This window comes from Thamnophis sirtalis, unplaced genomic scaffold (genome assembly GCF_051295495.1).
Source record: "Thamnophis sirtalis isolate CommonGarterSnake01/CBP01778 unplaced genomic scaffold, rThaSir2_p1.2 scaffold_5, whole genome shotgun sequence".
Classification (NCBI taxonomy): domain Eukaryota; kingdom Metazoa; phylum Chordata; class Lepidosauria; order Squamata; family Natricidae; genus Thamnophis; species Thamnophis sirtalis.
In genome coordinates this window covers 98,072,064-98,216,242 of record NW_028261385.1, presented here as the reverse complement: position 1 = coordinate 98,216,242, position 144,179 = coordinate 98,072,064, and the positions used below count along the sequence as shown (strand labels likewise).

The following is a 144,179-nucleotide window of genomic DNA, read 5'->3' as shown; positions in this document are numbered from 1 at the left end:
CAAGGGACATGTGCACTGAGGAGCGTCGGGTGCATGTAGGATTTGCTGGAGAGGAGGATGTGGTGCTGGGTAGGCTTGGAAGGGCTGTAGGGTATAGAGCTTTGCGGGGCGGGGGGAGGGAGCGGCGGGGAAATACAGTCTTCGGGGTGGGGAGAAGAAGCAGTTAGTCTCTCGACGGGTCACTCAGAAACTGGGTTTGGGGCTGTGAAGTTCCGCTGTTGGGACGCGATGCATCTGTAGCGGAGGAGCGGGATCCTGAGGGAGGCTGTTGCAGAAGGGCGAAATCTGAGATTTCTTCGCTTCTGCGGCAGGATAACGTTTGTTCTTTAGAGGAAGGGGGGGAGAGACCACTACAGTTGCATTTCTTTTCTTGCTGGGGATTTAGAAGTCTTATGTTCACTTTTATTCCCGGGGAAAAAAACAAACCCGAGCCTCCGCCGTTGTCCAACCCTCGCGTTTCCTGGCAAGAAATCCATCCCCCATTATGACGAGGTACGCCGGCTTTCGATTGGTAAGGCATCCTCGGCATCCCCCGGGTGATCTCCGGGCCCCCGGCTTCCCCATCTCCTCTCCTATGGGGAGACGTGCATCATAATGTTGTAAGCTGCCCGGAGTTACCTGTGTGTGAGGTGGGCTGCCCTATGCATTTGTGTTTGTGTGCTGGAGAGAAAGTGAAAAAGAGAGGGAGAATTATATTAATTAGAAGCGGCGGTGGCGGACGTCGGCAGCGACTGTAACGACTGCTCGGGCGAGGTGCGGAGGAAGAACGGAAGGTCCCTCCCACCCGTGACGACGGCTCCAGCCATGGATGAGCAGGCTGGCCCCAACAACAACAACGCACTGCTCTTGCCGCCACCTCCGGATGGGAAGCAACCACGCCTGTGCGGCCCCTGTGCTGCGGTGGGAAGCGAGTCTGCAAGGCATGGTTGCTTCCCACCTGGAGGTGGCGGCAAGAGCAGCACGTTGTTGTTGTTGTTGAAGAAGACGCCGGAGCCAGCCTGCTTGTCCATGGCTGGAGCCGTCGTCGCGGGCGGGAGGGACCTTCCGTTCTTCCTCCGCACCTCGCCTGCACGGTCATTACAGTCGCTGCTGACGTCCGCCACCGCCGCTTCCCTCATCTGTCTCGATTGCTGGAAGCAGTAACAAACGGCGCGTCTGCTCCGCTGTCAGCGCCTTGACAGCCACCCCAGCCGGCGGCTACCGGGCCTCGCTGGAGTCAATTGCAAAACCGCGTTCAGCACTTTGAGGACCTGAGGCATCTTGGGAAATGCAGTTCCCTATCGGAAAGAATGGAGTAGCTGCGAATTTGTAACAACAACAGAAGATAATAACTTGGTGCTTCGCAGGTTACGAAAATCTCAAGTTTGATTTGCACACTGTCTTTTAAAAGTTAGATAAAGAAATTATGCTGTGAAAGCGACTAGAAAGCCTCCCCTCCCCTTCCTGTGTGCGAGAAAGGGAAGGAGAGGAAGGAAGGAGGGAGGGGGGAAGGAAAAGAAGAAGGGAGGGGGGAGAAGATGGAAGGAGAAAAGATGGATGGAAGGAGAAAGAATGGAAGGAGAAGGAGGAAGATGGAAGAAAAAAAGAAGAAAAAGAAGAAGGGAGGGAGAAAAGAGGGAAGGAGGTAGGAAGAAAAGGGGAAGAGAGGGAAAGAGCAGAAAGACAAAGAGGATGAAGTTGATAGGCAAGAGGAAAGAGGAAGGAAGGAAAAAAGAAAAAGGGAGGGAGAGAGGAAAGAAGAAAAGATGGAACTAGAAAGGAAAGAAGGGAGGGAGGGAGGAAAGGGGAAGACAGGGAGAGAGCAGAAAAACAGAGAAGGTGAAGGTAGATAGGCAGAAGGAAGGAAGAAGGAAGAAATAGTAAAGGAGGGAAGGAGGAAGGAACAGAAGCAAAGAGGAAGAGAGAAATGGAAAGAGCAGAAAGACAGAGAAGGTAGATAGGCAAAAGAAATGAAGCTGAAAGAATGGAAGGAGGAAGGAAGAGAAAAAAGGAGGAAGGGAGTGAGTGAGGAAAGAAGAGAGGATGGAAGGAGAAAGGAAGGAAGAGAGGGAAAGAGCAGAAGACAGATAAGGTGATGGTAGATAAGCAAGAGGAATGAAGGAAGAAGTGAGGAGTCTCGAGGAGGGGGAAAACATTTAGTGACCAAAGTTACAATGGCATTGAAAAAAGTGACTGATGACCATTTTTCACACTTAGCGACCGTTGCGACCATTTTTCACACTTAGCGACCGTTGCAGCATCCTCATGGTCACGTGATCAACATTTTGTTTGGCAACAGATTCGTATTTATGCTGGTTTCAGTGTCCTGGGGTGACCTTTTGACAAAAAAAAAATTTTTTAATCAAACACCCCCCCCCCCCCGGTCAAAGGCGTCCCTCTTTTCCAATCTGAAAATCTGGTCACCTTACATTAAGGCCAAAATTGAAAAATCCTCTGATGATGCCAAATGCAGACTTTGCAAAGAAGCTGATGAAATTGTTGATCACATACTCAGCTGCTGTAAAAAAATCACGCAGACTGATTATAAATTGCCGCACAATTCAGTAGCACAAATGATCCATTGGAATTTGTGCAAAAATTATAATATTATAATAAAGGGCCAAATTGATGAATGGTTGACAACTGGAAAAACATACTTGATTCAGAAAGATCCAACTAAAGGAACAACACCTGAAAACTATAGACCAATAACATGCTTGCCAACAACCTTCAAATTACTCACAGGCATTATTGCAGATAACATGATGGATTATTTGGAAACAAACAACATCTTGCCAGTAGAGCAAAAAGGCAACAAAAGAAGGAGCAGGGGCACAAAAGATCAGCTTCTAATTGATAAAATGATATTAGAAAATTGTAAGAACAGAAAAACGAACTTGAATATGGTCTGGATTGATTACAAAAAGGCATTTGACTCACTGCCACATAGTTGGATCATAAAATGCTTAGAAACAACTGGCATTAGCAAAAATATTACATCCTTTACTGAAAAGGCAATGAAACAATGGAGAACTGAGTTGGCAGTAGGGAATGAGATCTACGGAATGGTTAATATCAAGCGAGGAATTTTCCAGGGTGATTCACTTTCACCTCTTCTCTTCATCATCGCAATGATCCCACTATCAGTAATCTTAAAAAAAATGAAATTAGGCTACCAAACAGCCAAAAAAGCTGAAAAAATTTCGCATTTACTATATATGGATGATTTGAAACTCTATGGAAAGTCAGAAATAGAAATCCAATCATTGACAAATACAGTCCGAGTATTCAGCACCGATATTTCAATGCAGTTTGGCATGGAAAAATGCGCCACTGTATCCATAAAAAGGGGCAAAATCACTGCATCTGAGGGAATTGAAATGCCCAATGGCCAACTAATTAAATGCAGAGAAAATGAAGCCTACAAATACTTAGGCATTCTGCAGCTGGATAACATCAAGCATGGAGAAGTAAAAACTATTGTCAGGCGAGAATACACCAACAGAGTTAGGAAAATTTTGAAATCTAAATTGAATGGTGGAAATACAATCAAGGCCATAAATACCTGGGCAATACCAGTTATAAGATACACAGCTGGCATAGTTAACTGGACACAAGCTGATTTGGACCTTTTGGACCGAAAAACCAGGAAACTAATGACAATGCACTACAGTTTACATCCACGTGGTGATACTGATAGACTATATCTGCCCCGAAAATCAGGTGGCAGAGGATTATTACAAGTGAAGCAAACAGTTGAAGAAGAAAAACATGCACTGGCTGATTATTTAAAAGACACTCAAGAACATCTATTAATCGAAGTAAAGAACAAAAATCTACTGAAGGCCCAACAGACAAAACAAGAATACAGAAAAGATGTGATAAAATCAAGAATGGAGAGTTGGCAGAACAAAGCACTGCATGGTCAATTTCTTGAAAAAATAAAAGATAAAGTGGACAGTGAACAAACTTGGTTATGGTTAAAAACAGGTACATTAAAGAAAGAAACAGAGTCACTAATCCTGGCTGCGCAAGAACAAGCTATCCGCACAAATGCCATTAAGGCCAAAATCGAAAAATCCTCTGATGATGCCAAATGCAGACTTTGCAAAGAAGCTGATGAAACTGTTGATCACATACTCAGCTGCTGTAAAAAAATCACGCAGACTGATTATAAATTGCGGCACAATTCAGTAGCACAAATGATCCATTGGAATTTGTGCAAAAATTATAATATTAAAACAGCAACAAACTGGTGGGAACATCAGCCTGAAAAAGTCACCGAAAATCAGATGGTCAAGATCTTGTGGGATTTCCGTATACAAACCGACAAAATACTGGCGCATAATACACCAGACATCACACTGGTTGAGAAAAATAAGGTCACAATCATAGACATCGCAATACCAGGTGATAGCAGGGTCGCCGAGAAGGAACATGAAAAAATCGCAAGATACCAGGACTTAAAAATCGAAATTCAACGACTATGGCACAAACCAGCAGTGGTAATTCCAGTGGTAATTGGCACACTGGGTGCTATTCCAAAAGCACTGGAATTACATTTAAAACAGTTAAAAATTGACAAAATCACCATCAGTCAAATGCAAAAAGCCGCACTGCTTGGATCTGCACGCATATTACGAAAATACGTTACGACGTCCTAGGCCCCTGGGTGGGGCCCGACTAGTAACCAATGCCAAATCCGGCGAAACAACTGGCCACTGTGATACAATTGTATAATAATAATAATAATAATAATAATTTTTGTTTTCTTGTGTTTATGGTAGTCAAAGTGAATGCTATTATACAATAAGCCTATAAGCAATTTAACTCAAACTGCCCTCTCTTCCTTTATGGTATCCACATTTTTAGGGGTGGGGGAGTTAAGTCAGTCTAAGTTTTTTTTATATGAGAGCATATTATTTATTATTGGCAGAGGTCCTGCTGTGGCCTGCGAGGAACTGAAATAGTCTCCCTGTTTAGAGTTCTGCCTGCAGGCCATTTTTAGATATGTCTGGAAGTTTGGTTTGTGCCAGCACAGGAAGAATGTCTCAGCATTAAACTTGAGCTAGGTCATCCTGTTCAGTGCAGGCAATGAGGCTGGCTGGGATGAGGGCACTTAAGAGGATTTTTCAGTATTCATACTGGAATCTGCTGCAGGAGACCCTTCTTGTCTCCTACATATAAACAGAACCAGTTTTTTTTTCCCCTAGCAGATTCCTATACCTTCAAAGACTATGTTAGCTTATACGGGTAATCCTCGACTTGCAACAGTTCATTTAGTGTCCATTCAAAGTTACGATGTCACTGGAAAAAGTGACTAACGACTGTTTTCACACAATCATTGTAGTATTCCCATGGTGACATGATCAAAATTCAGATGCTTGACAAGTGGTTCATATTTATGGTGAATCCAGATTCGCTTCACAACTATGTTACTAGCTTAACAAGTGCAATAATTCACTTAGCAACTGTGGCAAGAAAAGTTGTAAAATGAAGCAAACTTTCTTAATAAATGTTTCATTTGGTAACATACATTTTGGGCTCAACTGTGATCATAACTCGAGGATTACCTGTGCAATATCTTTCTCTTCGCAAGGAAAGCCCAGATGAGTATCCTGTGTAAATTCAGGAGAGTCTCAAATTTAAATTTTTCCTAAGAGGATGCAGAAGGCACGCAACTGTGCCTTCATATCCATTAAAAATTACCCAGTCGGTCCTCCCATTTTCAAGATATTTTTGTAGATGTATCCACCCATTTTTAAATGTGCCATATTCAACATCACATGTATTGTTTTGGAGCTGTGCAAAAGCATCATGTATACAAAACAGTGCTATGCACAGGTGTTGTGGCCCAGCAGGAGCCGTTGGAGCTGCCACCAGACTCCTACAGCGAGGGGCCCTATGAGTCAGCTCTGGAGGATGTGGAGGACCCTGGACAGGGTTTCGACTCCGAGCAGGGCGCAGAGAGGCTGGTTGGCCACCAGGAGGTGCCTGAGCCTTAGACCAGTGGGGAGGAGACAAGGGAGTGTGATCCGGACGTCATGCATTGGAGCAGTGGGGAGGAGCCAAGGGAGTTGTTCCTGGATGCCCGGCAACGCCGGGCAGATTGACATAGAAAGCAGCTACGCAGTTACCAAAGATAATTGGACCCAGGTGATTGTAATTAGGCTCCTCTCAAGATAGTATTTAAAGAGAGACTGGGAGGAGCCTGGTTTTGCAGGATTCAACGTCATTCCTAACGCTGGAGAAGCTGTTATCTGTCGAAGTCTGAGTTGCTGCCAAGGTTCTTATCTGTTTGTTATGCTTGGCTTTCAGCCACCGAGGTTTTGTTTCTTGCTAATAAAGTGCTGTGAAATTCCAGTTAAGCTTGTCTCGGCATTCGTTACTGGACGGAGGAGGGGGTCAGAACACACAGGCATCATTAAAGAGATGATAGCTTGAATTTCTTCCATGTTATGCAGGTAGACCATCTTTGATTTGGACAATTGGAACTAGAATTTTCATTAAGCAAGCCAGTTAAGTGAGTTGTGTCCCATTTTATGACCTTTCCCCCCCCCACAATTAAGTGAATCCCTACAGTTGTTAAGAGAACCAGGCTGTTAAGCTTCCCTCATTGACTTTGCTTATTGTAAGCCAGTTGGGAAGTTCGCAAATGGCAATCACATAACCCTGGGACATAGTAACCCTCATAAATACATGTGCCTGAATTTTAACCCCTTGACCATGAAAATGCTAGTGCGAGGTTGTAACTGGTCATACGTCACTTTTTTGTATGTTATTGTAACTTTGAGCATTCGCTAAACACAGCTGGGGACTAGGTTACATGAATTAGTAGAGGGGTGAACTCCTCTAAGAGCGCTAAATTGCTAATAGATGGTCGCACTAATGGCATTGTCGCTTAATGGTAAGTCATCAATTGCATGTCCACCAAGGTCCAGTATCACTCTTTCCCTGTTCCGCGCACATAAACATCGTAACATTTGAGCTGGTGATAGTAAAAAAGGATAAGTGCATAATGCCTCTATAGCCGGGATGGCAAACCTATGGCACGCGTTTGTCACCCATTTGTCACGCTGGCAAGCTGAGTTCAGCCTTTTTTAAAGCCATTTTTCACCCTCCCCAGGCTCCAGAGACTTTATAGGACCCTGGGAAGGGTGAAAACAGCCTCCCTGACACCCACCCACCCCCCCCAAGAGGCCCTCTGGAGGCTTCAGGAGCTTTTCTGAAGCCTTCGGAGAGCAAAAAATGACCCTACGAGCACCCCAGAAGTGAAATCCGGGTTGCTCGTAGGGTTGATTTTAGCCCTTCGGAGGCATTCAGGAGCTCACGGGAGGGTTCCCTGAAGGCTCCAGAGGATAAAAATGATCCTACAAGCAAATCGGAATCACTTCCTGAAGGTCACCGGAAGGTCACTTCCGGTTTGCTCGTAGGGTCTTTTTTTGTCCTCCGGAGCCTTTAGGGAAGCCTCCTGAGGGCTCCTGAATGCTCTGGAGGGCTAAAATTGGCCCTATAAGCAACCCGGAAGTGACTTCCATTTTGCTTGTAAGGTCATTTTTTGCCCTCTGGAGGCTTCAGGGAAGCTCCTGAAGCCTCCGGAGGGCTCCAGGGGAGCGAGGGAGGCTGTTTTCATCCTCCCCAGGCTCCTATAAAGCCTATGGAGCCTGGGGAGGGCGAAAAAAGCATGCAAAAATGGGGGGAGCACCTGTCATGTGTCCATGAATGCTGGGGGTGGGTCATGCATTGCATTATGGGTGCAGTACACCTGTGCACAATCCCCATGCGCTCCCCCCGCTTATGGCACATGAGCCAAAAAAGGTTCGCCATTGCTGCTCTATAGTATCGTTGTCTGCATTGAACCCTCAGCCAGGCTACATGGAATCCAAGAATTCCACAGGTGATGCTCCTGCCATACATCTCTACTGGCTGGATCTGTACAGCAATGGAAGTCCAAACCATTTTTGGCTTAATTGTGGTATTGGAACACAGTCATGGGTAGATGACGGTTTATGACAGCTCCAGTGTCCCAGAGTTACACAATCACCATTTGCAACTTTCCCAGGCGGTTTCCAACTAGCAAAGTCAATGGAGAAAGCTGGATTTGCTTAACAAGGTGATTTACAACTGCACCAGTGGTGGGTTGCAGGCGTATGCCCTGGTACAGGCGTACTGGTGCCTGCCCGGAGCACTGGTACCGTTCCGGTACAGTGCTCTGGAGGGCCCACCCGACCGACCGAGCTCCTTACTGTATTTGAGCTCTTCAGCACTTCCACGCATGTGCACGGAGCACATGGCACCTGCGCAATGCTCCGTGGAGCAGCTGGAGCATCGCAGAGGCTTGCGGTGTTGCAAGAGATAGAGATAAGGACACATGTGTGTGCTGCGTGTGTGTTTTATCAAGCCAAGTTCATATTGCCTCCCCAATCGCCATTCTGATGAAGCCCATTCCTCCTTCTTACCAGAGGTGGTATTCAGCCGGTTCAGACCAGTTCACCCAAACCAGTAGCGGAAATTGCAGGTGAACCAGCCCTTCTGCCTCAGCTCTATGCCATCCTATTTAGGCACATTTTTGAGGTGGGGCACATGTGCCGAAGGCATGCGCAAGCAAAGTGCATGCGTAGCATTGGTGGGTTCCAGATCCCGTTGCAACTAGTACACTGCAACGGGGCCTGGCATCCACCATGTGCATGTGTGCAGCGCTTACCACTCACGATGCTCCAGCTGCTCGGCAGAGCATCGCGCAGGCACTGTACGCTGCATATGTGAAAGCCCCAATCAGCTCAAATACAGGTAAGGACGGATGGGCGGGTGGGCTCTTCGGGATGGTACCTGGTGCTCCCAGCAGGCACCAGTACGCCCATCCCAGGGCATACTGGTCTTATCCCACCTCTGATGCGCGGAAGGCCAGGGGCTTGCATGGAAGAGGCACATTCACCCCCAAAGCAGTGGTAACAAAATATGATACCCACCGCTGCTTCTTATCCACCTGCCCAAAATAACCCTGAAGCTTTTTTTTAATCTAGGAAGAGACAGATTATTCTTTTTTTCTGTTCTCCCCAAACACCCAGGCATAGTTTCTTTTTTCTTTTTAAGTGTCAAAGGAAGCTTGTGCTGAAAAAGAATTTCAGTGTCATGGTGTGCCCACTCATTAACAAAAGGGTGGCAGATTTTTAAACTAAAGCAGTTTAACAAAAATATGTTAAAATAATAATAATAAATAACATTGAAACTATCAAGATAGTTTCGCCCATTTTGGGAGGTAGCCTTCAAAATGTCAAACAAGGCCCACTGCAGCACTCACGTTTATAGCAGGGGTGGGTAACTTATGGCACCTTTATGACCTATAGACTCCAACTCCCAGAATTCCTGGCTGGCTCAGGAATTCTGGGAGTTGAAGTCCCCAGGTCATTAAAAGGCCCATAGTTGGCCACCCTTGGTTTATAGGCTGGTATCTTGTATTTTGTTCAATAAACCCTACTTAAACAAGCCATGGGATGCTGAAACTAGACTGCATGTGATTTATATTTGGGAAGCAACGTTGAGAAGGAAACTTACCCACCATTTAAAATTAGAGCTCTCAGCAATGTAGTTGGGACTTCCTATTTTATATCTATTTTGGCCTTGGGTTTACTTGAAATCAATGCTCTTAAGCAGGACTGGTCTTGCATAGAAATTCATTGGTGCTCCCCCAACCCCCAAACAGTCAGCCACATATCAGACTGCAGGTTAAAAACAAAATAAAATGGAATTGGGAACCTAAACATTGGTTCCATTTCTCACCTCTGTTTGCATATATGAACTGCAGCCAAATTTTATGGGAATCTGTTTGTATATGTAATTAGTCTGCCTGCATTTGGAGATAATGTTACTAGGCAAGACTGCAATTAAAACTGTGGTTTGATTTTTTTTTTTCCTGGGATAACGAAAATGTTCTCAAACAAGTGTTTCAAACCCATTATTTCCTTTTTGCTTGGTATGTAGGGGACTTAAAGAAAATGACAATATTTTCTAAAACCTGGATAGCTCATTTTCTTACTGGGAATCCCCCTGCATGAGACAATCTTCCCACAAATCTCTTAAAATTAGTTTGACTACAATTAAGAAAGAAAAAGTGTTAGTGTCTCCATAAAGCAATTAACTTTTAAGTTGGAAGTACTTCATGGTAAAGTGATATTTGGTAAGAAAAATGAGATGTAACAGCTTGAGGTTAGATGATATACAAACTACTTGTGACCCCATCCAACTATTACCTTTCAAGTAAGCAATGTTATGCTGTGCATAGAAATGAGTACGATACTACAGTACAGAATAACGTGAACAGTCGTAGAAACATTGCAAACATGAAAGCATGACATTATTGAAGTTAGATTTGAATCTACTGCATGCAAAGGATCACATAAATCCTTATGCAACATTTTGCCAGCCACCTTCAAAAAATTGCCAGTTGTGTCCCCAAATAGGCATGTTTTCTTTTTTTTTAATTTATGTTTTATACTTTAAAGCAGAGGTCTTCAAACTTGGCAACTTTAAGACTTGTTGAAGTCCACAAGTCTTACAGTTGCCAAGTTTGGGGACTTCTGCTTTAGGGTTTCACTTTTTTAATTTGTAATAGTCAAATTATCATCATTTTCCTTTTCCCAGCAGATTTTAACTGGGGGGTTGCCATGGAACTGAGATTCTGCTTTTCAATGTCAAAACTCCCCCTGCTGATGGAGGGAAAAAAACTGCAGGGGTTTTTGGAAGTGGGAAACAGAACAGGAAATGGGCACCTCTCACCATGTTTTAATATGTATTTATTTATTTTCACTTTCAAATCTTCACCATTTGCAATCCAGCAGTCTGTGTTAGCCCTCCCTGGATCTTTTTTTTTCTAATGTCAGGGCTCCCTCTAGTAATGCATTTTAAAATGACAAGGTTTTGTATTGTGTTTTAACATACATAAACAACTTACTTCTCCTATAGATTGCAGGACAAAAAAACCTGCAGACTTAGCAAAACAAGAGAGTAGAGGGAAACAACTCAGAAAGAATTGGGTAGGATTGGGGTAGGAAACTGAGGGAGCTTAGAGAGGAATAGCCGGGAGTGGGGGGGGTGGGTAGCAAGACCAGCTGTTGAGTGATTGCAAAAATAACAAAAATTAAGCTCCAGAATTTTGGAGAAAGCAGTTGGAACCATCTGCCTTCCCAGAATTGAAGTTAGTTCAAACCATGACCCTGGTCCTTCAATAAGATGAATGTGATTTCATCTAGGTTTGATTTCATATCAGCCTTTCAGTTTCTGAATTCATGGTACATCTACTTTGTCAAGATTTTGCCTCAATATTACTGTAGTTATTTCAAGATTTTTCACAGGAAGTGGTATATAAATAAATAAGTGAACAAATTCACTTTCCTGCATGTCAAACTGCCTCAGGACTCCTAAAGCTGTTCAGTCTTCTCTACAATATTAGAGATAGAAGACAGAAGGGCAAATCATCTGTATATCAGTTACTACAGCAGTCCCCAACCTTTCCTCCTTGGCAGCCTGGCCTGGCATGGGGGGGGAGGGGGGCGTTTGCAAGTGGCAGGTACACGCATGCACAGCTCCATTGATGTGAGTGGCATGCATGTGTGCTCTCACTCCCATGAATGGAGCTTCACACATGAGCAGAGGATACTTGGGCTAGCACGTAAAGCTCCAGTCACACGAGTGGAGAGTGCTCAGGGGTGGGCTTATGCAGGTTTGGGAGAATCTGTAGCTAATGTTATGGCCAGTTCAGAAAACTTTCAAATCCCACCCCTGGCTGGCCTTCCCCCTCCCACCTTGTCCCTCCCAAGAGTTTCCATGTGGCCCATTTTGGATGTGAGGTAAGTGCAGGGCCCATGCGGAGGTTCAGTGAGGGGGGGGAGTGGGTCTCCCGGAAGGCCTCTAGACCCCAGGGGAGACAGTTTTTGCCCTCCCAGAGACTCGAGGAAAGCCTCCAGAGCCTGGGGAAGGTGAAAACAGCACCCCCACCATGGTAAAGGATGCTTACTAGGCCATTCCCACCATGGCCATGCACACCCAGCAATCGGGAAGAGAACCTGTTGCTGAAATTTTTGAAGCCCGTCCCTGAGAGTGCTTGCACATGAAGTTCCATTCCTTTTCTGGCCTATTAAAGCTATGCCAGAGGATGCAGGATAGGACCTGCACATTAGTTAACTCCTCCTTGAAAAGATGGAGTGGACCCACTAGGTGTACCTCCTCTTTAAAACATCATTGCTCGATTCAACTAAGCTGGAAAGTTTCCACCCATTTTTCAATCTTCCCTTCTTAAGGAAAATTTTGGACAGACTGGTCACATGGCAGCTGCAGGAGACTTTGGATGAAGCAGATTATCTAGAACCTTTTCAGTCCAGGTTCAAGCCTGGGAGTGAGACAGCATTGATCACACCAATGTTCCCTCTAATTTTTTTTCCGTGTGAGCGGAAAAGTATAGTGTTTGAGCAGCACATTTTCATACCTGAGCACCTGGATTTTTTTCATAGATGTCACCCAAGACAACGAAATTAGTGTTATTTGAAACTCAATTCTACCATGTAAATATCCATTAAGTAAAGAAATCTCCCTATACAGGTAGTCCTCAATCTACGACCATAATTGAGCCCAAAGTTTCTATTGCTAAGTGAGACATTTGTTAAGTGAGTTTTGCCCCATTTTACAACCTTTCTTGCTACAGTTAAGTGAATCATTGCGGTTAAATCAGTAATCTGGTTGTTAAGTCAGTCTGACTTTCCTACTGACTTTCCTTGGCAGATGGTTGCAAAAGGTGACCCCAGGACACTGCAACCATCATAAATATGAGGCAGTTGCCAAAGATCCAAATTTTGATCCTATGACCATGGGGATGCTGCAATGATCATGTGTGAAGAACAGCTATAATTCACTTTTTTCAGTGCTGATGTAGCTTTAGTCATTAAGTGAACTGTTGTAAGTTGAGGACTATACTTTCCCCCTTACTATCCAATAGTCTGCAGTGATATTAGCAAGTTATGAATAAATTACCAACTGATATAGATTAGCAATTGGAGCACTTAAAGAAGCAAACAAAGAGGGGAGAGGAAGGAAGGGAGGAAGGAAAGAAGGGAGAGGGAGAGAGAGACAGAGACAGAGGGAGAGACAAAAAAGGAAAGAGGAGAAAGAGAAAAAGAAAGGGGAGAGGAGGGTGGGAGGATAAGAAAAAGAGGCAGAAAAAAGGAAGAGAGAGAAAGAGGAAAGGAAGAAAGAAGGAAGGAAGGAAAGAAAAAAGGAAGAAAGAAAAGAGGAGAGGAGAGGAGAGAAGGAATAGAGGCCAAAAAAGCAAACAAGGAAAAGTAGGGAAAAAACTTTCACTGGAAAACACTATTTTTCCATCAGTGCAAAACTTTCCTAAACAAGGTTAATTTTCTGGATTTTGACTTTCCGGTCCAGGTGGACCAAGAAGCCTTTATTTTCTTTTTTTAAAATCAAAATCTGCAGAGCACCAGCTCAACTCCCCCTTCCTGCGGAAAAAAAGTCGCTGTGTCTTGAGGGTACTTTTGAACCAGGTCTCTTAAATCCTAGTCCAGCGCCTTAACTATTAAGCCCCTCAAGGAATGTGTAAAATAGCCCTTCCTAGGGCTTCGTCCTGTTTTTTGTCAGAAGTAAACTCTGGTAACAAATGGGGAATTATAATAACCCCAATCAATTTTGCTTTCTGTAAACTGTGTCTCAAATTATTAAAATGTCACTGCCTGTTTTATAATTTCAATAAAATTGTTAGAGACACATGATTCTTTCTAGCATGATTTCATACAAAAGCATTTTAAAGGTTTTAATGTGTTATTGAGAATAAATAAAGATTAACATTAGGCATAGAATTATAAAGTGTGAGTGGATTAAAATAGAATTCAACTATTATCACAGTCCCTTCCTACCACTGTATGGCTCCAAGGTGCTAAGGCACCCTCATGTATTGTAGATCCAAAATGAAAGTCTCTAAGAATATGGGTTATTGTGAGGGGTATTTTTTTCTCTTAAGTTTTTTAAAATTAAAATTTCCTAATTGGTGCGTAAAATATGTTGCAAAGCAAGTCTCCAGCTTCTTCATTTCTGCATTCTGAAATATTTTTTCCTGTGTGAAAGCTATTCATAAGGTTGGTTTTATTCCTGAATATCTAGTAAATAAGCTTATATTTCTCCTATATTCTGAAGTTATACCAATCTTCTTGTGTTTTAATTTCAGACATAACATTTTTGTCTCTGATTGCATTGAAAAACAGAAGAAACAGATAATGTTAGAAAACTTGGGAGTCCCTATTCGGGCGGGGGGGAGACGATGCCGCTGCGCCCGGGACCCCTCCTGTCCCTCGGGGTGGCACTGATGTCTCTCTTGTGGGGCGGGGGGTTGCGGGGAGTTCCTGGAAGCGAGGAGGTGGGGGGGGAGATAGCCAGGGTCCGCGTTTGGATCTTTCTCCCGGCCTCCAGCTCTTTCCCCAGAAGGAAACGCCTTCCTTCCTCCGCGTTACGCTGAGCCTCGTTTAAAGGCTGCGGTTTTGAGCTCAGGCAAGATGGGAACAAAGGGGGGGGGGTTTGCACAGAGCTTCTTCAGCTCTGACAGGATTGTGGGGAATGGGAGGATTTCTATTCCTTGCGGACAGCTGGGCATTTGCATCCCCCACTTCCTAACTCCTCACTGTTGCAGCCATTGCTGGTCCAACACGATTTTCCTCCACTGGGATGGCAGCGGAGCCCCGGGGCTGCTTCTTCTGCGTCCGCTGGACTGTGGGGCTGGGAAGGGGGCGGGAAGAGCGGCGGGGCTGGCTGTGGCCGGTGGTGGCAGGCTGGTTCGCCTCCTCCTCCTCCAGCAGGCAACAGCACTGCCGGATCCAATTGTAGCCGCCTGCAAAACGTTTCCTTTACAGAGTTTCTCTGCGCAGCAGATAGAAACTCTGCGCGGGGCTTTCTTGCAAGGTGCGCGGCCGCGCAGCCGCGTACCTTAGAGGGAACAGTGGATCACACTCATGAATGATCTCTGGTGGGAGCAGGATGGAGGTAGTGTTTCCATCCTTGTCCTTCTTGACCTTTCAGCAGCATTTGATAGCATTGATCATGCTATTTTGGGGGGCTGGATCTTGGGTTTGGGTGTGAGTGGCACTGTGTTGCACTGGTTCTCTTCCTTTCTCCAGACTCAGTTCAATCAGTATTGATAGATGGGGACATATGCAGTCTTTGGCCATACTTTGTGGGGTGCCTTGATGCGCAGTTCTCTCCTCCTATTTAACATCTACATGAGGCTCCCCTAGGTGAAGTGATCCATCAGTTTGGGGTGAGATTTCCTGATGTAGATGATACCCAGTTTTATATAACTGTACTCCAGCCTCTTAAGTGATACTGTGTCCTATCTTAGTGCCTGACAGATGTTCGGGTCTGGATGGAGCAAAATGAGCTCTAACTTAACCCTAACAAGATGGAGTAGCTATGGGTATTGGACCTTCTGGAGTCAAGATTCTGGATGGGGTGGTACTAACCCAGGCAGACCTGGACACAGTCTAGGGATCCTCCTAAACTCACAGCTCCTGCTTGAAGAGCAAAGGGCAGCTCTAGCTAGGAGAGCTTTGTGCACACCTTTGGGTAGTGCTCCAGTTGCACCTATCCTGGATAGGAGACCTGTTCACAGTCACTCATTCCCTTGCAACTTCCTGCTTAGATTACTGTAATGTGCTCTACATGGGGCTTCCCTTGAAGAGCATTCGGAAACTTCACAGTGTAAAATGCAACTGCATGGCTAATAAATGGTGCCAACTAAATGGCACATGTAGCACCACTACTCTGCCAGTGTGTTTCCAGGTGAAATTCAAGGTACTAGTTTTAAGGTGACCAGATTTTAACATTGGTAAAGAGGGACACCATTGACTGGAGGGGGGGGTGATTAATTTTTTAAAAAAAAAATTAGGACTTTTTAAAAACGCCACGGGATGCAGGACAAATTGTTCAAAATTGGGATTGTCCTGCCAAAAGCAGGACATCTGGTCACCTTAGACTAGAGGTGCTGACTGAGGAGGAGGAGGAGGAGGAGGAGGAGGAGGAGGAGGAGGAGGAGGAGGAGGATATCTCCTTCAAACGGAAGCATGTGACTGACAATTCTATATATAACTGAACAGCAGCTTGGGATGTGAGGTGGGAAGGTTCTTGGAGTGGGGCTGAAAATTTAAAAAATTGCTTTTCAAACACTTGAAATAGAGTGATGCTGTATTAAACACTGCTTGTAGGCATATAAACATCCATATGGGTGTTATATGTGCACTAAAACAGTGCACCTGCTTTGTATAAATAGCAGTGCGCTCTGTTCTCACACTATGCAAGCTTGGATCAGTGTTGTGTGGAGTTTACCAGTGTGTTAGTGGATGGCTCAAAGTGGGCAAAACAGACAAATGTAATACATGTGTCAGCTGAACATGGATTGTGTAAAACACCAAAAAAATGCTGTACTAGCATCTCATGGCAGGATCATAGCTGCTTCTCAAATTAATATTGACCCAGGCATTTTTTCTCTCAGAATTATCACCTTTCCCACCCTCCTGCCTGTTGTATTTATTTGATTTCCACGTACATAGTGTGACTGAGTGAAAAATAAAGGCTCCGAAGTTATCAATTGCCATAAAACTGACATGTTAGAAATGCTGAAACATTGTTTTGTTTTGATTGTTCAGAAGTAGTTTTGAAAAAACATTGGGTTGCTATTGTTTGTGAAATGGAAGGCCACGACTGAATTTTTGTGTGCTGAAGTCGCTTCAACTGAAATTCATTGCTGAAAGCAGCTTCTTTATGGTGATGATTATGTTGCCATAAGTATAATTATTGCTGGGCCAAAAATATAAATATGGTGAACCAGAAAGAGCTGATTTGTATGATCAAAAATGAAGTGAATGTTGCAATAACATCACCAAGCTGATGAATTGATTCAGGGCAGTTAAATCACTCAAAGGGAGATGCTGCCAATCTTGGTATTTCACAGGATATGTGAGACACAGTATTCTTCAATATCAGCAGTACAGTTGTGTGCACAGTGACAAAGTATTCTTACTGACAATGACAAACTGCTTTATGATGTCATTTTATGATTTTCAAACATTTTGTACATTTTTCTGTGTACAACAATAATACTTATATATTTGTTTTTTAAAAGGGTCCTGTTAGGAGGGCTATGTCATTAATTTTGGAGGATGACTTGCTTTTAAATACTTCAAAATGGTTTTGTGTCTTTCATTTGTAAATATTTAAAATTTCTATATAAGTCCCTCCACCAAAATATGTGTTTTATATTCTAATGAGATACAAGTAACAAATCTAGTATTAATGTTTGCCATACCATGGGAATTAAATATGTATTGTCTGATGAGATTAATTTCACATTACTTGTCACTTTAAATAAACAAAAATAAAAACATAATGCAGTATTATTGTTCTCATTGGAGTTCTAATAAAAAGTTTCTCTAGTACTTCAATCCTGTGTATATTTTCTTAAAAATGGCACCAATTAGCAAAAAAATTTCAGTTTACCAATAGACCTGTTTGCCATGATAGTGAAGCTACGAAGAAATAAAATGTAGTCATTTAACTACCAACTCACTCCAGATGCCTTTACCCAGTCATTAGGTCTCAAGTTAATCTACTTCCAAGAGAATGTTGCTGTGAAAGGGAGTATAGTACAAGTTCCTCTGCCTTGGTTTATAAGCATAATAATTAGTAAGATTTATCTCTATGTAAATAGTCATAAAATATAATTATATGAATTAAATGCAGTCTTATTCAAGGATATAAATTATTGGCTATTTTTAAAAAATTAAATGTAATATAGGCAGTCCTCAATATACAACAGTTCAAAGTTACAACAGCAAAGAAAAAGGACTTCTACTGTTTTTCACACTTATGACCATTGCAGCATCCCCATGGTCACGAGATTTACATTTGTATGCTTGGCAACTGACACAGATTTATGACAGTTGCAGTTTTCCAGAGTCATGTGATTCCCTTTCGCGGCCCTCTGACAAGCAAAGAATGGGGAAAGCAGGTTCACTCAACAGCCATGTTACTAATTTAACTGCAATGATTCACTTAACAAATGTGGCAAGAAAAATTGTAAAATGGGGCAAAACTCAATAAATTTCTCACTTAACAACATAAATTTTGGGCTCAACTGTGGTCGTGCATTGAGGACTACCTGAACTTATCTTCAGTGTTATTTTATTCTGCTGTAGCATTAAATTTCATATAGAACCAGCTTGTTCTTTCAGAACTGTGGAATTGTTATATAACTGTCTACCTTTAGAAAAGTTTCTCTTAAGTTAAACTCAGCTCCTATAATTTTATTGATGTGTCGTAATTTTCTTATGGAAATTGTTATTGTTGCTTTTGGACAATTTTTAATATTTTTCTATTAAATATACAGTACTGAGATTCCCAGGTGGGTTCCCCTCCAATTATTAGCCAGGTTCAACCCTGCTCATCTTTTTGAGAGCAGGCAAAAACAGCCAGGTTACATCCCTACAAATTGAAAGCTAAATGGGAAAAACAACAGTTTCAAAAATAACCTGGCAGTTTTTGAATATGTTTATGGTTTCTCCAGGAACTGAGCTAGACTCAAGGAAGATTATATCTTGTAAAAGGAATTATAGGGAAAACACTGAAACAGTTTAATCAGCAGAAGCATGTCTGCTTGATTCAGCAACAAGTATTATTAAATTCAGTGAGGCTCCTGTTGTCTTCTAGCCTCCTTCAAGCCGATTCGCTCAAGATCTGCACCTCTGTATTCAATTCCCAAAATTCTCTGCCAGGTTGAAAAATGCATTGATACTACTGAATGTATTTACTGTAGGATCCAATTATGCTCTGCAGAGTTGTGCATACTGTATATACATGTAAAACCATGTGCAATTCAGTAAGGCTTACTCCTTAATATATTAGTTCAGGACTTACAGCTTAATGACGTCGGTTTTTCCATATTGTATCTTTTCAATTTACTACTGCATAGCGATGTTGTGAGCTATAGTGCAGAATCCTGATGCTATCACGAGTAGAATAAGTCTTCCCTTGAATATCTAGACTTTCTGCTTTCCGAAAGCATCGAACTGAGAGATTAAATATTTGTCTCAACGGATTGGGATTAGTGACATTCTCGTTCCTACAGAGAAGGCTATTCTTTAGGTGCAGCTACAGCGCTTTTCGTCTCCTTCAGAAGCCGTCTCTCGTGATGTTTGCAAGCCAATCAAGAGTGTGGCTTTGAAAACCTGCGGCGTGATCGTGCTGCACGGGAGCGAGTGTCTCTCACCGATACAGCGCTTTTTGTCCTCCTTCGGAAGCCGTCTCTCGTGACGTTTGCGAGCCAATCAAGAGTGTGGCTTTGAAAACCTATGGCGTGATCGTGCTGCGCAGGAGCGAGTGTCTCTCCTTGAATATGGAGGACGTAGTGGGCAACTTGTATGTATCCTAGAAAATCAGTAAGACCCGCTGGTGGCCCATATCTGCCACGGCCTTGCAGCCTCTTTACATTGGTAAAGATAAAATTAAAAATAATCGGGACTTTTTAGGAACGCCGCAGGACGTGGGACAAATTGTGCAAAATCATGACTGTCCTGCCAAAAGTGGGACCTCTGGTCACCTTATACTAGTTGTCGCTTTTAAAGGTAACATATTGGGGACTGGGTTACCTGAAGGACTGTTTTTTTTCTAAGAATTTCTTTTTTTTATTAACAAACATGTAAAATACACACAAAAAAAACCTAGACGTACACCACATTTACACAATACAATACGAACAGGAGCTTCCTGTTCTTTCTAATAGCAATTATCAATCGATACCACTCACCTTATATTATTTCCCCTTCTATTGTATTTCATTTGGATTTCACCATTCTTAACCATCTTATTTTACTCATAACTATTATTTTTTGAGTTTTGTTATATTCCTTCATTGATTCTTGTTTCTTTCCTCCATCCACCTATACCATTTATCCCATATCTGGTAGAATTCTGATTCTTCTTTTCCCTGGATTTCTTTAGTTAGTTTGTTCATTTCAGCACAATCCATAACCTTTCTTATTATGTCATCTTTGCTTGGAATTAATTTGTTTTTCCATTTCTGGGCAAAGGCAATCCTTGCCGTTGTAATTATATATATAGTATTAAATACTGGATTTCTTTTTTGTATTTCACAAACATTATTCCTAATTTAAAAAAACTTCAGGTTTCCATTCTATTTTAACCCCTGTTATTGCCTCCAGCCAATTTTTGATTCTTTTCCAAAACCTTTTAGCCTCCTCACAGGTCCACCATAAATGGTAATATGTTCCGTGTATTGATTCACATTTCCAACATTTTGGGGAGGTATTTGTTAAGATGTTAGCTAACCTTGTTGGTGCCAGGAGTTTCTAAGAATTTCTAAGCATTCAATCTGAATTGACAGATTGGGCAGGCCACAGATGCCATCAGCCAAAGAGTATCAATGGGCAGGAACTAGAAGAAGAGCCTTTTTCTGCTGTAGTCTCTGCCTTATGGAATATTCGTCCGTCAGAGATTCGAATGGCTTCAACCCTATTGGCTTTTTGCAAAGCTTTAAAAACTCATTTAGGCCTGGGGATGAGAATGTGTTAAGGATCTCATTACTTGGCTTTACAGTTAATTATAATCATTAGGGTTGCTGTTTATACTTCTTGTGGGTGATTTTTTTTTTTTTTGCTTTAATATGTTTAGATTGTTTTGTACTTTTAGAGCTATAAGCTGCTCAGAGTCACCTGGTTGTATTGGCTTTACAAATGGAATAAATGAATAAATAGTAATTCCCATGCAATTACTAACCAATTAGTAATCTTTTGCAGGATCAGACAAGTTCAGCCTGAACCATCAGATGAATCCTGCCAGTTACTTCATATATATGGATGAGCTGTGTCAAACAGAGCACATTACGTGCTTTAACTCATGATAAATCATGTGCAGAAATACCTGAATCCATATATAGGATTTTTAATATATTTTAATATATTTAATATATTTAGGCCTGTATTGCCCCTTTGATGGAAGCATTTCTTTGCCTTCTGAACAAAATCAGAACAAAAAAATTCTACCACTCCTTGGATGACATATTACTTGTAACTATTCTGAATTATGATGATAAAGACCCTCTTACATATATAAATGTCAGCCCTATGAAGCTGTGCAGATCAGGAAACCAATTCTGGAAAAAAAACGAACTAAAGTTTATTGAGAAAGACTATAACAACAGAATTTTGTAAATCTGATAACGTTTTCCCTTCCCTGTAAATTTTAATCTAAGGAATCAGGAAGGGGTCATACTCAGTCTCTTTCTAATATTTTCTCTATCTAGACTGGGATTCTAGCTGAGATTATTTATTTTTGCAAATAGAATAGAATAGAATTCTTTATTGGCCAAGTGTCATTGGACACACAAGGAATTTGGTGTATATGCTCTCAGTGTACATAAAAAGATAATCAGTGTATATACAAGATAAATTGGAACCATTTTGAATAAAATTCAGATATTTGCCTCTGTATGAACAAATTTCAATTCATTTATGAAGAAATACTAATCTGACTACACAGTTAAAGTTTTCTATTAAGCTCAAGTTCTGAAGAAGTGAATCATGAATTCAAGGTTAATGGCTCTTCAATAACAAAAGAATGACAGCAAAGATTCTATTAGAGAATGCACTAAATTGTTTTGTTTCCTTTTCAGGCACAGAGAGCAGACATAGACTATTACATTAAATATTGGTAGGTATGATAAACCCAAAGAAATGCAAATATGTGTCATGATGACTCTTGAATCTATATTATTTCTATTGCAAATTACAGTACCTGGGTTTAAAAAAAAGTAATACTTTAAAATACAGAATAAACCTTGTATCACATATTATGGAGTTCAGATTTCAAGTTAAAGTATAATCTAATCTAATTGATTTTAACTGAGCTGTGTGGAAAAAGCCATTACAATTTGCAAATTATGATTTATACTTACCAAGATGTGTCAACCCTAAGTTCAAACCTTATACTAGTCATGATTCACTGAACAAGGCAGAGTAGTCTGTTTCACATATAAATTTAAGCTATAAACCATAATTTATACCTACCATGTTCATAAACTGTAAACCATAATTTATAAGTTACCAGGTTTATAAGTTACCAGGTTCATATTAAGTTAGGCAGCCAAACCAATCAAACCATGAGATGACTTTACATGAAGTATGAACAGCTTGGAACACATTTTTGGTTGAAAGAAAATTTGTTTCATTACATGCCATAACGTATCTAACCAAACCTTAAATTATATTTTGACTCACTTTTATATCTGTTATTTCCTCTTCCTTACCTCTGGAAATATTCATTACTTCATCTTTATTTTTTAACTTAAATAAATCCAGTTATCATTAATTTAATTGAGCCCTGTATTTTCTACACTTGGAAGTACATTGCTTCTCTGTCTATCTTAGCATCTTCAGTGACTAAGCAACTATCTTGGCATTTTTCCACAGGTATGAATATCACCCATCAAATTATGTAATAGTTTATTTATGTAAAATGAGCAAAGATATCACTGATGCTTATTGTTTTCTTGTTAACAAGAGGCATTTAAGATGGGGGAATACAATCTGGGTCTGCATTTTGTTTGAATCTGTAGAATACAATTACATTTTAAAATAAAATGATATAGATTAATCACACACTGAAATGCCAGTGGTATCAATAACAGAATTAAATACATGGGTTTTTGTGTGGAATCCTGAGGGTAAAAATTTGGAGACAAGACTCAATGGAGCAAGAATCTGAGACTACATACATTTATGTAAGACAATGCTGGAAGTGTCTCACATTGAAATTTAAGGAAGGTGACCTAGCTTGTGCTTGTTATATCTTAGATAAAAGTTTTCCAAAATTTCATTTCTGAATTAGATTAATGGATTTAATACAGTTTTTGTATGGGGAGCATGAGAAGGGCAAAATGTTTCTTAAATTCTGGGACAGCAGCAAAATTCTGTTGCCTGAAATAGAAAATAGTGTGTGCTGCCAATTTTGTGAAGTTGTTTGGGTTTTAAGTGTCATACTCTCTGTGCACTTAAGAGCGAAGAATAGGAAAATACTGTGCAACTCTCCTGCGGTTGTTATATGCCCTTTATGATAAGAGCAAACTAAATTAAATTCCAAAGGGTAGATTAGGAGAGCAACACACACAAATATAACAATGTACCAACAATGCATCAAAACTCTAGGATCTGAAAGACTGCTTAAAACTTGCAGTCCACTCTAGGCCTGGGACTGCAGTGGTTTTTGGTATAAATGAACATTAGACTAAGGAAGGAAGGGAGTAGAAATCTATGGGTTACATTTCCTTTCCACGTGGCAATTGTCCTTTGTACCATATTAATTTTGTTTAATGTAGATTTTAATTATATCTTCATGATATACATTCTATGATGACATTGTTCTCCACACCACAGATGTGATTAGGTAGTCTTTAACAGACTCAACATTTATATTAATTTCTACTTCTTTTGAATGAAAGATAGGCTGCTGTGGAACATACAACCTTTTTCTATGCCACAGTACATTACCTTGATGAATCAGTGAAGCATCTTATATTGATTAGTGGTTTAAAGGTAAAGGTTGCCCTCGCACATATGTGCTAGTCATTTCCTGATAGTAGGGGGCAGTGCTCATCTCAATTTCAAAGCCGAGGACATCTCTATGGTCATGTGGCCGGCATGACTAAACGCCGAAGGCACACAGAATGCTGTTACCTTCCCACCAAAAGTGTTCCTATTTTTCTACTTGCATTTTTACATGCTTTCGAACTGCTAGGTTGGCAGAAGTTGGGACAAATAAGGAGAGCTCACTCCATTATGCAGCACTAGGAAGTTGAAACGCTGAACTTTTGATCAACAAACTCAACTCAAGTACATCTTTTTCTTTTTACTGGAGCAATTGGTTAGCCCAGACATACTCATTCTTCATTGGAATATACTCATTGCCTCCTTCCAATTACATTCCTTGGCTGCAAAACCCAAGATGACCACTAGATGGCAGCAAAGAGATACAATAAACTAATGTCATAGTGGTCATCTGGAACGTTTAATGCTGATTAATTGATTGATTGCATGCATAGATTTTCTCCATGATAATAATCATCTGTTTTTCCAGCTTTTTGAATGGTGCACTTAAATTGCTGCATAACCGAATCTATTTACCTTGCTATTGGTCCTCTTTTACTTTCCTTCCACTTTTTCCAATATTAGAGCTTTCTCCAGAGATGTCAATTAATATGTCAATGAAAAATACATTTCCATAAGAGAGAAGCCCAAGGTACCAAAGGATTATATGGCAACTGTTTAATCCAATCCTTTTAGCACTTTCCTGTGGTAATGGATTCTTAAAGGTGAAACTGTGAACGTATTTTATCCTCTTTTAATTTTCCCCATACTTGTGCTGAAAACAACAGCAGCAGGGCATAAGGAAAGGTAGTTTTGGGGAGGTGGAGAGGAAATGAGTTGTTGAGACTTAGCTCAGTGGAGCATTTAAGCACATATTAACTTTACGGGCGTGAGTAATTGTGTTGGCTTTAGTTAGATGTGCTTCATTGCATGGTGAGAGATATGGTTTGTGTCAATCTTATGCTAAGCACCCAACTGCTTGCCCTTGTCAATAGGAAGGAAGCACATAATTGACAGAAGGAAAACAACCATCACTGGAGAAAAAGACATGATTTTGTAGTGACTCAAATACAGCTTAGAGTTGAAGAAGTAACCATAGGGCCAAAGCAAACCGTTGGACTGTTCTCAATTTAACAGGCACCAAAAATAAATATTTTGATTTAAAACTGAGATAAAGATCCATTTTTAAGCAATGGAAATTCATAAGCAGGCCCCAGTGGAGACACAATGTGTTCCAGAGACGTACTCATTGATAGTGTAGCTAGCAGAATCAACACTGAAAAGGGGAATGAGAACCTTCCTAGGACAAAGTGCAGCTGACTGCACCAATAGACAAAGCATTATGGAACTTGGGAGTCACAAGGCAATATTGGTGCTTCATGCTAAATTTGTAGTGTGGGAGAGTAATTAATCAGCTGAGATCATTAAAACTCATTTTAAAAACAGGGCTCGCCTGATCAGGGCTGCAACAAGGCAAGTGAGCATTTGATGGCAGCAAAGTGAGAGGCAACAGCTAATCCTTAATAACTTCTTACGATCATCTGGATTTCTGCTGGTTCCAATCTGGTGGCACTCTGGTTAATGTCTTTGGAAAGAAGCTTCCAAAAGAGAGAGACTATATTTGGACAATATAACTAAAACTAACCGTGCAATGGAGGGATTAATCCTTCCCCTTAGAGATGCTCTTTCTTTGTTCCAGATTGAAACTTGAGATTTTCAATCTGTGGTAGTATAAAAGGCGTTATTTTGCTATGTGCCATTTTAACAGGATCTCTATTTTACAAAATTCAAAATGCCTAAAAAAAATCAAGATTCATTGTGGGTGGGGGGACAGTGAATGGAGGAAGAAGACGACTTCTTTCAAAAGAAAATCGACAGCTAAGTATAGAACTGGCTCTGTCAATAAGTTGAATGAGGCAGCCACTTTAAATGATATACACAGGAAGTTGGGAGATAGTATTTCAAATATTAGTTGAACGTTTTCTTAAAACAGTTTCATATAACGTGCCAGTATTGCATTAGGCTTCCAGCTTCCATAAAGATGTGCTGTTCAATGACAACTTTGTCCCAAAAAGATTCTCATTTATCCTTTCAGAGCTGGACCAGAGTACTATTTACTGATCTGCTGGACAGTCAGGATTAAACAGCCCCTTTCATTTCATACATCTTTTCAATATTTACCTTCATTCCGTTTTCTATGTATTTGTTCCTATGTTAGTCTGATATCCATATCCACTGGCTATATTTTAAGCATGGGTTTTTCCTTCTTTGTTGTTAAAAAAGGGAATATAAGATATTTTTCCTGCCCTGAGGATATTTCAGCCTACAGAATGGTTAAGGTGAGGTGGGGGTTTTGTAGGGTGTGTGTGATTCCTACAAAGCTCTGCAGGAGGGTGAATCCAATTCTGCAGTTCTGTTCAGGTCATGTACTGTCATATCTTTTCAGTGGCTGAGAAATTGTATTTGTTTAGTTTGCTTTTAGTGGCAATTATTAAGATGTATTTAGAATATCCTTTTTCTTCCTTATTTTGAGCTTGTGCCTGACTCTGCTGAGTAATTACATGTAACCACTTCACTTTGTAATATATTCCCCATATTTCCCTTCCAGATGACCTAATGCTGTCATATAGTAACATACTACAAAGTTCGCTAACCCTTTTTATCTAAGGGCGTAAATAGGCCTCTGTTGCTTCTGCTTCTTTGAAATCCACATCACTCCTTCTAAGCAAACTTCTTTTCAAATGCAGATAATCTCCAGGACTTTCTCCCCCCCTCCCCTCTCACTTCCCTCTCAGTCTAAGGAAAAGGCTTATTCATTTCCTTACTTACGGTATCTTGCAAAGTATCTGTTGTATTTTTTTTTTAAAAAAAAATCCCTCAAAAATTGCATGTGGATATGAAGCTCAACCTAATTTGCTAATAAGGTGATGTGGAAAGACATTTTATTAGCTTATGGCCCATTTTAAAATCCAAAGTTGGGGTGTATTTGAAATCCAACAGTGACTAAAATTTGAGTATAGCAGTGATGCACCATTGGGAATATTCTGAAAGACAGAATGTGGCAGATCATCCTATAGAAAGTCCCTCTGTGTGGTTTCTAAGAGTTGACAGCAAGCTGATAGCAGATAATCAATAGAAAAGTGGTGAATAGCTACCCACAACATTTATGGAAAACACACAACACTTTTCCTGCTCTGAAAGCACACATGCTGTTCTTTAGAGTTATTTTTCTGATTATTATTATTTAAAAAAATTGGATTTTATAGTTTTGGTTACATAGAGGCTAAAACAGGAGAAAATGTAATTCTTACAGGCTAATGCCCATAATGCATTTCTTGAAAACTTGAGACTCTGTTAAGCCTCCAGCTACCTTTTTCATGTGGGTGGATAACAGTATATTAATTCTGTAATATGTAAGGTAAATTCAGTTTTATCGGTACTCAGCAAAGCATTCAATAAAAGGTGAAGAAATATTTAAGCTTTGTTAAACAAGCAGGATTAGGGCTTGTTAGTACTTGGAGAAAAGATAACAGAGAATGCCACAACTGTAGGTTTGACTAGGATTTTATTCATTCATCCATCCATCCATTCAATTTCTATAGCTGGGCAGTCATAAGTATGAACAACGGCCATAAGTCACTTTTCTCAGTGCTGTTGTAACTTCAAATGATACCATTTATTGCCCATGATGCTCAGAGGTGGGTTGCTAATTTTTTTACTACTGGTTCGGGCGTGCTCCCGCATGCGCGCATGATGCTTCTGTGCATGCACAGAAGTGTCCAAGTGAGTGGGCAGAGCCTCCTGCCGCTGCTACTGCAGCTTTGGCCGATCAGGGCCAAACCAGCAGCAACCCACCTCTGATGGAGCTGCATTTTGCACCTGTTGAAGTTTCTGAATGCTCTTTAAGGGCAGACCATGCTATCAATTTTTGACCACTTTGCAGAAATAAAAGTGAAATTGGAATCGCTGAAAAAGTCCCTTGATGTATTTATCTAATCTTTCTACAATAAATTGACTTACCTTGTCCAAGCGGGAGACCCTGTGCCCCCAAATTCCTCAAGTTGTTGTAATCCAAAACAAAGACTCTATAGTTGAAATGATAAAGAGAACAAACTCCAAATAAATCTGTCCCTCCCCCCCCATTCCTGAGAAGTACAGGAGAGCTGAAAAGAGATCTATTTACAAATAACCCATAATAGACTCAACAGTAGATGATGGAGTTCAAAGAAAGCAGCTAAGATACTGAGAAAAGTTGGCTGTTCGGAGGTTCAAATCCCTAGTACAGGTCTCCTGTGTGAGCATTGGACTAGATGACCTCCAAGATCCCTTCCAACTCTGTTACTGTTTACTGTTTAATATGTTATATAATATAATATATGTGGCAGCAGACGGATACTGCAAAATCTCCATTCCCTCCACACTCCTGGGGGAAGGATACCAATAAATCTCCATTTCTACCCATCTCCAGGGGAAGGGTACTATAAAATCCTCATTCCCTCCCAACCCCATTAACCAGCTTTCTGTGCAAGGCAACAGAAGAAGACCCAGCCGATCAGCTGAGACTCAGAAGGCAGCAAATAGATGGGGGCCAGTCAGAGGTTCTCCAAACTACTTAAAATTTCCGCTACCAGTTCGTGAGAACCAGTCAGAACTGGCTGAATACTACCTCTGTTCTATATTATTACAATGCAATAGACTTACATTCAGTAGCAATGGGGACCATGAGTGAATTTTGCTGACATACAGTCTATAATTCCAAGTATGCGTTTCAAAATGAAACCCACTTTCCTAATATTTCCCATAGGATATATTTTGTGAGACACAGACATCCTGAGCCCACACTGAGTTTATAAAATCATGAGGTTACTATTGCTTTAATTAACAAATAAGGACTGAATGCTGTTCCCCCAAATCCTGCTAAGATAACAAACCACCCTTGTCCTTGGGAGAAGCCTAGTTAGATAAGCAACCTCAGACACAGAGAGAAGGGCAGATTGCAGCTGAACCACTGGGGGCAGAAATAATTGACACGTTTAGAACCTTGTCAGGTCAAGGACTTACTAAAGAAGTTAGAAGATGTTCCACAAACCTTAACTGTGGAAGTTAAGTGATCTGGTTTCTGTGCCCTATGCAGAAGGTTGCAAAAGCAACATTAATACCAGTATGAGTGAGTCTCCCATACAAATTGAAAACAGGCAGCTTGATAGACATCTAGCCTTTATCCCTAAAGAAAATAAAATGCTAGTGTGGTTGCAAACTTAGTCTTACAAATCACTGAGTTTGCAAGATCAGGACCCAAAGAATTCCATCCTAGCAGTGGTGGGATTTAATTTTTTACTACCAGTTCTGTGGGCATGGCTTTGTGGGTATGGGATGGCTTTGTGGGCATGGCAGGAAAAGGATACTGCAAAATCCTCTTTCCCTCCCCACCACACTAACCTTCTTTCCAACTCCGTTCTCCTGTTTAGGGCAACAAAAGAAGATCAGCTGGGAGGCAGCTGGGGTGGGGCCAGCCTATTTGCTGGTTCTCCGAACTACTCAAAATTTCCACTACTGGTTCTCCAGAACTGGCTGAATACCACTTCTGTATACTAGACTTATTAAAGGAAACTTGGATATCTGACATAGGCTGTTCCAGTGCACCAGTTGGAAGTGCGGGAGCTGTGGATATACTCCTAACAGCCCTCATTTTGACCTCAGTGATCTACAAGTAGCAAAATAACAAGAGTTGGAAGGGACCTTGGAGGACTTCTAGTCCAACTCCCCGCACAAGCAGGAGAACTTATACCACCTTGGACAAATGGCTATCCAGGCTCTTCTTAAAAACCTCCAGTAATGGGGCTGTCACAACTTCTGAAGGCAACCCCTTTTCCACTGGTTAGTTGTTATTGCTATCAGGAAATTTCTCCTTAGTTCTATAACCTAGGGAGAGGAAAACTGAATTGCATCATAATGAAACTGAACTTTAATTGTGTAAATAAGGAGAGTATTTACATTATTGTTCTAGTCTCAAGACACAAAATGACTGCCCAAACCTTCACCTCCTACCTGGACACATCACCCAGAACATTTTTTTTTAAATCTCTGACAGACTTTTATAAATTGTAACCTGGAATATAGCCAGCTGGAGTGAATCTGTTGATAATGATTTGGTGAGATTCATGTCTGAATTTGAGATAATAGCTTTACAAGAAACCTGGTTAGCTGCTGAGGATGAACTGGTGAAATTCCTGGGTTTTTAATAATGGTATATACAGTATCCCTGACCAGAAATAAAAAAATAAAGAGGGAGCTTCTGGGAGCTTATGCATTCTTACTAGGGGAAGAATTGCAATGGCAAGGACAACAACTATATTAGTGAGAATAAACTCCCACATATACTGACCATGAAATTTAGATACAAAAAGTTTGAGCTGATACTGGTAAATGTTTATGTTCCCCCAAACACATTCCTTTATTATAACTCTGGATATTGGATATGTTTAGAAATAATTTTGGAGGAAATAACCACCTTGCATACTTAAGCCATAATCATGTTACAGGTAGTCCTCAACTTATGACCACAACTGAGTTCAAAATTTATGTTGTTAAATGAGAAATGTGTTAAGCGAGTTTTGCCCATTTATCACTTCTTTGCTCTTTCAGCACATGTGGAGAAACAGTGCCTAAATAGTGATCTATCTGTTATTGAAGCTTCAACCCTGTGGCCACCAGTATCAGACAAGATCAAGTGCATCATAAAAGATCTGAGAAGTAACAATGCCATGTGGGGAGGACTGGCTGAACAATTTTTTAAAAAAATACCCCAAATGGTGGAGGCCATATAAATTTGTATTGTATTTGCACACAAATAATCCCAGTTGGGTGGAAGATGGTAATGGTAGTGCCTATGTATAAAAAGGGAATAAAAAGAACCCTTCCAATTGTAGGCCTATTAGCTTCATAGATATTGCAGGTTCCTCTTGAGTAGAGTCCAGAGTTGTGTAGATGAAAAGTCAATGCAATTCAATTCAATTTATTAGATTTATAGGCCGCCCAATCCTGGAGGACTCCGGGCGGCTTACAAAGAACAAAAAGAAAAACAAAATAAAAATAAAAAATAATTTAAAAATTCCCTAACACGCATACATTCTGATCGGGGCTGGACCCTACATAATAAGGTCAACAGCCCAGGCCTGCTGGAACAGCCAGGTTTTAACAGCTTTTCTGAAGGCCATGAGGGTGGGTGAGGTCTGGACGTCTGGGGGTAGTTGATTCCACAGGGTTGGAGCAGCCACAGAGAAGGATCTTCTCCGAGGCCCCGCCAGCTGACACTGTCTGGCTGACGGCGTCCTAAGGAGGCCCACCCTGTGGGATTTTATCGGCCGTTGGGAGGTATGTGACAGTAGGCGGTCTCGCAAATACGCTGGTCCTGAGCCATGTAGGGCTTTAAAGGTAATGACCAACACCTTGAATTGAGTTCGGAGACCAATTGGCAGCCAGTGCAGTTCACGGAGGATAAGTGTAATATGGGTGTATCTCGGTACACCCAATATCGCTCGTGCGGCTGCATTCTGGACTAGCTGTAGTCTCCGAACGCTTTTCAGGGGTAGCCCCATGTAAAGCGCATTGCAATAATCCAGCCTTGAGGTGACAAGGGCGTGAGTGACTGTTTGAAGTGCCCCCCTGTCCAAGTAGGGCCGCAATTGATGCACCAGGCGAACCTGGGCAAAGGCCCCCCTGGTCACAGCCGATAGATGATGTTCCAGTTTCAGCTGTGAATCCAGGAGGACTCCCAAATTGCGGGTCCTCTCTGAAGGGTGTAAGTTTTCACCCCCCAGGATCAAGGATGGACTGTCCGAACTGTCTTTCGGGGGCAGCATCCACAGCCACTCGGTCTTGTAAGTGCATTATTGAACCATCTAATTACAAAATATGTAAGGGAAAACAACTGTTTGCTGCCTTTATAGAGCTTAGTGCAGCATCTGACATAGTAAACAGAGAAATATTGTGGAGGAAATTGATTGCCCTGAAAATGGAACCCACTCTTTCTAGAATACGAAGGAGATGGATCGTATTGTTTCCTGTAGTGGAAATATATGGAGTAAACACGGATCACTGAGCAGATGGTGGGATAGAAAATAGGATACAGTGTAGGTTTTCATGTCAGTTTTCTGTAGGATGGAAAGCGCACCCAGTACTAAATAGTTTTGCTTTTCTCTCTGTATTTAGTTTTCAATTTGATCTGAGTTGTAACAATATTTAAACTCCAAAACCTCAGAGCCATCACAACCCCAGAGCTCTCTAAGCAACACATACATAAGCATTCAAAGGCTAATACTTACTGCTCACCATTCCATTTTTCCAGTTCTACTACAGCTCTTACTACAGCTCCTCCACTACTATTCCTTGGGAGTTCCACTACTGGAGAACAGTATTTCTTTTTGCCTTAAGCTGCTTCAGGCTTTATTTCCATAAATGAACACAAACCACATTCCCTCTCACCACCACTCCAACAGCATTACTTCTAATTACCCCTAGTTACCTCTACTTACTATACCAATTGCTATGCTGGCTAGGGAGAAGGCAGGGCAACAGCAACCCAGGTGCTAGCTGCTTTACAAGCAGCCTGCCCTCTCACCTGTACTAAGTTATTTAGGTTTTTGGGTTTGGGCTTACTCTCTTGGTGAACTTACTGGTTTATAAACCATGTTTTAGGGCTATGTGTTACGCAAGCTGACCAGTTATGATTTATTCAGTAAGTCATGATTAAGCAAACTGATATGGCATGGTCTCTATCAGATTTTAGTTCATAGCAACGTCAAGGATTTATTTATTCATAAGAACAATACTAACTATAGAACTACTTCAGTTTTTAGAAAGTCTTCCACAACAAGCCTAAGGAAGTTTACATGCTTGTATTTAGAGGGATACAACATTCCAGAAGGATCTTCATGTCAGAAATAGGCTCCTTTTGTGAAAAAATAAGAAAAGAGTTCTATTTTAAAAGGATATAGTTTAAATTGATTCACACATCATAAACTGTGATTTGTTGAATAAGCCACCATAAATTGTTAAGCCATAATCTAAAAACTGTAGTATGCCAAGAAACCATTAAAAAATTATAGCTTCTTAGTATAAGGGGTAAGTGCAGTGTAGCATACTATTGAGTTAATGTAGATTCATATAAAAGGATGGCTCAAATGTGACTTGTCTGGGTAAAAATTAATTGGAGATATTCAGTTTATGCATTTAATGATTGGTTATTTTTATGAAAAGATAGATATTGCCCTAATACAGCAATACAATATTTCTTTCTGTTTCTACAGTATAATGTAAACATATGCTGGGTACAAGCCTCTTTTCCCTGTAAAGTTTAGTTGTTGTTCTATTTTAATTATTAAAGCTATTTTTTATTCTAGCTGGGTTTTTTTAACATCACATATTCACTAGATTAGAAGGACTGTGGTGCAGCACTTTCCTTATTGTGCCATGTCCTTTTTCTCAGGATTACATGCCTACAGTATACCTAATTTTAAAGAGCTAGCATATAGTGGCTGTGGATGATTCTGAAGAAGGAACCACGAAGCCTTCATTTTAGAAGCTACCCTTGATTGAAATGAGGTGTCCTCAGTCTAAACCAGGGGTGTCAAACTTGCGGCCCGCAAGCTGGCTGCATCACGCACTATCCACGCCCACCCCCGGTTTAGCAAAGGAGAAAAAGTAGCAATAGCGCTTAGACTTAGGCTTCATAGTACTTTTACAGCCCTCTCTAAGCAGTTTACAGAGTCAGCATGTTTCCCCAACAATCTATTTTACCCACCTCGGAAGGATGGAAGGCCTAGTCAACCTTGAGCCTGGTGAGATTTGAACTGCCGAACTGCAGCTAGCAGTCAGCTGAAGTAGCCTGCAGTACTCCCCTCTAACCATTGCACCACTTCGGTTCCTCGTGATACATCATGACATGATGCCATGACTTTGACACCCCTGGCCTAAACCATTCTGACTCTATGACTATCTGTAATATAAGAGTAGTACAAACCAAAGCATGTTTAACATTATATCCACTAGGGCAGTGGTCCCCAACCCCCGGTCCGCGGACCGGTGCCGGGCCGTGGAGTACCTGGCACCGGGCCGCGCAGCGACCGGGGGCCATGATCACTGTTCCCTCTAAGGTGCGCGCCTGCGCGGCCGCGCACGTCACAAAAAAAGCCCGCGCAGCAGATTCTATCTGCCGCGCAGAGTTTTCTGTAAAGCAAACGTGGGGAAGTCCTTTGCAGGCGGCTAGAATTGGCGCCTGCAAAGGACCTCCCCAGACTTGTTTTGATGAGCCGCCAGTCCTCTTGCTTCTTCTCCTTCACCGGCAAAGCTCCCGCTGGCGCCCTGCCCATGGCAGTGGCAGTGCCTCTCCCTCCAAGCGGAGCACCTGAGCTGGCTCCCGCGTTATCCCTCCCCCTTCCTCCTCTGCCGTGCTTTTGAGGCCGCGGGAGGTAGTAGGAAAGCGGCGGAGGTGGAGGCAGGGATAACCCAGAGCCCAGCTGAGGTGCTCCGAGCGGAGGGGGAGGCACCACCGCTGCTGCCATGGGCGGAGCCGCCAGCGGGAGCTTTGCCGGTGAAGGAGAAGAAGCAAGAGGACTGGCGGCTTTGAAATGCAACCCCCTGGTCCCGCCGGCCGCGGATTTGATTCGGCATAAGTGGGGGCCGAACGCATGCTGAGCCGACTTTGCGCAGTGAGGCGGAATAATTCAACCCCCCCAAAGAACGTGTGTGTGTGTGTGAGAGAGAGAGAGAGAGAGAGAATTGGATCAAAATTGGTGGCCAAAGGAATGGAGGGAGGGAAGGAAGGAAGGGAGGGAGGGAGGGAGGAAGGAAGCCCTGCCCCCTGTGAAAAAAAACTGAAGATGGAGCAGTGAATGAATAAACCATAAAAGCAACAAACAGTTAATGCGTAAGTAAGCTGAGGAGCAAGTTCTCAACTAAGGAAGCAATATAAGAAAGAAATATAAAAAGCTCAATATGCCAAAACACTTATTTTAGTCTTCATTTAATTACTTGTATTCTAGTCTGATGTAACATCTTTTTAAAGTTAACGTTAGTTAGAAAAGATAGGGTACAAAACTTAAATAATAAAAAAATTGTACATTCATTTTGAAAAATAAATGCAATACTTGATTAATTTCATATCTTTATTTAAAATAGTTTTGGCATGGCATATGATTTTATTGACTCAGTTGGAAATGATGTGGATGTTGTATCTGATTCTGAGGTATATATATTCTTAAGTAATATAACATATACAATATTGTCCAAACTTGCTAGACTATTTAATTGATCTTACTACTTTAAAGGGGGAGAGTTTCATGATAAATTATTTTATTACATTTATGTTGCATTTATATATTATATTTATTACATTTATATTCCACATTATATATTTGTATTGTTATTTTAGTGTTTATTGTCAATTTCGATAGATATTATATTGATATATCAATCCTGATTTTAATCATACTAAATAACAATTACTGCTATTATTTATCAGCATTACATATTTACAGTTTTTAATATTGAACTAGTCATATTTTAGAATAATAGCGTTATCTTTTAATAGGATAATTGGCAAAATGTAATTCAAATATGATGGGTTGCGAATCCAAAGGAATGTGAGAGGACAGGTTGCCTGCAAAATGCCAGGACCCAGGACCCTGTTGGTGCCATGTCTCTCTCTAGCCAGTCTAACAATCTAAAAGCTGAGCAGGGAGCCTTTTTTTTTTCAGGGTGAGCGGAAAAGTATAGTGTTTGAGTGGCACTTTTCATGTCTGGCATTCATCGGGCTGAAACCTCGCTCGCAATTGGCGCTTGATGCTTGGAAGGTTGCGCAAATGTCCAGCAGACGCGACAGCAGTTCAAACTGTGGCTCTCTTAGGTGCTCAGGCATGAAACTGTGCCGCTCACACACTATACTTTTCCGCTCACACTGAAAAAAATTAGAGGGAACATTGGCCATGATCGCTGCAGCGGCCGGGGGCCATGATCGCTGCAGCGGCCGGGGGCCATGATCGCTGCAGCGGCCGGGGGCCATGATCGCTGCAGCGGCCGGGGGACATGATCGCTGCAGCGGCCGGGGGACATGATCGCTGCAGCGCAAAGGCTCCTGGGCCGTGCGCAAAAGCTCCTGGGCCGTGCGCAAAGGCTCCAGGGAAGTTTAATCAAAACAATCTGATATATAAACAATCAATGTGTCGTCGCGAACAACGCCCCCCACCCCTGCGCGCGCTCAGCGGGCCACGGTAAAATTATCAAAGGCTGACTGGTCCGCGGCGATAAAAAGGTTGGGGACCACTGCACTAGGGCATATCTGGACAAGAATTGAACTTTAAGGATAGATAGTATTTTTTGAAAGTAATTCCCACTAAGGGAGCTAGTTGAAATATTTAAAGGTGTTAGATTAGGAGCCGGGAGGCTATATCATCCAGTCCTGCCTTAGATACAAAAGCCGTCTGAGTGACTTTGGGCCTGTCCTCGCTCAGCCTTAGGAAGACAGTACTGGCCAACCACTTCTGCAAATATTGTAGTCATCTGGAGTCAGAAATGACTTGATGGACTGTAACAACAACAAATCCCACTACAGACAGTGTTTCTTAAAAATATTGTTCTAGGACAGCAATGGCAAACCTTTTTTGGCTCGTGTGCCATAAGCGGAGGGAGCGCAGGGGGGGTCGTGTGTGGGTGTGCTGCACCCTTAATGCAATGCGCAAAAAACCACAGCATGCATGCACGCATGCACGGATGAAAGGTTCTCTCCCCCCCCCCCATTTTTTGCATGCTTTTTTCACCCTCCCCAAGCTCCAGAGGCTTTACAGGAGCCTGGGGAGGGTGAAAACAGCCTCCCTCGCCGCCCCGGGGGGCCCTCCGGAGGCTTCAGAAGCTTCCCTGAAGCTTCCGGAGCGCAAAAAACCGGCCCTACGGGCAAACAGGGAATTCAGGAATGGACTTATGGTTTGTTCGTAGGGCCGGTTTAAGCCCTCCGGAGCCTTCAGGGACCTTCAGGAGGCTTCCCTGAAGGCCCCAGAGGACTAAAAATGGCCCTACCAGTTCAAACACATGTAAAAATGTAAGTAGAAAAATAGAGACCATCTTTGGTGGGAAGGTAACAGCATTTCATGCCCCTTTGGCATTTAGTCATGCCGGCCACATGACCACGAAGATGTCTTCAGACAGCGCTGGCTCTTCAGCTTTGAAACAGAGATGAGCACCACCCCCTAGAGTCGGGAACAACTAACATACATGTGTGAGGGGAACTTCTACCTTTAATGCTCATATCATATCATATTATGTTCAACTCAGTAGGAAATTGACAAGCCTTTCAAATTTTCAAATCCTCATGAATAATCTGAGGCATTTAAAAGTCTGGACACTTTTGCCTTTTGATTTATCCCAATACACATTTTGCCCTGTGGATTTGAGATTTCTCAGCTTTGTTTCCTGAATGTTTACATAGCTTATTTTGAAACTTCCACTCTCTTATTGCCTTGCTCTCTTGTTATTCCACTAGCATTGTTGTCTGGGGATTATTGGAGTTAGAAGCAAACATATGTAGAAGGCAATAGATTGGGGAAAAATAACTTTCAGCAAATTGCAGGATGGAGGAGCTATCTCCACAGAAGTTCCTCATTCTTTGAGGAGACTCGGAAATCAGAGTAAGCTTGTGGTTCATTTGGTTCTGGTTTACCATGTTGGGTGAACCCAATTTTTAATCTTTATTAAGCGTGACATACAGTTTTAAACAAGACTAGCCAACAGCAGCTTATTCAGGAAATGTACAGTATTTATTTATTTGTCATACAGATAGTCCTTGACTTAGAGCCATTCATTTAGTGATCATTCACAGTTACAACAGCACTGGAAAAAGTAAATTATGACCATTTTTCACACTTACAACCATTGCAAGATCCACATGGTCACATCATCAAAACTTGGGCGATTGGCAATCGGCATGTATTTACAAAAGTTGCAAATACATGCAAGCTTCCGACAAGCAAAGTCAATGTGGAAAGCCAGATTTGCTTAATGACCACATGATTCACTTAACAACTGCAGTGATTCCCTTAACAACTGTGGTCAAATGGTATCAAATGGGGAAAAACTAATTTAACAATTGCCTTGCTTAGCAATAAAAATATTGGGTTCAATTGTGGTAATAAGTCATCTCCCTCCCAAAGGGAGTCTGGGTGATATACAATAAAATACGAGGGTACCTGTCATTTTTAAAATAGTTTAAATTAAAAGGATTAACTGATTTACTTTGACTTCTTTATAACCCAGTGATGGCCATAGAAAGTGGTACTTCTGACTGTATATACACACATGTATACACACATGCTCTACTATAAATCATGATTTACAAACCAGTGTTTAGGTTTAACCACCGTAGATCAGAAAACAAGCCACATTAGGAATAACCACATTTATTTATTTAATTTCTATTCCCACCTACCTGAAGCCAATCCACTCTGGATTGAGTCATACAGTATGGCGTGAATACAGCTAATGACAGTCTGATCTTGTTTTCTTGGATTTTTTTTTTTGTCTGAAGGCTACTGTTGAAAGAGAGGAAAATCAGTGCAGTGAGTGGATTTGTCACAAGGGTTTGACTTATCTAAAATGAAAGAAAGACGGGGATTTCAAAGTAAGCTTGTTGAGGGGGAAGTAGGAGCTCTCTTTCTTGAGCAACCTATTTGTCTTGTGGCTTCATCAGCTTTTCTGTGAAAGGGGGATTTGGTCACTGACTTGAAGCCATCACAAGACTCATTCCCTGAATGAGCAGGCCCCCTTATTTTACAGAGTCTTTCTTTCTAGGATGTGATTCACATTGATTCATAGGCCAGAATCGGTTTAATAATTCTGTATGGCATAAACCACATTCAGAAAAAGCGTAAACCCAAACCATGCCATCTTAAAAACCTTTTTGTACTCTCATTAAAAACCAAACAGGAGTCTACAGTATGACAACTCCGCACAGCCACCTCAATGCAGGACAAGAGTTACACCAATATCAAAGAAATGGTGGAATAGAATCATTAAACAAAGGACGCAAAAGGAGGGACAGAATGAAATGTCAATGACAAAAATTAAAATAATTATTTTAAATAATTAAATAGAATAGTTAAGTTGTCCCGGGAAAAGTTGTCTTGCAGTGAGTGGGCTGTGGCAAGTTGTTCTGTGCCAAGGTGCCAGTGGTGAATTGGCTGAAGCGAGTTGGCACAGTGAATTTGTCACAACCAGTTGGCTGAGGCAAGTTGTCCCATTCCCACGAAACTGGCGGCCTAAACTGCGGGGCTTTAGTGGCGATCCGTTGGCTGTAACGAGGTTGCGTCTAACAGGGAGAAGGGTTGATTTATCCCGACGGCGTTCCTTAGTATGAAGCCGCAATTATTCTGTGTTTTCCCTAATGTGGGTGCTCAGAGCGTTATGCCTGCCACCGCCCCCAAGGACACTGCGCTGGCTTGTCGCCGCGTGGGATGCCTTGCAACAACTACGCGGAAAATCCAGTAGGAGGCCAACTGGGCCCGGGGAGGAGGTCAGAGCGGGGAAAGGAGGAGGGCTTCTCCGGCCGGCGGCGGGAGAGTTTAGGGTTAGGCACCTCCTGCGGCCAATCCCGCCAGCGTGTGTGACTTGCTGCCTCCATCCAGGGGCTGCTCCCAAAAACTCCGCCGTTCGGCTCCTGGAGCAACTTTGAACCGGGAAGGCGAGAGATTGACGGAGGGATCGGGCGGGGGACGGAGCCTCCTCCCCCCCCCCCCGCGGCATGGCGAATCCTCCTCCTCCTCCTCCTCGCAACCTGGGACAGAGACCCTTTAAGAGGTGGGGGCAGCGCCTGGAAGGCTTGGCTAGTGGGTGATTTAGGGAGCGGGCCGCTAGGACAGCCGCCTTAAAAACGCCCTGAGAAGAGAAGCACTTTGGTCCGGGGGAGGGAAAGAAAGCCGAACCGCCACCAAAGCCCCCCTCCAAACTTTTCGTATTTTGGCCCAGTGAATGAGACTTCCACCCCCGTCTCCCTTCTCCTCCGCGTCTCTACCCACCCACCCCTCCACCCACCCATCCGTGCCCCGGGCGTGGAGTAAAATAGGATGGTGGTGTTCAACGCCGAGCTTCGTTTGGCGCTGATTTGCCTCCTCTTACTACTGGCTGGAGCGAAGCCGAGCCGAGATCCTGCTGCGGCCAGTTGCGAATTCCGCGGAAAAGTAAGTTCTTGCCCCGGGAGACGGAAGCGCGGGCGGAATTTCCACCCAGCGCGGGATGGGAAAGGAACACCCCCACCTCCCGAGTTTGTTCGGCAAAAGTGGGGAAGGCGGCTTGAAAGGGGAGTTTGCCTCTGGGGAAATCCAAAGGGGGGAGTGAGTGGGGGGGCGCAAACCTCCAGCTGTTTCTGCCTCTTAAAGTCAGGGGAGCCTCCCGAGCTATAGCAGTCCGTGCAAGTTTTTTTTCATGCAGAGCGTTTAAGCTTTCCACCAAAAAAGCTGGAGTTTGGGGTTTGAGCGGGGCTTGCGGGATGAAGATGGCAAGTTGGTCGGGAGGTGTGTTAAAGCCGGACCTACCTAGTCCTGCGGGCAGAGGGGCGAGGCTTTCTTCCTTCAAACCGCAGTGGAGGGGTAATGGTGAGCGCCACCTTATTGTGTTTTATAAACCAAAGACAATAATTTAAGCTACCTGTTATAGAGATGTCACCTTGGGACGTGGGTGGGTACCTGTGGAAACGTTTTAGTAGTACAGTGTAGTACTTTGGTTCAGGAAAGTGTACTAGGCAGTCCGCGTTTAAGCAGATATGTGCTTACTCAGGGAGTAAGTCCTCCCCTCCCCCCCCCACTGCAGGACTTTTATCTAAATCTGGTTCCTAACGTGGGGCTCACGCCCCACAGGGGGGCAATTTGATTTTTAATGGGGGCAATTTGAACCTTGTTTAAACCAAGTTAATGATCTTTTAGGCTTTCTCCCGTAAGTAGTGTTCACTTTTTGAGTAAAGTAAGAATTATGTGTGTTGGGGGGGGGGGGGAGAATCAAGAATTTAAAGATGCTTAGGTGAGGCATGGCCAAAAAAAGGTTGGGAATCACTGGTCTAAACGAAAAGGTATTAGCATCCTTTTGCTCCCACTTCAAACTCCAGGTGCGTTGAAAGCATCCGTCGGGTCCCTGAGGTGCCGCCCCCCCCCCCCCGCAAGTCCTCGGGATGCGTGTGAACTAATTTACTAAGCTGTAAACCGCAGATCCAGGTTCCTCCTGTATAGGAGCTGAGTGTGGAAGGAAGGGGAAACCGCTTTTCCAGGCTCTGAGAGATTGGTGGTGTTTTCTTCATAAGAGAGAAGAGAAAGGGGGCGGGTGTAAATTAGCCCTTGATGGGATTTAGAGTGCCTTTAATGAGATCCAGCCGGGAGAGGAGATAAGGTTCAGCGGAGGTGCCTGCCTGCTGTTTGTTTGGTCCGGCCTCTTTGAGTTTTGTTTACTTTTGACACTCCTTCGCCAAGCTGTGGATCCTCATCCCTCCTTCGCACTGTCCGCATCATACCAAGATTGGGGTGTGGGGGAGAGAGTGCAAAATCAGACAGGAGATTCCTATATTACAAATGAACCTCAGCAGCTGCAGCTTCCTTCTGTTTTTTTTATTCTCTTCTAAAAGAAATTTGTTAAGTGGCTAAGTTTAAATCTGTTAAAGACTGCTTTTCTTTCTCTTTCAAAAGTCTACCTGCTGATTTGGGGGGGGTATCTGAACTAGCTGAACACACCCCCCCCTGAAAGTTCTACAGAAGATTGCAAAGAGCAAACTGATCTTTGGATGGCCTCTATAATCTTGTTCCCCGGAAATACCCCCAAAAATATAACATGGGAGTGATTTTTTTTTTTTTAAAGAAACAGCCTGCATCCTAATTCTGGCTTGCCCATGTGCTGTTGTACCCTGAGAAGTATGATGATATACACCCAAGGGCTTACCCCCAAAGAGGTGTGCTGGCACCTTTAGTTAGGAAGTAAAAACTGTTGAAGTGGCCTTTTCTTCTGAACAAGTCTTCATAGGAGGTGGTTTGTCTAATATTAAGTCATGAGCAGTTTTACTCAAACTTTGCAATGTCTTTTTTTCTTGTCACACAAATGATCAAAAACTCTAGAACTCCAGGGCAGATTTGAACTAGAGTTGCAGGAAAAAAGTAAATCCATGTGTATTTTTTCTATCTGGAATGTTTATGGGTCCAAAAAAAACCCCCTACCAGGTCAGGCTATACACTAATATCAGGGGAGTCACACTTGTTTCTTAAAATAATTCTAAAAAATAATGGCTTTAAAATGTGTAGCTAGATGTTCCATCTAGCTTAAGAAACAATTTATGTACAGAATTGTGGGCCTTGATAATAGTAATAAAGAATGACATTGAAGAAATAGACTGCTAAATAAATCCAAGCATTAGAATGGAGCAAAAGTCCAGAAAGCAACTTATCAAAATGGTTTTAATCCTGAGTACATTCCTTGAAAGCAAGTCAGTTTTAATTTAGTGTCATGCAGTGCACTGGGGAATCAGTCTGGTGGAGTGACATTAGAAAGGTATGCAGCGATGGCTGAGCAAGAATTAAAATATGCAGTTTATCTGCAGACTAAAGCAATGTTTAAAAAACCCCAGCAAGAGTTAGTCAGAAATTAATGTTATCTCTCATAACTTTATTTAGAAGTAAATCCTGCTAAATTGAATAGGCTTTACTCTCTGGAAAGCATGCACAGTGTCAACCCTTGACACACAGCATTTTAGCTATGCTTCTACTAAAATCAGCCAGTTTTATGCTAGTCCCAAATTATCCCTTTGCTTTTAATGGCATGTAGCTACTGTTAAATCTGACTTGATTTTAGTTCAATTGCAAACAATGCTAAAAAATTGTGTGAAAAAACTATGGTGTTATCCAAAATAATGAATGATTCAGGGTGAGATTCACACAGTTTTTCCCCCTGATGATCTAATTGTGCAAGTTGGTATGTATGAGTAATTAAATTTCAGCTAATCTGATTCTAGTCTAGTGAGACTTTGGAAAACAGTGAATTGGCCCTAGAAACTAATTGACAGGCAGGGCATTCAATGAAGCACTATCATAATATGATCATTGACATGAGCCTGCTCACAATCTGTTGCTGTGCTCTTTATCTCTTGGAGTTGCTGCCTATATAGAATGTTACAACAATCTGACCTGATGATAACTAAACTATAAATGACCATAGCAAGATCAGCGTTCTCCAGAAAACACATTGTTGTTGCATCTAAGAATAACACAGGAAAAAAGAGGACCCCTTATAGGATTTCAAAGGCTGGTAGCTTTGAGGCACTCAAATCTTTAGAGTTACATCTATTGAGACTTTTTGCCTCTTAGAAACAATTGGATCTACCAGAAAAGTTGCCTTCAAGTTGCTTAGAAGAAAACCATGGCTGATAATATCAATACCAGCAGAGAAGTACCCCCCTTCTTTATCTCTCAATGTACCTAACCCCAGAATAATCAAAGCTCTGTGTAGCTCTAAACCAGACTGAACATCTGATTTTAAAGGATCCAGATCACAGGTGGGTAACACCTGGGCTGTTAATCATATTTTTGTAGCCACTGATTAATTACTCGTCCACATTCTCTGGGTGGTATGCTGTCTGAGAAACTGGGTGATAAATAGGTAAGCCTTGGTTTGAATCTTACATCTTCTGTCATATCCCTAGCTGGCCTTAGGCAAGCCACATGGCAGCAACAGTAAAGAGACAGATGCTACTTCTGGATTTATTACATACAGCAGTAAAAGATTAGCTAGCACTTGTGACAAAATATAGGGTGGGGGGAAGGATTTAGTTACTCTCTACATCCAAGGAATTGGCATATTTGGGCATGCCACATGCATCTCTAATGTTATGGTCCCCAGTGAGCCCAAAGGCTTATAATAAATTTCCAGGCATCATGTATTGGTCAGACTCAAAGTAGATGCTGGCTAATATCAATTGACAGGTCTTTGCGATGCCAGTCTTTCAAATATAGACATATTTTTTTAAAAAAAGATGTATTGCTCCATCTGTCACTTGGCTTCCAAAGTACCCCCACTAGCTCTGGTGATGGTTTTGTACTCTAGGGCACATCTGAGGGAGAACATTGCATCCATCTCTTCAAAAGATGGAAGCTGCTAGAAGGTGAATGGACAGAAGATATTGCAATGACAGAGGTGACATGTTACGGGAGAGATTTGGACCTCTGGATCCCGAAGAAGTAGACAAAGTTCCCTGCAATTTTAGTTCTACTATTTGTGATTTGCACCCCTGCTCCATCTGGGTAATCAAAGTGGTGAAGGAGAGCATCAATAGTTGGATGAAGGCTGCACTCAGTGCCTCTTTGAAGGAAGAGGAAATGTCAGAAGCTCTTAAAGATGGATTGGTTTGGCCAGACTTGGATCTAACAAAATTGGGGGAAGGTTATTGAGAAAATTATGGGGCTAAAGCTATAGAAGCTATGAAGGGTATCATAGTCCATATCTGGACTTTCAGCAGTTTAAGTTCATATCTGGACATAAAACAGAAACCAGTCACTATAATAGATGAAGAGGTCTAAATGGAGGTGACATGACCATCATTGTCCTTCTAGAACAGGGGTGTCAAATATCATCATGGCAGTGTCACGTGATGTATTGGGACTATTTCCCCCCTTGCTAAACCGGGCGTGGCCAGCATGTGACACATCCAGCCCACAGGCCAGGAATTTGACAGGCCTGTTCTAGAACTTTCAGCAGTTTTTGATACCGTTGACTAGGATATACTTTCTGAACCAACTGCAAAAGTTATGAGTTGGAGTCCAGCATTTTGCCATTCTTACCTGAGCAGACAGACCCAGAGTATGGTAGCAGGGCAAACCCATGGCACTTTGTATGAAGTGTCTCAGTATTCAGTCCTTTCTCCTTGCTCAAAGAGGTCATCCACCATTTCAGGGTGAAGTGTTATCAATATGCAGATTGTATTCAGTTTCACATCTCCACCTTCTCTGAGTTTAGTGGAACATGTGGGTAAAAATAATGATCGAAATCTTGAAGCTTTCATCTCCAATAGGGAAAAAAAAAGATTAGACTTAACCGAAAGAAGATAGAGTGGCTGTTGACCCAGTTATTGATTCTGGGGTTGCCCCATTTCTGGTTCTTGAAGGGATTGAATTTTTCTAAAAAGAGCTGAATTGTAGTCTGTGGTCCTGCTGAAGAATAGATGAGATTGTGGCCAGAAGGGTTTTTACAGAACTTTGAATGGTGCACAATCTATGGCTTTACCTGGAACATGATGAAGATGGTCACTCATACCTTTATTGTTTCTTTATTAGCTTATTGTAATTCACTCTGTGTGGTGCTGTCCTTGAAGACCACCCAGAACACAGCAGCATATGTGCTCAGTTAATAATCACAGTTCTGCCACATTATACTGCTATGTGAGTGCAACTGAAGGTGCTGTATATCTCAGGGCCATCTTTTTTAAATAGGTTCTATCCAGACAACTACAAAGTGCCTACTAAGTTCCCACCTACTAGAAGTAAAGGCATGAGTAGGCTAATGTTTACTGTTCCTGTAGTAGTATCTCCCCTGCTCTGGAAATAGTTTATCCCCTTAAGAATGGCTCCCTCTGTCATGGTCATCCAGAAGCAGATATTCTTGGATGGCTTTGGAGGGTTAATTGTTACGCAACAGCAACATTTTCCATTAAACCAAAGTTTATCCTTTTATCTTTAGATTCCCCCACCCCAATTATTTTTATTTTGACATGTCTTCTATTTACTGTTCTGTAAATAGATTCTGTAAGCTGCCTAAAATCTGGTTGGTTTTAGATGGTTAGATAAATTTCATAAATAAAAGATACATATTTCTTGCTCGTGGTGTCTGGCTGTGCAGGTGTCTGAATCCTTAAGCAAGAGAAATATCTGTTTCTGTTTTGGGTTAGCATCTTGATTGTTTATTTCCAAGAAGTTCAAAGCTAAGCCCTAGATTTGCTTTGGAAATATCTCAGCCCAAGTATGTCGGTAACTTGATTTCATGGAAGACTTGAATGTTGCTATAGAACAGGGGTGTCAAACTTAAGGCCCAGGGGCCACCCTGGAAACAGTGAGGGACTGGCCCACGGTGTCTCTGCCAATAAAAATAGGCTCCTAAGCTCCATTTCTGGCTACAACGGCCTCCTGCAAACTTCTGCCAGTGAAAACGGAGCTTGGGAGGGTCGCTGGCAGAGTCCTCGGGCTGCCATAGGATCCCACGACATGAGTGACATTGAGCAGGTCATGCCCACTCTGGCCACACTTACCCCTCCTCTCTGAGCCCAAATACAACCTTGATGCGGGCCTCAATGAAGTCGAGTTTGACACCCCTGCTACAGACCAAACTTTTTCTGGATCTCTGAACAAGCTTGTTAAGTCACTGAGTAGAATAGGTTTTTCTCTATAACTATAATTGGAAGGTAAACCATATCCTTTTGTATGCCTGTTACTTGAGACTGTATAATATCCAGAAATAAGCATAAACTTTAGAAAAATTATCCAGACAGTTTGGTGGTGGTTGTTTTTTGCCCTAAATTTGGTTATGCTATGGTAGAACTATGAAATGGGAAAACCTAGTCAGTGTGTATTCAGATGGCAAATGAAAAGCCCATGTCAACATCCTTAACTAGTAAATTTTATGTTTGCTTGCTACCCTTGTATAAGGTGACCAGATTTTCAGATTGGTAAAGAGGGACACCTTTGACCGGGGGGGGGGGGGGGTTGATTAAAAATTTTATACGGAGCAACAAAAATTTTCATACAACGCAAAAATAGTATTGTAATAATTTTTTATTTCAACATAACTACAATTTACAAATATAAATTGTAACTGTTGCCAAACATTAAAATTTTGATCACATGACCATGAGGATGCTGCAATGGTCGCTAAGTGTGAAAATGGTCACTAAGTGTGAAAAATGGTCATTAGTCACTTTTTTCAATGCCATTGTAACTTTGGTCACTATACCACCTTTCTTGCCACAGTTCTTAAGTGAATAACTGCAGCTGATAAGTTAGTAACATAAGTGAATCTGGTTTCCCCATTTGACTTTGTCAAAAGGTCACAAAAGGCAATTACATGACCCCAGGACACTGAAACCATCATAAATACCACCTCAAAATGTTGCACAGCCTTCATAAGTTTCTAATACAGATAAAATTAAATACAACATCAAAACCATAAAAAAGTAAAATTAACCTGGCTGGAAAATCCTATGCCTGTCTTGCTATTATTACTGACACACTTGCTGCAGTATTTGATGGCTAAAAGAAAAAAAATTGTTAAAGTGTGTATTATGTTCACTCCCATGTCTTGTGTGCTGCATTGATTTTGAATTCATTAAAAGACCTTATTTTACATCAAATCCCTCTCATATTATTCTCCTATGTCCAATAAACCCTAAGAGACAGCATACTATACATGAAATTCCTGTAACTGTATATTTAGTAAATTGTGGAGCTGAGTTTATCCAATTAACTCAGTTTTTGGACTTGAGTAATCACATACAATAAAGGAAATAAAACTATTTAGAATGAAGTGTAGTTGGCTATTTGTGATTAAGGGTGTCATGCAGAAACAATTATAGTTTTGATCAGGAAAATACCCTAAAAAACCCCTTTTGTTCTTTCAGGTTTTTTTTTTAAACCTTGCTTTGGGAACAAAAACCATTCCTGCTACTACAGATATTTGCCTCAATTTAGTCCTGCATTCTGTCTCCAACAGCTACTAGGCAAATAGTCCAGGATATCTCATCATGTTGGCAAAATTAGGTGATAGTCATCTCTTTGTTGTTTGTTGCTAACATCTGGTAACCAGAAGTATACAATTGCTCCACTGGAAGGCTTCATATTTGCTTTCCTGGTAAATATCAATTCAATGATTTTTCCATGGCACATGATAGTGTTACACATATTGTTTTGAATAAAAAAAACAGCAGCTGCACATTTTAAAAAACCTACATTATTTTAAAATGCATTAAAAAAATAAAAGAAAAAAAACCCAGCTCACTTACCAGCAGGCAGAAACTCCAAGTCAATCCAGAATGATATAGATGTTAATACAAAGAACTGAGCAAATTGAAATGGTGAAATAGTCCCAGAGAAATATTTTTCAAAGAAAAATGAGCCACCATTTTTTCCCACACGAGCCGACCTCCAACCTCTGTGCCCCTCCCATCTGGGAAATCCAGGAAGGAACAGTTGCTACTCTAGGCAAAGTGTTTCCTGCAGCTCTATGGTACTTGGTCATTTTTTCTTATAAAATGAGGTAAAAGGGGTGTGGGGGGTCCGTTTTGTTGCTTTAACATTTTAATATCGTCAATGAAAGTACTGAGACAGAGAGAGAGGTTAGTTAGACACAGTGTCTTTTGTCTTGCCCTAGTTAGGATTTCTTAAGTAAATCCACTGGGCTTTCAACATGAAGCCAGAAAATCGGGACTTTTTAAAAACACCCCGGGACACGGGACAAATTGTTATAAAGCGTGACTCTCCCGCTGAAATCGGGATGTCTGGTCACCTTACCCTTGTAGGATCTGATTGCTACCTCCAAAGGTATTTAGTTCCATTTCCCCCATTATGAATGCACCTATCAGTGTTGATCTGGAAGGGATAAAGGGAAGTCTGGTAATCTGATCAAGACCACTGTTCTTCTAAAAATCTACTATTGATATTGGGTCAAAGGTAGTTTGCTCCCACAAAAGAACAGAGTAAGCAGGTAGCCAAAAATGTTTGACTATGTACTGTATTCTGTTAAAGTGACCAATTTTGGAGCATTTGAGCTTTTCATACTTGATCTGACTTGCACCATATGGAATTAATAATTATGGGACCATATTCCCATGTTTGTTTGTTCGTTTATTTATTAAATTTCTATACCACTCATTTCAACTAAGTGATTATCAGTAGTTTATAACAACATGATAAATTGTACCCTTTTTGGTGATTGTCCTTCATGCTGATGCCTACATTAAAATTTTATATGATTTTCACATTCTTTTAAATTGAAAGTAGGTGAGAAGGAAAGCTATTTGGCAGAAATATCCATTTTCCATTATGGTAAAGATGGGGAAAGAGGCAACTTTAGCTATATAACCTCTTTAGCTTACACATTATCCCTAACTTCTAGCTGAGCTTCTAAAATACCATGGCTATTAAAAAAACACAGTTGGAGACGCTAGACATAAAATGTCTCATTTTTAAATCACTCTTAGCAGTTTCTGTTCCTGGTCCTTCATTTTTACCATTGGGATGAATGTCTGAGAACAGCAAAAGTTGTAGCTTGTAGAAAGTTGTGCAAGCAAAGTTGAAGCTTGTACTTTCTTTATGCATTTACATGTTAATTTATTTCTTGATCTATCTCAGTGATTGCAATTTTTTTTTGCCTTGGGTGTCAAAAGCACGCCCATGTTCCCACCACCATAATTTAATGCCCCCATCAGGTCTCCTCACACGTACACGTGATCCCCTGCTACCCCACGCATGCACACACGGCTTTCTTGGAGCCTGGGGAGGGCGAAAATGGCTTCCCCTGCCCCGGGAGGCCCTCTGGAGGCTGGAAACGGCCTGTTTTTCAATTTCAAGTGGGCCCTGTAGATCCGTTTTTTGCCATCCCCAGGCTCCAGTGGCTTTCTAGGAGCCTGGGGAGTGTGAAAAATGGCCCAACATGCAAACTAGAAGTTCAGGAAGAGACTTCAGGGTTGCCCGTTGGGACGTTTTTCTCCCTCCAGAGGCTTCAAGAGGCTTCCCTAAAGCCTCTGAAGGGAGAAAAACAGCCCAATGCACAAACCGGAACATCGGGAAAAGACTTCCGGGTTGCCTGTTGGGCTGTTTTTCTCCCTCCGGAGGGCAAAACACGGCCAAAAATCAAGATTGAAAATCAGGTGCTGGAGCTGGTAGGGCAACGCCTTGCGTACCCTCAGAAATGGCTCCGCATGCCACCTGTGGCACGTCTGCCATAGGTTTGCCAATCTTAGATCTATCCTATTTCCAAACATACAGTGATTTATTTTATGCCATAGTTGTTATTTAAAATGACTAAACCAGAACATATTTCATAATCCTATTTTCTCACAAATATTCAAAAAAGGCCCATTTTTCAGACTTTCACATGTGCAACCTTATACAAGTTCTATTACACATGTGATGTTCACATGTTAGCTTCCTATTTTCGGTATGGTAATATCTGAAAACTTTAAAGGTTATTGTTACAATAATCCTAAAGAACTGAACACATTGTAGCACATTATATACCTGGTAACTCATGAAAATTAAAACTTGTATTCAGTTTTTGAGCATAGGTCCTTGAATTGTGCGCATACTCATCATTCATATGCATTCATTCATGTAGCTTCCATAAATTGAGTGTGTGATTCTTGCTTTGCTTCTTAGCTGTCTCACCTTTGCTTTGCCAGATGGAGTCATATTTTATTACAGAAGCCAGACTGTCAAAAGAATATTAATTGTCATCAGGAAGAAGCAAGTTCCGTGATGGCTTCAATCTCTTTTTTCTGTGCCAATGAATGAGACTCGAGATTGCTTAACTTTGGATTCAAAGTTCCCCTACTTTTGAGTGTTTGTGCAGTGAAGGAACAGTTTCATTGTGTTGGGTTTGTATTCTAAAACCCAAATTTTCCTATGACTAATCACATTTGAATGTTAGTATTTTTTCCAACCAGAAAAATAGATACACCTGCTTAGCTTTGCCACCGTAAAGAGTAGATCTGAGAAATGCTTAATTTTTTCCAGGACTGTCTCCAAGTCTTAAAGAACTGTTTGTAAATATATTTTGGTTTGAAACCATGTTATGCTATGTTTCCTCTTATGGCAAAGGCAGTCATACTCTTGAGTGATAACCAGAAAACTAACCATGTTAATACAAACATTACATTTTTATTACTTAGCTATTATAATGCATAGCCATGTGTGGCTTTTCTTAAAGTTAATTTACTTTAGTTCTCATAATAACAGGAAGAAGATTACTCAGTAGCCAAGTCCATTCATCCTGTTTAATAATATGAGGAGCTTAATTGCCAATGCAGTTTATAGTTGCTTGATTATTTATGATAACTTTTGCTTGTCCTTCCTGATAGTGCTGTATATGACTCCTCTTCCATTCTTATGCTTATTAAAACAGAGTTTACTGGGTTTTGTATTTGCGGTTTTACTTCTGTAAGTCAACCATAGTCAGTGTGGCTGTGTTAGGCGGTCATGCAAAATTTCTTAATAAACAAGCAAGCAAACAAATAAAACCTTGTGAAACATGGGTTTCAAAATTGAGAGCATAGGGGCCATATTCCCACGGGGTATATACCCATACCTGGATCTTTTTTCTAACATTTGCTTAATATATACCAGTGGTGGGTTGTGGATTCCGTTCCAACTGGTGAAGTTGGAACGCCCCTGGCATCACTACATGCACACACGGGCATGCATTGTAGCGTCAAATGACGCTTCTGCAAGCCTCCGCGGTGTTCCAGCTGCTCAGTGGAACATCGCACAGGTACTGTACACACCATGCATGTGCGCAGAAGCGCTGACAGCTTTAAAACATGGTAAGTAGCACGGATGGGTGGGTGGGCCCTCCGAAGCACCGTACCGGAACGGTACCTCATGCTCTGGGCAGGATCCGGTATGCCTGTACCGGGGCGTACCGCCTGCAACCCACCACTGATGTATACCAACCATAGTTTAGGTTTGAATGCAACCCATTGTGGATTATATACAAACCATGTGTTTTTCGAACCTAATTTTTATGTGACATCAATGAGCAAAGCATTATTTCAGCTAGCAACGGTTAAAGTAAGATTTCAGAAGAGTTGGTGACATCCTAATATGTTTGTCTACAATTCCTATCATCCTATAATCAGCACCTCTCAAGTTGGAAAAGACTGAGCTATCTTGAATCGGCTCCCTACTTTTACACCTATTCTTTCTTTTCTACTGTCAAAATACAGGCTCTTGGAACAAGGGCATAGCTATGTATTTCACTGTTTAATGGTCTTTCTATCTAGCGTGTGACATATTAGCCTTGCCACTTACTTGCAATAATCTCCAAAAGCTATATGCTATATTTCCAGTGCAAAGATTTTGTTTTTAAAGGTGCTGTAAATTGTAAATTGAAGCTATGGTCAAAATAAATTTTAAAGAAAGATCTTTCCTCAAAATAGGATAATGTATCTTAACTGTACTTCCTAAAAAGACAGCTGATCTCAAATGATTTAAATTGATGGAAGACATCTTGAAATAAAAATAAATAAATTTAATTTGTATGAAATATTTTTCTCTCTCCAGAAAATCACCCTTGACTAATCAACTTCTTAGAAATATGAAAGTAGAAAGAGTAATTTAGACCTCTGAATTCAATGTCTTGCTCAAACAGGAATCCAGATTAATGTATCACTGATGATGGTTTAGCCTCGTCTTAAATATATTCAGTGGAGGGTATCCCACTGTTAATTGACCATAATGTTTCTAGAAACTTGATGTTTTCAGAAGTCTTACATCTGAGTTGGGCATTCAACAGACTTAAGACAAACACCCAGATGTTAAGGGCAAGATCAAAGGAAAATGAAATGTGGCATTCTGAAGGCAACTTATGTATTTGCTTTCTGCTTTCTCTTACCTTTTAGTTTGGAATCTTATTGTTTCAGTTCACAGACAGTAAGCGAACTCTAGGTCACCAAAAGGAATCTTCCAGAATGTGTGGAAGAGTATAGCAGGTCAGTTTATGGAGGAGTACTGCAAGGCTAGTAATTTTAGACCCAACACATAATGACCGGAGGTGGGAGGCCTTAGATAGCCATATGCATTACTTAATTGGGACATACAGCTTTATTAGAAGCATATAATTAAGACTGAATTCCCCCTCCAAGTCAGTTAGGTATCCTTGATTATGATTAAAACTCTAATAGCTTTGTATTTTAAACTCAAAGTGTAGAACCACCACTGTTACAGGAATAACACGGCATCTGCTTCTTTGGCAATAGAGTTTCTTATGTGTTTCTTCTTCCTGAAGATAAGAAATACCACTTCACTTTAGAAAATGTTATAGGATAAAAATAACCATGCACATTTTTTTAGCATTCATGGCTAGCAAATTACAACTATAATAACTATTTAAAATAATAAAAAGATGCTGCAACACTTAATTCGATGCACTCAAATTTGGTACACCCACTTAATTTGGTAGACTCAGATATGCCCATGTATGTTCTGAATGCTGATGTTTGGTCTCCTGGAGATGTCCATCATTTTCCACTCTACAGATTATGCAGTCCTAATTTTTAACCATGAAGTTGAGGTGCAGTTGCACTGTTTCTTCTTCTCCCTCCTCCTCCTTCCCCTCCTTTCCCTCCTCCTCCTTCCCCTCCTTCCCCTCCTCCTCCTCCTCCTCCTCCTCCTTTTCCTTCTCCTCCTCCCCCCTCCTCCCTCTCCTCCTCCTTTTCCCCTAATCTCTCTCTTCCTCCTTTTCCAACTCCTCCTCCACAAGTTCAGAGTCCACTTTTCAGATCACAGAGTGCCACTGTGCACAGTCAGCTGCGTCTCTAGGGTTTGCATATTTTTGTTGACATTTTGCCATCTCTGATTTGGGTGCCCACATGGTTGCCGGCCATTGACTTCTAGTTGGTAGGCACTCTTGGTAATGGTGGAAGGTGGTACTCTCAGGACATGTCTATACCAGTGGAGCTGTCCTTCTCTCATCATCTCTATAATTGGTGCCACACCAAAATATTGTCGAATGGTGACATTTGTGATGTGGTCAAGAAGGGAGATACCCACTATCCAATGGGACATTCTCATTTCCATGGCATGGACATAGTTTTCAGTCTCTGTTGTTGCTGCCCAGCATTCAGTGCCATATAGTGCAACCAAGCAGATGGTTGTCTTGTAAATCTTAGATTTAAGACTAGTTGGCATTCGTCTGTCACATAACACACCAATGAGTTCTCCCTAACACATCAAGGCTGCACTCACCCTTGCTTGCACCTCACCATTGATGTTGCCATTGCCATGTAGGTGGAGTCCCAGATATTGAAATATGTCCAACTTCTTTAGGTTTTCTCCATTGATATGAAGCGTTCCAGGGTTGGTGACAGTCTCTAAGTACTCAGTTTTCTTGATGTTGAGATGGAGTCCAAAATGGTTGAGGTGATCATTCCATGTTTGAACTTGCTGCTGTAATTCGCCTCTGGTGGTGGAAGTAAGCATAACACCATCAACATAGAGCATAATCCAGGATGCGTTCTGCTGCAGGTCATGGCATCCATGACCAGTATAAGCAAAAGTGGTGACGGTGCAGAGCCTTTTGTGTACCCAACCATCACTGGGAATCTGTTGGAGAGGCCAGCTGGGGATCATACTTGGTGAATGCACTGTTACTGCCTATTTCAAAATGAAAAATGTATGCATGGAACTTCTATGTAGATTCTCAGTCATCCAGGTCAAGGTGGCTTTTCAAGAGGCAACTGCACTTTCTGGTTTTTCTTGAGGATGTTTCCCTTCTCATCCAAGAAGCTTCTTCAGCTTCTTGGATAGGAAGCAAAACATCCTCAGAGAAAAAACAGAAAGTCCAGTTGCCTCTTGAAAAACCACTTTTGGGATATGCATGGATATGTATGAACCAGGGGGCAGGGGAAAGGGACCCTTCACTTTTCCCTCTTCTCTCTCTCCTCTTCCTCTGTAAGAGACTCTTACATTCTGAGGGCTCGGCAAAGTACCTCTACATCTTCTGCTTGAAATGTGAAAATATCAGGACCTCTCAAAGGAACCTTGCCTAAGTGGTGGGTTCTGGATTCCGTTCCAAGCGGTACGGAATGCCTCGGCGTCACCCACATGCATGCGTACGGCATTTGCGCACATATGCGCAGTGCACATGCACATGCATTGTAGCTGGAAATGATGCTTCCGCAAGTCTCTGCAATGCTCCATCTGCTCAGTGGAGCATTGCGCAGGCGCTGTATGTGTCATGCCAGTGCACGGAAGTGCCGACAGCTTTAAAACACGGTAAGTAGCGCAGGTAGGCAGGCCCTCCAGAGCACCGTACCAGAATGGTATCCGCCTGTAACCCACCACTGCCTTGCATGGTCAGTTGTACATCTCCATCTCACCTGCTTCTGTAGAATCGGTATCCTGGTGACTGTACCTGTGCTTGCTAAGCATGCCTGGAGAATCTGTGGAGCCTCTAAAAAGTGCACTCAAGTCTTGGAAATTTGCAGTACTTCAGTGCTTTAGGCAAAATGCTTGAGAGGTGTTTAATGAGTTTTGCACATGGCTTTGCATAATACTTTATAATGTGTCACTTAGTATTGTGACATTATTCCATATGGCTTTACGGGATATTTAATTGCAGGCAAATAGTAAGCATTGTCTGGGACAACATTTAAAAGTAGTATTGAAACAGTTGCCCTTGTTGCTTTCAGGATTCCCCATCCCCCATCCCTCATTTTTTCCAGTTAGTCTACTGTTCTGATTTTCTTGTAAACCTTCTAGAAATTAGCAATTTTATATATCTGTAGCAAATTTTATGTTTTAATTCGTTGTGTTATTTATTACAAATATTTTTGCTATTTAAGTCTTTTTGAAACAGGAATGTTCTGGAACAGGGGTGTCAAACTCAAGGCCCGTGGGCTGGACCTGGCCCACGGGGTGCTTAGACCTGGCCTGCAGGTCTGCCCTGGAAACAGTGAAGGACTGGCCCGTGGTGTCTCTGCCAGTGAAAACGTAGCTGGGGAGGGATGCATGGGGGGGGGACTACCTCTGTTTTCAGCTGCAACAGCCTCCTGCAACCCTCTGCCAGCGAAAATGGAGTTTTTGCTGGCAGAGCGCTTGGGCCACCACAGGCACTCCTGACACAAGTGATGTTGAGCTGGCCCTCAGGTAAAACACAACCTTGATGCGGCTCTCAATGAAATCGAGTTTGACACCCTGTTCTGGAGCTTTTTTTATTTTTAGTTCTTGGTTAAATTATTAATAATAGTAAACCTACTTGGAGTCAGTGTTGATTCCTGATGACAACCTGAGCTAATCTCTGCAGTTTTCTTGGTAAGATTTTTGGAAGTGGTTTGCCATTGCCTCCTTCCTTGGCTGATAGTGAGGGACTGGCCCAAGGCCATCCAGCTGGCTTCATAACTAAGGCAGGACTAGAACTCATAATCTACTTTGTCTGGTGCTTTACCACTACAGAAAACTGACTTTCCTTGAACAAAGTAGAAGCATAATAAATTCATAGCAGAAATAATCTAAGGTAATATAGTTTTCTACATTAAACCTCTCTTATTGTAATTGTTGTGGGAAATGACATAGGTATAATGTTTTTGCTGTGTCTGAAGTTGACCTGGATAAATGGAATCTAAATGTTTTAATAAGAGAGACAACACTGAAGAATGTTTCTTTTTATTGTTGCCCTGGTGGCCCCTATTCAATACTTGTCAAATAGCTTTTGAAGATGAATACAATATCAGATTTTGGTGTGTAATGTTAAAAATGGCTTTTTCAAATTCAGACCATCTGGAAGAAACACATTGCTGCTGCTTTGGAAATACTTCTGCTAAACTGCAGTACAACATTAAGGAAAGTAATAAATAAGTGTTACTAGTGTGAATGGCATGCTATTTCCTGTTTTGGATCTATAAATACAAACTTTTTCTTCCTGGAAAAATATGGCAGTGGCCATAGCTTGAATGAACAGCATCTATTTTAAATGTTTTAAAAATAAAAGTTACTGAATAACTGGCCTATGTATGCCTTTCCAGGCTTCCTAAATTTAAGACAATCTCCCACCAAAATGAAGATTTGGGGGGGAGGAAAACTCAGTAAAGATAAAAATCCTCTCTACCACTGATCTTCCTTATCTTGCCAAACCTAGTCTTGATTACAGTTGAAACCAATCCTTGAAATCTTCCTTCCCTCCCAAAATATGTATATCCATGAAATCTTTAAATATATTTGGGTATGTATGTGTGAGTCTGTATACTTACCCGGCACACTATCTAAAGGGATAGGCATGATAATTAGAAAGTATTAATTTAATTAAAAAATAATTAATGTTCATTGACCATAAAATGTATTTAATTATAAAAGTAAATACTTTTCATCTTTATATATTAATGATTCTTATAGACACAGAAACCTGTCACGTGTAAAATGTGTGAAAATTTACAATACAAATACATTTGACTCAAAAAGTTCAAATAGGTTGTAGTTTCTCTCACACGTGCCCAGTGTGGCTTCCTGCTTGTAATATATGAGTATTAACTGTAAACACATAGTGATATGCTTTATATTCATTGTAAGTGGCTTCATATTACTGGTATTTTTTGTTTGAATAGACTGTGTTTTGGGAATAATAATGCTATTATAATGCTCATAATAATGAGCTGGAGATGCTTTGTATAACCCCACAGAAGAGATGAGGCATGTAGTCTAATGAAGGGTCAGTCTCTAGACTCATTTGCCAAGAAGAAAAGTCAAATTTAACTCCACTTTTGTTGAACTTCCATTTGCAAGGATAGGCATTTTTGTTCAGATGGATGTGCGGCTTTTAGGCACTGGAGAAAACCAATGGAAAAGGAGCTTTTGCTGTCAGCTTGGAAAGTGTGTATGGGGGAGTATCTGTAGCCCTGAGGCTACTCATAATTCAGGAGGCCTGATTGAAATTAGGAAGGTGGAAGTTTAGGCATAGAATTTGATGCAGAAAATGATAGCTGAATTTTCATTGCCTGCCAGTCCTTTAAAGCAGGGGACCCTAACCCCTGGGCCACGGACAAGTACCAGTCTGTGGCTTGTTAGAAAGTGGGATGCGCTGCTGGAGGTGAGCGGCGGGCGAGTGAGGAAAATGAAAACCATATTTTCCCTCCTCCATGGAAAAATTGGTTTCCATGAAACCAGTCCTGGTGCCAAAAATATTGGGTATCGTTGCTTTAAAGCAGTTGTGGCTTGCCTGGTCGGCATTGAGTGAAGAGAATTGTCTTGGGTTGCATATGCAATATATATTAATGTGTGTGCATGTATAAATAATGTTTAAAGTTTATGATCTTGTGGGGCCGCATCAGTGGTGGGTTTCAAAAATTGTTCGAACCTACTCTGTGGGTGTGGTCTCCTTTGTGGGAGTGGCTTGCCGCCCATGTGACCGGATATGAAGATGCCGACGACACTTGTCAGAACCACCTTAAATTACCTCACACACAGCACTGGCATGCATAAGAATATGATGTAAACTTGTTTTTTAAAAGGCATCTTTGGTTTGCGTTAAAACAACTTCAACACACGCAACGTTCTGATTGCACCACAAACACAGTACTCATCCTTACCTTTCACAGAGGCACTGAGTTTTATAAATATGAGAGCATGATAGTGTAGAATAATCATATCCAAGGACCAGTGGTGGGTTTCAAAAAAATTTGGAACCTCTTCTGTAGGTGTGGCCTGCTTTCCGGGTCCACTGGTGGAACCTCTTCTAACCGGTTTGGTAGATTTGACGAACCGGTTCTACCGAATAGGTGCGAACTGGTAGGAACCCACCTCTGGGCCGCATTACTAGTAAGTGGCCCATGGCTGCAGGTTTGACACACCGGCTTTAAACGGTCAGCTCTGTAAAAGTCTATTTCCTGTAATATTCTACTTAGGTTTCCTTGGTTTCCAGTTCTACAACCTCTCTTTTGCCATGAGTTTCAGAGAAATTTATTATGTGAGAAACCATTTTTTTAGGGCTCAAACTTCTTGTTTCGTGTGCAACCTCAATGTATGGTTTTAAAGTTGCAGGAATGAGTCTGGAAGCAAGTAGGATCACCCTTCATAGGACATTCTAAAAAAATGCAGGCCTTTGTTTCATCCTGGGACCTTTCTTACATTAGATCCAAGAACAAGGAGTGGAGACTGGGTGGGCGGGCGTTAATCAAATTCTAAGTGGGCCCAGGCGATGCCTTTTCATTGTAAAATACCTTTTCGAAAGACTTGAAACTGTCTGTGTGCTCTTTGTCACATACAGATCAGGCTTATTTAAAACAAAGGCCTATTGACCTTCCTAACCCCTTCTATGCCTGTGGCAGCTTTCAGGATTCATTGTTTGCTTTTAAGTGGGTAGGTGACACTTCTCGCCTCTTTGGACTTTCAGTTATCTTCATTCATCTTATCAACAAATAAGAGAGGCTTCCTTTTTTCACCCCCATATCCCGCCCCAAATCGCTTTGCCTTTATCTATAGGCTGCTAGTATCAATCTCCTATTAGATTTTAAAAGTTATAAAATACTTGTTAAGGACATTTGAGGGCTGTTTGCATTCTCTTTCTTTTTGATTATTGGGAGATGCTGTGGTCTTGGATTTTTTTAATAGGAGCATTTATAGGATGGTTTATTATTTATATATAATATCAAAGTTTTTCTTTTTTTCTTTTCTTTTACATACATACTGTGCTATTAGGAGTGTTTGGTTTCTTTTTGGGATAAATAACATTGTGCAAAGCACAGAATAAGGAGTAGCAAACAAAAGAAATTAGAAGTTCCAGATTAGAGAAGAAAAAAAAGCCTTCTAAATATATGAATTTAAACAGCACTTTTAAAATGCTCTGCAAGTCCATTTTCTTGTAGGTGAAATCAGTAATTGTGTTGTTCTGTTCATTTCTCAGTTATTGTTCACTTCTCTATTTCAGTTGAACCAATGCTTATATAGCTTGCTGCTATGAGAACTTTACCTAATATCTAATGAAGTGATTTTTAATTTTTTTTTTATGTTTCCCAGCCTCAGTCAAGATTTGTACCCAATCTACTGTTTCTCAGTAATTTTAATGACAGGCTACACAACTTACCGATCTCACTTAATGATTAGTTATTCCCCATGTTGTTTCCACACATTTAGGCTTGTTTATTTTCACTGCTATGTTTCCTTTCCTTCAGCAAAGTGAGCTGAACTCCTTCCTGTGGACTATAAAGAGAGACCCGCCATCTTACTTTTTTGGTACCATTCACGTCCCTTATACTCGAGTCTGGGATTTTATCCCTGAGAATTCCAAGAAAGCCTTCCAGAACAGTCATATTGTCTACTTCGAGCTGGACCTCACAGATCCCTACACAATCTCTGCTTTGACCAGTTGCCAGCTCCTACCACAGGGCAAGAACCTTCAGGATGTGCTCCCCAGGGACCTCTACCGCCGACTCAAGCGCCATTTGGAGTATGTCAAGCTGATGATACCTTCCTGGATGACTCCAGATCAACGAGGCAAAGGCTTATATGCAGACTACCTCTTCAACGCTATTGCAGGCAACTGGGAGAGGAAAAGGCCTGTTTGGGTCATGCTAATGATGAATTCTCTGACTGAGGTGGACATCAAGTCACGGGGTGTACCTGTTTTAGATCTCTATCTGGCTCAGGAAGCAGAACGCCTCAAGAAGCAGACTGGTGCAGTCGAAAAAGTAGAGGAACAATGCCATCCATTGAACGGCCTCAATTTTTCTCAGGTAAGGATGTTCAGACTGTTCTTTGATAAACACATGAAATACTCAATCTGTGCTCTCACAATTCTTCGCTGGTAACCTTTTCTTAGAGAAATTGAAGAAGCTAGAACATTAGGTCAGCTTTTTACCACTGAATACCTTCGTCTAACATTATAAAAGAAGGAAGCAGATCAACAGAATAAATACTATAAAAGTAGAACAGCAAGTGCAGTCCATATGACTGCTTTTATTGAAGTTCCAGCAAAATAAACCGTATCTCCTGTTTGAATAATAATATATTTGTTCTAGGAATACAGTGTTGTTTTTTTATTTTTTTTATTTAAAAACACTTTTTACACATGTATTTGAAGTTACTTTTCTGCTCAGGCTTGAACTGTTTCACATTTCCCTTGCTGTGACTCTGCAAACGTGTACAGATCTGTCAAGTATTTGTCCTAAGCCAAATGTGTAAAGTGAGATCCCTAACACCTTTCTGTTTAACAAACTGGAGTTGCAAGCAAGGTTTTTTTTTCTTTTTAATGCATGATTTGGGTTTCTTAAGAGAATCACCGAAGCAGTAGGTGTTAACTTAAATGGACTCCAGAGGATGGTAGAGGACAGGAAAGCCTGGAGGAACACTGTCCATGGGGTCGCAATGGGTCGGGCACGACTTCGCAATTAGCAACAAACCCAAATCTATCTTTAGCTGGAATTGCAGAGTTGCCATGGTTAGAACCTGTGCAATTTTGGGAGAAGATATGGGCCCGCTCTAAAGGATTGTAGACAGGTTCTATATTTTGTCTTTTAAAGTGCTGCACAGCCCTCAGAGTGACTATTCATCAAATAACAATGCATTTGTCAAGGCATGCTAATTGGCTATGATTACATATCAAGTATGCTCATGTATGCTTCACCAGCCTTCCAATTTCTCCACTTGGCTGGCTAACCAAGAGAAATCGTTTTTATGTTTAGGTTTTTTCCTACCCATGATGATATTGAACTGCAATACTCATCAACTCTAGCCCAAATGGCCTGTGATGAAAGACTTGCAGTCAATATACTGTATTAATCATCCTGGCGTTGACGGAAAGCTGTAAAACAAAGGCTCCATCCAGCCACCTCATTCTCTGTCGTCCCCTTCTTTTGCCCTCAAACTTTCTCAGCATTAAGCTCTTCTCCAGTGAGTCCTTCCTTCTCATTTAGTGGCCAAAGTATTTGAGTTTCATCTTCAGGATCTGGCCTTCTAAAGAGCAGTCAGGGTTGATCTCCTCTAGGACTGACTGTTTTGATCACCTTGCAGTCCAAGGGACTCACAGGAGTCTTCTCCAGCACCACAGTCCAAAGGCCTCAATTCTTTGGCACTCAGCCTTTCTTATGCTTCAACTTTCACAGCCATACAATGCAACTGGGAAAACCATAGCCTTGACTATACACACTTTTGTTGGCAGGGTGATATATTTGGTTTTTAGTATGCTGTCTAGATTTGGGTTACAGAGTTGCAGACAAGTGCTATGTATGCACTTCTATGTTCTCCAAAGCACCTTTTTGCTTTCAAATCCAAATTACTGCCCTATTGTTGGTATTGGGTGCCTTACCACTAAGGACTTTATGGGAATGTTTGAAAAGATACCTGTAATTCCAACAGAAATTTAAGAAAGGATTTATGTTACGGAAAATGTCTTAGAATGCAATTTATTGGAATGTATATCTTCACCCCTCATTTAGCCCCGTTAAACAAGTACAGCTGTAATGCTGTTGCATGAAGACCTGGGGAAATGTTAACATTGTATATCTGCTAAATGATGCCTGAAATCATTGCCATTTCTTCTATGGAAGCAGCATGTTTGGAATAAGTTGAAATGTTTAATGTAAGCCCATCCTCTGTTGCTTTGAAATTAAGTACACTAAAAGTGCCTTACCATGATAACAAAATGGCATACAGTAGAGTCTGGAAACAGCCCCTGATGATATATTTATCAAAGAATCCCAGGCTTTCACATAAATACTTTTGTCTCTAGTGGTTTTGAAAAAGCCTTTCAAATTGCCTAAAATGTTGGACATCCTCTCCCAAGTCCTTGTTGTGCAAGAGGTTGATACAGCATGAAAATCTGTGTTCATGGACATCTGGATAGTTTTAGGACATAAGTCAAGGCTCTTGATATTATCAGACCCAGTTTGTAATAAACCAAAAAGAGAAAAAATGTGTAATTTTGAAGATTTTTTTTAAAAAAAGGAATATACCTGATCTCCATTTTCCCCAAAGCTGAGGAAAAAAGTATTAGAGTTTTTTAGACTGTCTTTGTATATATGCTTTTCAAAGGAACTTTAAGCCCAAGCCTATAATAGTTTTACATTATGGTGAAAATTCATCCAGGGTTAAAAAACATTGACAATGGTATTTAGGACCTAGGGTATTCTCCAGGGGTGGGTTCCTACGCGAACTGATACTGCTTCATTTGTGTGTGCGCCAGCCATGTGTTGCTTATGCATGGACAGTTCACTGTAAATGGTTGTGCGCATTAGCTAATTAAAAGCTAATAAACAAGATGCCAGCAATGCCAATGGAGACCAGGGAACTGGTTCGGGGGCATGGCCAGCCTGGCTTGCTTCCGGTTCTGTGCCCCAGGCCAGATTATCACTACAGGTTCAGCTGAATCGGGCCGAACCAGGAGCAACCCACCTCTGGTATTCTCTACAAAATTTAATCTAGTATTCTATATACTTACTCTAGCATCCTCCAGTTCCCATGGGTGAAGTAAGGGAAGACCTTAGGCCTGAAATCTGAAGGTTTCTCATGGAAATTTGCTAATGGGTTATTGAAGAGCATATAATTTCATTTTATTGTAAATAAGAGTTTTGTTAATAATCAAAGTCTGATGAGTCTGTGGTATCAAATTCATCACATTTTGGATAGGCATTAAGTGAGTTTTGCCCCATTTTATGATCTTTCTTCCCACAGTTGTTGTGAAACTCAGTTTAACATTTTTTTATTGAATTATAAAGTATTATAATATACAAAATACAAAAGTAAATAGGAAAACAATGGGGAGGAAGAGGGAGAAGAGAAGTGAGGAAGGATAAAAAGAAAAAGAAAGAAAAAGGAGCATTGACTTCTGACTCTCTCTGTTGCAGTAAAATCAGGCATTAACATCAAATCACAACTTTTTGCTTTTTTAGAATAATCCGAACAAGCCATTTCTATAAAGATCTATCAATCTACTCGGTAAAATCCACTCTATTTGCCACAGTGGTTATATGAATCACTGCAGCTGTTAAGTGAATAACATGGTTGTTAAGTGAGTCTGGCTTTCTCGTTGACTTTGCTTGTCAGAAGGTCGCAAAAGGTGGTCACATAACCCAAGGAAGCTGCAATCATCATAAACACAAGCCAGTTGCCAAGAGTTCCAAATTTGATAACATGACAATGGGGAATGCTGCTGTGAAAAAATTTATGAGTCACTTTTTTCAATGTTGTTGTAACTTTGAACAGTCACCAAACAAATGGTTGTAAGGACTACCTGTAGTGTTATCATCTTGGTACTATACATAGTTTGCAATGCTGCTTTCAAATGAAGATATTCCCACAGATAGCGGCATTTACTTAATTATAGATCTGAATAGACATGAAAGTGTTGAGCTCTTATGTCAGACAGGGTTGGTCTGTCTTTGGCAGGGTATCTCAACCTTGGCAAACTTAAGATGTGTGGACTTCATTTCCAGAATTTCCCAGGCAGCATGGTTTCTGGTTTCCATTACAATTCTCTTTTGACAGTCTTATCTGCTGAAGATCTATTGTACTTCTGGAGGATCACAATGTATTCCAAGATGCTTTCCAGTCCAGTTATTTCAATTTACCATTGCTTCAAATTACCTAAAAGGGCTTCAGGGATCATACGTACCATTTTCCTTTGGTTATGCACAGCAAGGGAAAAACTGATTTGCCACTACTGTACAGTATTTATATTTTATTCTGTATTAATACAGCCAATATTTCCCAGGACATATTTTGAAAGTGCTTATCCTTGATCTCATGTTACCTGAAGTGGTACAATGTCACTCCTGTTTCAGTAGATCATAGAGAATGATTTGATGTTTTTTGAGCATTCAGAAAGCATACTTGCTGCGTACATTTCAAAGCACATCTGAAGATTACATAACTGATTTTTACCAGGCTTACTCACATTAAAGGAAAACTATTTTCTCAGAAGGGGAGAATCATCTTAGATTTACTGAGAACATAGTACTGAAGGTAGATCGTGCCACCTTTTCTAATGGATCTTTCCAGACAGTGAATCTATGTTTTTTGAACACTAGAGGGCACATTGAAAATAGAATGTACAAGCTCTTGAAAGCAGCCACCGATTCTCCACATCTTACCATTATTGTTCATAGGAAGTATATTCCGTCTGTTGCTCTTTTAACATGGGAAATTATGGGTCCAACACTCTTAATGGGGCAAAGCAAAAAAAAAACAAAAAAAAAACCTTCCAAGGCTTATTGCTGTGAAGTATAACAAGATACCTGGTTTCAGCATTCTAATTTCATGAGAATGATAGTCTCTTATTATCCAACACATCTATTTTGGAATGAGTATTACATCATTTTGTGAAGGTTTCATAAAACAAGTTACAGACATAATTTGATCTGATTTAAACTTTCACTCACTTTCTGCCATATTTCTTGCCTCACAAAAGTGTCTAAAAACAACAACCAAATTCATATCAGGTCTAATTTTTATCTTCACCAGAAATTCGAGTAAATTCTGATCACAATATGTTTTAATAGCTTCTTGCCCCCTATGTTCATTTTATATTATTAGAAATCATGACAGAAGATGACACTGAGCTTTATAGGATTAATGTTCTGAGCACTGTTTTAAAAACAATATATTAAATTAATATCACTATCGTAATTTCAAGAAAAATGTGCACACATCATACAAGAAGAAAGAAACAGAAAAACCAGTTCAGTATTTATTTTAAATTCCCTGCCAATGCACTCCAATTGAAAGGCACCATTTTTGTTTCAAGTATCTGATATCTGAAGAGTAGAGAATGCTTTGGCCAAAATAAATTAGATACAGCACTTTGTACTTATGTCTAAATGCAAATTTATCCAGGAGGATGAAATGTTTAAGTCTTGAACGGCCATTGGACTGTGGCGGAGAAATGAAAGGCCAATGAAATTCTAAGAGCCAATGAACTTTTAAACCCAAAACTATGTCACCAATCAGCTGTGAGTGGAGGGAAAATAAAATGTAAGGGAATAGTAAGAGCTGGAAGGAAGAGACCACATGAGTCAATAATTGGAAGGACCTTGAGATGAAAAGTAAGGAGAAAAATTGTTGTCAGTGTGAGGAGATCAATAGAAAACTGAAAGGCAAAATCTAAACCCAAAATATTGAATTGATACAGAAAAACCCAAATATGTCTTCCTCAGTTAATGTAATAAAAGAGGAGAGAACATTAGTTTAGAGCAGGGGTGGGTTCCTGCCAGCATTACTATGGTTCGGTGCCCAATTTGTTTTGCCTAGGATTGAACTCTCAACTTTCTCAGTGAGAGGCAGTTGTCTTCACCACTAGACCACCATGCTGCTCATACTTCCTTACTGTTTATTTAAGTGTATACTCTTATATCATTATTTAATATAAATCAAGTATTATGTTTCAGCATGAATTTGTGTGTGCATTCATTATGTGGTCATGTGATAGAAGAGCAAATTTCCATCTGTTGTCATTATGGTGTTACTGTGCTGAAAAGAAACTTTCCTTTATGTGTGTCCTAATATCCTTGAAAACAAATACAAACCTTGAATTGTCTATTTTGATAGCAAGTTGCATAATTATGCCCGGAAAGTATGAACCATTTTTTTTACTCTTGCATCTCAGTCTTCAGTGACAAATCCTGGCTTATCATGATGGAGTGGTACAGAATACTCTTATTTTGCTCCTTTGCCCTTGAAACCACGAGTGGCAGAAATAAAAGGTTTGGTAAAATATCCAAAACCAGGAACCTGATCTAGTGTTTGTTATAGTACTGTTGAGTCAATGGTGTAACTACCTCAACTTTTAAGTATACTTAGTTTTTGAAGAGAGTTGTTATGGGATTATCCTGCTAGGCATTATGGGATTTTCAAAGTGAACATTATGGATTGGATTGAATTCAGCCCAGAGGTGGTATTCAGCAGGTTCTGACCAGTTCTGGAGAACTAGTAGCAGAAATTTTGAGTAGTTTGGAGAACTGGTAAATACCAACTCTGACTGGCCCCGCCCCCATCTATTCTCTGCCTTCTGATCAGGAGAGAATGGTGATTTTGCAGTAACCTTTTCCTGGAGTGGGGAGGGAATGGAGATTTTACAGTATCCTTCCTCTGCCATGCCCACCAAGGCACCCCCACAGAACTGGTAGTAAATTTTTTTGAATCCCACCACTGATTCAGTCTATTCAATTTAAATTGCCTTCCACCATAGAAATCAATTGAAATGTGTAATGCAAGTTCCTGCAGTTGGCAGGCAATATAATATCTCTACAGCCCTGAGTCTTCCGAGAGTGGGCGGCATACAAAACTAATAAATAATAATAATAATAATAATAATAATAATAATAATAATAATAATAGGCCTCTATCATGAAAATGGTTAATGCAGTGTTTTCAACAATTGAACCGGGATCCATCTTGGAAACAAACCAGTTAATGTACAGCGCAGCTGTAATAGTCACTAATGAACTAGGCATTAAAATTAAAGTACCTAGTCACACAACAGAAAAAGCATCAAAGCCAAAGTGGAAAATCCGTTTAGAACAAAAAATCAAAAAATTAAGGGCAGATGCTAGTAACTTAAAGAACATGCATGAGCAACGGCTTAAAAACAACAAACTCATAGATCGGCTAATCAGAAGATATAGATTGGATACAAGAAACATCAATGAAGCTGTAGAGATTGTAAAACAGCAGATAACAGCAACAGCTAGAAAAATTGAAAGATATGAGGCACAAATCATCCAATATAAACAAAATCAGCAATTTCGATCAGACCAACGGCATTTTTATCAAAGTCTTAATGTGAATGGTGACACCAAAAGTGAAAAACCAGAAAAACAGGCCACAGTTGAATTCTGGAAAGAATTGTGGGAAAATGCAAAGGACTACAACAAGGAAGCAAAGTGGATACATGACTTTGAGAAAAGCATTGGCAACAAACAAATGCGAGTATTAGAAATAACATCTGAGATGGTCAAAAATCGAGTTAAAAAGGTAAAGAATTGGACATCACCTGGAAAGGACCAATTACATGGTTTCTGGCTCAAATATCTGACCAGTTTACATGCAATATTGGCCAGGCAACTGAATGAAATTTTACAAAAGGGCCAAATTGATGAATGGTTGACAACTGGAAAAACATACTTGATTCAGAAAGATGCAACTAAAGGAACAACACCTGAAAACTACAGACCAATAACATGCTTGCCAACAACCTTCAAATTACTCACAGGCATTATTGCAGATAACATGATGGATTATTTGGAAACAAACAACATCTTGCCAGTAGAGCAAAAAGGCAACAAAAGAAGGAGCAGGGGCACAAAAGATCAGCTTCTAATTGATAAAATGATATTAGAAAATTGTAAGAACAGAAAAACGAACTTGAATATGGTCTGGATTGATTACAAAAAGGCATTTGACTCACTGCCACATAGTTGGATCATAAAATGCTTAGAAACAACTGGCATTAGCAAAAATATTACATCCTTTACTGAAAAGGCGATGAAACAATGGAGAACTGAGTTGGCAGTAGGGAATGAAATCTACGGAATGGTTAATATCAAGAGAGGAATTTTCCAGGGTGATTCACTTTCACCTCTTCTCTTCATCATCACAATGATCCCACTATCAGTAATCTTTAAAAAAATGAAATTAGGCTACCAAACAGCCAAAGAAGCTGAAAAAAATTCGCATTTACTATATATGGATGATTTGAAACTCTATGGAAAGTCAGAAATAGAAATCCAATCATTGACAAACACAGTCCGAGTATTCAGCACCGATATTTCAATGCAGTTTGGCATGGAAAAATGTCCCACTGTATCCATAAAAAGGGGCAAAATCACTGCATGTGAGGGAATTGAAATGCCCAATGGCCAATTAATTAAATGCAAAGAAAATGAAGCCTACAAATACTTAGGCATTCTGCAGTTGGATAACATCAAGCATGGAGAAGTAAAAACTATTGTCAGGCGAGAGTACACCAACAGAGTTAGGAAAATTTTGAAATCTAAATTGAGTGGTGGAAATACAATCAAGGCCATAAATACCTGGGCAATACCAGTTATAAGATACACAGCTGGTATAGTTAACTGGACACAAGCTGATTTGGACCTTTTGGACCGAAAAACCAGGAAACTAATGACAATGCACTACAGTTTACATCCACGTGGTGATACTGATAGACTATATCTGCCCCGAAAATCAGGTGGCAGAGGATTATTACAAGTGAAGCAAACAGTTGAAGAAGAAAAACATGCACTGGCTGATTATTTAAAAGAAAGTCAAGAACATCTATTAATCGAAGTAAAGAACAAAAATCTACTGAAGGCCCAACAGACGAAACAAGAATACAGAAAAGATGCGATAAAATCAAAATCAAAATTCAACGACTATGGCACAAACCAGCAGTGATAATTCCAGTAGTAATTGGCACACTGGGTGCTATTCCAAAAGCACTGGAATTACATTTAAAACAGTTAAAAATTGACAAAATCACCATCAGTCAAATGCAAAAAGCCGCACTGCTTGGATCTGCATGCATATTACGAAAATACGTTACGACGTCCTAGGCCCCTGGGTGGGGCCCGACTAGTAACCAATGCCAAATCCGGCGAAACAACTGGCCGCTGTGATACAATTGTATAATAATAATAATAATAATAATAATAATAATAATAATAATAATAATAATAATAATAATAATAATAATAATGATGATGAAACACAAATGCTGTGTTTTCTCATAGGAGATCAATTTTGTCTGGCTGGAGCCAAAAGTATAATTCTGCTAGGGTATCATTATTTGCAAGACAGAGTAGTTTATAGTCTATAATGCATGATACTTTTGCACCTTTGGAAGCATACATATTATGTCCAAATGATGATCATCTAAATTTTCTAATCTGTTCAATGAAATATCAAATGCATTTGATGGTATATAAATAAGCATGATGATGTATAAAACTTTTTCTGCATTTGGGAGTTTTCAGTTTGGTTATGACAAGCTCTGATTTAACTCATTTTAACAACCTGGGAAAAAATACTTAGAAATTCCTTAGTAGCAGGAGAGAAGATTAGCCCTAGAAAACACTTTTCTTAAAAAAGCAACAATTCTTCAGGTTTTACATTAGGGTTTTAAATTAAATAGCCTGTATCTAGCATAACCGTTGACCAATTAAGTATTTGATGGAAGTATTTTTTTTCTATATTTGGTAATGAATTTTACAGGCATTGAAGGAAGGAATGTGCAAGACGATCCACACCTACTTAACTCTAATTGGCTGGATTGGATCTGAGTGTGAAAAATGTTTAAACTAAGGATTTGTTATAATCTCAGCCCTGGCATATGCTGATTTTCAGGAAGATTTATATATTCAGACTTGTAAATTTCTTAAGAGTTTTGTTGCTTTGCTATAACAGGATTAACTGATAGCGACATGTGGCTAGATTATCTCTTAATAAAAGGTGAACTCATTCAGACTTTAGCTCTTGCACAGTGGTCTTTAGCTGGTCTTGAGAAGAACACGAATTTCAAAATGTCTTTTGTGTACTTGTGTTGTTTGTTTTAGAACAGACAGTTCTTTGTAGGCTATGTTCATATACTGAAAAATAAGACTTAAAATATTGATTCGTCAAATATGTACCGAATCTGAATAAACCCTATTCTGGACATCCTAATGAGACCTGACTTGTTCCAGACTTTTTCTTCACCAAGAGAATCCATGGAGAGATAAATCTTGATTCTAATAATAGCTAAAACTGTGACCCGTCAAATGCGCGCTTGACAAAAGCGTGCCGACAAAACCGTGGTGAGAAAAGAGCGAGGTCTAAATCGCACCCACAGAAGGGCGCCAATAAATGCACGCCGACGAAAGAGCGATTAGGGTTAAGGTAAGGGTTAGGGTTAGAGTTTGGTTTAGGGTTAGGGTTATTACGTTATTTTTGCATTGTTTCTTGATGGCGCGCTTTCATCGGCGCACATTTATTGGCACACTTCTGTGGCCGTGATTTAGACCTCGCTCTTTTCTCGCCGCGGTTTTGTCGGCACGCTTTTGTCAAGCGCGCATTTGTCGGTGAACCAGCTAAAACACCTAAATTCATTATGTCAACCAATCATCCTTCATAGGAAATTATTCCATCAAGTTTAGAATTCTTTCGGGGTGGGGTGGGTGTGAAATAACTTTGTGTTGTACTTTTTCAAATAATCCCAATACATTAGGAAGACTTTGCCCCACTGGAAGGTCTTAATCGCTTATTATTTGAATTTTTCTTACTAGAAAATGACAAGGATTAAATTTGACATCTTCTACATGCCAAAGCATAACTCTGTGTGTAGAATTTAGAACTTTTATTTCTGTATCCAGAAAACCAGACTTAGGAAATGTTTCACTATTTCAGAAAATCTCTGAAATGAAATCTTTTTTGTCTCCTCATTAAGAAATACTTAGACTTGATTTGCCTCTGCCTAAAAGTTTATCCTTTTGATATGATTAAGTTACAGAGTTTCCTAACATAATACTTAAAGGTTAAATTACGTAGTACTGACTTAGCAACTGTTTTGGACAGTGACTGTTTGCAGTTATGACAGTGATGAAAAAGTAACTTTGCAACAAGTGTCTATATTTATAACTTCTCAGGTCTCTAAAGCAAAGGAAAGCTGAAGTACAATCATAAGCACAGTTGTGATTTCACTTACGGACTGCTTTGTTTAATGACTGAGTTGTTGGTCTCATTTGTGGTTGCTAAATGAGGACTACCTGTAATGAATTCAGTTAAGGGCTGCTTTGGGACTGCAAACATTGCCAAAAGATTAAAACCCAAAGTGAATTCTGGACAGTATTAATCTGAGGCCACTTTCTGTTTCTGACATATATCCAGCAGCCAAATCAGAAGAGAGAAAAAAATGTGAATTAGAACTTTCCTAGGTTATTTAGTGAGGATTTTCCACAGCTCTTTAATTTCTGCAACATCCACAACTCAAAATAATAATTGCAAAAATATAACCTATTTTTGTTCTAGTGACAGTATTTTTCCATTTGTCAAACCTGTTGTGTTCAGTACAATGAAATATATATATTTTAGAAATTCTTCTAAATTGTCTTGTCATCACAAAAAAGATCATTTTTTCCAGTTGTCAATTTGGGTGGCAAATGCAGAAGCCAAAATTGGCTTATTTAGTTCAAAGCTGTCAAGAGTTAGACACAGATACTCAAAATTCAAAATTTGTGATTACTATAAAACTGAAGCTGTCTAATACTTTAACTTCTAACTGAGTCTTACTAGTTAGTTTAAGTGGTATGAAATACATTTACAAATGTACTCATGAATTCCTGTTCCTCAATTTTGTATCTGTGTGCAGATTTGGCTGTTTAACAGCTGGCCAATTCTGCTCTGTAGACAATTTCTGCTGCTGCTGAGATTTCAGAATCATTAGGATCCTTTAAAGGGCTGTTTTGAGCATGTCATGGAAGCTGTCAGTTTGCATTAGTAAAGACATGCCATCGGCACAGTGGCTCATAGTTCCTGTTACTTGGAGTGTGATGTTTTCATAACTTCCAATAATTATGAGCTTGCTCAGGACTGCTTGATAAAGACTCTCTTGTCTTCCTCAACCTGCCATTGGTCATGCCGTGTGATCACAAGCCACTGCTTGTCAAATTTAAGTTTCTTTTTCTGTCTCTTCCTCTCCCTGGCACTCCTGCCTTAAATTTCTAGAGATTACTTGTCATGAGATCCGTTGTTGGCTCAAAAGGACATAGTTTGTCATCATTCTGGAGCAAAGAAATAGCTAAATGACTTTTTCTCCTAAAATGTCTGGGAAGAGTAGAAAAGTTCCTTTCCAGATGACATTCTCCCTGGCAGGAGAGAAGGAGTCCGATTCTGAATTTAGGGGATTTAGATTAAAAATTTAGCTTCAATCCCATCTCCGTGACACTTTCAGAACAATCTGTAAGACGGGCTAGAAATAATTCTATAGTTTGATTCTCTCTAAAGTGTGTGCAGGCTTACTGGAACCTGTAAAAGGAGAACCCTGAAGAATGTGATGTGAAGTGATTTCTAGGCCTTCTTATGCATTGAGCAATGTCTATTGAGATTCTCAGTCATCCAGGTCATGGATTTCCAAAGGTGCTTTTTCAAGAGGCAACTGGACTTCCTTTTTTTCTTTGAAGACGGTTCGCTTCTCATCCAAGAAACTTCTTCAGGTCTGAACTGTCTTCAAAGAAAAACAAGAAAGTTCCACTTCCAAGATGCCTTCAGATGCTTACGTTAGTGAGTTAGGTGTTTAGCATATCCAGACAAAGCCGGAGGCCTCCAGATGGCAGTTGAAACAAGTAGCAACTCTACAGACTAAGTCTCATGTCATATCTACTGATTGTGTAAACTGAGATAATGTAAATGAGTGAACAGGTCATTTCCTAGCTGCATTTCAGGTTTTAGTGGATTAGTCAATAATAAATATATCTGTTGGCTGCAAGGAGGTTGACAAGAAAGTCTGATTGGATCACTTTGATAGAATGAATTTGAAACAATAAATTAAAAAAATACGCTGGGATTCTCTTACTGATTTTAGCCTTTATTTGGATTCAGTTTATATTTATAAAAGGATGTAATAATCATTGGGGGCACGGCGGCTCGGCAGTTAAGTCGCTGGGTTTGCCAGCTGAAAACCTAAAACCCAAGCACCACATGACAGGGTAAGCTCCTGTCCCTGCCCCAGCTCCTACCACCTTAGCAGTTTGAAAGCATGCAAATGTTAATAGATGAATAGGTACCACTTTGGTAGGAAGGTAACAGTGCTCTGTTACCAACATGGTCTCGTGTTGGCTACATGACCACAGAAATGTCTCCAGACAGCACTGGTTCAATGGCCTTCAAATGAAGATGAGCGCCACCCTGTATAGTCGGCAATGAGTAAAATTTGAAGGCACTTCATTTTTTTTTTGTAGCCATTATAGGGAATTTTCTAGTAGAATTAGATCAAACTATTGGGAGAAAATATATTTAGGAAGGATTTGTGATTTGGACTGATAGTGAACATTACAACGTAAGCCAAGTAGCGAGAGTCCTTGGTGGCAGTACAGAATTGACTTCTACAAATGACCACATCCTTTTGCCTCTTCAGAAACTTACAGCTCTTGTATAAAACTTAGAACAATGACAAAAAAAAAATAACTGTCCATAACTAAGAAAGACAAAGAAACATCCCTAAAAACAGCAGAATGGCTGAGAACATCTGAACTGCACTCCTATCTTGCTTGATATTAGTTATTGATTGTAGCATTGCAAAGATTGTTTCTCTAAAAGAAAAAAATTGAAAGAGTTTCTGGGTCTGAATGCCTTGGAATGGTCATAACCTCACTGCTAAATTTCATTTTGTGCTAAAGCCTTTGCTCTGATTCTTTTAAATACTGCAAATGTTTTTATTACTGTTTTGTAGCAGTATTGATCAGATAAACATGTATCTATAATTTGAGGAATAATGAGAAATTATCGCTGGACTGATCATAAAGGAAACACAGCCATTTTAATTATTTAATTGCCATGAGATGCTGATATTTTCATTCTGTCTGATGTCCTAAATCCTAAGCTGAGAATTTACTTTTAAGTGTTTAATTTGCTTCATATCACAGGGATGTTTATCTATGAGCCTTTCGGCATTTAAAGTTTAAAGGTTCAACTGTTCTAAAATAGTGGTTTCATGACTGCAAAGATAGAATGTAACGTTCATTTCAAAGACTTGAAGTAAATGATAATTATAAAAAGCCCTGCTTTTCAAGACACAATGCCATGCTATGATCATATAAGACTTACATTCCTATTAGAAGATTATAAAAATTGAGACTAGATAGTACTCATATAAACTCCAACAATAACTAGTTTACCATGGGGATCATTCAGTTTAGCTGTAATTTCTGACACTTAACCACGTAGTTGTAGTTTTTATGGATTGCTTCCTTAAACATTTATGAGAGAGCTCTGTTCCCAAGTAAGACTTGATCTGTGATCATGCTAAGTTAGAAAACGTGACATCAGCAAATGGCAGCTGTCAGTTCCCTGACAACCTGGCAACACCTACTTTCTGGAAGCCACAGTTTTTTATTTATTTAATGATGGCATGGAATAAGTAATATCTGTCTCTTCAAGGTGAAACCTTCCAAAATTTCATTAATTTGCTATTGTAGGAAAGGGCCCATGATGTAGTCTTTGCCCGTAATGCTCTTCCCTCCCTTAAAAGCACTGAACTGGATATTGTGCATTTTATTGTGTATTCAGTTTTTAACAGCAATGCTTCTTGGATGTAATAGAACTATAGTAACCATGACACATTAGCCAATTTTAAAATACCATAGTGGGAGTTTTGCTTCAATTGAAGCCTGGAAGACTTGTGATTGTTGCCAAAAGGCTATAAATAGTGAGTACTAACTTTTTTTTAAAAAAACAATTAAATGTAATTTTTAAATTAAAATTATTTTTTTAAATAAAAGACAAAAAGAACTAGGTAGCAAATAGGTGGTGCAGTGGTTAGAATGTAGTACTGCAGGCTACTTCTGCTGACTGTCATCTGACTGCTATTGGCAGTTCAAATCTCACCAGGCTCAAAGTTGGCTCAGCCTTCCATCCTTCTAAGGTGGGTGAAATGAGGACCCAGATTGTTGGGGACAATATGCTGACTCTGTAAACCGCTTAGAGAGGGCTGTAAAGCACTGTGAAGCGGTATATAAGTCTAAATGCTAGTGCTAATGCTAATTGGTTGGGCTGTTTGGTAGGTTTCCAGTTTTCGCAATACAGCCAGCCTTATGGCAAGCATGTTTGTTAGTTGAAGTCATAGCTTTTGGTGGGGTTTCTGCTGTAGTTGAAATCATTTTATCCTTTCGTCTGAAAATTAGCTGCTCTAAGTAGATATATGAGCAATCGAAATCCTTTTGAAACATCTGTTGTGGATACCTGCAGTGAGCAGAAAAGCCATGTTTACTGTCATATCCCTCACGCTTGAGACCTAAGTATTCAATACGAAAGTCGTAAGAGAATCTACATGCAGTCAGCTGAGTATATTTAGAAGCATATCTATGAATAGAAAACCTATGAATAGAAATAGTAGTATAATTTGAAGAACCTTTGTTTAGTGTTTAAGTAATATCCTTTAAGACATTCAAACTAACTGAATATAGGAAAACCAGAAGAGATAGAGATGGGGGGGGGGGGGAATCCAAGAAGGGACTTCGATGATACAGTCCATGTATCCAGCTCCTTATAGCCCATCCAATGGTTTCTCAAACATTTGGCAGAGTAACTGCATAAATGTCTGCATGGGATAAAAAGATAATTTCTGGATTGCTAATTTGGTCAAATATAGTCAACGGAGTACTTTCTTGTAGGGGAAAAGGGATAAAAGTGATGGGGATGTTAGATAGAAAAAAAGTAGCTGACAGAGTAAAATGGAACAGAGACCATCAGCGTATCTAAAAGATTCTGCTGTCTCTTGTGAAAAATAATCACTTTTCATTCTCTCCATTAGCATGGACTATTGGTATAAAGCGAAATATCTCATACCCTACATTAATTATTCTTACAATGTTATGGTTAAGTAAACTTTAATTGTTTGCAATTATCTGGTCCTCTGAGCAAATGCAGAATAGAAGAAGCTTCCTCCCACATGTCTAACAGACGACAAGAGTCTGAAAAGGAACTTATTTGGAGATGAGATGCTTCCACTTTACACTTTGGGGTAACACTGCCAAGATTTTAAGATTTGTTTAGCTCTCGATGTAGGAGGTGACAAGGCTGAGCCCAAGGGAGGGGTCAAATGCTTCACCAATCTCAAGTTCTTTCTCACTCACAAGAGATCTAAGTCCAAACGACCTTGAATTCCACTGACTCTTAACTACCATCAATTTGCTTTGACTATTACTAGTTCAGATTCAGAGCTGAAGCTTCCAATAAATCTTTATGCCCATTTGAACTGCCTGGTCCTTCTGATTTCTCCGGCACTTAAAAATTAGATGAACCAGATTTTGATTTTGATTATTACATGGATAGGTCTTCCGCTCTGAAATTTGCACTCAATTTTGGGTTTGGAATTATACCTACTCAGGCTACTTATTTGGACAAACCCTCCCTCTGTTCTAAAATCTTACTACTTGTACAAATTTTGGAAAAGAAAGCTAGAAAAGCCTCTTCCTTCTCATGGATCTGCTTAGTGGTGGGATTCAACCAGTGTAACAATCAGTTCGCACTGTGTGTCCACAGTGCATTTGAAAACAGCTCAAAAACTTACCTTCTACTGCACCCTTGTGAGTAAAACAGCTGAGGCGTGGCAATCTGCTCTGCGGTGCCTATCAGCTGGGTTTCAAACAAAGGAAATATAGGTCAGTATAGCGCAGGGGGGCGGGCCCACCTGATTGTCAGAGAGAACCAGTTTGCTTTCAGCTGATCGTAGGAGCTACCGGTTCCTCTGAAGCGGTCTGAACTGGCTGAATTCCACTCCTGCTCCTCTTGATTCATCAGCAATGCACCATCTGTTGATTTTTACAAAGCTTAGTTCCCATAAAGCTTCTCGGGTAAATTAACCTGAGAAAACTACAACTACTAAAACAACTTAGTCCCATTGTGTATGCATGATGGAGTAGAAAAGGGATATTAAGGGAAAATTATACTTCTTCCTGAATATAATTAAAAAGCATATGTGAAAGTGAAATATTGATAATATGCAATTAATTTGAATGCAATGATTAAAAAATGACAAGCCATTAAGAGATTTTAGCCTTAATTCCTACCTGTAAAACTTTATAGTCTATAATATTTTTAATAAAATGAGCAAAGTTGTTTAGATTGTCAGGTGAGAGAGAAATGAGAAATGAGTCTCTGCAGTTCCTTACTTGTGTTGGCCTAGTTTGGGTTATAAATTAGAAAAAGGCGAGAATATATGCATTTTACTAATATTATTAATTTATTACTAATAAATAATATATTGTTATTTTGTTAATAGCATTAATATTTAAAAGATTGCATTCCAATCTGTTTATACTCCAAAGAGGAAATAAACATCTTGTAAACATCTCCTGATCAAACCATTGCAAGATTCACTCAGGATTGATAAGACTGGCTTTTTCATGCTTACAGTGACACCTGCAGTATATCATAAAAGCTTCTTGGAAGTTGGAATGGATTTTCCTCACGACTCTTTTTTTGTGTGTGCTCGTGTCTCTGATTGAGAATATTCGTTATTCACTTAAAACATGCTGGACAATTGAGCATTGATGAAAGTATTTTACAGACTGCTCAGAGTTATTTCACAGATTTGTATTTGGAATTGTCACTGCAATTGCACAATGCACTTTCTTTTTTAAAATATATGTATGTGTGTGTGTGTGTGTGTGTGTGTGTGTGTGTGTGTGTGTATGTATGTATGTATGTATGTATGTATGTATGTATGTATGTATGTATGTATGTATGTAGAGTTACATCTAACTCTAACACATCTGCCTAAACAGCACAGGTTCTAATCCCAGTAAGGGTATGGCTAGCTGATGAGAGCTAAATAGCTTGAAATAGATCTATACTAGTGACCCCCTAGGAAAAGGTTATGCCCCGCCCTCTGGAAAATCTGGAAAATCGAACGGAACTGTTTGAAGATTTGTTGTGTTCTTATCCACCTCGTTTGAATGCTGTTCGAAGGGCTAATGGTGGTCATACTGACTATTAAATCATGTCAATAAACTCAGTTTTTGATGGGCTTTCAAATGGTGTATGAATTATTTGTGTTGTTATTACAAGTGTTGCTGTGACCCCCTAGGAAAAGGTTATGCCCCGCCCTGTATAATTAAATACTGGATTTCTTTTTTATATTCCGCAGTCATTATTCCTAGTAGAAAAACTTCTGGTTTCCAATCTATTTTGACTCTAGCCAATTTTTAATCCTTTTCAGCCTCCTCACAAGTCTACCATAAGTGATAATATGACTCGTGTACTGATTCACATTTCCAACATTTTGGGGAGGTATTTGCTGAGATTTTTGCTAACCTTACTGGTGCCAGGTACACAATGCACTTTCATTTTACCTCCAACCCAGTGAGGTCTGTCACAGATGATGCACTGTGATGCATTCCAGATTTAAGACTGGCTGCACATCACGTTTATCTTGTTGTAGGACCCTTAGCTCCATCTCTTCTCTGCCCAATGTTTCCATTGATTTCCTTTTGTTTCCAACTTCAAGGTAGTACCCCATGAGTACTTCCCTTTCTTTTCACCAAAATGAATTTATTCCTTCAGTAAACATTTGATTTTTATTACAGATTACAACAGTTCATTTAATGACTGCTTAAAGTTATAACAGCACTGAAAAGAGTGACTTAGAATCATTTTTTGCACTAATGACAGTCACGGCATCCTCATGGTCGCACACTCAAAATTCAGATGCTTGGCAACTGACTCATACTTATGACTGTTGCAGTGTCCTGTGGTCATGTGATCCCCTTTTGTGACCTTCTGACAAGCAAAGTCAATGGGGAAGTCAGATTCACTTAACAACTGTGTTAGTAATGTAATAACTGCAGTGATTCACTTAACAACTGGCAAGAAAAGTCATAAAATGGAGCAAAACTCACTTAATAACTGTCTCAGTTAGCAGCAAAAAGTTGTGGTCGTATGCTGAGAACAAGGACTATCTGTATTAGTGATTTGGTTTCTTTTTTGTAATATGGTCTTCACTGTTTGTAAAGCAGCCAAAGTCACTGAGAGTGAGTCAGGTAGCTATATATACTCTTAGTTCAAAAAGAACTATAATTTACCCTTAATATTTCTTTTCTACTCCATCATCCATACACAACAGGACTAAGTTGTGCTAGTAGTTGTAGTTTTCTCAGGTTAATTTACCATCTGACAATTTGGCTACTGCATGAGAGAGAGAGAGAGTTTTTATGGGAAGTAAACCAACTTGCCACACATGCATTTACTATACCATAGGCTTGGTCTTTTCCCTTTTATGTTCAGCTAGGGTATGTGTGATTTGTTAGCGGGGAATAATCTTCACGCAGAGTGGCATCTGCTTCTGTAATGGAGCACAATATCTCAGTGGAGTGAGTGGAGTCTCTTTATTGGTTGATTGAGTTAATGGAAACATCAGTTGTAGCTCCAGCTTTTATACTGTATCACAATGCATGAGATTATTTATCCTTCAAAATGACATCTAATGCTGAGTAAAGGCAGGGAAGTGCAAATATAATATCAAACGGCAGAGTTTGTTATTATATAAACATTATAGTATAGGGGACTTTGATGTTCCCTAGCCGTTTGGAGCCCTTACAATCATTTGATGCAGTATTAATACCAAAAATAGAGCCCTCCACTTGGTCTACTTCCCAATATACAGCTGTTCCTTCTCCTCCTCCTCTTCTTCTTGAGGAAGAGAGAAACTTAGGGAAAAATATACTGTAGAATGGGATGCAATCTCCATTTTACTTTTGAAATCAGCCAGGTTTAGAGCTTAGCATAGTAGTAAAGGCAACAAGAACCTGTCACAAATGTGCAGTCTGTTTCAGATTCTGAGTTTTAGGATGACTTGTTTAGGAATGTAGAATTTACGATCAAAATAACATTCAAGCATACTCTTCCCATTTTCTCAATTGAATGGGACAACTTGCCGTAGCCAACTTGCTGCAGCCAACTCGCCATGGCCAATTCACCATGGGACAACTCACCGCAGGTCAATTCAACAATTAAATTTAATTATTTACAGCAATTAAAATATTATTTTCAATTTTGCCATCCACCTTTCATTTTGTCCTCCTGTGGCATCCTTTCCTTAATGATCTATTCCACCATTTCTTCTATATTAGTATAAATCTTATCCTGTGGCGAGTTGTCCCATAACAAATTGGCCATGGCAAGTTGTCCCATAAAGAATTGGCCCTGGCGATTTCGTCGTGACAAGTTGGTTGCAGAAAAGTGGCTGCAGGTAGTTGTCCTAGACTGCCCCCTCCCCAAGAGTTTGTAAGGTAACATCATGGCACACATTTCATCATTTTGGTGAAATCTTGGTTTGCTGTAGATATCTCTGCAAAAATAGTATAAAATAATGATTTCAGTAAAGCAAATTCTTGACAAACAGAAATGTTCTGAATGATAAGAGCTTCTGTTTATATAATGGCTGAGAAAAGAGTCTAGGGCAGGGATGTCAAACTCGCGACATCACATCTTCACGTGATGTATGGTGACTTTCCCCCTCTTTGCTAAACTGCAAATGGGTGTAGCCAACGCATGACACATCCAGCCCGCAGGACATGAGGTTGATACCCCTTGTCTAGGACAACTCGCTGCAGTTGCATATGCTATTTTTACAGAGATATCTACAGCAAGCCAAGATTTTACCAAAGTGATGAAATGTGTGCCATGATGTTACCATAAAAAGTCTGTCCCTTTTTTTTATTAAACTTACATGCAATCAACTACAAAAGAGGACAGTTTTCATCAAAACTCATGTTTCCCCATTTGTCTCCCACCCTAAAGATGTCCATATATGTATGGGCAGCTAGTGTTTTGGACCGTTAATCTTATGTTGGGGTCCTGTTTATCTTCAGTTGGTTTTTTTGCCTGTGTGCCCAGTTAAAAGGACAAAAGGTAGTTTAAAATTAGCAAGATAACAACCTACCTATAGCTGATCTATGGATATGTGTTAAAGTTGCTCTGCTTTTTCTCTTAGTTCTCTATTTTATTAAAATATATTTCTAGAAAGCAGTTTTAAAGTGAGGTCCATTTTATCTCAAATCCAGATAGAATGCTAGTAAGTTTTTGATTTGCATCCATTAGGGTTCATAGTTAATAAGCACAGAAACTGACTGTTAAATTTTAGAAAGCAATTGGTTTTATTTTGCAGCTAATGCTTTTGATGTCAATTTATCCAGAAAATGACCTACATAAATGTCCATGACTTGCTTAATTACAATGGCTCCTTACGCATCAATCATATTTGATTTGGGAAAATGTTTGAGTATTCTTTTTATAATAAATCTCCATTGGATGAAATGTTATTTAAAAGAATTTAATTCAACCAGGACATCCCAAGACTATGAACCCAGAGCAGGTATTCAACATATCTGTGTTATTTAAGAGATAGCTGGGCGATATTGTATCTGCAGATTGTATTTAAATTTTGTATTTCAGTTCTTAGAAATTATGTAGCAAGTTAAAAATCAAGTTTAGCAAAAATAAAATAAATTGAATGCTGAATGAGGATACTATTCCCTGAAAATGCTAGAGTAAAGCTCAGGTTGATGGCAGACATTTGTTGCATCAAATCTGGAAAGTTTGCCCATCTGTTTTGTGCAATCATATTCTGGGGGATTCTTCCTACAGCCTGTTGTCATCAAGACAATGTTCAGGTTATGTACTTTGTGAAGGGTTTCAAAAGCATCTGAGAGTCAGGCGTAACACATCTAAGGAAGCGCAAAGCATCTGAGTGAAGAATTCCACTTTTCTCCTTCTTGTTGCTTGGCATGAACCATTTCCATGACAAAAGAGGATTATTGACTTTCATAGCCATGCTGCCTTTGATTCAAGGATTGCTTTGATTTCAGGGCCGCAGCCTCTGCTTATGAGACACAGAGCCTGGTCTCCTGTGTGTGTCAGGTGAAGAGGAAGGCAATGAAGAAGTGGTCAATTGTTGCAAGTATTCCCAGTGTGAGGGTCTTGAGTGATGTGGCAGGTTGAAATGATCCCTGGGACAATGAAAGACAACCGAGTGTTCCTCCTGAATCCAAGAAGATGTTCAGTTTCGGCTATAATTCAGGGAGCTGAATGGCTCTCCAAACTGAGAGCTGAAAACAAATGCACACACATGCTCGTGCAGAGTGAGTGAGTGAAAGAAAGAGAGAGAGAGAGAGAAGATGAGGCAAAGGGATGGAACAGATGTGGGAGCCTTTGTTGAGAGGCCTCAGAGGCTAGCGGGGTGGCGATAGGCTAATTTGAGGCGCATAATGCCAGGTCCTTTTCATATGTAGAACAGCACTTTGATCCAGTCTGGATGAAAGTGATGGAAAGTGGAGAGGATGGCCAGGGGTCTTTTGTCTTTGACAAAAAAGGCATCTGCCGAACTCTAACCCCCCTCCCTCTCCATGCAGCCTCTCTAGCAGGCTGTTCCAAAAATGCCGGTAAAAGGGATGTGTCTCTTTCTTATCACTCCGTTCCCTGACCAAAAAACCCTTGTCCTGAAAGCTGAAGAAATCCTAGCCAGGAAAAAAAAAAAAGAAAGAAGGCTAAGCAGTATCTTGACTACAAAGCTTAATCATTTATTTTTCCACCGTACTAACATTTTCTCCGTTGTCGGCAAGGTCCAATACAGTTGTTACATTTGTTTGCTTGGTACAACCTTTCAAGAGACTTTGAAGTGGCATGAATTCATTTTCGCAAGGAGGGGAGTATCGCTTGTGGAGAATGAGAGAGAGAGGGATACTTGCGGCTCATAGAAAAGGTTTTTGAATGCCAGCACACTGCACAGGATAAGGGAGCAAAAATATACAGCCCATTCAGTATACTTTGTTTGTGGATAAAGATGAAAGTAACACTGAATCCATACTTCGGTTAAACAGTGAATACTTTGGTCTTACCCTGTGCCGTGCGTTGGCATTCAAAACCTTTTGTTTTCTGTTTGTAAGTAGCAATTCTACCTTAGGGGATGCTGCATCAAAATGTAATTTCAGGTGGGTTTTCTAATATTGAAAATGGTGGAATTGCTTGGTGAGAGGAGAAAAAACATTGAAATTGGTGTGTAGCTATTTGTTTGTTTTGTTTTGAACTAGCAAGTAAATAGTATATCTACGATGGCCTACCCCTGAGCATTGTGCAGTGATTGGGGTAACATACCCTTGAATATTTCTTTCCCTTGGGTTTATGTTTGCTCTTGAAATTCTATTCAGAAAGTTGCAGTGTCCCAGGGTCATGTTTTGCGACCTTCTGACAAGCAAAGTCAGTGGGGAAGCCAGATTCACTTAACAACCCGGTTATTAACATTATAACTGCTGTGATTCAATTAACAACTGAGGTGAGAAAGGTCATAAAATGGGGCAAAACCCACTTAACAAATGTCTCACAATAACAGAAATTTTGAGCTCAACTGTGGTCATAAGTTAAGGACTATCTGTATATTACCACATTTTTGAGTTTTGTGTGAGAAGGATACACTTTGTTTTATGCCAGTTCACTCTAGTGAAACGTTAGTGTAGTCTCTGACAGCTAGGTAGACTTAACAATGGCTATTTTATATGCCAAGATTTGCATATTTACAGATGTAAAGCTTGGTATAAAAGCAGGTTGTTATAGATTTCAGTATGGTAAAATGTAATTAATCAAATCAAATCATACAAACTAGAAGGTCCTGCCCTAGAAACCAGGAGACTGTTTTAGGCCTCTCTTATGCATGAAAGTTAGCTGTGTAACTTTGGGCCAATCACTCTCTTCTATAACACAACCCACCTCACAAGGTTGTTGTGGGGGAAATAGGAGGAAGCAGTATTAGGTAAACTTGCTGCCTTGAATTGCCAAAATACTTTTTTTTAAAGGTAGAAATCTCATCATTATCATCATTGTTGTTTCCTAGTAAGACACTACCATGACTCTCAGTGAGGCACTACATTGACAAAGTTGTGGTACTTGTGAACTCTGAGGAAGATGAGCGCTATTAGAGATTCAGCCATACTGAACAGATCTCACCAGGAGCCAACTGAAGAGTGTCTCTCCCATAAAGAATATGATGAGACATAACTTACAGAAACCCATATCAGTTTAGTCCTTGCTCAAGTCATCATGCACTAGGTGTTGGAATTCCTGGGCATTTAATTTGGCTGAGTAGCCAGGCCTAGGAGCTGCAGTACTACTGGAAGAAAAGATGTTTACCCATTTCAAATACACGAAAATTGAAAACAGAAATAATGATCTGTTATTACAAATCAAGTCCAACAAGAAGAGGGTATCTGAAAAGAATGGATCGATTCTGGAAAGAACAACAGATCAGAAATAACAATATAGAGGCTAACAGAGCAACATCAAATTATAATACGAAATGAAGTATTCACAGAAGCAGAATTGGAAGAACTGCAAAGGTTTATTTGCAGAGCAAATAAATTGAAGCCTTACCAGAAGTACTTCAGACTATAGAGGCAAACCAGTAGGCAGTAGAGGAAGCCAGCACAGATATTGAATTGTTTTCATTCCAAATCAGGTATCCTCTCCTCTGCCTTCTGGTCAGGAAAAATAAAGCCTTCTAACTAAAGAAAAATAATAACAGAAACAAAGAATAACTGAGTTCTAAATTAGTATAAAAATAACTGAATCTGTTGCCTGCATTGAAGTTTGTTCCAAAGAAACACTACATTGAAGCTTTTGTTCCAAAGAAACACTAGCACCAGTATTTAAAATATGCCAATACGTAACATCAAATATAAGCAAACCCAAACATCATGGAAGAAATACCATTGAGCCAATTAATACCTGGGCATTTCCAGTCATTAGATATATAGCTGGAACAGTGAAGTGGACACGAGTTGAACTAGAAGCCCCTGAAAGGATAATTAGAAAAATAGTAAAAATGAATCATGCCATCAGCAATGCTGACAAATTCTATTTTCCAAGGAAAATAAGTGGCTATGAATGATGCAAGTACACCAGATAGTTGAAGAAGAATATAGGGAATTGGATGAATATCTGAAAGATAGTGAAGACTGAAGATACTTTACCAGGAAGGCTTACCTTCTTATGAAGAATAAAACGACATGGCAAAATAAAGTATTACATGGCCACTACATTAAAAAAAGCAGGTAAAACTAATAACCTTAATGGTAATGACTAACAGTGGGAAAATTGAAGCAAGAAATAGGGCTAATTCTGGCGGTACAAGACCAAGCCTTAAGAACAAATCCATACGAAGACTACTGAATAAAGTAGACAGTAACAGACAGCAAGTAGTGCCTCTCCAAAAAAGCAGGAGAAACAGTGGATCACCTAGTTAGTTGCTGCAAGAAGATCACACGGATGGACTACAGATAATGGCACGACAAATGGTGCATTGGAAAATCTTCAAGAAATACCATTTACCTGTAAGAAAGAATGATCGGACCAGAAAACAAACACATTAATAGAAAATGAAGAAGCTAAAGTGCTCTGGGACTTTAGAATTCAAACAGGCAAAAATCTGTCACACAACAGACTTAACAATTGTCAATAGCAAAGACAAAAAAGTCTGGGTAGTGGACGTGGTAATACCTGGAAACAGCAAAATAGAAGAAAAAGAACAGAAGGAAATTATAAACTGCTAAGACCCTCAGGTAGAAGAAGAATGACTGTGGAAAAAGAAAACAAAGATAATACCAATATTAATAGGCCCCTTGGGTAAAATACTAAAACATCTGGAACACTACTTGAACACCATCGGCATTGACAAAATCTCCATCAGTCAATTGCAAAAGATAGCTTTACCTATAACAGCTTACATCCTGCAACGATCTTTTTAACACCATCAAACAACATCTGCCTATACCAGGTCCTTAGGGAAGGACTTTCATGGGCAGATAAAAATGCCAAATCCATTTTAAATATCTGGCTGACTGTGCAACTAATCACAGTAATAAATTCCCTTATTAGTGAATATCATTTTTTTAAAAAAAGAATCCTGGATGAAACACTCTTGGGTTTAGAGGAGAGTTTAGCTTCTTTATATTCACGTATGTATTTATGAATATGGAATCGATTAGTTAAAATACCTCTTTTTTGAATTTTATGCTGTAGTGTAGATATAGAAGAACTTCTATGGTCAATGGTCCTTGTTCTGTTTAGTGACGTCACATTTACATTTTCTTTCAGTCCCAAAAGTGCTTTCTCAGGAGGCAAGTGGACTTGCTTGTTTTTTCTTTGAAGACTTTTCGCTTCTCATCCAAGAAGCTTTTTCAGCTCTGACAGGATAGTGGGGAATATTCCTTACAGACAGCTGGACATTTGCATAATTTTAATCGGCCGTTGAAACACTTGAAGATTTATCTGTGTCCTCAGGGTCACCTGAGTAGTGCTCCTGATTCCTGTAGTCTGCAATATTTTCCTCTGGAAATCCATTCCTACTCCCACACCATTCAAAGGGTGTTCATCCCAAAAGTCTTTTGACCTGAAGTGCTTCAAGGACCTTCTAAAAGGATGCAAATGAAAAGCTGTCTGCAAGGAATATAAATCCTTCCATTCCTCATTATCCTGTCAGAGCTGAAGGAGCTCCGTGACTGAGAAGCAAAACGTCTTCAGAGAAAAAACAAAGTCCAGTTGCCTCCTGAAAAAACACCTTTGGGACAACCATGAACTTGATGACTGAGAATCTCTACAGATTCTCCTTCAGCCTTTCCTCTCCAAAATCTAGATATATTAGTAACAGTGAGGTAATTGTCATCATGATGGAAGGGAATCACAGTTATGGTCTTTCAAATAATGATATTATATATAATTAGGATGGTGGTGGAACTGCTGCTGCTTCTGCTGAGGAGAAGAAGAGAAGAGAATCTTTCTTCCTATGAAATTTTCCCGGTGAAATATTGCGAAGTTGCTGCATTGAGAGTAAAAGAGGCTCATATGGCCCTGTCGGGTGCATACAAAACACCTTGAATTCAAAACATTTTGAAAACCGCTTTCCACTTGAAATGGCCCCTTTTTGACGTTGAAACAGTTGTTTCTCATCTGAAATGGGCTGTTTTGATCATTTATAAATCCCCCCCCACACAGACACACCTCTAAACAGATCTGCCTGAAGCTCTGAATACTCCCTGAATGGTGGAAACCACCCATTTTGAATGTGAAACAGCTGCTTTGCATTCAAAGAGGGGTATTTTGAATTCAAAATGGGGGGGGGCGACTTTGTACACCACTATTATGTTCTAATCAGCAGAGCAAAGAGCAGTTTTGGAAGAGGGCATTTTAATTGGATAAAACAGTGAGTGGTGTGTGTGGAAGAGAATTATCCCTTTTCTTTTTACTGTTCAAGTGGGAGGAAGCCATACAGGAGATCTAAAAGAGAAATCTCTGTTCTGCCTTGTCCTTAGAGCTAAACTTGATATGATCTAAGTGTTACGCTTCCCAAACTAATTTAGTTTTTCAACTGTATGTTGAACCAGAAGTAACATAATGCAAAAGTTACCAGCGCATAATCTCTGCTGCGAGCACTGGTCTACTTATAAAACTTTAAAACAATGTCCCTCAAAATGGTCATTATTGGTGCCTGGGGTCAAAGGGACTATCCAAGGGGTTACTGTTGTTACTCTTAGTAGTGATAGTTATTGTGTAGTGGGCTTCATTAGGCAAGAACTAGACCAGCATAGAACCAGACCAGCATAGAACCAGACCAGCACAGCTTTTATTGACTCAAAAATGGAACTGAGGAACTGCAGGCAAATGCCTGTGATTTATACTCTAGGCCCTCAGGGCCTTAACCAATCATAGAACTAGAAAAAGCCTCCCCAAATATAAATGTTCTACATTTCCCTCCAAAACAGTTGGGGTCATCTAAAGGTTAGTTTCACTTTAACACAGTTAACAGTTAGGGTCATCCAAAGGTTAGTTTTACTTTAGCACAGTTAACACAACTATATATAAGGTGACCAGATGTCCCGATTTTGGCGGGACAGCCATGATTTTGCACAATTTGTCCCGTGTCCCGGGGCATTCTTAAAAAGTCCGATTTTTGTGACCGGACCTGGAAGTAAGCCTGCCCTGCCCTCAGCCCTGTATACCCATCCCAGCCAGCTGGTATTTTGTCCCTTCTGTTTCCCCATTGTTCAGAAAAGCAACTTCGGGAAGGTCCTTTGCTAGCAGGCAGGTTCTAGGACGCCTGCCGCCACCAACGGACCTTCCCAGAGTTGCTTTTCTGAGCAACGGGGAGACAGAAGGGACGCAATCTCCTTTCATTCTCCCTCTGCCTCATTCACTCGTTCGGGCAGCAGAAAATGAAAAAAAATCGCATAGCTGAGGACAAAGGAGCCTGCAGCCTCCTTCATTCAAACGTTCAGGCAGCGGGGATGGGGGGGCTTTCTCGCATGCCTTCTTTCTCTGAAGCCGCGCCGGATTCAGCAAACTGGACAGCGCGTGCCGTTGGGATTGTGCAACAGCCGAAGAACAGGAGGCGAGAATTCGGGTGCTGCACAAGGCCACGGGCACGCCCTACCCTCTTCTCTCTGATAGCCGCCTGGTTAAAAAGGAGGAGGCGACTCCGCTGGTCCGGAGCCCATCCGGGAAGATGAGGAATGCAAGGGGGATCCCTCCCCCCGCAGATGGGCTCCGGACCAGCGGAACCTCCTCCTCGTCTATCTTGATGGGCTCCTCCTCCTTTTCAACCAGGCGGCTATCAGAGAGAGGAGGGCAACGCAAAGGAGGAGCAGAACGGCCTTAATCATGTCGAGCTGCCCAGTCAAAAAAACCCTTTCCTTCTGTTAAAAAAAAAAAGGGAGGGGGAAATTCCAGAGACCGACTGAAAGAGGGAATCCTCAGCCAGGGCACCCTTTGCTCTGCAACAGCAACCTTTTCAAGCAGGATCAGACTAGTTTGAAAGCCTCGCCCTCTACTTTGGCGGGGAAATTCCTTGCCGCCCAGGCTCCGTCCCGCAGAAAAAATCCCCTTCGCCGAAGCTCGAGAGGCAAGCGCTGGCTCCGCCTGCCAGAATCTCTGGAGAGAACTTTGCAACTAGCTGAGGAGCGGTGAGCAGTGGACTTGAGCGTTTGCACGCATTCAGCCAAGGTCCTGCTGAGCCCCGCTACTTTGGACGACCTGATGGATTTTATGATGGATGTGCACCCCCGGGAGGTGCTGAAGAAAGACAGGCAGCTCAGCCTGATCCAGGACAAACAGGCGTGACAGCAGCTTACAGACAGAGACAGAGAGACATACACACAGTGAGAAACACACACACACACACACACACGGAGGGAGGAGGGACAGAGAGAGAGAGACACAGAGAGACAGACACACAGAGAACGACAGAGACGGAGGGAGGGAGATAGAGGCAAAGAGCCACACAGAGAGTGAGAGAGACAGACAGACAGACAGACAGACAGACAGACAGAAAGAGAGAGAGAGGCTGAAGGAGTGTTTATGCACAGAAGGGGGATTTAAGAAACTTCGGAGTGAATCCAGAAAGAGGGAAGAGATGGAGGACTGGCTTTTCGCTCCGATTTCTGAGCCCCCAGCTGTTAGTGATGGAGGAGGAGGAGGACGAAGGAAGGGGTTGCATTTTGTCAGACTGACAGCTCATTCTGTGGCGTTTTTAAAAAGTCCCGTTTTTTAAGCACAAAAGGAAAAATCTGCAAAAAGTCACGGGGAGCCGCTGGGATTGTTCCTCACAAAGTATCATGGTCACAGGGAATGCAAATGAAGGTGCTTATCTCCCCGCCCGGCTCCGTGTCCTTCTATTCAAATCAGAGTCACACTGAGTCCCATTCAGGGGGCGGAGGGATGCTGTGCTTTTTTGTTTTGTTTTACCTATGTTCTCACAACCATGCAAAAGTGGGTTTTGTGCTAGGATCTTTCTTTCTTTCCCTGTCTGCGGTTCCGATTGCAGTTGCTTCGGATTAAAGCACCGTTTCTCATTCCTTGCAAAACTGGGGAAATGGCAGGGCTGCCTCCCTCCCCCCTTTCCTTGCAGCACCCTCGGTTGCAAAATGTTTCCCTGATTTGGTTTATAAGTTCGCAGCAATGTGATCCAACAAATAGGAAAGTTTTAATAAGATCTACTGACTTTATTTGATCACTGCTGCCCCCCACCCCCGTCCCCTTAGCCCTTGGGTTTTGTCCCCTCCCAAGGAGAGAGTGGGAAGGAGAGGAAGGAAGGAGGGAGGGGGGAAGGAAAAGAAGAAGGGGGGGAGAAGATGGAAGGAAGGAAAAAGAATAGAAGGAGGAAGGAGAAGGGGGAAGATGGAAGAAGAAAGGAAGAAAAAGAAGGGAGGGAGAAAAGAGGGAAGGAGGTAGGAAGAGAAGGGGAGAGAGGGAAAGAGCAGAAAGACAAAGAGAATGAAGTTGATAGGCAAGAGGAAGGAGGAAGGAAGAAAGAAAGAAAAAGGGAGAGAGAGGAAAGAAGAAAAGATGGAATTAGAAAGGAAAGAAGGGAGGGAGGAGAGGGGAAGACAGAGAAGGTGAAGATAGATAGGCAGAAGGAAGGAAGAAGGAAGAAATAGGAAGGAGGGAAGGTGAAAGGATGGAAGGAGGAAGGAACAGAAGCGAAGGGGAAGAGAGATGGAAAGAGCAGAAAGACAGAGAAGGTAGATAGGCAAAAGAAAGGAAGCTGAAAGAATGGAAGGAGGAAGGAAGAGAAAAAGAGGAAGGGAGTGAGTGAGGAAAGAGAGGATGGAAGGAGAAAGGAAGGAAGAGAGGGTAAGAGCAGAAGATGGATAAGGTGAAGGTAGATAAGCAAGAGGAATGAAGGAAGGAAGAAGTGAGGTGTCTCGAGGGGGAAAATGTTTAGTGACCAAAGTTACAATGGCATTGAAAAAAGTGACTGATGACCATTTTTCACACTTAGCGACCGTTGCGACCATTTTTCACACTTAGCGACCGTTGCAGCAGCATCATGGTCACGTGATCAAAATTTTGTTTGGCAACAGAGTCGTATTTATGATGATTTCAGTGTCCTGGGGTCATTAATCGCCTTTTGTGAGCTTTTGACAAAATATAAAATTTTTAATCAAGCCCTCCCCCCCCCCCCGGGTCAATGGTGTCCCTCTTTACCAATCTGAAAATCTGGTTACCTTAACTATATACATTCCATACATAACACCAGTCCTATTAAAGCATTAAATAATTTTCATAGAGTAAGCATCTGGAGGTCAATGAATAATCTGAAACTTTATGAAGGGGCCAATGAGCTGAGGAGTTTGGGGAGGCCTGATCTAAAGGATGCATCAATTTCACCTTAAATCAGAGCCAACCTTTATAAAGCATGTCTTAAATTACTGTTGAACATCGTTAAGGAACTGCAAGGAATATGAATCCTTCCATCACCCTTTGGTCAGAGCTTAAGAAGCTTCTTGGATGAGAAGCAAAACATCTTCAAGGAAGAAAGTAAAATCCAGTTGCCTTTTGAAAAAGCACTTTTGGGGCAACCATGACCTGGATGACTGAGAATCTACAAAGACAGATCGTTAAGAAACATCTCCGGCTTAGAACATTAACATTCCAGTGATTAAGCCCTGAACCCTCATCGTCTAATTTAGATCTCTGGACAACCTTAGCTAAAACAACGGACTGCAATAGACGGGCAATGCCGAGTTACTTTTTGCAATGTTTATGTAAACCACGGTTGAGATAATTCCCATGAAATGCTTTGGATAATCGGAACATTACAGAAGTGCTAGCTACGAGGATATCTGGAAAGGAAATACTGAAAAGGGAACTAGGGACAAGTACTTGCCACATGCCATTTATTTTGGGTGCCCACTTTGAGATAAGCTTGCATTTTCCTCACGCTTTCCTCCCCCGCACCTTTGCCACTGAACAAAAGCACTTCCATGTGAAGAGAGCACCTTCCAATTCACAAGCTCTGGAATTTCCCCCCTCTTGTTATGAAAGGCTCGGACTTGCGGGTCACTTGACTATGTACTGAAGATAAACCTTTCACAAAGGACGCCCTGTTTGAAGCTGCACCTGGTATTGCAATCTCTGAATGCGATAACACTTGCTAGAAAAATTGTTATTGGAGAGCTGTGAGGTTGGACTTAAGAGGATCCCATTTATAACAGCTATTAGCTTGTGAGGGAGGCCATAAAGTTCCCACTCTTTACAGAACGTAAAAGAATATTGGTTTCTTAATTGCAGCTTTATTCATACACTAGGTGAATCATATTTAATTAAGTTTATGCCCTCATAAGACCCTAGGAAAATTATATTTTGGTTATTTTTTGGGTCATGGTTTGAACTGCAGGGAACTCCACTATTACTGCAAAATGGTTGATTTTGTTTTGTTTGTATAAAAAGAGATTTAGGCAGCTAGAAACATGTTACATGACTGTTCAGAAGAATGGGAGGGGGAGGGGGATACTTAAAAAAAAATCCATGATGTTTGGTGTAGGAATTCTAACTTGTTTTCCCCAAGCAGACCAGAGCTGAATGCCATGTTTTACACTGGCCTTTTATTTCCTTTCTTTTTTTTTAAGAAAAAAATTCAGGGATCTCAGGTCATAAGTTATTACATACTTCACATTACATACATATAGTCCTCGACTTATAATGGCAATTGGGATCAGAATTTCCATGGCTAAGCAAGGCAATTGTTAACTGAGCCGCACCTGATTGTATCGTTATTGTTTTTGCCACAATTGAGGGGTTTTTTTTGGCGGGGTGAAGTTTTTTACATCATTAATCTTACAGTGTGTCATCTAGGTACAGTTTTTGTGTCATCATATTTAACAGTTACATCATTTTTAATCTATTTTTATCTTGCCTTTACATTTACATTTCAATTACCTTTTAGTTCAACTCCTCCCCTATAATTCTACATCCCCCCCACTATTCAGTTTTTTATTTCTTTTTGCCTATATTCATTTTCTATCCAATGATAAAAACATTCCCATATCTTATAATACTATGATTCTTCCTTCTCTTTAATTGCCAATGTTAATCTATTCATTCCTGCACAGTCTAATATTTTTTTAATTACCTCTCCCTCTGAGGGAGTTTTTGCCACAATTGTTAAGTGAATCTCTGCAGTTAAGCAAAACCAATTTCCTCCTTCGACTTTTCTTGTTGGAAGTTGGCTGGGTTATAAGTGGTGATCATGTGATCCCAGGAGGCTGCAACCATTTTAAATTCTGTGGATGCCAATTGGGTGGTGCCCAAATTTTGATCATGTGACCTGTAGGGTGGCTGCAAAGGTTGTACGAGCATCAGTCATCAGTCACTTTTTCAATGCCATTGTAACTTCAAACGACCATGAAATAAATAGTTGTAAGTTGAGGACTACCTGTACATACACACACATTCATACAGCAAAGTCTTAAAGAATACTCTGATTGAAATGCTCTTCAAGGCTGCCTGATGTGACAATACATGAAAATGGCTCTTTTTGATGCATTTTGCTGATTTTGCATTATGCGCACAGAACTCAGTCTTTCTAGTACTTCTTCAAAGGACAGGATCATTGATTGGAAGCACTGAGATGGTTCCTCACTTCTTTTTTTAAATCAAGGGATTTTGGTGAAATTTATGAACTTCTTCCTGCTGAATGTCCATTGTAAGCCAGAAACACTTGAATGTTGCTGAATGGAGCATTTCCTGCTGAATGTCCATTGTAAGCCAGAAATGCTGTTGCCTCCAAACATGATTCTTGTGTTGAGTAACAATACTGCAGTCTTGTAAGTCTATATGTACAAGGAAGCTTACTGGCATTTGGTTGTAAGCTTTCTTTGGTATTTGAAGATCAGTATTTCTCCTGTGGCAAGTTACCCAATATCCATTAAATAGGCCATTATGGTAGAACGTGGTTCTATTTCAGCTTGTTGTGAAGCCAAATTACTCGGGTAAAGGTAAAGGTTCCCCTCACACATATGTGCTAGTCATTCCCAACTCTAGGAAGTGGTTATCATCTCCGTTTCAAAGCCGAAGAGCCAGTGCTGTTCGAAGACGACTCCATGCTCATGTAGCTGACATGACTAAACGCCGAAGGCACACGGAACGCTGTTACCTTCCCACCAAAGGTGGTTCCTATTTTTCTATTTGCATTTTTACATGCTTTCGAACTGCTATGTTGGCAGAAGCTGGGGCAAGTAACGGGAGTTCACTCCATTACATGGCACTAGGGATTTGTACCGCCACACTGCTGACCTTTCTGATTAACAAGCTTAGCATCTTAGCCACTAAGCTACCGCATCCCTCATGCCAAATTACTATTCTTCCGAATTTAACCAGTGAACTTAATTAAATTGGTGCTGAAACAACAACCAAAATTCACCTAATGTGTTTTTTTTAATATTTTCTTAAGGGCAAAGAAGACATTTGAAACTAGTAGGAGGGTAATGTTGCTGAACCTTCTTACCTTGAACTTTTGGTTGTTGTTCAACCAAAAGTTTTAAAAAATTACAGGCAGAGAATAAATAGTCCAAAGGGAAGGATTAAGCACCGTTTCTCCTCCAACCAATTATTTATACAGTAGACTGGTTACATTTTTCTTAAAGGAAGAAGTTGAGTAAAAACGTGAAATTTCCAGTGCATTGAATAATTTTAATAGCATTGCAGAGCAAAATAGACTTGAACAGGAAAAGATGTGAAGAGGAAATAGAAGTGCATGGAATAACTGCTAGCATCTATTTGAACCAAGCACCCATTTATTGATTGAATACGCAGGTAGTCTTTGACTTACAACCGTAAGTGACCATTCAGTGTTGCAACGGCACTGAAAAAAGTGACTTATGAAATGCTCTTTTGACCATTTTTTACACTTACGACCGTTGCAATGGTCTCATGTTCAATATTCAGATGCTTGGCAATTGACTCATTTTTATGATGGTTGCAGTGTCCCGGGGTCATGTGCAACCTTCTGACAAGCAAAGTCAATAGGGAAACCAGATTTATTTAACAACCGTGTTACTAACTTAACAACTACAGTGATTCATTTAACATTTGTGAAAAGAAAGGTGGTAAAATAGGATAAAATTCCCTTAACAAATGTTTCACTCAGCAAGAGAAATTTTGGCCTCAATTGTAGTCATAAATTGAGGATTACCCATTTCCCCAAATCTAACAATTTCACTATTGCTGTGGGAAGTTTCTCATGTGAGCCATAGAAAGGATGTGATGGTTAAAGGAGATTTCCATTGGTGTTGCACAACTTTCAGAAATGTTGACTTTTCCTGAATATGAGTCATGCACAAGCCTATCAGTTTATTTATTTTGGGGCATTGATGATGACAATGTTCTTATAATCGATTATATAAACTATTTTCTTCTTTGTAGATGGTTGAGCGTTTAAAGATGCGTTTAGGGTAGAATGCACACATATGCACACATATAAATGAATGCCAAATTCCAGTTTCATCTATATTATTTAAGAATGAGTTTTAAGGACTGATTAGGAATTTTCACTTTTCCTCCTTTCCATTCCCCAGGTGATCTTTGCTTTGAATCAGACTCTCTTGCAACAGGAGAAGCTCCGAGCAGGCAGTCTACAGATTCCTCACAGTACAGAGGACCTTATCAAGCATTACAACTGTGGAGACCTCAACAATGTCATCTTCAATCATGATACTTCCCAAGTGAGTTGCATTTCCCCATTACCTTGTGCTGCTCACGGTACTGCTAGTTAGCTTCTCCTGTGAGGTGTCCATGTTTCCAAGGGATTGGACATTTTAAAGACAAGTTTATTTTCACTATTCAAAGTCAGCATCCATGCTTCTTTGTTAACACTACAATTGGCAATTGTGCTTCCAGAATCATATTTGTTGGTGGCATCTGATGGGCTGTTTCTGATTTGCTAGATAACAAGAGAGTTTATAATATGTTTATTGAATTAAATCTTTTATTGTTAATAGAGAGGGAACACATAGCTCAACTTAATTTTTTAGAAATACCACTTTTGTTTTAAAATGACCCTGTAATCCCTTGCATTGGGATGAAGTCGGGGCAACTGAATGGAACTGGTATTTACTGGCCAAATGCCCTTCCTGATGCTTAGGTTGAATTCACAGGAGATATTTTCTCTTTGGACCCAGAGAGAAATATTTGCCACTACCTAGAATTAAACTCACAGCCTCCTGATTGTGAGGGAAGAGCTCCACTTCTAAGCCACCACACCGCTCTTTAAAAATACATAGTAAACTAGGGGGAAATGGATTTGTCTCACTACAGTACTTTGCCAAATTAGAGCCAGTTTGTTTTGCCATGTCTATACAATGATTTCCTGAGCTATGTAGCTTTTACATGAGCATAGTGAGATGTCCTTATTTCCCATTTTTCTAAGCACATTAACTTGACATGGATGACATAATCAAAGGCCTTCTATAAACAATGAAGCACATGTTAACTTACTTTTGGTGTTTATAACTATTATATGTAGCTAGTACAGGTAGTTCTCACTGAATGGCTGCCCTGTTTAGCGATTGTTCGAAGTTACGATGGTTCTGCAAAAGTCACCTTACAACTAGTCTTTGTGCATATGACTGTTACAGCATCCTTGCCATCATACCAAGATTTGGGCATTTTGCAATTGCACATTTTACAGCCCGATTTCAATAAGCATAGTCAGTGGAGAAGCCAGCAGTGAAGTTATAAGTTGTGGTCATGTGACGTCTTGTTCAGAGATGGAGTTGTATTTGCAAAAATGTCCTCTATCGCTATTCCATACTTTTCATTATCCCATATAAGAATGAGGACAGGAGGTCAATATGCGACTTTAAAAGAGGGAACAATATGCCACAGATATAGGATGGAAATGCCATAGAAAAAATGTACTGCTGTCCCTGGATTTTGGGAGACTACTCTTCACATAGCCATCCACTATCTTACCCCCACCCCACCCTAAAAACCCCCACTATATACTGAATACCAAGGGAGCCATGTTAATGAACAATTGTATTTAGTTTTCTCTGGAACTCAAGAGAATTCACCAAGTTGCCAAAACTGTTAGTAGCAGCTTGGAACAGTTAATCACAAACACCAGCCTCTCAGAGCTTTGATTAATAAGGTTTATTAAGAAGAAGTTTATAGTAGCAAGAATTCCGGCACGTAGTCTGTTTTCAAATGAGAGACCTCTATATACACTATATTGCCAAAAGTATTCGCTCACCCATCCACATAATCAGAAGCAGTTGTGAGCAAATACTTTTGGCAATATTGTAGCAAAATAAGATGAGAAGTCTCTGGTTGTTTTGATGTGCTTTTCAGGAGGTAGAGGTAATTTGCATCTGCTACTGATATTATAAATACTGTATTTTTTGGAGTATAAGACACACTGGAGTATAAGATGCAGCAAGGTTTTGAAGAGGAAAATTTAAAAAAAGTTTTTGCACTCTGCAAATCTCCCCAAAATAGCCCGTTCCCCCCCCAAAAAAACAGGCCTGTTTTTTTTTTAAGGGCATGAATAGCCCTTAGGAGGCTTGTAGAGTGCTCCAGGAGGGGGGGGGCAAAAACAAACAAAAAATGCCTGTTTTTCGCAAAAACTGGCCCGTTTTTTGTCAAAAAAAGGCATGGATAGCCTTTAGGAAGCTTATAGAGTGCTACTGGAGCCTGGGGGGGCTCATTTCTGCCCTCCCCAGCCCCCAAGAGCTCTCTGAAAGCCTTCTAAAAGCTATGCACGGCCATTTTGGTGAAGGGGTGGAGTTTCAGGAGGCAAAAAATGCTGTATTCAGTGTATAAGATGCACCCAGATTTTCAGCCTCTTTTTTGATGTAAAAAGGTGCATCTCATACTCTGAAAAATACGGTATTATATTTATAGTCTTAGAACCTATTTTCATACAATGTTGCTGTGATTGTAATGGCCCATCTCTTAAATATGGAGTCTCATAACTATGTGTGATCTGGAGACAGGGGAATACGACGTGAACATCCTGCCTCTGAAGCAATTTGTTTTTCAGGAAATATGGAAAAGAGCTATGTCTTATAATTGCAACATCTGGTATAGGAAAAGGTTTTTCTCCTCCAATCCAGGAAACCGGCTATCCAAGAAGCAGTCAGCTAATCACTGACAAGTCATGTGCTTGAAATGTTTGGACTTCATGACCGTAAGATTTGAGAGTCTTATACACATGGCTCCCTGGGTAATCCCATTTACTGCATGCCTTAAAGGTGTGCAATGCTGGTGGCTCTCTCCAGTAACCAAGAAGGGGAAATCATGTAGCTTTTCCATCACTGGCATATTTCAACATTCTCCTCTTAACACATGGTTATGCATGTGCATATATTACGTTCTTTAAAAAAACCAACCACCAGATTGCTAGTTTCACCTAAAACTCACCTGACCTATTTCTCATCAAAGCTCGCAAAGCATTGAGTTAGATAAGAGTTCTGGCTGAATGGGAGAGCTGGACTCAGGAGAGTAAAGTCTAAACTTCAGAATATGTGGCTGTGATGTCTTTCTCTTTGGCAATGGATTTTCATGACATATCTCGATAGCTTCAGGGTGAGATGGTTCTACTCAAAAGACACAAAGGATATAAGTTATGCCAATTGCCAGGTGATTTGCAATTTTCTTTTCTCTGATCTTAAGAGTTACATGTATTATCCACTTAAAGAGAGTGGAGCCAATCCTGACAGATCAAAACTTCTAGATCAGTTTCATGTCTAGCTACAAGGATCCTCCTATGCTCCTCAAACCCAAAATATCAAGGGATATTTAATCATCCATCTCATAGTGATTCCAGCTACAATATATGCCTGGAGTGTCTATGGAGATTCTCAATCATCCAGATTATGATTGTCTCAAAGCTACTTTTCCAAAAGGCAACTGGGTTGTCTTGGATTTTTTTTCCCTTGAAGAAGTTTTATTTCTCACTCAAGAAGCTTCTTTAGTTCTGCTGAATGGTGGGGAACGGAAGGATTTATATTTAGATGATTGCTAAGGAATATAAATCCTTCTGTTCCCCACCATTCAGCCGGTACTGAAGAAGTTTCTTGGATGAGAATCGAAACGTCTTCAAGGAAAAAACCAAGGAAGTCCAGTTGCCTTTGGAAAAGCACCTTTGGGGCAGATATGCATGAGGCTTCATTAGTGGGGCTTCACTGCTGTTTAGACCAGGGGTCTTCAACCTTGGCAACTTTAAGACTTGTGGACTTCAACTCCCAGAATTCCTCAGCCAGTTTGGAGTCTCCTGGTTTTGACCATAATCCTGGACAGTACTACCACAATGCAAATATATGAACAGACAGGAGGAGCTTTCTACAGATAGAACAGGACTAAACTTTGCCTCCTCTCCTGTCCATTTTGTTCCTCCAATTGAACAGTAGTGAAGGAGAATCCTATTTTCTTGCAGCAAAATCCTTTGTTGAAGAAACATTGGAATGAAAAAGTGCTTAATGGCAGCTGTTCCTTGATGCATCCCTTTTTGGTTTATGAGTCTCAAGGTTATTGTTTTTTATACAATAATCGTATTTAAAAAGAGATAAAAACTAATACAAATTACAAAAAATGAACAATAAAAAGACACATCTTGCAGAGAAAAGAATAACACAGAGAGAAAAATATAAAAAGTAAGAATATAACAAAGGAAAAGAAGTCTCTTGATGTTTTTTTTGCAAAAAGTCACAGTCTATTGCACAAGGAGAGCAACAAGTTTTATCACTTTAGCCAGTAAGATTCCCCTTGGGGATATTTCAGGGTAGGCACTTGATCGTCTGTTTTTTCTTTTGCCAAGCAGTAAAAGCATTACAAATTGAATATTTTGACTGCTGCTGAGTTTTGCTTTGGCAGGCCAGTTTTCCAGTGGGCAATCTATTACTACTAATCTTGGGTTTTTATTATGGCTCCTAGCTATGTGGATCTGTGTGGTAGAATGTTCTCTTCTACTGTAAGAAAGGGGATTAGTGTAAAGAATCTTTTTTTTTACAATGCTAAGCAATCTTCCCTCTCTGCTTCCTTCTCTTAAGTGTTCTCTTTGGTGGAAGTACTCTTTCTTTCTTTCTTTCTTTTCTTTTCGTTCTTTCTTCTTTATTTATTTATTTCTTTCTTTCTTTTCTTTCTTCCTTCTTTATTTATTTATTTCTTTTTCTATCTATCTATCTATCTATCTATCTATTTCTGTTTTTATTATTGAGGTCATACTTATTCTTAGTGGTGTACAAAATATTATGATCTCAAAGTGATCTATTTTGATCTCACCAGAAGGGCTCCAGGACTGTTCCAACAAGTCCCAAGGTTTTCCAGCTTGAAATAAGGATGCTTTTTGAGACTGGATTGTTGGGACTTCTGTAAGGTTGGAACCATCTGTTTTAAACCTGAAGCAGCAGTTTTGAGTTAAAAAAAAGTTTCAAGTGCAAAACAATTTAAATGAATCACTTATATTATCCTGTCATTTGCAATGGGATGAAGAAATTTGACCTTGCTGCTTGAGCAAATCAGAGGAGTAACCCACTGTAGGAACCTTCACAATGAGTGTAGTGTTCTATTTACAGGTGAAAACTATTTATTAGAAGATCAATATCCAGTGTAATTTATCTAGGGCTGTCTTTGGAAAGCTAAACTGATATGAAAAATTTCTCCAGGAGGTTAATGTGAGCAACATTATCTGTTCCGAACTTTGTACTTGTGCCCTTCCAAACTGGTTCTGAATACTTTTGTAAGCATTTGAATAAGCATTGCACAAATATCACAGCCCCATTCTTATCCTGGTTATATTCTTTTGTATGAATCTTCTGTCTCTTTCTTTGATATTGTAAAAAGGTGATTCTCCCAAGCTTCTGAGAATATGCTTTGTAACTGTAACTTATTCAAAATCTATTATACCCTTAAAATCAAATTTAAGTTAAATGGTTTTTAAAAATCAAAAGTACAAGTTAAGAAATTAGTGATGCTGCTAGATGCTGTTTCACAATTTAATTTATTTTTATCCACCTGTACTATTGTTATAAATAACTCAAGGCAATGAACATATTAATACTCCTTCCTCCTCCTATTTAAGACCCTGTTTTTCCCCACAACAACCACATTGTGAGGTGAATTGGGCCCGAGACACAGTGATGGCCCTGAGTCACCCAGATGGTTTTCATACCTAAGGTGAGACTAGAACTCACAGTCTCCACATTTCTAGCCTGGTGCCTTAACTACTATACCTCTTTATATCTTTATATTTTGATGCTTGTCAAAATCAAGTCTTATATGGGATATTTCAAACTAGTGACATTAAAGGCACAGCCAAGGCTTTGAACTGCTTCACTAAGGCCTAAAGGAAGAGTTTCAAGAAAATGTAGTTTGTCAGCTAAGGAAATAGTTTTCCATGTCAGGCTAGACTTGAGTGAATAATTTAGTACTATGTGCTTTTACCTCTATAGGCCTCCTATTTACTTCTTTCTGTAAAAATAGAAAGGAAAGATGCAAATGCTAGCTAACCATATATAGCTCCTAGAGAACCCATGCAATATTGGGTCTTTGTTTCTCCTTACCTAATCAGAGAAACAGAATGCCATGGATGGGCAAAAAAAAAAGTCAATGGGAAGGACTATTGACTTCCTGTTGGCTTCCCCCATTGAGTTTCCTTGTGGGAAACTGGCAATATGTGTTGGAAATCTTCCCCTCCCCTCCCTTCCCAGCAGGCAGATACATTGTGGCTGCTGCATGGGGGAGGGAGGGAGGGATTGCACATATGGCTGAAATCTGCCAGGGAACATTGAAATGAGAATTATGTGCCCTCAGTGCCACAGCAACAGTGCTAAAGCAGCAGGAGCCTGGCATCACTGAAGCAGCCTCCATTTTCCCAAATTTTGTTTTGTCAGTAGTAATGAGTCCCAGCATTCTATAAGTTAGCACATTTGAGATACCTTGGTTGAAAACCTTTGTCCTACGATACAAAGTTTTGCCCAGTTAACTGTTACAGAAACAGGTATATAGATATCTACCTCATTGTGGTTTGATGCACCCACACACTTTTTTTAATGACCTTGCTGTCCCTATTCGAGTCAGGGAGACTGGATGGAACTGAGCGTTTATTGGCTTTCTCCCTCCCTCTCTCCCTCCCTCACTGGTAATTTACTTTTGTTCTCATGATTTATTGTTCTCCACGCCATGTATAAGGATACAGTATGCAAGATCCCAGAATGTTTTCTAACTGGAGTGGTATATAAGCACTTCTTAAGAAATAAATGTATGTATGTATGTATGTATGTATGTATGTATGTATGTATGTATGTATATGTGTGTGTGTGTGTGTGTGTGTGTGTGTGTGTGTGTGTGTGTATATATATATATCTTTCAAGAGTCTTTCTTCAAATAAGCAGCATAGTTCAAAAGAAATGGCAAAAACAGTGCTTAGACACTTGACTTATTTGAAAAATTCATAAGGGACAATTTGTAGCATCTTGTGGTGCTTATTTACAAGTTGCTACTGAAATACAATTCAGAAACTGAACAACTTAAGACTGTATGATCCAACAGATGCATAATTTAAGCAGTACAATTAATATGCAACAATGGGGCTATTAGTGAAAGATAAGTATTACATTTTTGCTAATATTACATTTGGAGAAAACAGATATAAGATATTTTATTGTTATAGTATATTACTCTAGTGCAGATTGTCAACATATATAATTCATATTCCAAAATCTGTTGGAAATATTATACAGGTAGTCCTCACTTTACAACAGCTCATTTAGTGACAGTTCAAAGTTACAACAGCACTGAGAAAATTGACCATTTTTTACACTCATGACTGCTGCAACATCCCCATTGTCACATGATTGATTTAATTGATTTATTACATTTATATGCCGCCCTTATGAATGTATTTACTTTTAAAGTTCAAGGCCTTTACCAGATGAATCTTAATATCTGTTTTTCCTGTCTGTCTTTCCCCATACTCAAGTCATTTAGAAAAATGGTACCTTGTGCTTCTATTGTATTTCTAATGACAAAAGGATTAGAATACAGATTATAAAATAGACCCATCCATGAAATAGCACCAATGTCGTATTAAGCATATGGCTTTGCTGTATTTTCTTTTATTTACAAAAAGCAAAATTGGACATCAAAAGAGAAAGCCCAATCCTGGAGAAATGCAGTAGTTCTAATGAGTAAAAGAGAGGCGCGAGAGGAGCTAAGTACAGTCAATATTTTTCTGCCTATTACAAGACTGGTAGAAATATCAAGAATGAGCTAACTCTGGTGCTATATAAATAGATTTCCATTTTCCAACTCTTCTTTGCATTTCCTGTGCATAAAACCTTAAGTTTCCCAACTCTCTGGAACAAATCTGTGGGACATGCTTGGGACATGCTGGGAACGGACGGAGATTTGATCGCTTATGTTGTATAATCTTCTTTCTTTCGCATAGGTGCCAAATTTCATCAATGCATCACTGCAACCTCATGAGCGCATCATGGCTCAGGAGATTGACAACTACTTCCGCCACGAGCTTATCTACAAGCGGAATGAGCGGATGGGCAAACGAGTGAAAGGTTTACTGGAAGAGTATCCAGATAAAAGCTTCTTCTTTGCATTTGGAGCTGGTAAGTATACATTTTAGAAGTTTTTTAAAAGGTAACATAGATAAATTGATTCTTGATGTTAGTAATGTGGAAACATCCAATTCACAAGAGAACACACTGAATCATTGCACCTTCAATGCCCAAAATGGCAATTCTTCATAGCCATTAAAAGATGCATTGTACTCTCATTAAATGTCTTCAGTATCTCATTATAAAATCCGCTATCAATGGATTTTTCTTTTCTTTTTTCTTTTTTATGTGATTTTATTGTTTTTTAATATTTATTTTTCATGTTTTTATTGTTTAAAGGGTTGCTTTATGAGATGGGTAGCCATATCAATCCAATAAATACATAAACAGAGAGAGAGAGAGAGAGAGAGAGAGAGAGAGAGAGAGAGAGAGAGAGAGAGAGAGAGAGAGAGAGAGAGAGATTGTATTTCAGTGCTTATTTTGTGAGATAATCAAATCTCAAATGATCTCAGATATTATCTGTTTTGGCATGCATAAATATTCCACTGGCAGAAAGATAGTATGTACTCAATCATCTGCATAATGTCCTTTTCCCTCAAGGAAAACCTGATCAGGCGCACATTATCCAGTCAGGCTTTGTATACTCCTGGGTGTTGGCATTGTGTAAATTAACATCTGTCACTTCTCCCTGAATTTTTGTTGGCATGTAGTATAGAGTGTTAATGTTGGCTAATCCTTTCGATCATTGGTGTAAGTGAAAGAATTCTAAACGTCAGCCATTTTTAAATGGAGCACTCCTGGCAGCAAACCTATAATTAAAAATTTGTTTAAATATATATTTGAAGTTATGTACTGATTTCAATGTGCAGGTGTTGTAGATGAATGGCAATACTTTTCCAATAAAGGTATTCTTATTAGGCCTTAGAATGTTTTTCAAATATTCATGCTTGAGGCAGACTTGATCTCCCCTCCCACAGAAATTTCTGTGTTACCGTGATTGCAGGGATTCCAAAGAGATTTGCAAGAGGTAGTACCTCTTGAAAAGTAGCACATAAAAATGACATGTTTCATAAAAACATGTCATTTACTCAGTTTTGTTATTTGTTAACTGTGATATATTTTAATATCTTTTATTTATTATTTAGTATCATTTGTTTACTAAATGGTATATTTATTAATATATTTTCTCACCATGTTGTGGCCATAGCTAAAAAAGTGAATTTACTTTCCTTAAGATATAATGCAACAAGGGGTTGTTGTTTTTTTTCAACTATGGTGAAGATAGTACAAATATGCAGTAGTTTAATGAAATGTGAAAAGTTTTATAAATCTTTGCAGACAATTTAAATAGAATGTGTCTTAAAGCTGCCTTTGGCTTCTAGAGCAGTGATGGGATAGCCACCCAGAGTTATTGTATCAATGAAATGTGCAGCATAGAAATTTAATAAATATATTTAATAAATAGATCTAGGTTAAAATACAGGTAGTCCTTGATTTACAACATTTAGGGAGTGCTCAAAGTTGTAACTTCAATAAAAAAAGTGACATGTAAACTTTTTGTAAGTTTTTCACACTTATAGCCATTGCAGCATTCCTATGGTCATGTGATCAAATTTTGAATGCTGGACAACTAGTTCATATTTATGATTGTTGCAGCGACCACGTTGCAACCTTGTGATAAGCAAAATCAATGGGGAAGGCAAATTCACTTAACAACCATATTACTAATGTAACAACTGCAGTGATGCACTTAACAACTGTAGCAAGTAAGGTGGTAAAATGGGTCACAATTCACTTGACCACTGTCTCATTTAGCAACAGAAATTTTGGACTCTATTGTGGTGGAAGTCAAAATCTACCTGTAATGGATTACAGTACACAGCTCTTGAAGAAAAGACAGTCCTCTGTAAAGATAGTTATAGAGATAAGAGATATATAGAAATAGATATATAGATACACATACACCACCCACAATGTAGGACTATATTCCTGTCTTAGTTGCTTTAGCTGATTTCTCTGCACCAGATAAGGTCACAATTGGCAAAGGCATTCTGACTTCCATTTGCTGTTCAAGCAGGAGCTGTACGTTCAGAAGGGTACCCAAATCTCAAATCTGCTATTTCTGGAATAATACTTGCCCAGAGATAACACTGATATTAATAGAACAATCTGATCAACAATGCTAACTCCTGGGTTCAACTTCAGTCTGTTTTGGCCCATCAAAACCCTTAAGATCTTCATGCACTACATTAGGACATTGGAAGCATCTCTCCTACAACCCAGGCTGGTGATGTAAAGTGGCTTAACTTGGATATTAAAGTACAAGGAAGTGAGACCCCATATATCTATGGCACACCATATATCTGAGGCCAGTGGGCTGATTTCTCACCCGTTCCTCGACTGAATGAAAATACCCAGTGAGGAAGAAGAGGAACCACTGCAAAATAGTATCCTTGGTCTGCAATCCCCATAGAGTTGGGGTACAATGGTCCAGTAAGATACCATAGGTGATGATACCAAAAGTCACAAAAAGGTCAAAAGGCATAAGGAGGGGCACACTATCCTCATCTAAGTTCCAAACAGGCCATCTAAGAAAGCAATCAATGTTACCTTTATCCCATTCCCAGGTTGGAGCCCTGATTGAACAGACTCCAATTAATTTGCTTTTTTTTAGGGAGCCACAACGTTGGTCTAACACCTTCATCTTAGGTTGCCACCTTTGTTGGCTAAGCACTGTGAAAATGGGTCACATGGTGACACCTTCCCAACTGAAGCTTATCCATATTGTGGGATCTGGCTTGTTCAGGACTGAATAAGACTGCTTCTTATTTAAACCTAGAAACATAAAGTAAACATCAGAGAAAGGATCCACTACTAAACAGCAATCTGTGCTATAGGGGAAAGCACTCTGAGATGTAAAGTTCTGTCCTTTTTAGCAGGATGCAAAACATTTAAAAGAATATAAATCTGGCTCTATTGTCAGGCTTGAAAGAATAAATCCACCTTTGGGGGGGGGCGTTGGGGAAAGAGGACAAAAAGAAGAAGCCTTCATTAGAACAGTGGGTACCTCTCTTTATTTAAGACTAGATGAAAAGACTATAGCTTATTTATCCACTTGGCTAGAATTGATACTTACAAGGAGATCTCAGTTTCTCCCGTTCTTGAGTTTGAACACAAAACAATGACTGCCAAAGTAAATTGACCTCCCAAATGCCTGTGTTCATGTAGTAGGATAGGGATAATGGAGAGCTGAGTGCAAAAAAGAGAAGAAGGGGCTTCTGCTGGCACAAGGGTCTGGGGGCCTTTCTCTTTGGAGTCACTCAAGTGTGTCAGGCCAAAAGAGGAAACAGATGAAAAGGGTTTCTGCGCCCTATCATGCTTCTGTGGACAGCCTCCTGCAGGAGTGAGACTGCTTGATCTTAAGCTTCTCGGATGACCGTGTTCATTCATAGCTGCTTTAAAAGAAATGTTGAAAGTGGTAGGCGAATCTCTTAAATTAAAGCACTTCTCTTAATTGCCGGAAAGTCTAGGATGTGCCTGTGTTTGGACAACAGCATCCAAGTACATTTCTGCCATGGATTTCTAGTAGAAAGCAAGCAACTTGCAATGCAAAGATAAGATCCTTGTTACCAATTCAATTGTGCAGGTAGCTTTCAGGACAGGGAAGTGACAGATTATCATAGGTGAGTGCAATGCGCTGAACACTGGTAGGTTGTTGAAATAATGGAAGGTTCATTCTACACATGCCTAAGATAATAAGTGTTTGTGTATGTCTGTTTCTGTGTGTGTGTGTGTGTGTATATAATCTGCTCATTTCCCATTCTACATGTTTTGACAATTCTTCTCTTTAGTCTTGATTTCCAGTTAATAATTGTTCAGTAGTGATAGAAAAAAAATCAAGAATGATCAAGAATATTGATAATTATTTTCAATATTAAAGGAACACTGCAGTAAAGTGTGGTGCTCAGAACTGAACACAATGTTCACAATAAGTTCTAATTAACACTAAATGATGTGCAATAAATTATGCACCCTAAAATTACATTAAAATTACTTTTGCAGCATATTATATTGTCATTCTTCCAACAACTTTTTCATATTAATTTTTTTAACTGATAAAGATGATTTTGAGTTGTATTTGTCACTTACAGTATTAATTTTCCCCCTGTGTCCACTGCAAATTTGTAAATTCTTTCATCCACTTGTCATCCAAGTAATTAATAAAAATGTTAAAAAGCATAGTCTAGGCCAGGGCTAAGCATGGTGCTACTTCACTTGCTATCTCCCTCAGGATAAATAATTTTTGATACAAAGTCCTTAATCCAGCAATATATCCACATAATTGCCATGCCATGCAGCCCATAGAAAACTAGTTTGACATTTCAGCATGAGTTGCTGAAATGACAAAACATATGTATATCTATAGCAGCTTCATAAAATGCTACCTGAAGCTACCTAATAATAATTAAAAAATGAGTGATTAGTCTAATACGACTTGTTCCTCGTAAATCCATGCGGATTAGTGGTGATCACCTCATTGTTTTCCAGCTTCTCAAGAAATCAGTTACTTTGTGATCTGCTCTATAATTTTTCCAAGTATTAATATCAAATTAACCAAATCTGTGGATTCTCCTTTTCTTCTTTTTCGAAAGCAGGATTTTAGGATTTATAAAAGAAATACTTATCAGGTTCAGCTAGACAGTCATGAAGTTGCTTCATAGGTTATGAGTCAAGTTACTCAGGAAGTGTACATTGGTTCAAAGTAAGATGTTCCCTGAGGCTACGTTTTTTTGAACAGAACTTTTTTATTTTTCTTTAAAAAAAAACACAAATATGTCATCATTTGTCAATCATTAAGACATTGAAGTACAATTTTTTTTTGTTGTGTGTACCCCTCCCTCCCTCCACCCCCCCACCCCTCCTCCTCCTTCCCCCCCCCCCGACTTCCCAGAACCCGTACACGGTATGGATTTTTAACTAACACAGTCTAAAATCTATTGAGAAAAAAGAAATAAAGAAATTAATGACATTCTAGATTGACCTTAGCTTCTTCTTACTGAACTGACTTTTAACAGTTTAAATCATTTCTGATCTTAAGCATAGGCTAACTGGAATTTCTTAGTCCCGTATTTATTTTGTATATAGTCAATCCATTTTTTTCCAGTCTCGTTTATATCTCTCATTTGAATGATCTTTGAGATATGCCGATATTTTAGCCATTTCAGCTAAGTTTGTTACTTTCAATGTCCATTCTTGGATTGTAGGCAAGTCTTCCTTCTTCCAATATTGCGCCACCATTTTATCCAAAATGCCTTAACCTTTTGGCAGGTCCACCATATATGATAGTATGTAGCATCGAGAGAACCACACCTCCAACATTTAGGCTGTACATTCGGATACATAGAAGCCAACTTTTTAGGATCTAAATGCCATCTATAGAACATCTTGTAAAAATTTTCTCTCAGATTTTGAGCTTGTGTAAATTTCACATTTCTTACCCAGATTCTTTCCCATGTATCCAACATTATTGGTTCCTCAATATTTTGAGCCCATTTTATCATACAATCTTTAACTAATTCTGTTTCCGAATCCATCTGTATTAGTACATTATATATCCTCTTTATATGCATTAAGCTTTGATCTCTTATTTGTTTAAACAGATTATCCTCAACTTGAATAAAACCAATTTTTTGATCTATTTTCCACCTAGCCTGTAATTGCCCATACTGGAACCATGTTTGAACTATCTTCTCCTCTTTTAATACCTCTAAAGATTTTAATTGTAATACCCCCCTTTCCGAGGTAAGAAGCTGTCTGTAGGTAATTCTGTCATGTTTTTCTGCTGTATTCATATTTTCAATTGCGTGTCTAGGAATTGCCCACATGGGTATCTTGTCATTTAATTTATATTGGTATTTCTTCCAGACCCGCAATAAAGCATTTCTTAAAATATGACTTTTAAAGTTCTTATCCAATTTTTTGTTGAATAACAGGTAAGCATGCCAACCAAATACCAGATCGTGTCCCTCAATGTTCAATATTCTATCATTGGTTAAGTGAATCCAATCACTAATTACAGATAATGCCACTGCATCATAATATAGTTTTAAATTAGGTAGTTTCAATCCTCCTCTCTCACGTACATCTTGCATTATTTTCATCTTTACCCTCGGCTTCTTTCCTGCCCACACAAATTTGTTGATACCCTTCTGCCATTCTAAAAGGTTCGCATCTTTTTTAAGTATAGGTAACATTTGGAAGAGAAATAAAAATTTTGGTAAAATGTTCATTTTCACTGCCGCTATCCTACCCAGCAAAGATAAGTGCAATTTCTCCCATTTTTTCATCTCTGTCTGTATGCTATGCCAAAGTGGTTCATAATTATGCTTATATAATTTCCCATTTGAAGTTAAAATGTTAACTCCAAGATATTTGACTTTTTTAACTACCTCACATCCTAGCATCACTCCTAATTCTTCCTTTTGTTTAATATTCATATTTATAGCTAATATTTTGGTTTTTCCTAAGTTTATTTTAAAGCCCGACACTTGACCATATTGATTAATCATATTCATTAAAACCATACTGGATTCCTGCGGTTGTTCCAATATTATGACCAAATCATCCGCAAAAGCGCGGACTCTATATTCTTGCTGCCTAATCTTGATCCCTTTTAAACCATCCAAGCCCCGTATTTTATTCAACAATACTTCCAAAGTTATAATAAACAATAATGGGGACAAAGGACAGCCCTGTCTTGTACCTTTTCCAATTTGAAAAGAGTCTGTTAGACTTCCATTGACTATGATTTGTGCTGTTTGCTGTTGGTATATTGCTTTAATTGACTGTAAAAAATTATCTCCTATCTGCATTTTTTGCAGTATCTTCAACAGAAATTGCCAGTTAACTCGATCAAAGGCCTTCTCAGCATCCAAAAATATAAACGCAGCAGGGATCTGGTTGTTCTTTCCCAAATATTCTAATGCATTAATAATTAATCTAACATTACTTTTCATCTGTCTCCCTTGTATAAAACCTGTTTGGTCCGTATGTATCAATTGTTGAGTGACCAACATTAACCTATTTGCTAATATTTTAGTAAAAATTTTATAATCTACATTCAGTAATGAAATAGGTCTATAATTTTTGGGTTGAGTAGTATCTTGATCTTCTTTGGGTATCAAAGATATAAACGCTGTCTTCCAAGATGGAGGGACTTTACCTTCCGTTTGAATCATATTAAATAATTCTCTAAGAGGTTCTACCATTTCTAACTGTAAGTTTTTATAGTAAACCGCTGTCAAGCCATCTGTACCTGGTGCTTTCCCTGACTTTAATTGCTTAATTACCTGCAGGATTTCCCCCGAGGTTATTGGTTGATTCAATTTTTGCCTGTGTTCTTCTCTAACTGAAGGTATTTTCTCTTTGTCTAAATATTTGTCTATGTCTAAACCATTAATTTTATCCCCTTTATACAGTTCTGTAAAAAATTCCCAGAAAGCCTTTTGAATCTCTTCCTGTTGAAACACCTCCTTCCCTCTGTAAATCAGTTTAGATATATTTCGAGTTTTCCTTTTTTTCCTAATCTGATAAGCTAACCATCTGCCAGGTTTGTTTGCATTACAAAAAGTATTGTGTTTTGCATATAATAGATTAGTAGCCACCTGGTCAGAGATCAACATGTCAAATTGAGATTTTAATATGTTAATAGCTTCCTTAACCTTTGTATCGTCTGGGTTCATTGTTAACTCCAGCTCTTTTCTCTTAATTTCCTCTTCCAGTTCTGTTCGTTTTAACCCTTGCTTATTTCTATGTGTTTTATTTATATTCATCAAAACTCCTCTCATATACGCTTTGCTTGCGTCCCATACAAATTCCATAGATGTACCCTTATTCATATTCAAAACAAAATATTCCGATAGTAATTTTTTACAATCATTAATATACTTTTCATATCTAAATAAGTTTTCATTCAATCTCCAAGACCTTCTTGCCTGCACTACCCTTCCCAACTCCATCCAAACTGGGTTATGGTCCGAAAGGATCCTAGCTGCAATCTTTGTTTTCTTGACCCTAGAAAGCAAATCATTAGTGGTTAGAATAAAATCAATCCTTGAGAGGGATTGATGCCTGTCCGAGAAGAAAGTGAAGTCACATTCCTCTGCATTTCTTTCTCGCCAAATATCTCTCAATTCAAAATCATCCATAATGTCAAAGAAAGATTTGGCTAACTTTGCTCGCATCTTGGTATTTAGGCGGGAAATCTTCTTATCTCTCTTAGTGTCTATCACTCCATTCCAGTCATCCAATAGTATACAGGAACTATAGTCCCACTGTACTAATTTAGCATGAAGATTTCTATAGAATCTATCTTGCTGTTGATTGGGAGCATAAATTCCCAAAAGTAATGTCTTTTTCCCTTCTAAGATTAAGTCTAAAGCAATATATCTTCCGAAGGGATCTGCTTCTATTAATTCAGCTTTCATATCTTTTCTTAAGTATACAACTATACCATTCTTCTTTTCCATAGCAGAAGCTGCAAAATGTTGACCAAGTTTTGAGTTGATCAAATATTTTTGATCAGTTGACTTGATATGAGTTTCTTGCAAACAAATTACATCGTTCTTAAACTGTTTGAGATAATGAAATATTTTCTTCCTCTTCTGTGGAGAGTTCAGTCCGTTGACATTCCATGTTAAAATCTTAGTTGTCATCTTTGGTTGGTTGAAGCATTTTTAGAGCTTCCTGCATGGCCTGTTTAACCTTAGGTCTAGCTCCTCCCATTGCTTCCAGATTTGTTGTTGTAGATCCTTGATCAATGGCCGATGATTGTTGATGCTGTTGCTTTTTAGCTTGTTTCTCCATACGTCTAGTAGTCATGCGGCTAGGTCTTGGTTCCATAGCACCTTGCACTTCTAGAGAAGAGAGATGCTCCATCTTGTCTGGTGGTTGTGTAGTTTGCTGTCTATCCTGTCCTTCTTGTGGTCTTTCTCTAGGTCCAGATGGTGCAGGGTGTCCGGCCTTCAATATATTATAATAAAAATCTCGGGCTTTCCATACAGAGTTGAGGCGGTACCTTTGCTTATCAAATGTAAATATGATGCCAAATGGTGCATCCCATCTATACTGTATCTGACGATTTCTGAGTTCTTCGACCAAAAAAGCGTAGTCTCTCCTGGCTCTTAACATTTGAGGTGGTATCTCTTTCAAAACAGCCAGGTCTTGACTGCCAATTTGAAGCTTAGTATTATAAGATGCTTGCAGTACCATATTTCTAAACTCTCTTGTAGTAAAATATATAACGATGTCTCGAGGAAGCTGCTTCTGCTTTGCCAGCCAGGAGTTAACGCGGTAAGCTTTGTCAATTTGCCAGTCTTGATTGGTCCCTGGTCTTCCCATCAGGCGGTCAAAAGCTTCCGATAGGATCTGTTTCAGGTTCTCCTGTTTCTCCTCACGCAGCCCCCTTACTCTTAATGCGAACTCCATTTGTCGGTACTGTATCATAATAATTTCTTTTTCAGCATTTTCCACTTTTTGTTCCACCACCTCTGTTTTCAATGTCAAGTTAGCATTGGCATCATTAAGAACCTCTAGAGTATCTTCCACTCCAGAAATATGTTCTGTTAATACAGTTACAAGACTCAGCATGTCGTCTCTAATTTTATCAACCTTAGCATCAAATTTCTCATACAGCTCCTGTTTAAGTCCTTTTATTTCACTTTTAATTTCTTCTTTCATTTCTTTTATTTCCTCTTTTCTCTCCTGCTTTACCACCTCTCTATTATCTCTAAACTTATCTTCCATTTTAATTGTCTGTGCATTAAGAGCCTCGCTTAGATTACTCAGGAAAAATTCTTTCGTTAACACATCCCCAGCAGGGGGTGTAGGAAGCGGAGGCTGCAGCTTTGTGCCAGGCACTGAGGATGTGCCCCTGGAAGTAGAGGGTGACGACTTCAAGTTAATATTTGGTTTTGAGGCCATTTCAAAATTTATCTGCCTGCAGTTAATAAAACTCTATTGCCTGAATATGCAGCTTTAAGTAAAGAGGCTTTTATTTTGAAGTTTAAGGCTTGGCAAAACTTTCAGTGAGTAAACATTGTAACAAGACCATTCAGCAGATTCATCACCATTTAACTTCCAAATAAGCAAGGTTAATGAAGGAGTAAAATTCTTCTATTGTGAAACCAAAACAAATGATAAGCAATCTCTTTTGTTTTGAATTCTTGTGAGGATTAGTAAAAAGTGTTCGTTATTACCGGAGAAACCAGCCTGCTCGGCGCCATTTTAGAAGCCTCTGAGTAAATAATTTTTCGGAGGAGAAAAAGAAAAGAAGCTAAAATGTTGATAAGCAATTATTGTCCACAGTAAACGGATTCAGCTCGTGATAAGAATAAATCAAACAAAACTTTGAGCAGAGTGGGAGAGACCTACTTTGTCCTGCACAAGGCAGTTTGAAGTTCCCAGCACGGACAGCCGTTCTGCCTTGGGCTAGCCCCCCTTTCCTTGCAAGCACAAAAGCTGCAAAAATCGAAGAGCATTTGCCAGCAAAACAGTTTCTTCTTTCCTTCTTGCCTGAAGGATAAGAAAACCTGATAAGACGTCAGATGGAAGATCCTCTAAACAGGTACGTAGCCAGGAATTCGGAGGCAGCTGATTTTTTGCTGCCCCCACCAGTAGGCTCCTCCCAGGAAGCCCCTGAGGCTACGTTTTTTTAAATCTATCTCAAGCTTCAGTTATGCTCTTTTTAGATGCTCTTTCCAATTACTTTCTTTGAACTGAAATCTTGTTGGATGATACAAAGCCAAATACAGGTAGTTGTCGCCTTACAGGTGTTCATTTAGTGACAGTTACAATGGCAGTGAAAAAAGTAGCTTATGACCATTTTTAACATTTATGACCATTGCAGCATCCCCATGGTCATGTGATTCACCTTCATATGCTTGACAACTGACTCACATTTATAACTACTCCAGTGTACCAGGGTCATGTAATCTCCTTGTCTGGCCATCTGACAAGCAAAGTCAATGGAGAAACCAGATTCACTTAACAACCAGGGTACTAATTCAATAACAGCAGTGATTCACTTAACAAATAGAAAGAAAAATAATAAAATGGGACTAAACTCACTTAACAAATTTCTTACTTAACAACTATGATCAGGTTCCAGTATGGGCAATTACAGGCCAGGTGGAAAATAGATGAAAAAAATGGTTTTATTCAAGTTGAGGATAATCTATTTAAACAAATAAGAGACCAAAGCTTAATGCATATAAAGAGGATATATAATGTATTAATACAGACGGATTCGGAAACAGAATTAGTTAAAGACTGCATGATAAAGTGGCCTCAAAGTATTGACCAATCCAATAATGTTGGATACGTGGGAAAGAATTTGGGTAAGAAATGTGAAATTTATACAAGCCCAAAACCTGAGAGAAAATTTCTACAAGATGTTCTATAGATGGCATTTAGATCCTAAAAAATTGGCCTCGATGTATTCGAATTTACAACCCAGATGTTGGAGATGTGGTTCTCTTGATGCTACATATTTTCATATATGGTGGACTTGCCAGAAGGTTAAGGCATTTTGGATAAAAATATGGTGGATTATACAAAATATTTTTTAAAAAAGGATAAAATTTACTCCTCAGTTATTTTTGTTAGGTATAATTACTGATTGTACAGTGGTAGAGGTTAATCTGATTTTGCATTTAATAACGGCAGCAAGACTGTTGGTGGCGCAACACTGGAAGAAGGAATATTTGCCTACAATCCAAGAATGGACACTGAAAGTCACAAATTTAGCTGAGATGGCGAAAATATCTGCATATCTTAAAGACCATTCAAATGAGAGATACAAACGAGACTGGAAAAAATGGATCGATTATATACAAAATAAATATGCAACTAAGAAATTCCAGATAACCTATGCTTAAGACTAGGAATGATTTGAACTGTTTAAAGTTAATTTAGCAAGGAGGAGCTAAGTTCAATGTAAAGAAGGTTATTAATTTCTTACTTCTATTTTTTATCAATATATCTTAGACTGTAGTTGTTAAATACCTATACCGTGTACAGGTTCTGGGAAGTCGGGGGGGGTAGGTTGTGGGGGCTTGGGGGGGAGGGTGGGGGGGAATTATTCCAGGTTTGGTTTCAAAGTAGTATGATTGCACATGTATATTGTTTTCTCTTACAACATGATATTCTCTATGTAACAATATACATGTGATTATATGTTATGGAAATGAAAATAAAATATTCTTAAACTCAACAACTATGAGCATACATTGAGGACTACCTATAGGAACTGACTAACTGCTGTGAGTGCAGAGAAGTTCTCCCACTCTTCGCAATGTAGAATGAGATTACCTTAGCATGGATATAAAACAAAGTCTCACTTTTTGAGAAACTTGTGGTAGACATCTGTAGAAAGACTAAGCAAAGCCTCTGATTAACATGCTGGAATCTCCAAGAGGCAATTGAAATTGAAATAGAGGATCCTTTGCTTCAGTAAACCGTTTATTTCTTCAGAAATAGGTGGATTTGTGTTGTTTCAATGCTTTTCATGTTTAAGCTTTCCGCATTTTGGCCAAATACGTTTTTGTTCATTCTTATATGGTGCAATCTCTTTTATTCTGGCACTTCAAAACCACATTATCTTGATATTTTGAAAGCCAGTCATTCATCTGTAGTATTCTTTCACTTTCCCAGTCCTCTTCCACAGGAGTACCCACCTGATCTTCCATTAATTTTAGTTTTATTTCAAATTCTTACAAATCTATGATGATGTGGTTGTAGTTGCTCCCTGCATATGAATTACCAGTAAAGAGGAATGGCCTTCATACCAGAGGTGGTATTCAGCAGGTTCTGACTAGTTCTGGGGAACCGGTAGCAAAATTTTTGAGTACGGTAGGTCGGAGAACCGGTAAATAGATCTTTTTCTTCCTTTGAAGGTTCAAAGCCAGTTGCTTCTGTAAGAGCTTTAAAGCTGTTTTGGAATTGAAGAATATCTTCTGTGTCTCTTGCTTCTGGTTGTCATTCTTATCTGCTTTACTTGTTCCTTTGTTTACATTTCTTCCTCACGGAGTTACTTTTTTTGTTGCTTGCTGTTGTATCATCCCCTTTATTCCCCCCCCAAAAATCTTTGTTCTTTCTTATGAATGGTAATATGGTCACGGCTGCCCATTTCTTATTTTGAAAATTAGACTTCTTTTTAAAAATCACATCGGCACAATAACACCTGAATATTAATTAGGCAAATAGTATTTTAGGAAGCTAATAGGTATCATCTTTCACACTGTTACAATAAAAATGTGCAATGTTGAGTAATAATGAATTTTTTAAAGATTCAGGTGTTTAATATTTTTAAAGAGTTAGAATGCTATTTCTGAGGCAGCAAAGAAACTTTCTTCCCAAATTGGTGGTTTGTCCATGTTTCATTATACGGTTGAGTGAAATACTCTTTTAGTAATAGTTAAAGGATTAGAAGTATAGCATTCTTGAAACCCTGTCATACAATTAATTACAATTAATTATATAACATGTTTGCATGTTTACATTTTTTCTCTTTATGTGTCTTTTGAATTCTGGGATGGGGTGAAGGAAAATTGATATAAATATCTTAGTTAAAACTATCAGTCCATGCTTCTTCAGGTTAATCTCTTGGGAGACCGATACACTGTTTTAGTTCTTCTTAGGCCCTTTCTTATATGAGGAGATTTGTAACTAATAATAGTTAGTGATGAATCTAGATATGAGCTTCATTAACCATAGGAGCCCTAGTGACACAGTGGTTAAAGCGCAGTATTGCAGGCTAACTCTGCCACAGCCTGGAATTTGATCCTGATGGAGCTCAAGGTTGATTCAACCTTCCATGAGGTCGGTAAAATGAGGACCTAGCTTGTTGGGAGCAATATGCTGACTCTGTAAACAGCTCAGAGAGTGCTACAAAGCACTGTGGGGTGATATATGTCGAAGTGCTATTGCTTTTGCTAAAATCCTGATTTCTCTGTATCTACCGTTTCTTTTTACTTTCTTAATTAATATTTTTAATGACTCCTCATAGGAACATATTGGAACAGTCTAGTATGGGCCTCCTCAAATTACTCCATCATGCAGGATAAGGCCCTGCATGGGAGATGCTTCTGCTTCTTGAATTAGTACATTGGCTCTATTGGATTGCTTGCTTATTGATGCAGATAGGCATGGGGGTTCTCGGGAGCTTGAAAATCTTCAATTCTGAATTAATGCTTTAATAACATTGTATTTAAAATTATTTTTATTATGTTTTTAAAAAAGTTTTTTATATTTGTGGTTTATAAGTATCTTACTTTTAAGGTTCACTTTCTAAGGATACTGATAAAATTGAGCAAGTCCAGAGACAGACAGCCAACACACAGTAGGGGAGATTAGAGGAACTAAATATGTATAGCCTGGAGGACAGAAGGGAAAGGGAAGACATGATTGAAACCTTTAAATATATTAAGGGTGTGAATAAGGTTATATTTAAATATGAAGCAAAAATCAAGAGCATCTGAGCATAAATTCAAACTGACAGGAAGTAAATTCAAAAGTAATGTTAGAAAGTATTACTTCACACAGAAACGGTGGTAGAAGCCTGGAACCAACTTCCAGTGGAGGTAGGGAACCAGTCCTCAATACCTGAGCTTAAATATGCTTGGGATAAACATATGTCTATCATCTGACAAAAAATTTAAAAATAAAAATAATTAAAAAACAGTAGGAAAACAAAACATCAAAAACTCAAAATGCAGACTCAATAGACAGTAGGTCTTTTTCTGCTGTCCGTTTTCTATGTCCCTATGTTTCATTATAACTAAACTTAAATCCAGCATGATTAGATCAATTCCTATAGCTATAGCAGAGTGATGGCTAACCTTTTTCAGGCCAAGTGCTCAAAGTGCATGTGCGCATATATGCATGCACCTGAATCCCAAAAATGCAATGTGCGCGCAGCCCCCACGCATGCACCGTCCCCTACGCATGTACATGCACCCCCAGAATGCACCCACATGCGCACTCTGCACATGTGCATGCAATCCCCTGCACACCAGGGGTGCGGCGTTGTCGCCACACTGGTGGGCTGCTCATGTGCCCTTGCCTAATCAAAAGGAAAACACCAGACGAAATTCCTTGGGATGAGCAAAAAGCTTCGAATGAATCATCGAAGGGCTCTTTTATTAGAAAAAGTTAGTTACAGCGTCATCAAAAAGGAGCGTATCAAAAGGCATATATAATCACACATGGCACAAGTAAACTAATGAAAAGTTCACAGCATTCTACAAATAAACCAATAGAAAATCACATCATGGCAAAGGGTGGGCAAAGGGGGAACAGAAGATTACAAGCTGCATGGCATTGGGAGGGGGAGAGAGGGAATAGAAAGTTATAGCACAGAATAGGGGGGAGAAAGGGCATGTGTGGGAGTAGCTGGCTCACATAGTTCTTGTTACATGAGGCTGCATAGTGAGTTATGACCGTTAGGCCAGAAAGATGTTTCTGATGCGATGTTTTTGCATCCCTGTGTATGTGTGTTTCAGACAGTAGAAACTGCCCTGCACGCAAACACCCGGAATGAATTCCAACACAGGGGTGGGTTCTGGCAGGCACTAATGCCAGTTTGCTCGTGAGCGCGCAGATGCACAGTACAATTAAAATTCTTCTGCGAATGTGCAGAACCAAAAAACAAGATTGCGCCGCCGCTCAGAGAACCAGTTTGGGAGACTGGCAGGCCTGGGCCACTGCCGATTCCAGCGACCCAGGCCGCCAAACCACTACCGGTTTCCCCAAACCGGTAGGAACCTACCCTGCGCATGCGCAGCAGAGAGCGAAAGATCAGCTGACCAGTGGGAGGCACACGTGCATGCGCAATGGAGCTGAACTAGAGCAATGACATGTGTGCCCACAGAGAGGGCTATGCATGCTACTTCTGGCACACATGCCATATGTTTGCCATCACAACTACAGCAACTTTTCTCAACCTCAATCCCCAGCTAAGGGATGGTTTATAATAAAAGCTTCCTAGGATCAAGTAAAGCAGGTGTTGATAGTAAATTTGCATTGTTGTCTAACATTTTTTAAATGTTGTTTATGTGTTTTGATTAATGTTACTTGGTGTTTTTCTCTTTTATTACCTAAAGGCCATTTCATGGGCAACAATACAGTCATAGATGTTTTGAGGAGAGAAGGATATGAAGTAGACCATACATCTGCTGGGCAAGCAATCAGGTAACAAATGCTTTAACAATAATGATATTAAGCATCTTCAGGAAATAAAACATAATAGAAAATGTATTTGGAGTTGAAACTGCTGCCATTTTATTCAAGGTAAAAAGGTGTGAATCTGGACAACTTGCAGAATGAAAAGCCTTCCAGTTTCCCACACTCTCCTCTGCTCCTCACTCATACCTCAAGTTCTCTGATGGAAAAAACACAGGATGACCATTGTGTCAATAGTTTTACCACGTAGAAGCTTAATATTTGTAAGATGAACAAAAATATAATCATGCCTCAATAGCCATCATGCACTGTACTATAGTTTCATGAAATAATGTTTCCAATTTACTCTAAAACTGATGCAGGTTATAATTTTCTTCCAGATGACACAAATATTACTCTTCTCTAAGGGATATCTTATCTTCTATCTATCCATGGTAAATGGTACTGGATGTCACTTTTGTGAGTTGTTCTCTGCTCCAATAACGTATATTCCTCTCTAAACTTCACTTCCTCGCTTGATGAATGAAGTGCCAAGTTATGACTTCCATATGTGAATAAATTTGCGCAAATATAGCAGACTTGTCAGGTCCTATACATCTTTTGGCATTCAGGCAGACAGCAACACCAGAAAGTTTATATCAACCGAAATACGATCTTTTCAGAAGATTAAAGCTGACTTACACATTCCAGAACAATTCCTCCAATGTAGAATGCCAGTCATTTCAGTAGTTCTTTAAAAGAAACAGGAACTCTAAAATAGCAGAGATGAAAATCCATTCAATTCTGTCACAATGCAAAGTGAAAGCTTAATTATTATTTTTTATCTTGTTTTAATACAATTAAAATATGCCTCAATAAATAGACATTTGTTTCACAAGTAATTATCAAAACGGCTTGGGGGGGGAGGTTTAGAAGAAATACAAATAATTTCAATGGACACAGATCATGCTAATTGCAACAGCAGAAGACTAGAACTATGCCATTCCCTATTACAGGGGTGTCAAACTCATGTCGTCACAGCATTGACACATGAAGTATCATGACTTTCCCCTTTGTTAAACTGGGCTGCGGGCCACGGGTTTGACAGCCCTGGCCATGACAATAATAGTTTAAAATAAACACAAGAATCCTTTCATGTTGGTTTAAATTTTCATTTTTGTTTTACTGATTATAAGACACTCAGTGTGCTGGGGATTTCCTAAACTCTCCTAAATGTGATGAGTTCAAGAAACGTTAGACTGAATATGACCTTTTCTCTCCCACACCAGTGGGAATTTTATTCCATATACATGGAAGGATGGAGGCAAGAAGCAGGAGGAAGACTCTGCTAGGTTATAATAAAGAACTACCAAGTAAAAGTGTGTTATGATCAGCATATAAGGAAGATAGTTAAGTATTTACCCATGTTTCGCCAGAATGGAAGGAAATATTTCATTTTCTTTGACTGCCTTTCCCTTCAGTATTTAATCATATGGAAGTGGTGTTTACCCTTTTGCTTAAACATTCTTTATGGATGAGTCATTGAATGTTGACTCATCAGAGAGAATGGGAAGTATCTCTGTACAAACCCTTCCTGAATTCTAAATGCTGCTTTCTCTCTCTAGTTGCTTTTGGGAAAAGCAACATTCAGACTCATCCTGTTCTCATTTTGGCTCTCCTGAGAAACTTGCATTTCATCTTCTATTTGCCTGCCTTTAAACAGTTTATCTGAAGTTTATTTTATATTCCCATTCCTGAGTTAAGGTTCACTGAGTGCATTTCATTGAGCATTAAAGGCATGAAGGATGTTTGTTTTAGTTTCTGTCTTTCTTGTGAATTCAGCTCACTAGAGAAAGAAAAACGGAGTCGCATAATATCCACTGCTTTGCAAATGCTACATTTTTCTACATATTGCCTTTAGCATGCACTGGATAGTATGTGCATACAGTATGGTATTTTGTGCATTTGGAGAGACTGAAGATAATCTCTCCAGCCACATGATACAGATTATTATCCTTTCAATTGTCTTTAAGAGAAGATTTTCCTTTATTCATCCTTTTAATACATTCTGTGAGCAATACAGTATCAAAAGTGGCTTTGTGTTGGAGTGCTATTGCATTTGTTACCTTTGCAGCAAATTGCAATGTGCTGTGGTCACATGACCATGGGTTACGACGGCTTTGCCAAAAATTGGTACATACTTCTAATTTTCAGCAAAACCATACCATAACAAATAAACCAGTTTGCTTAACAACCACATTTGCACTTACAACCCCTCTGTGTTTGCTTAATGACTGCTGCAAGAAATGTAAAATCATGTCAGTCATGCACCCATCTCATTTTATTACAACTTGTGACTACCTGTACTACTAGAACTCTTATTCTGTAAACTTTAACTGAGTGAAATGATGCATCATATGACAAAACATTTTCAACCAAATTACCTCAAATGGGGTAACTTACAGAATGCCAGGATGGTTACTACTGAGGTAATGTGATTTGGGGAGGTGTGGCTGCTTCAGTGTCGTCAAGCTATCAACTTCTCATTGTAGCAGTCATGTCATCCTCATTTTCAATGCTGCTTGACAGCTTCCTGCCCATTTGCACATACCCTTGTTCCCTCCCCTATCCAGCAGCAGCCATCATGTACCTTCCCTTTGGGAAGGGGAGGGAAGGAAGGAGGGAGGGAGGGAGGAAGGAAGGAAGATTTCTATGCTCACTGGCAGCTTCCCATAATGACATTCAATGGGGAAGCCAACAGGAAGTCAAAAATTGCTGCTGCTCCCTCTAAATTTTTGCCAGCCCACACCCATTTTGTTTTCTGTTTAGATAAGGAAACATCTCTGAAATAATAACCCAATGGGACACAGGCTTTTTAGTATCTTATTATATCCTGCTTTAAAAAGAAGGTAAATGGGCACTTTTGAACATTTTTGGCACTTTCAAGGGGCTGAGATGTTTGAAGCATTCAGATTTGAAATGTTCCTAGCAATTTACTTGTTCTGTACCTTAACTTGGAAGACGATCAACCCCTATTCCCAACCTTATTTTATTTTGCTTTCTGTAGTGGGAAAAATCAACAGAAGTTCTTGTCTGCCCTCTCCTCAATGTCCCCAGAATATGCCTCTTACATTATCTCCCAAGAGATCCAACAACAACAGGAGGAAGAAGAGGAGGATGACCTGTTGCCCCGCACATTATTGCCCGAAAGCATGGATCTGCTGGAGAAAGCAGAGAGGAAATACAAGAAGAAGAAGAAACAGCAGAAGAAACAGCGTTTACGTCAGTTCAATGACCTTTGGGTACGCATCGAGGAAAGGTAATGAGTGAGTAGAAGCAGGTGGTACATTTCCAAGAAATACCAAAAGGGGAGCTCCTTAAGAAGAACATAATTTGTTTGTTTATTGGCTTTTCCGCCTACCGCAAAAGATTGATTCTCTGTAGTTTGCAGTACAAACATAAAAAACAACAGATAAAATACCTATAGTATAATTAAAGCAGCTAAAAATAAAAGCAGATGAACTCCAAATCTACATAATAGCCAATAAAACAGTTTAATCAATTCGAACTCTTAAGGCTCTCTGAAATAGTTCAGTTCAGTTTTTGGTAATTCACAGAAAGCCAGGCAATGTGGCAGTTCCTTAACGCTGTTTCTTAATGCAGGCTCGGCACCTTCAAAATTCCAACCTACATACCTTGCAGTGGGGGGAGATCACCAGTGGTTCCTCTCGGACATGCATGTTGGATAGTTCAAAACTGGTTGCAGAAGATGATCCTACATGTATCTCTCAGTGCCAAGCTATATAGATTTACAGATTAAAACCAGTTTTTGAAATTGCATTTGGAAGCCTACTGGAAGCTAGTGAAGATCCAGGGCACTAATGTCATATTCTTTTTCATGGCATGTATCAGCCAATACAGCTGCTGTCTTCTGGACAATTCTAGCTTCTTATTGGTATTCAATAGCAGACTAAGGTAGAACATATTGCAGCAGTCCAGACAAGCCATATTGAGGCCATGACTCGTTGTTCCAAAGTTGTCTCACTTCAGGTAGGGCTGTTATTGATGTGCCAGCTGTCCATCCAGCAATAGCTATGAATCTAGGAGGATTTGCATTCTTAAAGGTAGTTTTATCCCTCTGAGGGATAGTATTGAAATTCAGGAAAGACAGTAATATACAAAAAAGAGTAACACAAGAAACTTGTAAGCATAGGCAAAAGGTGCCAGCGCTCTATATCATGAATTACTTCATTAAGTATATCTGGGAAGTTCACAACCAAGAGAGCTGTTCCTGTCCAACAAATCATATTTAAGAAGCACTCCCTTTGATTCAAGGGGATATTTACATAATAAATAGCCACAAAAATCAAGAGCCACTCATAATCGTATCAGTGAATTTCTTTAGGCCTTTTTAAAACCATCTAAATTAGTTTCACTATAATTAATGCAATAAATTCTATCATTTCATTAAGCATTGCAAAGAAATAATAGGGTAGATGTGATTCTTTTAGTTTTTTGGGTTCAGCATCAGAGGCTGAACTCTTAACATTTCAAGAGAAGGAGGGGGAAAAGGCTTTGTTCATATTTTCCACATCATCCATAACCTGGTCATATTTTAACTTGGTGCTCCCAAATTTGTTCCTTCATTACTCAAATACGCCTGTCAGAAAGTTCTTATTCAAATACCCCTGTTGTGTTTGGGCAACAAGTTTACGTGTCACTAGCCAAAGAAAAAACACTTTTATCCTATTTGTGTAATTTATCCAAGTTTGGGAAGCATCTTGTCTAAAAACCAAAATAGTTCTGTTTCAAGTTCTCAACCTTAAGGGGGAAAATATCAAAGTTATGGTTACAAAGAACAGGCCTTGCTACAAATAAAAAAGAATCAAGAAAACTTCATCATTTCAAAAGTGAAAACATTTTTAGAGGTTCCAATTGTCATTTACTGTAATAAATTTAACATTAACCAAAGTTAAAAATAATAATAATTATAATTGCTGTTGCCATTACATTTTGGCATTTTCTTGTTTTATTGTTAATAACACAACTAAAGGATGGATGAATACAGCTATATAATCTGAAAGTATAGGTAGAGAACTGTGAAAGCATATAATCATTCCACATTATTTGGTTTGGAGTGGGACCTTCTATAGTACTGAGCACTGGGGGAAAAAAGAGCCTTTTCTGTTGATTTCTGGAAGTTAAGCAGGAGTTCAGTCTTGGTTTCTCTTTGGAGAGATCTGCCATCAGTGTTGTTTGTTTATGAATTTTATATGCTGCCCATCTCACTACTAAAGCTACTTGTTCTTTGCATAACTGTCAACTGGCTATTTTCTATTTGTCTGTGAACATTTTTTTTAAAACTTCAGGGATGTATGGGCTTAAAAGGTACATTAATTACCTTCAAATTTCCCAAGTTTCTTTTTGTTTAATGCAGGGGTCCCCAACCTTGGGGCTGTGGCCCACTACTGGGCTGTGACCTATTTGGAATTGGGCCATGTGAGTGATTGGCTGGAGCATGTACGCAGCTCAACTTGTGTGAGTGGTGGGCCAGTAGACACTTGTGCAGCTACGCACTTGGCCTGCTGTTACGCGCAAGTTGAGCTGTATATGTGTGTACAGGCCCACCTTTGTGCGGCCCAGTTCTCCTCTTTCCCCAGCTGGGTGAAGCCACAAAAGTTGATGACCACTGGTTTAATGCACTTTGCCACACAGAAGTAGAGTAAAATATTGCAGCTGGTATAGACTGACTGGTCTAATTTGAAATTAATATGTTTTTATTTAATTGATCAATATACTTTCCATTTTTGCCTGGAATTTTAATTTACTTTATGCTTAACAGAGCACTAATAAACCATGTGGTTGGAAAGGGATGCAAAATGATGTCAGATTTTCATTTCTCACTCGCATGTCGAATATCATTGGCTCATTTCTTGCATCTTTTACATGGTTCATCTTTTGGAAATTTAGTTCCAGGCCTTTTCTAAAGGTTGTCATCTCCCCATATTTGGCGTATTAAATGGTTAAAGGAAAGTGAGAAGAAAGGGATGGAATGGTTTCAGGTTAATAATTGTGCTTATAGCCAAGGTTAATATAATTCTGCCCAAGAAAATATCTACCCTCAAGCCGGAGAGGTCAGAATAGTGGATCAATTACAGAATAGCCCAAGGTTTAATGGTTCCATGGGAAAAGTCAGAAGCTTTAATACTGTTTATGTTTCTGATCCTGAAAGTTAATTTAAATCAGTACAATGATATGAGAAATATCTGACTATTATTCACCTTAGGAAGATTGAACAAAATATCAAAAGATTACAATTTGAATTGCTTTGGGGGGGAAATGATATTATGGAGAAAAATAAAACAAGCCAATGGATTTGCATACTTCAGCAGAATAGCTATTAATGTTTACCGAGGATAGGAAAGTAGATAGAGTGATTTTAAGATGTGCAAACGTTGGTAATAAGCATAGGAATTTGCAAGGAGTAAACATCCAAAGAAGCAAAAATGTCTGCGAATAAGGTATAGATAACCCTATTTGACCTCACTGGGAGCTATAATGTAACTAATGTTAGGAAACTGGATCACTTTTACTATGTATTATGCAAGGAATAAGGGGACACATGGCTCAGTGGCTAAGACAGTGAGCTTGTCAATCAGAAGGTCAGCAGTTTGGCGGTTTGAATCCCTAGCGTCATGGAACAGAGTGAGCTCCTGTTACTTGTCCCAGCTTCTGCCAATGTAGTAGTTCGAAAGTGTGTAAAAATGCAAGTAGAAAAGTAGGGACCACCTTGGTTGGAAGGTAGCATCCTTCAGCATTTAGTCATACCAGCCACATGACCATGGAGATGTCTTTGGACAGCACTGACTCTTCAGCTTTGAAACGGAGATGAGCGCCGCCTCTTAGCGTCGGGAACAACTAGCACATATATGTGAGGGGAACCTTTACCTTACCTTTATGCAAGGAATGCACGTGGAAAATTCAATGAATGGCTTCCACACTTGGTCAAAGATCTGCATTTCTTGTGAACTGTGCAGTGTAATGCTTCTTATTATGCAACTCAGGGCCTGTCCGTCTCCCCCATCCCCCTTTTGATCAATTGCATTTAATTGGATTTTTTCTTTTTTTGTCTTATAGCACCACCGAGCCACCTCTGCGGATTCATATAATTAATGGTTACATTTCTGTGGAACCTCAACCACGAGGACACAAGCATTCCCACCATATCCAGGCAGAAACAAGCTCTTCTAGCAGACCCTTTCTATTCTTCTTCACTTTGACTATTGTGTTGCTTATAATCTGTTGAAGCTAGAATGACTCTGCCATATTCAGCTATGTGCCTTTTAAAAAATGGGGGATTGGGGGTAGAGATAAAGGAAATCATATATTTTTTTCTGAACAGGAAATCGTCTGTGTGGATTTTATTCTTTTAAAACATCCTTTTCCTGAATCTGGACCATTAACTTGATTAACTGTTTTGACCATACCCAATGCAGGAAAAGATATATTTTTTAAATGAAAGTCATTATTTATTCTTCCCTTGCAGAAGAATTATTTCATGTTATCCCAGAATTATTTGGGAAATGTATATGTAACATAGCTGTTATTTAGCTGTATGGATTTGACTTGAATACAATTTATTGGGGGGTTGGTTGGTTTCCATGTTGTTTCTAGTTTTGTGGTAAAGAAAATGTTCAGCACTTTAAAGTAATAGGAAGAGATTTTTAAAAATGCCAGATCTACTTGTTTTCTTCCATCTACCTGTTCCTGAGAGGCCTTGTTCTCTGGCTGTAACAGCAGTTTCTTCCACTGACATTTTATCCATCTGTTCCTTTTTTTAAATTCTCTAAGTTCAAAAACTAGTTCCTTTTTTTAAAACAATGACTATTATTGTAAGCTATTATTTGTACCCTATTTGACTCCTATTTGAAATAAAGAAGTGGTCCCTACTCCCAGTCTCTTCAGAAAGATTATTAAGTCTTGCCTAAAGATGGTGAAGCTTCTATATATGACAGCACATCTGTTTCTAAACTGGCAGGGTAATATTAATTCTTCCTTTTCTCGAAGATCGGGTGATGGTCATGACCAGGAGGCCTTTGCACAACTGTGGGTTGTGCGCGAGTTACGCCTTTCCTGGATCAACAATCCCTACTCACGGTCACTCATGCCCCAGTTGCTTCCCGCCTTGATTATTGGAATGTGTCCTACATGGGGCTGCCCTGAAAGAGCATCTGGAAGTTCCAGTTGGTGCAAAATGCAGTGGCCTGCATGGGTTTGTGCACATGTATTATATCTCCTGCGGGAGCTGCATTGGTTGTTGGATTTGTTTCTGGGTGCAATTCAAGGTGCTGGTTGTCACCTTTAAAGCCCTTCATGGCTTGGAACCAGGTTATCTGAGGAACCATCTCTTGCTGGTTACATCTACCTGACCCACCAGAACAGAGAGGCAAAGAATGTTGTGGGTGAGATCCAGAAGGGCCTTGTCCATAGTGGCTCCCTCTCTCTGGAACATCATTCCCCCAGAGATTAGAATGGCCCCTTCTCTCTTCCGGAAGTCACTGAAGACCTGGTTCTATCAGCGGGCCTGGGGAATGCAGTGTGGGATGGAGGCCATTAAATGGTTCGTGTAACATGTCGTGGCTGGGGTGGAGGGTTATTATATTATTTTATTCTTCTTTTTTTATTAGTTTTATATATATATATATATTTCTGGAAGCCGCCTTGAGTGCAAATAGGCGGCAATATAAATTTCCAAAAAATTAAATAAAACAAATACAGCTCCTTCTAGGAGCTGAGGAACCATGTATAATTTTGGGAAGCATATCAGTATGGCTACCTAACAATGTGAAATTATTCAAATTAAATAGTGAGAGAGAAGTGCATTCACACACGTGCAAAGACAGTAAGAACCATTGCGAGCTCAGAAGAAAGTATTTACATGTTGGCATGTGTTTCAAATATATATATATATTTCAAAGTGCATGCACAGCCATGTTTTTTAAAAGGCTCATATTCTTGCTTTTGAATGGGTAAAAAAAAATTGCCAATGAAACAAGACGTTATCTGCAAAGAAATTGAGAAGCATTTTCAGTAGGTAACAAATAGCAGATAAGATCAATTGTGCTTGAATCCTGGGGAAAGAGGTGGACTTCATATATATGCACTGATGAAACAAGAAGCAGAAATATCCAGCCAAGAAGAAAACCCTGGCATTGTAATATACAGTTCATCAGCTCACATGGAATAATTCTGAAAAAGGAAAATTCTAGACATTATGAAGAAATTTTCAAAAAGAACTACCGTAGTACCATCTATATATTTGCAAGACTGCAACTCTATTCTTCCTATCTCAGGTAAAGATAGAGAACTAGAGAAATTGCAGAAGTCTCAGCAGATGGGTTCAGGAGAGAAGTATACAGTATATAATTAATTATATAGAGAACCTAAAGCTTTTTTTTTTTAAATGGAGTTCATCCACTGGAAATTACTGTTGCACATTTGCAAATGAATAGCCAGTTATAAAATAAACTTGTGACAAGATTTTACATTGACTTTGATGACTTTAAATGATGATTTGGCAAATTTATGGAAAATGACAATATGGAATCTCCAGATTATTACAGAATGTTAAATGCTTTGGTTCAATTCTAATATAGGATCCTCAAACCATTCTCTGTCTCTAGATTAGATGGATGTTTGGTTCTTACATTCATATTTTTATGCCGCTCAATTCTCTCAAAAGAGAATACACATAGGGTTCTCCCCCCACCAAAGTCATTCTGAAAATGTATGAAGCGTAATAAACCAATAATGGTTTTCAGTTCTTGTAAAGGTATCCAGTAGTACAGTATGGTCCATGATGCTATAGGGGGTCCACAAAAGCTTGAAAAATGTTATGATTTAAATATTGAATTAAGTCTTGAGGGTCCATGGCTACAAAAGATGTTAAAAGGGGGTCCAAAGTGAAGAAAAAGTTGAGAACCACTGCACTAGTAGATACCATATTTTTCTGACTATAAGACACTCCGAAGTATAAGACACACCTAGCTTTTGGGGAGGAAAACAAGGGGGGGATCTGCCTCTGCCTCCCAGCAATTTTCCCCTTGCAACAAACAGCAAGTTTCACTGCAGGCTGCAGGGATTGCCATAGCCTATTGCTGCCTCCACAAGCCCCATTTTCTCAGTTTGCTGCAAGGAGGTAAATTGCTGGGAGGCAGAGGCCAAAGGGTGGGGGCCAGTGGGTGGGCAGGGCTACATTCAGTGTATAAGATCCACCCAAATTTTCACCCTCTTAGGGGGGAAAAGGTGCATCTTATACTTCAAAAAATATGGTACTTTAGATGATGACATTTATCAATTCTTCCTGCAAAAAAAAATAATATAAGTTCAATGCTCAGAACCTAACTCAAATCTATCAATAGATAGGAACTATTTACATCATTTTACAATGCTTGCTTTTTCATCTCTTCTGATTGCAATGGATTTTGACTGGAATAGAAAAACTGAATGAATCGTTCAACTAATTGTTGACCTAGCAACTTTGTTCAGATTATGGGGATGGCTTGGTATCTGATTAATGGAGATTGATCATTAGTGTTCCGTATGAATTTGACTCAAGATATCAAAAAGTGTCATACTACGCAAAACACTTGTAGATAAATAAACTATGTCTTTTGTCACACTTTGGCCTCTTCTTTCTGCTCTGTCTGTACCATTTAGGATAGAATGCTGTAGCAGAGTGCAGTTGTCCCCAAATTAGTGTTAAATTGTAATTGAGACTGTTAATTAGTCTTATAATTGGTAATTTTCTTTTCTACAGTCTAATTGAAATGATCATCATGGGCGTGAAGATGAACTCATGCATGGAATGTCATGAGTTCTTTTGGTCTGCTATTTATAATAGCACAAAATCAAAAACTATTGTTTTCAATATGTTTAGGGACAAAACCAAAGCAGAATCAGTGATCTAATTTTAACTTAATTGTGCAAAAATGTTTGAAAAGAATGAGCAAGACTGAAGAAGTAAAAATGATACAAAGGCAATGTATATCTCTCCAGATGCTGAATTCCAAACCTTGTTAGCCTAGCCAAGGAGCTGGAACCTAAATTTGACATATAATACAAGATCAGGGCTTGTGGGCACAGTTTGTAAAGACTTCTTTGCTATAGAGCAGGGGTTTCAAACACGCGTTGTCATGGAGTTGTCACATGACGTATCACGACTTTCCCCTTCATTAAACTCGGCATGGGCGTAGTCAGCATGTGACACATCTGGCCCGCAGGCTGTGAGTTTGACACCCGTGCTATGGAGAATCAGGATGATGTCATGGAGCAGACTTTCACTTATAGTACAGCTTGGAAAAGGAAAGGCTGATCACTAAAGCAGGGTGAATTCTACACTGGCTTGTATCACTTGAATGGGACTAGAGAAGACAAAGATGAATTGGGAATAACATCATTGTGAATGACAAGAAATGGCACACTGGCATTGCAAAAATTCAAACATAGAGTCTGTCAAGTGCATATGATAAGTTTGGAACAATAGAAGATGATCATATCAATCTTCCAAGCTAAGTAATAAGTATACTAAATGTGAAGTTTATTCTAGTAATGTATGTTTAATGCTATGCCTGTTTCCTTTTTTTAAAATGAGGCTATGAATCACATTTCTCAGGAGTGCTGCACACATATTTTACTCAGCCTCTCCTAATAGCAAGACTGTGTATTAGGAAGTTCTCTAGAGAATAAGGAAATTTTTCACTAAAAATGGTACTATCAATTGACTATGCATCAACTGGATAACTATGTCATAGCATTTTTTTAACTTATTAGTTTAAAAAAATAAACTGATTATGCATTATCAAGAAGATGGAGAAAAAGCCCTCCTACATTACCACCACTCATAATATTAGACAATACAGTATCAACAGTAGAGACCTTCAAATTTCTAGGTTCTGTCATATCTCAAAACATAAAATGGAATCCAACATCAAATACATCATCCAAAAAGCACAACAAAGAATGTTCTTCCTGTGCCAATTCAGGAAGCTCGAGCTGCCCAAGGAGCTGCTGATACAATTCTACAGAGGAATTATTGAGTCTGCCATCTGCACCTCTATAACTGCCTGGTTTGGCATTGCAACCAATCAAGACAAACACAGACTTCAACGGATAATTAGAACTACAGGGGGGAAAAAAACAATTGCTACCAATGTACCCTCCACTGAGGACCTGTATAATGCACAAGCCAGAAAGAGGGCTGTGAAAATATCTACAGACCTCTCACATTCTGGACATAAACAGTTTCAACTTCTACCCTCAAAACTATGCTATACGGCTCAACTAGACACAAGGACAGTTCCCCCTCCCCTATGCCATCACTGTGCTGAACAACTAATTCCTACAACACTGTCAAACTAGAAAGGCAGTATTACCATCATTATTCTCTTGTTCCCTATTACCTATCACCTTATCTTCTAATGACTATAACTTGTTGCTTGTATCATGATTTAAATTGCTTAATTAGTATCCTAGTATGATTTGTTAATTGCTTATTTAGTATCCATGACTATCACAAAATGTTGTATCTAATGATTTATGATGAATGTATTTTTACAATGACTATGATCATGATCTATCACTATTGTATGTACATTGAGATCTTATACACCAAAGACAAATTCATTGTGTGTCCAATCGCACTTGGCCAATAATAAAGAATTCCATAAAAAGTCATTTTCAACTCCTAGCAACTACATACGGTAGATAGATTTTCTCCATGACAAACTCCTAACTCATTATTTCAGGTCTCCCAATAGTGTAATCATTGCCACTGTAACTGTGTTTATCCACCTTCCTAAATTAGACGCTGTAAGTCAGAGATGGCAACAATAAATTAAGTTTTAAATCATACCTAGAAACTAGAACAGTATTTCCCAGCTATGGCAACTTTATTATGTGTGGACTTCAACTCCCAGAATTCCCTATTCCACACATCTTAAGGTTACCAAGGATCAGAAACTTTTACTAAAGTGAGATACATTTGTGTAAAAAACAATAGAACCCTTTGCTGCTGCCCTGACAATTCAATTATATATTACTGTATATAAAAATTGCCAAGGAATTCCATGTAGTCAAATACAACAATGAGGGGCTTAGTAAAAGGAGAACTAAAAGTCAAGCAGAAAACTTCCAAAATTCAGGAGAGACTATAGAAAGCAAACTATAGTAAGTACCCATGGGAGCTCCATTACAATATGTTCTTAGGATAAGACACCAAGTTCAAGAACTCATCAACATGGTTAAAAAGTAATGACAAGAAAACAATGAAGGAAAGTTGGGTGTGAAAAGAAAATGAACATCCTGTTCAAGAGAGATACTTCTGAAACAGAAATGTAAGCATACATTACATCTATATACTATACCTATTACACTATTCCCTTTAGGAAAGCAATGTTACTGAAAGACAGAAACAGAATAAAAAATATAAGCCAAACGTATTAAAGCATGAGATAAAGAGTTCGGTCAAATCTGTTTCCTATCACCAAGCCTCTCCACTTTTCTAGCTTTACAAACTACCCTTGTTTCAATCATGTCCTCACACTGCCTCGTTTTTTAAAATCCTGCTTTTATTAAAAAAAATAATTCAAATATTTCCTCCTCCCCCCCTTCAATTTTCCTCATAACAACTCTGTGAAGTGGGTTGGGCTGGGAGAGAGCGCCTAGCACTAACTTTTTTCCCATTGTCTGCCAAAAGTGGGGCAGGGGGGTTGTGTGCAAGCATGCCCACCCCCTACATGCATGCGCGCATGACTCCCACCCTTCCCCCACTTTTGGCGTGAGATGGACCCCTTTTTTGCTCTCCCCAGGCTCGAGGCTTCCCAGGAGCTTTGGGAGGGCAAAAACACCCCCCCCCGGAGGCCCTCTGGAGGCTTCAGAAGGTTTCCCTGAAGCCTCCGGAGGGCGAAAAATGGCCCCACGGGCAAACCGGAAGTTCAGGAATGGACTACCTATTTAACAGTAGGGATGTTTTTCACCCTCCGGAGGCTTCAGGCGACTTCCCTGGTGAAAAACGGCCAAAAATGAAGGCTGAAGTCAAATGGCCGCACATGCACACTGGAGCTGACAGGGCAACGCCTCGCGTGCCCTAACAAATGGCTCCATGTGCCACCTGTGGCATGGGTGCCATAGGTTTGCCATCACGGACCTAGCCCAAGGTTACAAAGCTGGTATTCATGCATCAGGCAGCACTTGAACTCATAGTCTCTAGCTTGGACATCGCTTTCTGTTCTTTAAACTTTCGTCTCTTTTTGAGAATTTCATCTCTCCATCAACCACAACTTTCTTTTTCCCTTCCCTTCCACTCATTCTTTATCACATTTGTTTTGTGATTCAACTTTATTTTTTTTTATAGGGCACACCACCTTGACATATATCTTTCACACCAGTCATTTCATTTTGCATTCAGTGAAGATTTATTGTTGACCTTTTCTTGTTTTACACATTTCTTAAATAACAAATTCTGCCTTCAATTTTTCTTTCTGCACATTCATAAATCACCCAATGGCATTCTATTTAGTTTTATGTTCATATACTGAGCACTCATTTCCATGTAAGACAAAATGCATGCTGTTACTCTTAAAGTCACTTTGCTTCTTTTATTATTATCTAGGATTAAATTTATTACGGCCACCCACCTAGAAGACTCTGGCTGTTGTCAAACATTTATTCTTTGGAGGTTGTTTTATCACTTCAGTATACTGAAAGATATTTTAAAAATTACAAAAAAAGAAGAGAGAAATATTAAATCTGACCACATGGGAGTAACATTGATATTTTTCTAATACAGCAAACTAAGATTCAGGTTATAAGCAGCAAACAGATTCCATCAGTTCTTTATCTGAGGTAAATCTGTCTGTCCATTTATCTCCTCTGGATTCATTACAAGCCATCCTCACCAAAAGTTCCTTTCTTCAATATTTTTCCACACCTTTCCATCTTCCTGATCATTTGAAGTCACATTTATCAGACAAGAAGCTGCGCTTAACCACAAGTATAGCATTGCGCTGGCACTAGATGTCGCCCAAGTGACGTAAGACTGAACAAAAAAAGTTTCTTCTTTAGACTGGAAAATCCTATGCAAGACACAATAAATTAGGCACTTAACCTTAGAATAAAACATGAATTGAATATGTGATGCTTCACAGGGCTAGTGGAAAAACTGATTAGAGAGCTGTATATCCACCTACTTCACTGCCTTTACAATAGATGGGGACAATCATGCTGTGTGGTATTTGGAGATTTATTCCATCAATGCAACGAAATCTCATTTTAATGTCTGCTGATTAGTGTACATTTAAAGTGACGAAGTTATTCTATTCTATTCCCATTCCATTCTATCCATCAGAATGTACCTACGGAGCAGCGGTTCAAGATCCAGCAAAAATGCTTAAGATCTGACAATACTTCGGATCGCAGGACTGCCAAGGATTAAGCATTAATCTCTTCGATATGGCATCGTTGGACAGCCACGACATGGCTTGGGGCGGCGGCTGCGCGTAGCAGGGGAAGAAAACGAGGGCGGGGCTCACTAACCGAGAGCGACCGCAGGTGACACGCGGAAGCCGCGGCATGGTAACCATAGTGACACTAGCTTCCCGCCCCTTCGTCGCGTCCCGCCCGGGGAATGCTGGGATACGGTCCTGGGGACTGTTGCTTGGCAACGGGACGACTCTCTGGAGGGTCTGAAGTTTCTGTAGTTTCTCGGCGGGAAAGGTAAGTTCTTCCAACAGTTAAATTCGGAAATTCGGCTGCTCCGACTATTGCAGCCCCGAAAGGATGCTCTCTTACGACTTTTTTTTTTAGCAGCATCCCTTTTGGAAAAGGCATTTGACCCAGGTTTCCAAAAACTGACTCGTCCAGAGAGCAAGGGGTAATCGAGGGTGCCAGCTTCTTTCCTTTGCCGTCCCGCCATTAAAATTATATCCTACCCAAAAGGTACCTTTTGTTTTCCTCCTCCTCCTCCTCTTCTTCTTCTTCCTCCTCCTCACCATTATATCCATTTATTTGGCGTTCTCTGAAATAGACATATAGAAGAGCAGGACCAGTACATTTAAAATAGAAAAATTGTGGGTTCGACTTCTAAACAGAATCAATCATAGCTAATTATTAATTTTTGCCTCTGTGTGTGTGTGTGTGCATCTTTATTGGCTGTCTGTCTGTCTGTCTGCCTGTCTACCTTTCTACCTACCTACCTACCTACCTACCTACCTACCTACCTACCTACCTACCTACCTACCTACCTACCTACCGGTATCTATCTAATGTTTTATGCTGAATCTTGAGTCATCCCCAAAATGGGATACTTTTTAACAGTTTGATGTTTCTCAGATCTTAATGTGCTTGTGCCAATACACTTTTTAAAATATATTCTTATCCATTTGCCTTGGTTTGTTCTTGGTTACATGTTAATGTTCATAAGGCAGTTTGTTTATATTCAGACTTATGTTAAGGTTGCATATTTTATTTTCAGGCCACTATGTCAAAAAGAGTCTTATTGCCTTCTATCCCGTCACTGGAATCAACAGTTAGTAGAAGTAATCAGAGTTCAAGTGAAGAGTCTTCTAATGGGAAAAATTCTCCTTCAGTAAATGAATTAAGAAATAGACTGACCAGCGTGGCTCCAAAACAGATGTCACCAAATCCTGAAGCTCTGAAATTTGAACATAATACAAAATCTCAAGAAAGAACTAGAAAGCGGCAACAGCCTATAAAGCTAGAACCTTTAGTAGGTTGATTTTGATTTTAAAACTATATTTTTAATTTGAAAAAGGTTGTGGGTTTTTTCAGATATGTTTAGTCTTATGAAAAACTGGTGCATAAATACCATTACATTCAGTATTTATATATAGAAAACTGGTTAATTTTTTGTTCATTATCAATTAATTTTGAAATGTGGAATTTAAAAATTTATAAAACAATTTAATATTAGATTACTTCTTGTCAGAAAAAAGGCTGAGGAAATACAGTTCTTCTGTATGAGTAAACATACGAACATTGCAGAGATCAATCATGTCAAATTAATCATAATTTCATGATCTAAAAATTTCATGGATCTCTTAGTAGAAAAAAATAAAAGTTCTAAACTTGCAATCTACAATAGTTATGTTAAGAAAGATTAATCAATGCATTCTGTATCTATGGAATTTTGACCCTTATAAATAATTCTCCCAATTAGATTAAAAAAAATCAGCCTAGTACAATTTGATTAGCTGAGGTTTCCAGGATTTATCCCTAGCCCAAAGGGCAGACTATATATTTCCTAATACATATTAAAATCAAGAAATTAAAGACTTCTCATCACTATTATTAACACAAGATGGTTGGATAACTTTAGAAAATGCTATGTCACTAACAATGTGAATCTTTGCTTTAAGGGAATGTGCAACCCATGTAAAACAAAAGCATGGTTCTTCAACCTATCTCCTGCCTAGCGGTACATGCTGTCTTCCCTATCCACAGTTAAAAACTATGACGGAGTCTGTACTTAGTTAATTTAATTTTATTGTCTATTAAATTGTATTTTATTGTCTATTAACTTGATAGAAAAAAAACATTTCTATCGACGAGTTATTCATTTTTTTAAACACTGCATCCTTAATTTAGCCCTCCTTAAAAACATATCAGCACCAAAAACAACCTGAGTATATATACCAGAAGAACAGAGAAAAATTGTTAGCAGCTGGAGTATTAAAGCCTACAACTTCAGCAGAGAAAAGAAAATGGCCTGGTACAATGGAGGCAATTTCATCTGAACTTCAGGAAGAACTGAAAGAAAGACAGGTAATGTTTCTCCTTACAGACTGTGAATGCATACACTTTTATTTAAATATTTTAATCTTTCCTTCAAATAAAATACAGGTAATACTCGACTTATGACCACAATCAAGCCCAAAATTTCTGTTGCTAAACAAGACATTTGTTAAATGAATTTTGCTCCATTTTACGACCATTTTTACACATTTGTTAAGTGAATCATGGCAGTTGTTAAGTTAGTAACCACGGTTATTAAGTGAATCTGGCTTCCCCATTGAGTTTGCTTGTCAGGACATTACATGTGACTCCAGGTCACTGCAATCATCATAAATGAGTCAGTTGCCAAGTGTTTGAATTTTGATCACATGACCATGGGGACTCTATAATGCAGTGGTCTCCAACCTTGACAACTTTAAGACTTGTGGACTTCAGCTCCCAGAGTTCCTCAGCCAGCTTTGCTGGGAGTTGAAGTCCACAAATCTTAAAGTTGCCAAGGTTGGAGACCACTGCTGTAATGGACATACGTGTGAAAAATGTCAAAAGTCATTTTTTTCCAATACCGTTGTAGCATCAAATTAAATGAACTGTTGTAAGTTAAGGACTACCTGTATGTTTCAAGGCACTTACAATGTATTACTCCAAATAAAATAAAACAAAACAAAATAAAAATGATTTTAAGGTGTCCCTTGCATGTTGAAGTTAATGAAATAGCTGTATTGAAACATGCATGGTTCCCCTTTTTGGCATGCTTTAAAAACATGATCAGATACCCTAAAATCAGGTCACTTTCCAATTACTTAAATTTGAAACAATACATAAAAAGAGATTTCATTCCCCTATTAATGTTAGAAAGTGTACATCGCTGGTTGTAATTCTTTATTATTTGAAACTGCTTTTAAACTTGCTGTAAATGGTTCTCATCTGGTGAAGGAGGTTCACTCTATGACCAATGCAGTCCTCTTTTTTCCTTATTGTTCTCATAATTATACCATTGTTCTATAGTAGGGGTGTCAAACTTGATTTCATTGAGGGCCGCATCAGGGATATATTTGATCTTGTGATGGAGTGGGTATGGCCAACTAAACGTCGCTCATGTTGGGGCACCTCTCAGAAAACAGGCTCCCGAGCTTGATTTTTGGCTGCAACGGCCTCCTGCAACTCTCTGCCAGCAAAAATGGAGCTCCATTTTCGCTGGCAGAGGCACCTTGGGCCCCTCCTTTGCTGTTTCCAAGGTGGCTTCATGGCCCAGAACTAAGCATCCCACGGGCTGGATCTAACCGCCATGGCCTTGAGTTTGACATCCCTGTTCTATAGTATTAATCTAAAATGGCAATCCAGTTTTATTGTTCTGTTGCTTTTTAACTTCTATATAAAACTATAGTTAACATTTTTAGAAGAAGTGCTGAATGAGGTTTTTGAAGTTTAAATACAAAAAATAAAGAGAACAATACTGCCTGTTGCACTTCTGCTATGGGAGCTGCACTAACTACTGGTTTGGTTCTCTGTGTAATTCAAGGTACTTGTCACTACCTACAAAACCAGGCAAGCTTCATGGCCCTAATATCTTACGGACCACCTTTCTTCAATAGTTTCTACTCATTCTACCCAAACAATTAAGCAGTACTTGCTAATTGTCCTCATCTATCAGGAAGTATGGCAGGAGGGGGCTCTGCACTAGGCATACTCTTCAAATGTTGCAAGAAAGTACAATTATTTGAAAATTCAAATAACTTTCTAACCACATTTGTCTGAAATAAAAGAAATACATAGCATCTCATGAGGCATTTAGAATAAATAAAGGAACATTATTATTTATTGTTAATATAGAAGTTTTGTATCTGTATTCTCAATACTATAAAAATAATCATCCAGAGTGAAACCAGTTTCAAGCAGTGCATTCTCTATATAGCAGAAATTTTCTTCCTCTGGAAGAGCTTGCCTGCTGAGGCAAAAATGGCCCTCACCCTCAGAGCCTTCTGGAGCTGGATGAAAACATGACTTTTCCAGAAGGCATTCAGGTTTTAATTGTACAAGCAGTGCCATATTCAATTAATTCAATGTATTATTTACTGTTTAGCATGGATTAAACTGAAGCGTAATTGGGTTACCATTTTAATTACTATAGCAACTTGCATTGCATTTATTCTGTAAGCAATTTAGAGACGTCTGGTTTCAGGTGGTAAACAAATGTTATCAGTGAAAAAGCATTAAATAAATAAACCCCTGAGAATTCTCATAGAGGATGCTATTCTGTCATGAGCACTGAAGTAATGTGCAGGTGTTGGGACAGTTGAATTGTGCATGTAGAGTGTGGAGGAAGCTTTGCTTTAAGAATAAAAGTAGATTTATCTGGCCCGCTTACTTGATTGCAACAAAGAGCTCAAAAACACTGCAGCTTTCAGATGATAAAATTTCTCATTAAATCTGAAATGGATACCTGAATATGGTTTCTTCAAAACACTTTCAATCCAGGCTTTCTTGAATGAAACATAATTTAGTTTCCACACTACAGAAGAAAGTAGAACTTCTTGTTAATTTAACTTAGGAAGGGAAAGGTTCCAAACTTTTATAACCCATTCTGGAGGAAGAGAGTGTTTCTTGCTAGACCAGTGCTCCTAGCTACACTAGTATACAATACATAGTGATCAACCTTGATTTCAATTGTGTGTAAAAAAATATAAGGGAAGCAGTTATAAATATTATTGTTGTGCAGTAAATTTGTGATTTTATACCTAGGAATCTACAAGAAAATGCTGTTTTTTTTAAAAAACCAGGAAATCAATAGAAACTTTTTTAAAAAATGTTGAGTTATATATAAGTTCCTTTGCTTTATTATCGCAGATGCTGAGTGCTATGGTACGAGTTCCAACTCCTCCTAAGCAACCACGTAGTGTATTAAAGACAAGTGCTTGCAAACCGAGTTCAGCTCCACCTTTACGTACATTTAGTGAACCGGAAGAAGTAATTAAAGCTAATATTACAGAGCCTCTACAGATTATAAGAATAATATGTGAAAACAAAAACCTTGGATTTCTGTACATGACTCCTGCAGTGCCTAAATCATCAATTGAGTATGACACATATAACCTGAAGTGAGTTACCTTTAAATGTTGAAGCAATTGTATGTAAAAAAGCAATAATTTTATGCTTAACATGAATTCCAGATTTACCAATTCTTATACCAATCTCTGTTCTACTCATGGTTAATATATTTACTGAAAGAAATAACTGAATATATCTAACTTCTATGTTTTTCTTATAGATATATGTTTTAACAAAAATATGGTGCTAAAATTTAAAAGCTTGTGTCTTTTTCCTTAGAAAGGGGAAACTGAAATGAAATTATCAACTAAGGAACACTTAAATTTTGATTTAAAAAGGCAATTATATAATGCATACATCTCAAAAGATGTAGACTCTATAATTAGGGTGTGTCAAAATTTTCAACTTTCAATTTCCAAACATTAGGATTGCTCAAAGGTTTTGATGTGCCTTGGGGATTGTAAAGATATTTTGGTTACTTTAATATAGTACATAAATATTATAACGGTTTTAACATTTTGTTTGTTGGTTAATGTATATAGGATTTTTTTCAAACAGTGGCTGTATCATAGAAAGACAGTATTATTATATGCCAAATATATTTTTTGCCATATAGTTTTGTCGGGTAATTTATATAACTACCAGCATACACTAATAATTATTGTATCTCAGTATTCAGGCAGCTTAAATACCCTCGTGCAATTAACAGTCTATTGCTAAAAGAGATGGGGAAAAAATGTCTCTCATTTTCATTAGAACTATGCAGAGACCACATCATATGCTTTGAAAGCACAAATTGGATATCCACTCACTGCAGACCATGACACAATACTCAGATTTAGAGCAAATTTTGTTAAAATCAAAATATATTGTATCCTAATCTATCAAAGAAAGAACACAAATTGCTGTCGTATTATTGTTTTTAGCAAATTGGAACAACAATTTGATGCAGGATAGAGCTTTATGCAAATAGGAAGCTAAATTGTACAAAAATTGAGCAAGGACATTTGAGTACTAATGCATTTAGAAACCCTGATTTATGCCTTTCGTGTGAACAACTAAAGTTTGGGCAGCTGGGAAATATGTATGCATTAGTACTATTATTTGCATTGAAGGTGGAACCGGTGCCATTCTGAATCACTCCACTCCGTCCTGTATCAATAAAGATTTGCTTCATCTCATTGTAGCTTGTTGTGGATTTTATATAAATGTGATGGGATGAGGCTGCATCTAATAATTAAAACAAAACAATGCAATGTGTTCAGTTATCCAGGATATGCCAGAAATGGTCCTGCCATGATCAAAAAAGTTATGTTAATTGCCACCATCCCTCCTTGAAAATTAATAGATTGGTAGCAAAACCCATGATACCGAATGACATAAAAATAACAGGTAGGTTCTGTTCCCTACAGGTACAGGCTAGGCTTATATAGATAATCCATCATTTATTCAATTTATTCAAGCTTATTGAAGCTTATTCAAGTCTTGGCAAATAATTTAATCTATTAAATTATGTTTTTTAATTTATTTTTAGAATTGTAAGCTTTGACTGCATTAACAAAAATGACTACTACACTATTAGTCCACAAGCAGTTATTCATACATATAATGGAGAAGTTGAATACCTGGAACTTGAACGCTGGGAGCAAGAATACGTCTATCATAGGGCACTTGTCAAAATCACTATATTTGCTATATTTCGCAAATGGAAATCGTTTAATGTATGGAGAAAAAATGTCCGCTGCAAAACGATCAGTTCATGTCGCCGAGCTTTACAGAAGAACTTATTTATTGTTAATGGCGTATGTATTGTGTTTTTATTACTGAAATAATATATGTGAAGGATGTTAGATAATCTAAAACAGGCCTGTCAAACTCACATCGTTACAGCATCATCACATGATGTATCAGGACTTTTTTTCCCCTTGCTAAACCGGGCATGGGTGTGGCCAGCGCGTGATGCTTCTGGCTCATGGCCCGTGAGTTTGATAGCCCTGATCTAAAACATTGTATTGTTTTGAAGAGGTCATTCTTAAATATCAAGATAATTTATAGTGTACTATAGGTATCCTTGTGTGAAATATATTCATATTAACATAGCTGTAGTTCCACAGTTCTAAATTATTGCTGCTAGAGTTTAGTTAGTATGGAACGTCAGTAAAACTCATAATCTAAAAGATTCACAGACAATATTTTTAATATATGGGAACTCAGAGGCACCAATATCTAGGAGCCATTTTCCAGGAGCCAACCATGCACATTTATATTTCAGTTTTGACAACTTATGTGTAAACATGCCAAGACTTCTTTATTCCATCAAGATATGGAGAAAAATCTGGGAGACACAGAGAAAGTAGAAAAAACAGATGATTTCTGTGATTTCCAATTTGTCTCATAAATAGGAAAGCCAATTAATTTGCTTTTGTTGTATTATTCAGAAAATGTACACAATACTTTCTAATAGTTCTTTCTGTCTTATTGATTTGTTCTGTTTTGCAGTGTTTGAGACCAGCAATTCTAAACATCCAAGAAATGTGTTATCGAATTAGCGACATGGTACTTTGTAAAATTGAAAAGGGCTATATATATACATTGATAGAGTTTAAAGGTACTCAGTTCAGTCAGCTAAAAGATGTGAGTTTCATGTTTCAGTTGTTAAGAGTTCATATAAATAATTTAACTGAAACGTAATTATTATTCACCTGTAATTGCATTAAACTTTTAGGTGGCATCTCGTTTATCAGAATTCAGAGAATTAGCCAAAGAAGTGGTTAGAAGTGCATGTCGAACTGCATTGCTTGAAACTGGTTTCACGCCTGATGATTATTTTTACAATATTGAGAATACAGGTATAAAACGGCAGTATTAACAATAAATAATGTTTATATATTTATTCTAAATGCCTTCTGAGAGTGTTTGTTTATTTCTTTTATCTCAGAGAGATGAGGTTAGAAAGTTCTTTGAATTTTCAAATAATTGTACTTTCTTGCAACATTTGAACTTTGGGAATTTCCATTTTTAGTAGTTAAGGTATCTAGCTAAAAACTAGGAAGTTGTGAATTCTAGTTCCATCTTGGGCACAAAACGAGCTGAGTGACTTTGGGCTAGACACTTTTGCTGAGCCCTTGACAATGGGAAACCACTTCTGAAAAACCTTGCCAAAAAAACTCAAGAGAAGTGGATCTAATTTAATAGAAAAAAAATAAATAAAAGTGGGACAGAATCAAGATGTGATCTTATGTACTATGAGAAGAAAGACGGGGGGGAGGGGGGATGTTATCTACCATTGCAATCTCAATATGCAACAGTGTGTACAGCCTGACCCAATCCATACTTTGTTATGTATCAGTCCCAAATATTTGTGTGGCCCCTGTAAAATTTGACAGGGTCCAGTATAACACTCCCACTCTTAAGTCAAATAGGACTTTTTATGGATATATCATTTCTTTAACTGAAAATCTACTGTTTAGCTTTGTGCCTGGAATAATTACAGCAATTTCTACCTGTATTTTTCCTCAGAACATATAACAATGGCAACAAGAAAAGAAGTTGTAGGAACCACCGTTTCTCGTGTTGAGAAAGACTTCTATGGCGAACAACCT

The 144,179-nt window shown here is 39.4% G+C and overlaps 2 protein-coding genes across 2 annotated transcripts in view; both read left to right on the top strand.

Annotated features, from left to right (window-relative positions):
- The first annotated feature begins 39,393 nt into the window (after positions 1–39,393).
- On the top strand, positions 39,394–127,669 carry TRABD2A (TraB domain containing 2A). The gene is made up of 7 exons (XM_087715132.1): positions 39,394–39,898; positions 59,605–60,165; positions 95,509–95,655; positions 103,380–103,554; positions 119,664–119,751; positions 122,789–123,040; positions 126,859–127,669. The coding sequence occupies exons 1-7, from the start codon at positions 39,785–39,787 to the stop codon at positions 127,025–127,027; spliced, it is 1,506 nt and encodes a 501-aa protein (XP_087571258.1). The 5' UTR covers positions 39,394–39,784; the 3' UTR covers positions 127,028–127,669.
- Positions 127,670–135,428: 7,759 nt separating this feature from the next.
- Positions 135,429–144,179, top strand: part of DNAH6 (dynein axonemal heavy chain 6) — a 207,943-nt gene continuing 199,192 nt past the window's right edge. Inside the window, exons 1-8 of the mRNA XM_087716259.1 lie at positions 135,429–135,495; positions 136,253–136,507; positions 137,386–137,562; positions 140,377–140,627; positions 142,112–142,379; positions 143,077–143,211; positions 143,303–143,426; positions 144,097–144,179. The exon at positions 144,097–144,179 is cut by the window's right edge and continues 59 nt beyond it. Coding sequence (XP_087572385.1) covers positions 136,259–136,507; positions 137,386–137,562; positions 140,377–140,627; positions 142,112–142,379; positions 143,077–143,211; positions 143,303–143,426; positions 144,097–144,179 — 1,287 coding nt within the window. The 5' untranslated portion in view covers positions 135,429–135,495; positions 136,253–136,258. The remainder of the gene's footprint in view (positions 135,496–136,252; positions 136,508–137,385; positions 137,563–140,376; positions 140,628–142,111; positions 142,380–143,076; positions 143,212–143,302; positions 143,427–144,096) is intronic.

Bases quoted from the DNA above. Each gene is read 5' to 3' on its own strand.
- TRABD2A (XM_087715132.1), top strand. From the start codon at position 39,785: ATGGTGGTGTTCAACGCCGAGCTTCGTTTGGCGCTGATTTGCCTCCTC. The intron at 39,899-59,604 runs GTAAGTTCTTGC...CCTTTCCTTCAG, and splicing joins GTTGCGAATTCCGCGGAAAA to CAAAGTGAGCTGAACTCCTT. The intron at 103,555-119,663 runs GTAAGTATACAT...TATTACCTAAAG, and splicing joins CTTCTTTGCATTTGGAGCTG to GCCATTTCATGGGCAACAAT.